The sequence below is a fragment of the Phoenix dactylifera genome, chromosome 1 (assembly GCF_051530095.1).
Source record: "Phoenix dactylifera cultivar Ajwa chromosome 1, Ajwa_hap1_PhDact_Kaust_v1.1, whole genome shotgun sequence".
Taxonomy (NCBI): Eukaryota; Viridiplantae; Streptophyta; class Magnoliopsida; order Arecales; family Arecaceae; genus Phoenix; species Phoenix dactylifera.
In genome coordinates, this window is record NC_143190.1 from 28935078 (window position 1) to 29079256 (window position 144179).

Consider the following 144179-nt stretch of genomic DNA (forward strand, 5'->3'; position numbering starts at 1 on the left):
CGTTGATGTACATCACATCACAGAAATACAACCAGATGTAAAATAAAAATAAAAATAATTTACATCTCCTTTTAGGAGGCACGCAGGCCTCTCAAAACATCAAATAAGATGCATGCAAGCATCTGAAAAATTACATGACATCGCAGATCACATCGCAGGTCATTACATTTGATACCAAAAGGGGTTGAATCCTATGATCATCACTGTATGCTACAATTATAATTTTCAGATCTGAAACTTAACTGATTATATCATGACATAGGTCGCTGATCATGCTAATCATGATTCTAAACTTTGTAATCCCATTAACAATGCAATTAGAATCATCTTTTTATCACATAAAAATCAGCATGTAAAAATCAGCACCCCTGAAAAATCTGCATGCAGAATTTTTCAGCATGCATGATCATTTAATTTTCAGATCTAATATGCCTTTAGATATTTAATTCTTACCTTAATCTACGAAGCCTAGGCTCTGATACCTGTTAGATGTATGCCCTAGAAGCCAATTTGGCTGACACATTGTTGATTCTAGGGACATAATTTTGTACTTGACTATTTATTATTGAATAAATAAAAGGCATCTTTTTCATTCATATTGTTTATGTGTCTATGAATCGTCCAAGAAATTAATAAGATGATGATACATATTCTCAAGAGTTGAGAATTTGAGCCATGTATCATTGGTGATTAATTTCTAAATGCTCCTGATCAATGGATCATCACGAGGACGGTGAACGATCCGATCAGTGCACAGATCACTTTCCTTCTGGATGGACGAGACTTGAGTCCACAGTGTAGGGACACTGAAGTGATAGTGCAGGTGCTTGTTAGAGAACAAGGGTACTGAGCGTGACCAAGACAAGAAGTCACTTGGATGTCTATCCACTCGTCAGTGACTTACTTGATGTTGCAGTAGTGTGACTGGTCCTTTGACCTGCGGTGCTTCGGCTACTCACAGTGAGGTTATTGTAGTTTGACTGCACACATACATGGTCTCTAGCCATATGGGTCCATGCAGTGTAGATTGGCTGCAGTAGGTTCACTGTAGGAGTAGGGTATGCACCTATAAGGAATCTATCGACCTTGATAGAAGAGGAGTGATCCTATGTGATTTGTTAGACTGAGTTCTAAGACCTTGGCCAGGGCAGTAAAGTGGAGAAAGAGTTTTCCACTATCGAACTCAAGTCGAATAAATCTTGACATATGACAGACGATGGGGTTTGACGAGTTGTCCATGACCTCCATCCTGTAGGGATCCACGATAGTAGGACTGTATCACACGTTAACTGCACCTAGAGGTTCATCATTCCATTCTGCTGGGTAGCCACTACATGCTGCTAGGTGTCACTGGTGGATGGTGGGACTCATAGGGATTATCTTGATGATCGATAAACCCTAATGAGTTGAGTTGGAATCGTTCCAACCCATTGAAAGGAGTTTTCAATGATATAGTGATAGAGATCACAATATGTCTCACTACCAGTCAGAATAGAACCTATGGGGTCACACACACTAGAAGTATTGACCGATCCGATGGTTGAAATCGTGATTAGGAATCACAAGAAATCAATTTGATTGATAAAAGGTTGAAGAAGGAAAAAGGAATTAATTAATTGGACTTGAAACAAGAATCCTACTTCGGGTAGGATTCCTAGAGTCCTAATTGGATTAGGACTGGGAATCCTAGTTGGAGTAGGACTGGAATTCCTATTTGGAATAGGATTCCTACAATCCTAATGAGATTAGGAATTTTGAATTAAAATTGGATTCCTACTTGGAGTAGGATTCCTAGAAATCCTAATTGGATTAGGACTTCGGATTCAAATAGAGTCCTAATTGGATTAGGACTAAAATTAAAATACATCCTAATTGGATTAGGATTCCTTAAGTCTAAATTAATTATTAATCTAATGAATCAACATGACTCCTAATTGGATTAGGATTGAAGAGTTCAATTGAGTCATGATTCATTCAAGTCCTAATTGGATTAGGACTAGCATAGATTGAACCCAATTTGGTTAAGCCTAATTGGATTAGGACTTAACCACATTAGGGCATCCAAATCCTTACCTAATGAGGATTAGGGCAACCATGAAGGAGGGGCACACGCCCCTCCTCCTTTCATATTGCTTGGTGCGGCAACAAGAGGGGCCGGCGCCCCTCTTGGAATTATTTCAAGGGAGCTCCTAAAAGTTAGGAGCTCCACTTGTTATTTAAGGAGGGCTTCATGGGGGCTGACCTAATAGATGAGAAGGCTTCTTCCTTGCTGCCGTACGCCCCCCTCTTGCTCCTCCTTTGGTTCAGCCGCCATTAGCAAAGGGAAAAGAAGAGGAGGCCTCTCCCTCCTCTTGGTCTTCTTCCTTGGCTTCAACGCGTGTGAAGAGAAGAAGGCTGCGAAGGGATTTGATCTTCTTCCTCTTCTTCATCCTTCTTCTTCCTCCTCTCAAGTGCAATCAAGAGTTGATTGAAAGAGAGGACATCAGCCATCAAAGCTATCTCTGCAAGGGAGCTAGTACCCCGGTGAGATAGAGTGCTTGGATCGGATCCTGCTTCGTGTGGATACCCGTAGAGGCCGGACGTTTGAACGGCTTCAAGCGAACCCTCTTCCAAAACCACGAATTCAGATTTGCGGTGATCATCTACCCGCGCAAGGTGAAGATTTGATCTTCCTATTAGTTTTAAAAGTTTTAATTCTTACCTAATTACGAAAGGTCTCGAAACAACGTTCATGCGATGAACGTCGAACCCGTGCATGCCGATTCCGCTGCCATCTGAAAAATTTTTGAAATATCAGCGGCATGGGCGGGTTCCCAACAATACCACTGTTGGGAACCCGCCCATGCCGCTGATATTTCAAAAATTTTTCAGATGGCAGCGGAATCGGCATGCACGGGTTCGACGTTCATCGCATGAACGCTTGTTTCGAGATCTTTCGTAATTAGGTAAGAATTAAAACTTTTAGAACTAATAGGAAGATCAAATATTCACCTTGCACGGGTAGATGATCACCGCGAATCTGAATTCGTGGTTTTGGAAGAGGGTTCGTTTGAAGCCGTTCAAACGTCCGGCCTCTACGGGTATCCACACGAAGTAGAGAACCGATCAAAGCTTTCTTGTCTTCCCGGGGTGCTAGCTCCCTTGCAAAGACTCCTTTGATGGCTGATCTCTTCTCTTTCTTTCAACTCTTGAAAGTGCTTGAGAGGAGGAAGAAGAAGAAGGAACTCAAGGAAGAAGAACACAGCTTCTGCAGCCTTCTTTCTTTTCCCTGCGTTGGAAGAAGGATTGGAGGAAGAGGAAGACGCCAACGCTTGGACCTTGCTCTTCCTTTGCTTGCGGCTGAACCAAGAGAGGAGAGGGGAGGGTGGCGGCAGCAAGAGGAGGATGGCTCCAAATACCTAGGGCGCCGGCCTCATGGTGCTTCTTATAGCCATCAAGGGCTCCTCCAAAGTAGGAGCCCTAGATGGTTTTCCAAAGAAAGAAAGGGGGGGTGCGCCGGCCCCTCTCTCTCCTTCAATCCGCACCATCCAAGATGAGAGGGGCTGATGCCCCTCTTACTTGGTTAACCTAATCCTCTTCCAAAGAGGATTAGGTGCCTCTCTCATGGTTTAATCCTAATCTAATTAGGATTGGCCAAATTGGGTTCAATCTATACTAGTCCTAATCCAATTAGGACTTGAATGAACCATGACTCAATTGAACTCTTCAATCCTAATCCAATTAGGAGTCATGTTGATTCATTAGATTAATAATTAATTTGGACTTAAGGAATCCTAATCTAATTAGGATTTGTTTAATTTTAGTCCTGATCAAATTAGGACTCTACTTGAATCCGAAGTCCTAATCCAATTAGGATTTCTAGGAATCCTACTCCAAGTAGGAATCCAATTTTTAATTCAAAACTCCTAATCTCATTAGGATTGAGGAATCCTATTCCAAGTAGGAATCCCAGTCCTAATCCAATTAGAACTCTAGTTATCCTACCCGAAGTAGGATTCTTGTTTCAAGTCCAATTAATTAATTCCTTTTTCCTTCTTCAACTTCTTATCAATCAAATTGATTTCTTGTGATTCCTAATCACGATTTCAACCATCGGATCGGTCAATACTTCTAGTGTGTGTGACCCCATAGGTTCTATTCTGACTGGTAGTGAGATATATTGTGATCTCTATCACTATATCATTGAAAACTCCTTTCAATGGGTTGGAACGATTCCAACTCAACTCATTAGGGTTTATCGATCATCAAGATAATCCCTATGAGTCCCACCATCCACTAGTGACACCTAGCAGCATGTAGTGGCTACCCAGCAGAATGGAATGATGAACCTCTAGGTGCAGTTAACATGTGATACAGTCCTACTATCGTGGATCCCTACAGGACGGAGGTCATGGACAACTCGTCAAACCCCATCGTCTGTCATATGTCAAGATTTATTCGACTCGAGTTCGATAGTGAGAAACTCTTTCTCCACTGTGTATACTGCCCCGGCCGAGGTCTTACGAACTCAGTCTTATAAATCACATAGGATCTCTCCTTATCTATCAAGGTCGATAGATTCCATATAGGTGCATACCCTACTCCTACAGTGAACTTACTGCAGCCAATCTACACTGCATGGACCCATATGGCTAGGGACCATGTATGTGTGCAGTCAAACTACAATAACCCCACTGTGAGCAGCCGAAGCACCGCAGGTCAAAGGACCAGTCACACTACTGCAACATCAAGCAAGTCACTGACGAGTGGATAGACATCCAAGTGACTTCTTGTATTGGTCACGCTCAGTACCCTTGTTCTCTAACAAGCACCTGCACTATCACTTCAGTGTCCCTACACTGTGGACTCAAGTCTCGTCCATCCAGAAGGAGAGTGATCTGTGCACTGATCGGATCGATCACCGTCCTCGTGATGATCCTTTGATCAGGAGCATTTAGAAATTAATCACCAATGATACATGGCTCAAATTCTCAACTCTTGAGAATATGTATCATCATCTTATTAATTTCTTGGACGATTCATAGATACATAAACAATATGAATGAAAAAGATGCCTTTTATTTATTCAATAATAAATAGTCAAGTACAAAATTATGTCCCTAGAATCAACAATGTGTCAGCCAAATTGGCTTCTAGGGCATACATCTAACACTACAAAGGGCAATCTAGCCATTTTTTCTTGAAGACAGGACTCACAAACTGGATATGACTCGGAAGTCAATGAGCCGAGAAGCCCATCTTTATCCATTTTGTTCATCCTATCCTCTCCAATACGGCCAATCCTGAGGTGCCACAAATATTTTTGGTTTATCTCATCCCTGGATCTCTTGGATCCTTTGGCATTCACTTCTTGCTCGGTAACATTCACAGATACATCCATATGTAAATGATAGAGACTGTCAATCATAAAACCACGTGCAACTATTTTATTTCTCAAATAAATAGAACAGCAGTCTTTGTCAAATGTAAAAACATGACCTTCCTGTGCTAGACATGAAACAGAAATCAAATTTCTGCTAGCAGCAGGTACATAATAGCAGTCTCTAAGTAATAAACTAAAACCAGACGGTAGTCGCAGATGGTAGGTGCCGACAGCCACAGCAGCAACTTTTGCCCCGTTGCCAACCCGAAGGGTTACCGCACCTTCCGCCAGCCTTCTACTTTCCTTTAGACCCTGCATGGTAGTGCACAGATGAGCACTAGAACCAGAATCTATAACCCAACTAGAAGAAGAAGAAACCATTAGATTAGTTTCAATTATGAGCAAGTCTATACCTTCTGAAGGTGTGTCAGTCCTCTTGTTCTTCAGGCTCTCGAGGTATGAAGGACAGTTCCTCTTCCAGTGGCCGTCGACATTGCAGTGGAAACATTTTCCTTTGTCATTAGCCTTTTTCTTTTGAACTTCCTTCTTTGGCTTTTTGTCTTTCTTCTGCTTCTTCGCAGGCTTCTTTTTCTTCCAAGTAGACTTTCTCTTGGAACCAGAAGTCAACTCAGCAGCAAGGACATTGCCCCTTGAACTTTTCAAGGCTCCCTCAGCAGTTACCAACATGTTGATCAGTTCAGTCTTAGTGCATTCAATCTTATTCATGTGGTAGTTTACTATAAACTGACCAAATGAATCAGGAAGTGACTGTAGGATCAAATCCACTTGCAATTCCTTGTGCATGTTCATTCCGAGCTTCTCAAGCTCCTCTAGGTCCTTGATCATAGTCAGACCGTGATCATGGACAGACTGCCCTTCGCGCATCTTTGTCTTGAAGAGCCTCTTGGACACTTCAAAACGAGCTATGCGACTCTGCTCACCATACAACTCTTGCAGGTGTGCTAGTATGTCCCTAGCAGTCTTGAGATTCTCATGCTGGCATTGGAGTTCATTGGACATGGATGCCATCATATAGCATTTAACTCTAATGTCATCATCCATCCACTTTTGATGCATCTGACGCTGAACATCAGTAGGACGTGTTGGTAGTGTGGGGCTATCTGAATCGAGTATGTAGCCTATTTTCTCACAGTCCAAAATAATTTTGAGGTTTCTAAGCCAGTCCTTGTAATTGGTTCCGGTCAGTCGGTTGGTCTCAAGAATACGGGTTAAAGGGTTTGAAGCTGACATTGTATCTGCAGAGAGTAAAGATTCTAGTTAGATATTTGTACTTGATCATTAATCTGTTCTAAGGTCTTTTAGAACAAATGTAACTCCCACTATTTTCTCGAATTCCTCACACTCCCCTAGTAGGAAAAATGGAAATCCTACACGACTAGGGTTTCTAGTGGGTACTGCGGTTCCACCGATTTACATGCCACCTCACCTAACAGTTATTGGTGACACATAGATTGATGAATGTACAACTCTTGCACAATGCTTCTCAAGCATGTTGCAGTGCAACTTGGTCTCTAAGCCATGAAAACTTCACCTAACAGTTATTGGTCCCATTTCTTAGTTAAGTCAGACCCACCGTATAACCGTAGGAATAAAGTCGTATTGGGTCCTCACCTAACAGTTATTGGTGCCCAACCCCATCTTTACCCTACAACATCTCATGTCTATAGAGAGGTCCAGCCCCCCGATGCAACTTGACCACTGTGTCCAGCCGAGACAAATCAACATCAGAAAGGCCTTAGCAGCTCTACTACAGTGGAAGACCTATTGACTTAATATTGGTTAATCAGGTCTTAGTGTTCGCAACTTGAGCTCTTCATAAGAGGTAATCGAACAATTGGCCAGGTAAGCAGGTGGGAGGCTCCCCTTACTAAGAGAGTAAGGTCTTAATTAAGTAACCACCTTTCATGCTTTCCTAGACACCAATTAGATCAATTAATCTAATATGACTTGCTCATGTCGGTTCACTCTCGACTTGATTGAGGAGGTTTTAGTTTAGGTCTCAATTGGGTTTGCTACATCACATGTAAACCTATCTACCCGACTCTCATTCACATCACATGCAAACGGCACATTGCAGGCAGTTATAATCGCAGCAATAATTAAAGCTAAACTTTAAATAGGTGATGATCATGGATTCTAGCTAGGTCGTATTACAAGCACATGCACGTCAATCGATCAACTGGTCTTCAACTCTTGAATTTGTTCCAAGCCTTCTTGATTCGATCCTTGACCAACTCTTGATCCAATCGCCATCAACCGCTTAGACCCCTGTTCATCTCATGCCTTATCTTCGACTTGATCGTTGATGTACATCACATCACAGAAATACAACCAGATATAAAATAAAAATAAAAATAAATTACATCTTCCTTTTAGGAGGCACGCAAGCCTCTCAAAACATCAAATAAGATGCATGCAAGCATCTGAAAAATTACATGACATTACAGATCACATCGCAGGTCATTACATTTGATACCAAAAGGGTTTGAATCCTATGATCATCACCACATGCAGCAATTATAATTTTCAGATCTGAAAACTAACTGATTATCTCATGACATAGGTTGCTGATCATGCTAATCATGATTCTAAACTTTGTAATCCCATTAACAATGCAATTAGAATCATCTTTTTATCACATAAAAATCAGCATGTAAAAATCAGCACCCTAGGAAAAAATCTGCATGCAGAAATTTTCAGCATGCATGATCATTCAATTTTTCAGATCTAATAAGCCTTTAGATAATTAATTCTTACCTATTTTTAGTTTTAAAATTATAAATTTTATACGAAGGCAGGTAAGAAATTGGTTAGAAATTAGCTTTGGATTTGAGGTGGGTTATGATCGTTGATTTGCTTGAACTTGTTCTCGACCCTAATGTCATTTAAATTTAATTCTTGCTAAACTGCTTCAGACCGGACTCGACAAGACTAAAAATAGGACCGTGACCTAAAAAAAGGGTTAATCAAATCTTTTTCCTTATACAAAAATAATTATCTAATAACTTATTTAATCATAGCCTTAGCTTGATCAGGTTACTAAACCGGGTCAACACAATCTCCTCCTTATATGTTTTTATGAAAGATCGCAACCAGGAGAGAGACAAGTTCAGAATTATTTACCTCTTACCATATTTTAAATTTATTTCAATGTTTATTCAATTTCATGATAAAATATGTATTTATTAGTTTAAGAACATTGATAAGTGCTATGGAAAAATAACTAAATTATAAATTATTAAGCACTTATCACACCCCCAAATCTATATTTTGCTAGTTCTCGAGCAAAATAAAATTAGAAAAAAAACTCTAACTCACTTTCGCAGGCATCGCGATTGCATTTACCCTATGCAATAAGGCTTTAAACCCCTAGGTTACCCTAGTGGATGAGTTATAGTCTCATGAGGGTTTCCAGTGAAGATATCCACAAACTTTAATATTAAAATAAATCATTTATTATTATGATTAATTTGTTTTTTTTTGATCTATAAAGTAAAAATCAAATTCCAAATGCATACTAGCTAAGAATTTCAAAAACTCCCCCTTTTTTTTATTAAAATCTAATTTGAGACACATAAATGATAAGAATTTCAAAGCACACACGGTTTTATTTACTAAATCAGCCCAAATTCTAGGTTAGTATGCAATCTAAGTTAAAGTCATTAAGTCTCCATTTAGAAAGTTGTAAGACTCATTTATACTGGAGTGCTCGGTGAAATCTAGACCGTACACGAGCTAAGAGTTTAGATCTCCAAAATATTGCTAATACCAGTAGTTTCCAAGGATTGGTCGAAAGAACCTGCTCACTGATTCAAAATCATCTTTTCTGCAGAATTTCGAGAGTTGTGGATGTTTACTTTAGTACCTCACGGGCTTTATCTGTAATATTCCAGTTTACTCGAATTTTTACAACGACGGCTTTCACACTATTGTCTTTTCAAGGTCAATACAGAGTTTTTTAATATTATTTTTAAATTGTGCACTTTTACTCTTGTGGTGATTTCTCCGTGTAACGAGCAGTCAGTCGACAACTCTCACACCAGTTGGCATAAGGTGTCGGGCATCAAGACTCCCTTACGGACTTATGCTCAGAGTTCTCATCACAATCCCACTTGTTGCCCAAGGTGACAAGCCAAGAGGGGGGGTTGAATTGGTTTCTTTTACTTTTAACTATCTTACTTGTGTTAAATGATGAGTTAGTAAACTTAAACAAATCACAATACAAACAACAAGAAGTATAGTGGTTCGGTGCTCTCCTTAGCACCTACGTCCACTCCCCAAGCGACCCCTTGGAAATTCACTATAATCCCGCGGATTACAGTTGGATTGTTTTTTGGGCTCACAATCCAAAAATCTTTACACTTTGGTTTTCCGGGTTCACCAAAAACCTATGTTGGTTTTACGGGCTCACCAACGAACCTTTGTTGGTTTTACGGGCTCACCAACGAACCTTTACAATTGGTTTTCCGGGTTCACCAATCAACCTATTCCGTTGGTTTTGCGGGCAAACCAACCAACCTTTACAAGTAGTTTAACAAATAAAGAAAGAAGATTTAAACTCCTAGATAAGCAAATAAAACAATATAATCTACAAAGAAGAGTTTAGAAAGTATTTATCGCTTGTAGTGACTTCTCTCTTTTTTGTCAAGGATGCTTCACTCTTCAAGAGAGGATGGAGCTCTTGATGACTCTTTGAATCTGCTCAACCCCTTTCTTTGATTCTTGAATGAAGCACTTGGATGAAGAAGATTAGGGCACTTTCTCTTTCTTGTATACACTTTGATATTCTTTGGAAAGGATGTTCTATCTGATGAATAGTGCCACTTTAAATAGTTTCCTACATCAATTGGACAAGCCCCAATGGTTAGAATTCAAAAACTAGCCGTTACTCACTGTTGGAAGGACAAAAAGTACATCTGCAGAACTAGCCGTTATGCTTCTGCCCGTGTTTGGGTCGGCTCAACCTGTCCTTGGGTCGACCCAACTTTCACTTGGGTCGACTCAAACATTCCTTGGGTCGACCCTCTCAGAAACACAAAAACTTGCAATTCAGCCTTCCTTCACTTGGGTCGACCCAACCTTTCTTTGGGTCGACTCAAGGTTCAGTTGGGTCGACTCAACTTCTTCTTGGGTCGACCCTAATAGGGTTTCCAGAGAACCTTTTCTGTCTTCTGTTCTGTCTTGCCTTTGGGTCGACCCACACAGGGTTTGGGTCGACTCAAGCTTGGGTCGACTCAACTTTATCTTGGGTCGACCCTCTCAGTAAATCCAGAGAACCATTTTCTGAGTTGTTTGAGGATCTTGATGTTTGGGTCGACTCATGCTTTCCTTGGGTCGACCCAACTCACTGTTCATCTGTGCCATTTTTGCAGAAGTGTGCCAAATACTTTCTTGATGTGCCGGGGTCGACCCAATCATCCTTTGGGTCGACTCAATCCACACTTTGCTGCATCTCAAGGTTAGATTCATTCAAATAAACAATGAAATGTATCTATATCAAATTATACAAATATACCAGAGTAATAGACTTATAAATGAAGTATCGATTTAACTTATAACATACTCAAGATAATTGCTTGTTAATCATCAAAATAACACTATCATCCTCAATCTCTCCCTTTTTGATGATTACAAAATAAAGAGTATGAGCCTATTAATACTTATCTTAAAATCAGTTTTTGAAAGGGCTTAACTTGCTGAATTTCAGCTTTTCATATATAAGAGTGAAGTCTCCCCCTATATCATTCAAATATTGCCAATTTGACTTTTTGAATTGCTCCCCCTTTCATTTATAATTCATTAAAGATGAAACTCCAAAAATTTGAGATAAAACATGAGTTTCAGGTTATGTATCGAGGTGTGAAAGGTGCGTGCCAAATTCTGAAATTCTATGTGCCAAATTCTGAAATTTGATAGAAATTTTTGACTTGATCATTTTCATTGTTGCAAATTGCTCCCCCTTGGATGTATATGCTTTTCTATATGATTTTCAATTTATTTTACAAGTTATTTCGTTATTTCTCCTTCTTTCTTTACTTCTCCTCTTATCACTCTACCTTTACTTCTCCCCCTATTACTCTTTCTTTACTTCTCCCCCTTTTTGTTATCATCAAACAGATGCATGGAAAAAGACACAATAAATAACAAACATTCAAACTTCATTGATCAAAATAGGAACATTTTAGTACATTCATGCCCAAAAATAAAAACAAATACAATGTTCCTTAATCAAAGTCTAAAGATACATGATAAAAGCAAAATACATATGAGACTAGATATCGAGCCTAGGCTTTAAACAGAAATGCTAATATCAGCCTAGGGAGTATCTATTGGCTGGGATCTAGTCCTCATCCTCCTAGTGTACGTGGCGAGGGGAGGTCGAGCCTGGTGAGACTGTGTCTGGCGTGGAGCACGACGAGCTGGATGACTCTGTGCCGAAATCTCTGACTCAGCGGCCTGTGGCACAGATGGTCCATGGGTCTCTCTCTCTCCGGAGTGCTCCTATCTGCTGCCTCAGATCACTGATCTCAGCAGACATGATGTCCAGTCGGCTCGTCAGCCCATCAGTAATAGTCCTCGCCTGAGCTGACATACTATCTAATCTGCTCGTCAGCCCATCAGTGATAGTCCTCGCCTGAGCTGACATGATCTCAGTCATCCTACTCCAGAACTCATCTGTATCTCTCGGAGGAACAGATGACGATGGTCCAGCCTCCGAAGGTGCAGTAGGATGATCCATATGCTCCTCATCCTCAGGGATAGGGTCTCCATGATCTGGTGCATCACCCTCTGGTGCCTCACCCTGAATCCCTGCTCCAGTATTAATCCACTGCCCGTTCACTTTCTCATATCCCATGCGTATAAGTGTCCGTGTAGTGTATGTGTCAGTATGAAGCAGACTCCTGGATGCCTCCCCCTCGACAGATATACCGTGCTGTCGAAAAATCAACGTGAGTATCATACCATAAGGTAGTGATACTCTGAAGTTGCAGATCACTTTCCTCATCTGCTTTAGTATCATGGCCGGGAGATTGAGGGGAATACCCTGAATAATATACTCCATTACTACTAGATCTCGCTCAGTGATGAGATCGAATCTCCCGCTCTTCGGAAATAAAATCCTATTTATAATGCTGAGCAGTAATCTCATTTCAGTAGAAAGAGAGCTAGCTATTACCTTCTCCGAAAAGTCGAAGTCCTCATTTTCCATTATCAACTGAAGGGCTCTCATCTTATTTTCAGGCTTTTCCGGAGTGGCTCCTTCGCAGGGCAGATGAAGTAGCTCACTCAAACTCTCCTCGGAAACTCGAACCCTTACTCCTCGAACTTCCGAAACAAGCCCTCCCATTCCAGTTTTAAGGAAGGCATAGAACTTCCGAACTAATCCGGGGTAGATCATCACATCTAGGGAGCAAAGATACTCCCAACCTTGCCTTTGGATCCATTCCCTCAACCTAAACCCTTCTTGAGCAGAGAACTCGGAATGGATCCTTCTCCCCGTTGTAACCGGTCTCCCCGCAAATCTTGCAAGTATAACTGAGGGGGAAGGAGGAGGAGGTGGCTCCGCACGTGCCTCACGTTGTGGAGACACGATAGATGGCTCTGTAGGTTGCCTTTCCTCACGTTGGATCCGTGAGACTCTTCCGGATCTCTTGTCTACGGCTCTTTTGGGTCCCATTTCTCCAAGATCTTAAGGTAATCTACTGTTTGGAGGAGTTTGGAGGAGTTTGGAGAGTGGGGATTAGAGTATTCAGAAGAGGACAAGGACAAACAGTGCCCTAATAGTGCTCTCGGGTCCCCCTTTAACAGTGGGGTCCCGACGTTGGGTCGACTCAAGAAATTTCTTGGGTCGACTCAACGTTGGGTCGACCCTATTCTGGGTTGGGTCGACCCAAGTGCAGAATTTTTCTTTTCTCTTCCTTTTTGCTTCTAAAAATTTTCCTTGCTTCCAATCCTTATAAATTCTTTCTGGGACAATGATACATGAGTAAGGAATCTATAGATAACAAGTTTGACTCATGTTTCATGGGTTTTTAGAAATTGGAGGAATGTATCATGAGACTACTTGCTCCCTTTTATATTTCTTCAATAAAAAGGATCACATATGCCTAATTCCCTCCTTAGCGTGCAGAATCTATCTTCACTCAAGGGTTTTGTAAATATGTCGGCTAATTATTTTTCAGTGCGTATATGTTCAATACATATGTTTCCATTTTGCACATGATCCCTAATAAAATGATACCTTATTTCTATGTGTTTGGCTTTAGAATGCTGAACTGGATTTTTAGTAAGATTGATGGCACTAGTATTATCACATTTAATAGGAATATTATCTAGCTTAACTCCATAGTCCTCTAGTTGTTGCTTAAGCCATAGTACTTGAGCACAACAACTACCAGCAGCTATATATTCAGCTTCAGCTGTGGACAGTGCCACTGAATTCTGCTTTTTGCTAAACCATGATACTAAATTATTTCCTAAGAATTGACATGTGCCACTTGTGCTCTTCCTATCTAATTTGCATCCGACAAAATCAGCATCTGAATATGCAAGCAAATCTAGACAGGAGTCTCTTGAGTACCATAATCCTATATTGGTAGTTCCTCTTAAATATCTAAGGATTCTTTTAACAGCACTTAAATGTGACTCCTTAGGATCCGATTGGTATCTAGCACATATTCCTACACTAAATACGATGTCGGGTCTACTAGCAGTAAGGTAGAGCAAGGATCCAATTAGTCCTCTATAAAGCTTAATATCAATACTCTTCCCTTTTTCATCTTTGTCTAGCTTACTAGTAGGATTCATTGGAGTGCCTACTCCCTTATGATTTTTATTCCCAAACTTCTTTAGTATTTCCTTTGTATACTTAGTTTGATGAATGAAAATGCCTTCCTTAGTTTGTTTGATTTGTAATCCTAGAAAGAAGCTTAGTTCTCCCATCAAACTCATTTCGAATTCTCCATGCATTAAATCAGCAAATTCTTTGCAAAGAGTATCATTTATGGCACCAAAGATTATGTCATCTACATATATTTGAACCACTAATATATTTTTGTCCTTTCTTTTGAGAAATAGTGTTTTATCTACATTTCCTCTACTAAAGTCATTATTAAGCAAAAATTTGCTTAATCGATCATACCAAGCCCTAGGAGCTTGCTTTAATCCATATAATGCCTTATGTAGTTTAAACACATGATTTGGCAATTCATGATTCTCAAAACCAGGAGGTTGTTCTACATATACTTCCTCCTCAATAAAACCATTTAAGAATGCACTCTTCACATCCATTTGATACAATTTGAAATTTGTGGAGTGATCGATTAAAACCCCGTTTGATTTTGATGAGCTCAAAGCATTGGAGTATATCTTGTGATTACTAATGAATTCAATTGAGTGTTTCAGTGAAAATCCTGTCCAAGTGTCTCTAGACTTGGTTCATAGCATTTTGGATAAGTTAAGAAGTCTGCATGAACCAATGTCTGAGATACGAGTCGACTCCCGAGTTTCACGAGTCGACTCCAAGCGTATCAAGGTCACCGGCACGAGCTCGAGTCGACTCCTGATCAGTACGAGTCGACTCCGACTGAAAACAGACAGAAGGACAGAAGAGCAGTTTTTCAGGTCTGAGATTCGAGTCGACTCCAGTGGAACGCGAGTCGACTCCCAGCGGTACATAAAGAAAAAGTCAGAGAGCGTTTTATGGACTCTGAGATTCGAGTCGACTCCCGCAGTACGCGAGTCGACTCCGAGACTGTGCGACCATCGACAGACAGAAGACCATGTTACTGCCTCTGAGATTCGAGTCGACTCCCAGACAGCTCGAGTCGACTCCAAGACAAGCTTCACGTCAAAAGGCAGAAGACCAACTTTCAGAAACTGAGAGCCGAGTCGACTCCAAGGAAGTTCGAGTCGACTCCAAGACTGGATGAGCCAAAAGACAGAGAATCGGGAGTTCGGGCTCTGAGATTCGAGTTGACTCCCAGGACAGTCGAGTCGACTCGAGTGGACAAAATTCAAATTTGGATCCACGGACTACAGAGGATGAGCCGACTCCAAAATTGTCAGGTCAGCGCCAGAAGTTGGCGAGTCGACTCCGGGTCAAGACGAGTCGACTCCCAGTCGAGACAGCAACTTTAATTCAAACTGGGAACAGTTGCCGAGTCGACTCCGGAAAAGCTCGAGTCGACTCCTGCTACAGCCGAGTCGACTCCTGATCGCGCGAGTCGACTCCAACCCACCAACGGTCACATTGTCAGGCTGCGCAGAGTGTGCAGAACGGCCAGAAAAAGCAGAGTAACGGCTAGTTTCCGTGGGGGTTGGCTTAAATAGCCACAGAAGACTGTAGCAAGGTAGAGAACACACATTCCACTCCTAGCATTCAAGTCTTCAAGCTCTCTAAGTGCTCTTCAACGAGAAAAAGGGAAGATCTGCATTTACTGCTCCACCAACATCTTCCCAGCATTCAAAGCTTCCTCCTCCTGCTTTCAAGTCGATCACTCTTTCAAGAGGAGACCGGAGTTCCAGAAGCTACACCTCTTCACCATCTTAAAAGCGTTTGAGGGCTTCTAACTCCTTTACGATTATATTGTTTTAAATCTGCTTTTTGAGAAGCTATTTTCTGTTTTCTTCTATCTCGTGTATTTACTTGATTCAATCGGGGGATTGAATCAAGGGGATTAAGGTTGGTTGGTGAGCCGGTTTAAAACCAACGAGTGTAAGGGTTTGATTGTGAGCCCGGGAAAACAATCGGGGTTGGTTCTAGTCGGTGAGCCTGGAAAAACCGACCGAGTTCGTTGTGAGCTCGTAAAACAACAAGTTCGGTTGTGAGCTTGCAAAACAACCGGCTGTAATCCAAAGGGGGTTATAGTGAAATTCCCAAGTGAGACTTGGGGAGTGGACGTAGGAGCAAGGGTTAGCTCCGAACCACTATAAAACTTTGTGTTTGTAGTGCATTGTCTCTCATCTTCTTCCCCACACATTACTCACAGCACTTAGCTTTAATTAAATAACTGGCTATAGTATTTAGTTAATCATCCACAAAGTTTTAATTAGCTAAGTTAAGTTAAAAACCCAATTCACCCCCCCCCTCTTGGGTTGTCTATCTGGGCAACAAGTGGTATCAGAGCCAAAAACTCTTCCACTCAAGAGTTAAAAGATCAAAATGACAACCCCATTTGGATCTTCTCACATTGAGGGTCAGTCCACCCAAAGACCTCCTTTCTTCAATGGATCCGACTACTCATACTGGAAGGCTAGGATGAGAATATTCATCCAAGCCCAAGACTATGAGATGTGGACCATTGTAGTGAATGGCCCATACATCCCATCCACATATGTAGAGGGTGTTAAGGTACCCAAACTAGAAACGGATTGGGATGAACATGACATGAGGAAGGCACAACTAAACTCTAAAGCAATGAATGTGTTTTATTGTGCCTTAGACCGTAATGAATTCAATAGAGTTTCAACTTGTAATTCTGCAAAAGAAATTTGGGACAGACTTGAAGTGACCCATGAGGGCACGAATCAAGTCAAGGAATCCAAAATAAACATCTTGGTTCATAAATATGAACTATTTAAAATGGATTCAAATGAAACAATCACAAGCATGTTCACTAGGTTTACTGATATTGTCAATGGCCTAAAAAGTCTTGGCAAGAACTATACTAACAGTGAACTTGTCAGGAAAATCCTTCGGTGTCTACCAAGGTCGTGGGAAGCCAAGGTGACGGCGATCCAAGAAGCTAAAGACTTGAACAAGCTTCAACTTGAAGAGCTACTTGGATCCCTGATGACGCATGAGCTTACCATGAAACAACACAACGAGGAAGAGTCCTCCCATAAGAAAAAGGTAATAGCTTTAAAATCTACTTCTTCTAACAAGGACCTGTCTTGCAGCAGTAGCAGTGAAGAGGAAGAAGATGAGGAAGATGGTGGTGAGGCACTTCTTGTGCGCAAGTTCAAGAAGTTTATCAACCACAAGAAGACGTATCATCAAAGGAGAGGTCCCTCAAATTCCTACCGCAGAGACAAAGGTAAGGAAAGGGAAAATGAGGGGATTGGGTGTTACGAGTGCAAGAAGCCGGGACACATAAGAGCAGAGTGCCCCTTACTGAAGAAGGGGAGTAAGTACAAGAAGAAGAAGGCACTTGTCACCACCCTATCGGACTCCGACGCATCATCTTCATCATCGGATGAAGAACAAGAAGAGAAGGCCAATTTCTGTTTCATGGCCAACGAAAATGAGGTAATTTCCGATACGCATTTTGATTTTACATTTGATGAACTTTATGATGCGTTCAATGAATTAATGATTGAGTATAAGAATATAAATGTTAAAAACAGAGAACTAAAAGTAACTAACCAAAGTTATATTCATAAGCATGATTCATTAATTAAGGATAAAGATAATCTCACCAAAGAAAATCTAGAACTTAAGACAAGCAACCAACTCCTAATTAAGAAGACTAACACCTTAACGAAAGATATTGAGAAACTAACAAAGGAATTCTTAGATCTCAAAAACCATAAACAAGTCTTAAACAAGGATCTAACTAAAGAGCTAAATGATCTAAAAACCGAAAATCAGACATTAACTAAAGAACTAAACAAATACAAACCCTTAGTTGAAAAATTCACATATAGTTCTGAAAAGTTAAACATGATACTTAATAATCAACGAGCCGTATTTAATAAAGCGGGTTTAGGGTATAAACCAAGGAATAAGCAAAAACTTCTTAGTAACTTCTTTGTTAAAGCTGGAGAAACTAAAATTAAGAAAATAACTTGCTTTTGTTGTGGAATAGTAGGACATAAAGCAAATGCATGTAATTTTAGGAAAAGTAAAACTAAAAGAAAAAATAAAAGGGTATGGGTTCCAAAAGGAACCAACTTGACTAACCATGAAGGACCCAAGAAAACTTGGGTACCTAAGATGACATGATTTGCTTGTGTAGGAGTGTCTTGCAGCCAAGGTCAACAAAAACTGCTGGTATTTGGATAGTGGCTGTTCAAGGCACATGACGGGTGATAAAGATCAATTTTTCACCCTTGAAGCTAAGAAGGGAGGTGCTGTGACTTTTGGAGACAACAACCAAGGTCACATCATTGGTATTGGTAAAGTTCAAATCACCCCTTCTACCTTTATAGATAATGTTAGATATATTGATGGTCTTAAGCATAACTTGTTAAGCATTAGTCAATTATGTGATAAAGGATATGATGTTATGTTTAAACCATCACTATGTATTATAACAAATCCTAATGATAATAGTTTAGTTTTTAAAGGGGTGAGACGTGGAAATGTATATGTGGTAGATCTAGAAGACCTTACAAAACATAACCAATGTTTAGTTGTTAATGAAACTAAAGAAAATGATGCTAGTTGGTTATGGCACCGTAAGTTAGGTCATGCAAGCATGGACACAATAACTAAACTAGTTAAAAGAGACTCCGTGATAGGTTTGCCAAAATTAAAATTTGAAAAGAACAAAATATGTGAAGCATGTCAATTTGGCAAACAATCTAGAAACTCTTTTAAATCCATAAAATGTGTCTCTACTTCTAGGCCTCTAGAATTACTACACATGGACCTATTTGGTCCAACTAGAACAACAAGCCTAGGTGGAAATAAATATGGTCTAGTTATAGTAGATGATTACTCTAGGTACACATGGGTCATGTTTCTAGCGCATAAGGATCAAGCATTTTCTATGTTTAAGAAGTTCCATAAGGAAGTAACAAATGCTAGAGAATCCTCAGTTATAGCTATTAGAAGTGACCATGGTACCGAATTCGAAAATCAATTATTTGATGAATTTTGTAGTAAAAAGGGGATAACCCATAATTTCTCAGCACCTAGGACACCACAACAAAATGGAGTTGTGGAAAGGAAAAATAGAACCCTAGAGGAAATGGCTAGAACGATGTTATGTGAAAGTAACCTCCCTAAGTACTTTTGGGGAGAAGCCATTAATACTTCTTGCCATGTATTAAATAGAGTTCTATTAAGACCCATCTTAAAGAAAACACCATATGAACTGTGGAAAAACAGAAAACCAAAGGTTAACTATTTTCATGTTTTCGGATGTAGGTGTTTTGTACATAATAATGGGAAAGATAATCTAGGAAAATTTGATCCAAAATCTGATGAAGGAATATTCCTAGGTTATTCTACAACTAGTAAAGCCTATAGAATCTTTAATAAAAGAACCCTAGTTATAGAAGAATCTATACATGTTGTTTTTGATGACTCTAGTGACATCTCATCTAGTAAGAAGGTTAATCTTGATGATGATATTGAAATACTTGAAGAAAAGATAGATGAGATGGGATTACAAGATGATAATCAAAAATTGATTGAAGGAGAATCATCAAACCAAGAGCCTATAGTGGATCATGGGCTAACTAAAGCTTGGAGGTATGCTCATGGGCATCCTAAGGAACTAATTCTAGATGATCCATCCCAACCCGTTAGGACTAGAGCATCCCTTAGAAATTTGAATAACCATCTAGCTTTTGTTTCACACTTTGAGCCCAAACATATAGAAGAAGCCGAAAATGATGTAAATTGGATAAATGCAATGCAAGAAGAACTAAACCAATTTACTAGAAACAAAGTGTGGGATCTAGTAGAGAGACCTTCTGAATATCCAATTATAGGTACAAAATGGATATATAAAAATAAGCTAGATGAAAATGGAATTGTTATAAGGAATAAGGCTAGACTAGTAGCAAAGGGTTATAATCAAGAAGAAGGTATAGACTTTGATGAAACCTTTGCTCCCGTAGCTAGACTTGAGGCTATTAGACTATTATTAGTATATGCATGCTCTAAGGACTTCAAGCTATATCAAATGGATGTAAAAAGTGCTTTTCTAAATGGGTTTATTAATGAGGAGGTATATGTGGAACAACCTCCTAGTTTTGAAAATCATCAATACCCCAATCATGTGTATAAACTGAACAAAGCACTTTATGGACTAAAACAAGCACCTAGAGCATGGTATGAGAGACTTAGTAAATTTCTATTAGAACATGAATTCTCTAGGAGAAATGTAGATACAACATTATTTCTGAAAAAGAAAAATAAGGATATGTTATTAGTACAGATTTATGTTGATGATATCATTTTCGGTACTACTAACAATCGCCTCTGCGAGGAATTTGCTGATTTGATGCAGAGTGAGTTTGAGATGAGCATGATGGGAGAGCTGAACTACTTCCTCGGGCTTCAAATCAAACAATCTGAAGGAGGCATCTTCATCAATCAAGCCAAATATATCAAGGAGATGCTCAAGAAGTTTGATATGGAGGGAAACAAGTCAATCAGCACTCCCATGAGCTCATCATGTAAGTTAGACCAAGATGAATCAGGTAAATCTGTAGATCAAAAACTTTATAGAGGTATGATAGGTTCTTTACTGTATCTTACTGCAAGTAGGCCTGATATTATGTTTAGTGTGTGCATGTGTGCAAGATATCAGGCTAATCCTAAAGAATCACACCTAGCTGCAGTTAAGAGAATCTTTAAATACTTAATAGGAACTAAGAACATAGGGCTGTGGTACTCTAAAGAATCTAGCCTAAACTTAATAGGGTACACAGATTCAGACTTCGCTGGATGTAAGCTTGATAGAAAAAGTACCAGCGGGTCTTGTCAATTTCTAGGAGAAAACCTAATCTCATGGTTTAGCAAGAAACAAAACTCGGTTGCATTATCCACTGCAGAAGCTGAATATGTTGCAGCCGGGAGTTGTTGTGCTCAAATCTTGTGGATTAAACAACAATTAGAAGATTATGGCATTAAACAAGATAAAATCCCCATTAATTGTGATAATACAAGTGCCATAAACCTAACTAAAAATCCAATTCAACACTCAAGAACTAAACACATTGAGATAAGACATCACTTCATAAGAGATCATGTATTGAATGGTGATGTGACTCTCCAATTTGTTTGTACTGATAATCAATTAGCAGATATTTTCACAAAACCCCTAAGTGAAGAGAGGCTCAGTGTACTAAGGAGGGGATTAGGAGTGATTGACCCATCCTAGTGGGAGTTTCCACTAGATTAATTGATTTTGATGGTTAAAATGAGGTTAAAATAGAGTTTCTATTCAATGATCATCAAATCAGATCCCAACTAGGTGATTTTCCCTCATTTGGCACGGTTATAGCATGATTTTTAAGTACATGCCAAGCTTAGAGACGACTCGAGTAAGTTTCAGAGCCGGCTCCTAAGGGGGAGTCGACCCGCACATTGTCGGGAGTCGACTCGAAGTCTACAGGCGCATAAGGAGAGTCGACTCGCGCATTTTCTGGAGTCGACTCGAGGTCGAGTCGACTCGCGACTCAGGAGAGTCGACTCGCAGTCGGGATCCGACTTTTTAACCCTAGGTTTGTCGTTTCGCAAACACTTTTTCTCAAGCCGCCACTGTTCACAAAGCCCTAGAGCCGACTCCTAGGTCATCCTCGATCGTCTCCAAGCCCTTTTCCCGTCGATTCTTCGCCGGACATTGAGTTTCCGTCCGTTCCTAGATCTTTTCAGGTCAGTCCCGAGCTTCCTCTATCGATCCTTCTTCGTTCTCTAGGTTTTCATCTCGTTTAGGTCAAGATGCCTCGCAAGGGAGTTGTTAGAAAGAGGTCCCGTCCCGTGGCCGGTCCCGAGCGGCGCTCCAAGGCGCGGCACGATCCCGCGAGGCAACCTCCTCCGGATCGTTCCCCGCCTAGGGTGGTTTATGTTAGGCCGTTGGCCGGGAAGGCCGTCACCTCCGGGAGGTATGTCACTTTCGACTATCTCTCCCGGGAAGGATTCACCATAGGCGATAGGCTTAGAGCCCAGGGTCTAGAGTACTTCCTCACCTTGGACCTTCCCACCTATCCTGGCCTAGTTCAAGAGTTCTACAGTACCGTCCATCGGGGAGATGGAGGTATTGAGGGCACGGTATTAGGTGTCCCATTGCGTGTCACAGAGGACCTCATTGCCCATATCCTCCACCTTCCATTAGTAGGGGTGGCTCCTGCACATCCTGAGGATAGATTTGAGGCCCTTACGATCGTCTTAGGGCATCCACCTCAGTCTCCCCTAGATGAGGTATCTGCTAGCTCACTTCCTATTGAAGTGAGAATCCTTTTGAGCATTTTGTCCAGGTCCATCTTCCCTAAGACAGGGAGATTTGATTTTGTGAATGAGAGGGACCTAGCTATTATGTCTTACATTCTTCAGGACACCCCAGTCAACTTCCCCAAGCTCATTTATAGGTATATGTGTGAGCCCCTGGATAGACCTAGGCTCTCCCTCCCATACGGAATGATATTCACTCTTCTCTTTAGGCAGTACGAAATTTCCATTCCTGAGAAGGAACCCTCTCGTGCCTTGCGATGGACTGATCGCTTGGGTACGGGGACCATGCACAGGATGGGATTTCGGAAGAGAGAAGGGATCTGGGTTAGGAAGTCCACTCTCACCGCTCAGACCACCAGACCATCACCCAGTCCTGAGCCAGATTCTGACTACCCAGAGTCCCCAGACCATCCAGACCTTCCATCCACTCCTCCTGCTCCTACCACCTCTGCCGGACCTTCCTCCTCAGCTCCACCATCTATGGAGGTCCGTATTGATCCAGAGCAGCTCCGGGAGCTGCGGCAGGAGATCGTCCGAGATTTGAGGGACGAGCTGCTCCGGGAGCTCCGAGGTTCCGTGCCAGCTCCCACTCCTGCACCCACTACATCCTCAGCATTGGTCCCATCCTTGACAGCCGTGACAGACATGACGGCTGAGGTGCGGAAGGAGATCTACAACATTAGGACCCTGGTGCAGGCCCAGTTCCACAGCATGAGCGAGGTCACGAGCACCACGAGGAGGATGCGGGATGACATCCGCCGTGACATGCACACCACCACCGAGGGGGCCGAGCGCTTGACGAATGTGCTCATCGACAAGCTGGACGCACTTCAGACCTCGGTGACTGGGCTTCAGACGTCGGTGACTGAGCTCTCCACTACACATAGCAGAGCCACCACGTCTATTATCACGCAGCTGGGCCATGTTACAGAGGCAGTCGCCCTCCTCATGGAGCAGAGCCGATTGAGAGGAGGAGTCACATCCTCGAGAGAAGGAGCTACATCCTCCAGAGGAGGAGATGTATCCTCGAGAGGGGGAGCCACATCCTCCAGAGGAGGAGATGTATCCTCGAGAGGGGGAGCCACATCCTCGAGGAGGTCATAGATGATTTTGAGTTGTGTTTTGTCTTCTTTTGTATTGTTCTTGCTTTACCTATTGTATGCTCAAATGTATTCACCTTCATATCAATACAATGAGTAGACATCTTATCTTCATTTCTGTGCCATTTGATGATTGACTGTGCCATTTGTGCCATTGATTGTGTGTGATTACCTCCTTTTTGGTATGATGACAAAAAGGGGGAGAAATGTGTAAGTATAAAATGTAAAAGGGGAGAAATATTAAAAAATATGTAAAAAAAATCAATGGAAATAAATAAAATGATAAACTCTTAAAAACACACATAAATTTGTTCTAAGTGGATTCGGTACCTCGAGGCTCATTATCTCTCTTTTGGGGCTCCTAATGGAGTAATCTCCAGAATCTATTCTAGGGATATTCGGAGATTAGCTGAATCCTACTCAAGAACAAATTGACAGATTTTCCCTCTAAAAACAAAAATTTTAGTTCAAAAATTTCAAAGCATTAAAAGGAAATTCAGAAAATCAAAACATAGTTGAATGCATATGTTGAGGGGGAGAATCTGAATTTTAATCAAGCTAAAACATTAATGTCATATAAGCCAAACAATTGATTGCAGAATATGAAGACTTATATAATTCCAAATGAAAGGGGGAACTTTAACTCCAAAATTTAATGTTTCACTCCTTTCAAACTTGGATAAATTAAATTATCAGACATTTGAATTCATTTATGGAGTTTATTTCATTATTTACTGAGCAACTCATTTTACATATACTCAAAGTTTTGTCATCATCAAAAAGGGGGAGATTGTGGAGTGATCGATTAAAACCCCGTTTGATTTTGATGAGCTCAAAGCATTGGAGTATATCTTGTGATTACTAATGAATTCAATTGAGTGTTTCAGTGAAAATCCTGTCCAAGTGTCTCTAGACTTGGTTCATAGCATTTTGGATAAGTTAAGAAGTCTGCATGAACCAATGTCTGAGATACGAGTCGACTCCCGAGTTTCACGAGTCGACTCCAAGCGTATCAAGGTCACCGGCACGAGCTCGAGTCGACTTCTGATCAGTACGAGTCGACTCCGACTGAAAACAGACAGAAGGACAGAAGAGCAGTTTTTCAGGTCTGAGATTCGAGTCGACTCCAGTGGAACGCGAGTCGACTCCCAGCGGTACATAAAGAAAAAGTCAGAGAGCGTTTTATGGACTCTGAGATTCGAGTCGACTCCCGCAGTACGCGAGTCGACTCCGAGACTGTGCGACCATCGACAGACAGAAGACCATGTTACTGCCTCTGAGATTCGAGTCGACTCCCAGACAGCTCGAGTCGACTCCAAGACAAGCTTCACGTCAAAAGGCAGAAGACCAACTTTCAGAAACTGAGAGCCGAGTCGACTCCAAGGAAGTTCGAGTCGACTCCAAGACTGGATGAGCCAAAAGACAGAGAATCGGGAGTTCGGGCTCTGAGATTCGAGTCGACTCCCAGGACAGTCGAGTCGACTCGAGTGGACAAAATTCAAATTTGGATCCACGGACTACAGAGGATGAGCCGACTCCAAAATTGCCAGGTCAGCGCCAGAAGTTGGCGAGTCGACTCCGGGTCAAGACGAGTCGACTCCCAGTCAAGACGGCAACTTTAATTCAAACTGGGAACAGTTGCCGAGTCGACTCCGGAAAAGCTCGAGTCGACTCCTGCTACAGCCGAGTCGACTCCTGATCGCGCGAGTCGACTCCAACCCACCAACGGTCACATTGTCAGGCTGCGCAGAGTGTGCAGAACGGCCAGAAAAAGTAGAGTAACGGCTAGTTTCCGTGGGGGTTGGCTTAAATAGCCACAGAAGACTGTAGCAAGGTAGAGAACACACATTCCACTCCTAGCATTCAAGTCTTCAAGCTCTCTAAGTGCTCTTCAACGAGAAAAAGGGAAGATCTGCATTTACTGCTCCACCAACATCTTCCCAGCATTCAAAGCTTCCTCCTCCTGCTTTCAAGTCGATCACTCTTTCAAGAGGAGACCGGAGTTTCAGAAGCTACACCTCTTCACCATCTTAAAAGCGTTTGAGGGCTTCTAACTCCTTTACGATTATATTGTTTTAAATCTGCTTTTTGAGAAGCTATTTTCTGTTTTCTTCTATCTCGTGTATTTACTTGATTCAATCAGGGGATTGAATCAAGGGGATTAAGGTTGGTTGGTGAGCCGGTTTAAAACCAACGAGTGTAAGGGTTTGATTGTGAGCCCGAAAAAACAATCGGGGTTGGTTCTAGTCGGTGAGCCTGGGAAAACCGACCGAGTTCGTTGTGAGCTCGTAAAACAACAAGTTCGGTTGTGAGCTTGCAAAACAACCGGCTATAATCCAAAGGGGGTTATAGTGAAATTCCCAAGTGAGACTTGGGGAGTGGACGTAGGAGCAAGGGTTAGCTCCGAACCACTATAAAACTTTGTGTTTGTAGTGCATTGTCTCTCATCTTCTTCCCCACACATTACTCACAGCACTTAGCTTTAATTAAATAACTGGCTATAGTATTTAGTTAATCATCCACAAAGTTTTAATTAGCTAAGTTAAGTTAAAAACCCAATTCACCCCCCCCCCCTCTTGGGTTGTCTATCTGGGCAACAAGTGGTATCAGAGCCAAAAACTCTTCCACTCAAGAGTTAAATGTCCATCTTCCACTCAGGAGCAAATGTTTCATCAAAATCTATTCCTTCTTCTTGATTGTATCTCTTAGCTACAAGTCTAGCCTTATTTCTTATAACTACTCCATTTTCATCTAATTTATTTCTAAATATCCATTTTGTTCCAATTACTGAGTTATGCTTTGGTCTTTCAGTTAATGTCCATACATTACTTCTTTTAAATTGATTTAATTCTTCTTGCATGGCATTTATCCAATTAGTATCTTTTTCAGCTTCTTCATAAGTCTTAGGTTCTAATTGTGAAACAAAAGCAAGATTAAGTCTTTAGGGTGTCCATATGATTAAGTCTTAGGTTCTAATTCTTCATTTAAATTTCTAAGTGATGATCGAGTTCTTACCCCTTGAGATGGATCACCAATGATTAAGTCTTTAGGGTGTCCATATGCACACCTCCATTCCTTTGGCAAGTTTTGAGATTGTGGTGGCACGCAATCATCTCCCTTATCTTGAATTGGCACGTCATCAATATTCAACTTTTCAAAGTCGATAATTCCTATATCATCATCAATAATATTTTCTTTCCTAGCAGACTCACTATCAGACTCATCAAATATAATATTGACTGACTCTTCCACTACTAGAGTTCTTTTATTGAATACTCTGTATGTCCTGCTAGATGTGGAGTATCCTAAGAAGATACCTTCATCTGACTTGGCATCAAATTTACTTAGATCCTCCTTGCCATTGTTTAAGATGAAACATCTACATTCAAATACTTTAAGATATTTAGCAGTTGGTTTCTTATTCTTCCAAAGTTTATAAGAAGTTTTCTTAGTTATTGGTCGTATTAAAACTCGATTTAGAATATGGCAAGCAGTGCTTATAGCTTCAGCCCAAAAGTACTTTGGAAGATTTGACTCACACAACATCGTACGTGCCATTTCTGCCAATGTCCTATTTTTCCTTTCAACAACCCCATTTTGTTGAGGCGTTCTAGGTACTGAAAATTGATGTGAAGTACCATTTTTAGTGCAAAATTCTTCAAAGTGTTGATTTTTAAATTCAGTACCATGATCACTTCGAATTGCTACTAAGGTGAGTTTCTTTTCATTTATGATATTATTATATAGTTTCAAGAATTCTGAAAATGCTTCATTCTTATGTGCCAAAAATGAAACCCATGTATATCTTGAAAAATCATCAACAATAACTAGTCCATACTTCTTTCCTCCTAGACTCGCAGTTCTAGTGGGTCCAAATAAATCTATGTGTATAAGTTCAAAAGACCTAGTTGTTGATACTATATTCTTTGATTTGAAAGATGATTTAGTTTGTTTTCCCAATGAACATGGTCCACAGATTTTGTCCTTTTCAAAAATCAATTTTGGCACATCCTTTATTAATTCCTTCTTGACTAGTTTTGAGATTAATTCCATACTAGCATGTCCTAGTCTACGATGCCAAAGCCAACTTGTTTCATTTTTCTTTTCTTCATTAGTAATTAAGCATGATCCATTTTTCTTGCCTAAATCATGAAGATCTACCAAGTATATATTTCTTTGCCTTTGTCCTACAAGTACAATGCTATTATCTTTAGGATTTGTGATTATGCATACAGATGCTTCAAATGTGACTTTAAACCCTTTATCACAAAATTGACTTATGCTAAGCAGATTATGTTTCAATCCCTTAACTAATAAGACATTTTCTATAAAAATAGATGGAGTAATGAAAATTTTACCCTTTTCAATGATATGCCCTTTACCATTGTCTCCATAGGTTACTACTCCACCCTTCTTTGATTCCAAGGTGACAAATTGATCTACGTCACCGGTCATGTGTCTTGAACAGCCGCTATCTAGATACCATCGTTTTTTCACTTTATCAGCTGCAAGACTCCCCTGCAATCAAGATCAAGAAAGAGCTTTAGGTACCCAAACTATGTTGGGTCTTTTAGGGTTAGTACTTGATGTTCCTTTTGGAACCCAAACTTTCTTGAATTTAATCTTTTGATTATTACTTAATTTGTTTTGACTGGACTTTCTATAGTTACATTCATATGCTCTATGTCCTAATTTATTGCAGCAATGACAAGTAATATTTTTTACTTTTAGCTTTTACAAAAATGTTCTTTAAGAATTTTTGTTTCCTATTTGTTTTATATCCTAATCCAGCCTTATCATATACAGCTTTTTGACTATCAAGAATCATATTTAATTTGGTAGAACTAAGTGTAAATTTATCTACCAAGGATTTATATTTTTCAGTATCTTCTTTTAACTTGATATTTTCAGCAATTAGATTCTTGGTTTCATTTGTAAGTTTCCTACTTAATGTTTCATAGTTATGAGACAGTTTTAACTTATCTTTGATAAGAGATTGATTTTCTTCTTTTAGAACTTTATTTTTATTGATTAGTTTCTTATGTTCTTCCACGAGTTCTAAGAATGCATCATGTAATTCATCAACAGTAAAATCACAGTCAAGTTCAGAATCTACCTCATCGTCATTGGCCATATGACAGATTTGGGCCGTCTCTTGATGATCTTCCTCTTCAGAACTTGACTCCTCACTTTCACTCCATTCAGCCATGAAGTTCTTCTTTTTCAGTTTTCTTGCCATCCATTTCAAATCTGGGCAATCTATCTTATAATGCCCGGGTTTATTAAACTCATAGCAAATAGGAGTTTCTTTTTCCTTTTCTTTGTCCTTACCCTTTTCTTTGCTTGAGCTACCTTTGAGGAAAGGTTTCTTTCTATAAAATCTATTCTTACCTCTCATAAATTTTCTGAATTTTCTTCCAAGCATAGCCATCCCTTCTTCATCAAATTCATCATCATCATCTGAATCTTCCGATTCAGTTTGTTGTTTAGGGGTGGTAGTCTTTAGGGCAATGGACTTTCTTCTCTTAACCTCATCTTCCGAATTTTGCCTCATTGTCATCTCATGGGTCATGAGTGATCCTAGAAGCTCCTCTAATTGCTGTGTGTTGAGGTCCTTAGCTTCTTGAATTGCGGTTACCTTGGCCTCCCAAATTCTTGGTAGAGACCTGAGAATTTTTCGCACCAATTTAGAGTTAGTGTAAGACTTTTCTAAACTCTTAAGCCCATTTATAATTTCAGTAAAACGAGTAAACATATCAGTTATGGACTCAGTACATTCCATTTTAAATAATTCATACTTGTGTACTAATATGTTTATCTTTGACTCCTTAACTTGATTGGTCCCTTCATGAGTGACCTCAAGTTTGTCCCAAATTTCTTTAGCAGAGATGCAAGTAGATATTCTATTAAATTCACTTACATCTAATGAGCAATAAAGTACATTAATAGCTTTTGCATTTAACTGTGCCAATCTTCTATCACTTTCATTCCAATCCATTTCTGGTTTGGGTATGATAGTGCCCTCTATATTAAGTGTGGGTGTGTGAGGTCCTCTAGTAATGATATACCATAATTCATAGTCTAAAGCTTGAATGAATATCCTCATCCTAGCTTTCCAATATATGTAGTTTGTGCCATTAAATAGAGGTGGTCTATTTGTGGATTGCCCCTCACTCATAGAACATCCCACTTGGGTTGTCATGATCTTTAACTCTTGATTATGCGATCAATGAGTACTATTGGAGCACCTTGCTCTGATACCACTTGTTGCCCAAGGTGACAAGCCAAGAGGGGGGGGGGTGAATTGGTTTCTTTTACTTTTAACTATCTTACTTGTGTTAAATGATGAGTTAGTAAACTTAAACAAATCACAATACAAACAACAAGAAGTATAGTGGTTCGATGCTCTCCTTAGCACCTACGTCCACTCCCCAAGCGACCCCTTGGAAATTCACTATAATCCCGTGGATTACAGTTGGATTGTTTTCCGGGCTCACAATCCAAAAACCCTTACACTTTGGTTTTCCGGGTTCACTAAAAACCTATGTTGGTTTTACGGGCTCACCAACGAACCTTTGTTGGTTTTACGGGCTCACCAACGAACCTTTACAATTAGTTTTTCGGGTTCACCAATCAACCTATTTCGTTGGTTTTGCGGGCTAACCAACCAACCTTTACAAGTAGTTTAACAAATAAAGAAAGAAGATTTAAACTCCTAGATGAGCAAATAAAACAATATAATCTACAAAGAAGAGTTTAGAAAGTATTTATCGCTTGTAGTGACTTCTCTCTTCTTTGTCAAGGATGCTTCACTCTTCAAGGGAGGATGGAGCTCTTGATGACTCTTTGAATCTGCTCAACCCCTTTCTTTGATTCTTGAATGAAGCACTTGGATGAAGAAGATTAGGGCACTTTCTCTTTCTTGTGTACACTTTGATATTCTTTGGAAAGGATGTTCTATCTAATGAATAGTGCCACTTCAAATAGTTTTCTACATCGATTGGACAAGCCCCAATGGTTAGAATTCAAAAACTAGCCGTTACTCACTGTTGGAAGGACAAAAAGTACATCTACAGAACTAGCCGTTATGCTTCTGCCCGTGTTTGGGTCGGCTCAACCTGTCCTTGGGTCGACCCAACTTTCACTTGGGTCGACTCAAACATTCCTTGGGTCGACCCTCTCAGAAACACAGAAACTTGCAATTCAGCCTTCCTTCACTTGGGTCGACCCAACCTTTCTTTGGGTCGACTCAAGGTTCAGTTGGGTCGACTCAACTTCTTCTTGGGTCGACCCTAACAGGGTTTCCAGAGAACCTTTTCTGTCTTCTGTTCTGTCTTGCCTTTGGGTCGACCCACACAGGGTTTGGGTCGACTCAAGCTTGGGTCGACTCAACTATATCTTGGGTCGACCCTCTCAGTAAATCCAAAGAACCATTTTCTGAGTTGTTTGAGGATCTTGATGTTTGGGTCGACTCATGCTTTCCTTGGGTCGACCCAACTCACTGTTCATCTGTGCCATTTTTGCAGAAGTGTGCCAAATGCTTTCTTGATGTGCCGGGGTTGACCCAATCATCCTTTGGGTCGACTCAATCCACACTTTGCTGCATCTCAAGGTTAAATTCATTCAAATAAACAATGAAATGTATCTATATCAATTTATACAAATATACCGAGAGTAATAGACTTATAAATGAAGTATCGAGTTAACTTATAACATACTCTAGATAATTGCTTGTTAATCATCAAAATAACACTATCATCCTCAACGTGCATGTGCTTGTAATACGACCTAGCTAGAATCCATGATCATCACCTATTTAAAGTTTAGCTTTAATTATTGCTGCGATTATAACTGCCTGCAATGTGCCGTTTGCATGTGATGTGAATGTGAGTCGGGTAGATAGGTTTACATGTGATGTAGCAAACCCAATTGAGACCTAAATTAAAACCTCCTCAATCAAGTCGAGAGTGAACCGATATGAGCAAGTCATATTAGATTAATTGATCTAATTGGTGTCTAGGAAAGCATGAAAGGTGGTTACTTAATTAAGACCTTACTCTCTGAGTAAGGGGAGCCTCCCACCTGCTTACCTGGCCAATTATTCGATTACCTCTTATGAAGAGCTCAAGTTGCAAACACTAAGACCTGATTAACCAATATTAAGTCAACAGGTCTTCCACTGTAGTAGAGCTGCTAAGGCCTTTCTGATATTGATTTGTCTCGGCTGGACACAGTGGTCAAGTTGCATCGGGGGGCTGGACCTCTCTATAGACATGAGATGTAGGGTAAAGGTGGGGTTGGGCGCCAATAACTATTAAGTGAGGACCCAATACGACTTTATTCCTACGGTTATACGGTGGGTCTGACTTAACTAAGAAATGGGACCAATAACTGTTAGGTGAGGTTTTCATGGCTTAGAGACCAAGTTGCACTGCAACATGCTTGAGAAGCATTGTGCAAGAGTTGTACATTCATCAATCTATGTGTCACCAATAACTGTTAGGTGAGGTGGCATGTAAATCGATGGAACCGCAGTACCCACTAGAAATCCTAGTCATGTAGGATTTCGTTTTCCTACCAGGGGAGTGTGAGAAATTCGAGAAAATAGTGGGAGGTATATTTGTTCTAAAAGATCTTAGAACAGATTAATGATCAAGTACAAAAGTCTAACTAGAATCTTTACTCTCTGCAGATACAATGTCAGCTTCAAACCCTTTGACCCGTATTCTTGAGACCAACCGACTGACCGGAACCAATTACAAAGACTGGCTTAGAAACCTCAAAATTATTTTGGACTGTGAGAAAATAGGCTACATACTCGATTCAGATAGTCCCATACTACCAACACGTCCTACTGATGTTCAGCGTCAGATGCATCAAAAGTGGACGGATGATGACATCAGAGTCAAGTGCTATATCATGCCATCCATGTCCAATGAACTACAATGCCAGCATGAAAATATGAAGACTGCTAGGGACATACTAGCACACCTACAAGAGTTGTATGGTGAGCAGAGTCGCACAGCTCGTTTTGAAGTGTCCAAGAGGCTCTTCAAAACAAAGATGCGCGAGGGGCAGTCCGTCCATGATCATGGTCTGACTATGATCAAGGACCTTGAGGAGCTTGAGAAGCTCGGAATGAACATGCACAAGGAATTACAAGTGAATTTGATCCTACAGTCACTTCCTGATTCATTTGGTCAGTTTATAGTAAACTACCACATGAATAAAATTGAATGCACTAAGACTGAACTGATAAACATGTTGGTAACTGCTGAGGGAGCCTTGAAAAGTTCAAGGGGCAATGTCCTTGCTGCTGAGTTGACTTTTGGTTCCAAGAGAAAGTCTGCTTGGAAGAAAAAGAAGCCTGCTAAGAAGCACAAGAAAGACAAGAAGCCAAAGAAGGAAGTTCAAAAGAAAAAGGCTAATGACAAAGGAAAATGTTTCCACTGCAATGTCGACGGCCACTGGAAGAGAAACTGTCCTTCATGTTAGATGTATGCCCTAGAAGCCAATCTGGCTGACATATTGTTAATTCTAGGGACATAATTTTGTACTTGACTATTTATTATTGAATAAATAAAAGGCATCTTTTCATTCATATTAATTATGTGTCTATAAATCGTCCAAGAAATTAATAAGATGATGATGCATATTCTCAAGAGTTGAGAATTTGAGCCATGTATCATTGGTGATTAATTTCTAAATGCTCCTGATCAATGGATCATCACGAGGACAGTGATCGATTCGATCAGTGCACAGATCACTTTCCTTCTGGATGGACGAGACTTGAGTCCACAGTGTAGGGACACTGAAGTGATAGTGCAGGTGCTTGTTAGAGAACAAGGGTACTGAGCGTGACCAAGACAAGAAGTTACTTAGACGTCTATCCACTCGTCAGTGACTTGCTTGATGTTGCAGTAGTATGACTGGTCCTTTGACCTGCGGTGCTTCGGCTACTCACAGTGCGGTTATTGTAGTTTGACTACACGTATACATGGTCTCTAGTCATATGGGTTCTTGTAGTGTAGATTGGCTGCAGTAAGTTCACTGTAGGAGTAGGGTATGCACTTACATGGAATCTATCAATCTTGATAGAAGAGGAGTGATCCTATGTGATTTGTTAGACTGAGTTCTAAGACCTTGGCCAGGGCAGTAATATAAAGTGGAGAAAGAGTTTTCCACTATCGAACTCGAGTCAAATAAATCTTGACATATGACAGACGAAGGGGTTTGACGAGTTATCCATGACCTCCGTCCTGTAGGGATCCATGATAGAAGGACTGTATCAGATGATAACTGCACCTAGAGGTTCATCATTCTATTCTGCTGGGTAGCCACTACATGCTGCTAGGTGTCACTAGTGGATGGTGGGACTCATAGGGATTATCTCGATGATCGATAAGCCCTAATGAGTAGAGTTGGAATCGTTCCGACCCATTGAAAAGAGTTTTCAATGATATTGTGATAGAGATCACAATATATCTCACTACCAGTCAGAGTAGAACCTATGGGGTCACACACACTAGAGGCATTGACCGATCCGATGGTTGAATCGTGATTAGGAATCACAAGTAATCAATTCGATTGATAATAAGCTGAAGAAGGAACAAAGAGAATTAATTAATTGGACTTAAAAATAAGAGTCCTACTTAGAGTAGGATTCCTAGAGTCCTAATTGGATTAGGACTAGGAATCCTACTTGGACTGAGATTCCTACTTGGACTGGGATTCCTACTTGGACTGGAAATCCTATTTGGAGTAGGACTGGGATTCCTACTTGGAGTAGGATTCCTACAATCCTAATTAGATTAGGAGTTTTGAATTAAATTTGGATTCCTACTTGGAGTAGGATTCCTAGAGTCCTAATCGGATTAGGACTTCGAATTCAAATTAGAGTCCTAATTGGATTAGGACTAGAATTAAACAAGTCCTAATTGGATTAGGATTTCTTAAGTCCTAATTAATTATTAATCTAATGAATTAACATGACTTCTAATTGGATTAGGATTGAAGAGTTCAATTGAGTCATGGTTCATTCAAGTTCTAATTGGATTAGGACTAGCATAGATTGAACCCAATTGATTCATGATTTGGACTAAACCAAATAGGAGCCCTAGATGCCTTTATGAGGCTTTGAAAGGAGGTGCCCTAATGATAAGTGAAGCCCTCCTCCTCTCCATCACGTGGCCACCCTCCTTTCCTCTCTTTTTAGCCACCAACAACAAAGGGAAGAAAAGGATCTTGGTGGCCTCCTTCTTCCTCCACCGTTTGGTTCCAACGCAAGGAAGAAAAAGAAGGCTGCAGGGCTTCGTTCCTCTTCTTCTCTTCATCCTTCTTCTTCCTCCTCCCAAGCACAATCAAGGATTGATTGAAAGGGAAGATATCAGCCATCAAAGTTATCTCTGCAAGGGAGCTAGCACCCCGGGGAGATAGAAAGCTTGGATCGATTTTCTGCTTCGTGTGGATACCCGTAGAGGCCGGGCACTTGAACGGCTTCAAGCGAACCTTCATCCTAAACCACGATCATCAGTTTGCGGTGATCATCTACCCGCACAAAGGTGAAGATCTGATCTTCTAATGTTATTTAAAAGTTTTTAATCCTTATCTATCTACGAACGGTTTTTAAACAACGTTCATGCGAAGAACGGTTGATCCCGCACATGCCTCTTCCGCTGCATCTGAATTTTTTTGAATTTTCTGCGGCATGGGCGGGTTCCCAACAGTGGTATCAGAGCTTAGGCTTCGTAGATTAAGGTAAGGATTAATTATTAATAGGCTTATTAGAACTGAAAATTGAATGATTATGCATGCTGAAAATTTTCTGCATGCAGATTTTTTTCTAGGATGCTGATTTTTGCATGCTGATTTTTATATGATAAGATGATGATTCTAATTGCATTGTTAATGAGATTACAAAGTTTAGAATCATGATTAGCATAATCAGCAACCTATGTCATGAGATAATCAGTTAGTTTTCAGATCTGAAAATTATAATTGCTGCATGTGGTGATGATCATAGGATTCAAACCCTTTTGGTATTAAATGTAAAGACCTGCGATGTGATCTGCAATGTCATGTAATTTTTCAGATGCTTGCATGCATCTTATTTGATGTTTTGAGAGGCCTGCGTGCCTCCTAAAAGAAGATGTAATTTATTATTATTTTTATTTTACATCTGGTTGTATTTCTGTGATGTGATGTACGTCAACGGTCAAGTTGAAGACAAGGCATGAGATGAACAGGGGTCTAAGCGGTTGATGGCGATTGGATCAAGAGTTGGTCAAGGATCGAATCAAGGAGGCTTGGAACCAATTCAAGAGTTGAAGACCAATTGATCGATTGACGTGCATGTGCTTGTAATATGACCTAATTAGAATCCATGATCATCACCTATTTAATGTTTAGCTTTATTTTGATGCTGCGATTATAACTGCCTGTGATGTGCCGTTTGCATGTGATGTGAATGAGAGCGGGGTAGATAGGTTTACATGTGATGTAGCAAACCCAATTGAGACCTAAATTAAAACCTCCTCAATCAAGTCGAGAGTGAACCGACATGAGCGAGTCATATTAGATTAATTGATCTAATTGGTATCTAGGAAAGCATGAAAGGTGGTTACTTAATTGGGACCTTACTCTCTGAATAAGGGGAGCCTCCCACCTGCTTACCTGGCCAATTGTTCGATTACCTCTTATGAAGAGCTCAAGTTGCAAACACTAAGACCTGATTAACCAATATTAAGTCAATAGGTCTTCCACTGTAGTAGAGTTGCTAAGGCCTTTCTGATGTTGATTTGTCTCGGCTGGATACAGTGGTCAAGTTGCATCGGGAGGCTGGACCTCTCTATAGACATGAGATGTTGTAGGGTAAAGGTGGGGTTGGGCACCAATAACTGTTAGGTGAGGACCCAATGACGACTTTATTCCTACGGTTATACGGTGGGTCTGACTTAACTAAGAAATGAGACCAATAACTGTTAGGTGAGGTTTTCATGGCTTAAAGACCAAGTTACACTGCAACATGCTTGAGAAGCATTGTACAAGAGTTGTACATTCATCAATCTATGTGTCACCAATAACTGTTAGGTGAGGTGGCAGTAAATCGGTGGGACCGCAGTACCCACTAGAAATCCTAGTCTTGTGGGATTTCCGTTTTCCTACCAGGGGAGTGTGAGGAATTCGAGAAAATAGTGGGAGTTACATTTGTTCTAAAAGACCTTAGAACAGATTAGGATCAAGTATAAAAGTCTAACTAGAATCTTTACTCTCTGAGGATTATAAAGTCAGCTTCTAGACTCTTAACTCATATCCTATAGAACAACCGTTGGACCAAACTCAATTATAAAGATTGGCTCAGCAAATTTCAAAAAAAAAAAAAATCGTTTGAATTATGAGAAATTCGGGTACATGCTAGACCATGGAATCCCCGTGTTACCAATCCGTCCGATCACTGATCAGCGTAAGATGCTTGTTAAGTGGACGAACAATGACAATAAAATTAGGTGTTGCACAATGGCATCCATGTCCAATGCATTACAATGCCAGCATGAGAACATGAAGACTGCCAGGGACATATTAAATCACCTGCAAGAGTTGTATGGTGATCAGAGTCACGCAGCTCGGTTTGAAGTGTCCAAGAGGCTCTTCAAAGCCAAGATGCACGATGGACAGTATGTCCATGATGATGGTTTGACCATGATAAAGGACTTAAAGAAGCTTGAGAAGCTCGGCATGACCATGCACAAAGAACTGCAAATGGATTTGATCCCGTAATCCCTTCTAGCTTCATATGAACAATTTATAGTAAATTACCATATGAACAAGATTGTATGCACCAAAACAGAATTGTTAAAAAAATTGGTAACTACCTTAGGGATGCTGAAGAGTTCAAGGGGCATCGTTCTCACTGTTGAGTTGATTTCTACTTCCAAGAGAGAGTCTATTTGGAAGAAGAAAAAGCCTGCGAAGAAACAGAAGACCGAGAAAATGCCAAATGAGGAAGTTCCAAGAAAAGGCCAATTGCAAGAAAAAATGTTTCCATTGCATCATGGACGGCCATTGGAAGAGGAACTGTCCTACATACATGGAAAAGCATAAAGAACATAAAGGGTGACAGACCTTCAGAAGGTATGTCAGAAATGCTCAGGATACTTAGGGACTGTTACCTATTGCTAGCAGAAATTTGATTTCTGTATTTTATTTAGCACAGAAAGATTTTTATTTGAAAAATAAATTGATTCAACATAGTTTTATGATTGACAGTCTCTATCACATACATATGGATGTATCTGTGAATATATCTGAGCAAATAGTGAATACCATAGGATCTAATAGATCCAAAAATGAGATAAATCTAAAGTATTTATGGCACCTCAGGCTTGGCCATATAGGAGAAGACAGAATAAACAAATTGGAGAAACATGAGCTTTTGGGCTCATTGACTTCCGAGTCATATTTGATTTGTGAATTCTGCCTTCAAGGAAAGATGGCCAAGTTATCCTTTGTAGGACACAGGGAGGTCCACTAAAATACTTACCCTAGTACACACTAATGTGTGTGGCCCATTCGATGTGCAGGCTAGAGGTTGTAATTTTTTTCTTCATTTTACCGATGATTACTCACGGTATGGATATGTGTATGAGACACAAATATGAAACTTTTGAAAGGTTCAAAAAGCTTAGATATGAAGTAGAAAAATAAGCACAAAAGCTCATTAAGGTTCTTCGATCAGATCGAGGAAGTGAATACCTTAATGAAGAGTTCCGTGATTATCTCAAGGAGAATGGTATAGTTTCATAATGGACTCCTCCTGGTACACCTCAAGCTCAATGGAGTGTCAGAGAGGAGGAATCAGACTCTATTGATATGGTCCAGTCCATGATGAGCTTCACTGATTTACCCTTGTTTCTTTAGATAGATGCCCTATTTTCAGCTATTTACTTGTTGAATAGAGTTCCCTCTAAATCCGTTCCTACCACACCGTATGAGATATAGCATGGTAAGAAACCAAGTCTTGGTCATCTCAAGATTTGGGGATGTCCGGCCCACGTCAAAAGACTACAGGCGGACAAACTAGAGGCTAGGACCATAAGTATCGTCTTATAGGATATCCTAAAGAGTCATTAGGATACAATTTTTACATCTCAGAGGATCACAATGTGTTTGTGAGCCGTCATGCCATCTTCTTGGAAAACCAGTTTATCCTTGATAGAGGCAGTGGGAGGAAAATTGAGCTTGAAGAGAAAGTCTCTGAAAAGCAACGAGTCATGGATCCTATCGAACCCATTAATACAGAGCCAGTACACGATGTTCCTCAACCACCTCGCAGATCAAGTAGGGTCTCCCATCCTCCCGATAGATACTTAGGTATACTAGAAGAGGATACCGAGAAAATGTTCCTAGTGGGAGATAGGGATCACACGCAGGATCCCAAAACCTACGACGAGGCGATATCTGATATCGATTCCGAGAAATAATTGGAGTTAGACTCCATGCATTCCAACCAAGTTTGGACCTTAGTAGATCCACCAGAAGGTATTGTACCTATTGGATGCAAATGGATCTACAAAAGGAAGATAGGTTCGGATGGAGAGGTAGAGACCTATAAGGCAAGGCTTGTGGCGAAAGGGTATAGTCAGCGCGAGGGCATTGACTATCAGGAGACCTTTTCACCTATAGCCATGCTGAAATCCATCCGAACAATGCTTGCCATTGCAGCATTTCATGATTATAAAATCTAGCAGATTGATGTGAAAACTGCTTTCCTGAATGGATATCTTGATGAAGATATCTATATGGAACAGCCTTTGGGTTTCACTTCCAGTGATGTAGATCACAAGGTCTGCAAGCTGCAAAGGTCCATCTATGGACTAAAGCAAGCATCTCGAAGTTGGAACACTCATTTCGATGACGCAATCAAAACGTTTGATTTCATCAAAAACGAAGAGGAACCGTGTGTTTACAAAAGGGGTTAGTGGGAGCGCTGTCGTATTTCTCGTACTGTACGTGGATGACATCCCCCTGATAGGGAATGATATTCCCATGCTAACCTCGGTCAAGGTCTGGTTGTCAAAAAGGTTCTCCATGAAAGACCTTGGGGAAGCATCCTATATTTTGGGAATAAAGGTCTATAGATATAGATCTAAAAGGATGCTTGGCCTATCACAGAAGATGTACATAGAGGAAGTGCTGAAAATGTTCAGCATGGAAAACTCTAAAAGGGGTCTCTTACCCCTAAGGCATGAAATTAATCTCTCCAAGAAGATGTGCCCCAACACATCTGAAGAGATTCAACGCATGAGCAAGATACCCTATGCATCAGCAATAGGGAGCCTCATGTATGCGATGCTATGTACATGACTTGATATAGTACATGCTGTGAATGTCACGAGCATATGTCAATCAGATCCAGGCAAAAAGCATTGGATAGTTGTGAAGAATAGTCTTAAGTACTTGAGAAGAACTAAGGACATGTTCTTGGTCTTTGGAAGAAGATCAGAGTTAAAGGTAGAAGGATGCACACATATTGATGATAGAAAGTCTACATCAGAATATGTGCAATGGTGGTTCAGTAAATTGGAAGAGTTCCAAACAACCGATCAAATAGATTCTACCTTAGAAGCTGAATGTTAAGCCGTATCTAAGGGTGCAGTGGAAACCTTCTGGTTAAAAGTTCATTGCAGAGTTAGGTGTAATGTCATTACATGCCATAACACTTTACTGCGATAACATTGGCACCATAGCACTAGCTATGGAGCCAAGGTCTCATCAGAAGTCCAAGCACATAGAGCGACGCTTCCACCTCATATGCGACTATGTTGAGAAAAAATATGTAGAGGTACAGAGAGTAGACTCCGCGGATAACGTGGCAGACCCGTTCACTAAGCAGCTAAGTCAGCAAAAGTCTGAAGCCCACCTTGAGAAGATGGGGCTTAGATATATGACTGATTGGCTTTAGTGCAAGTGGGAGATTGTTAGATGTATGCCCTAGAAGCCAATCTGGCTGACATATTATTAATTCTAGGGACATAATTTTGTACTTGACTATTTATTATTGAATAAATAAAAGGCATCTTTTCATTCATATTAATTATGTGTCTATGAATCGTCCAAGAAATTAATAAGATGATGATGCATATTCTCAAGAGTTGAGAATTTGAGCCATGTATCATTGGTGATTAATTTCTAAATGCTCCTGATCAATGGATCATCACGAGGACGGTGATCGATCCGATCAGTGCACAGATCACTTTCCTTCTGGATGGACGAGACTTGAGTCCACAGTGTAGGGACACTGAAGTGATAGTGCAGGTGCTTGTTAGAGAACAAGGGTACTGAGCGTGACCAAGACAAGAAGTTACTTGGACGTCTATCCACTCGTCAGTGACTTGCTTGATGTTGCAGTAGTATGACTGGTCCTTTGACCTGCAGTGCTTCGGCTACTCACAATGAGGTTATTGTAGTTTGACTACACGTATACATGGTCTCTAGTCATATGGGTCCTTGTAGTGTAGATTGGCTGCAGTAAGTTCACTGTAGGAGTAGGGTATGCACTTACATGGAATCTATCGACCTTGATAGAAGAGGAGTGATCCTATGTGATTTCTTAGACTGAGTTCTAAGACCTTGGCCAGGGCAGTAATATAAAGTGGAGAAAGAGTTTTCCACTATCGAACTCGAGTCAAATAAATCTTGACATATGACAGACGAAGGAGTTTGACGAGTTATCCGTGACCTCCGTCCTGTAGGGATCCACGATAGAAGGACTGTATCAGATGATAACTGCACCTAGAGGTTCATCATTCTATTTTGCTGGGTAGCCACTACATGCTGCTAGGTGTCACTGGTGGATGGTGGGACTCATAGGGATTATCTCGATGATCGATAAGCCCTAATGAGTAGAGTTGGAATCGTTCCGACCCATTGAAAGGAGTTTTCAATGATATTGTGATAGAGATCACAATATATCTCACTACCAGTCAGAGTAGAACCTATGGGGTCACACACACTAGAGGCATTGACCGATCCGATGGTTGAATCGTGATTAGGAATCACAAGTAATCAATTCGATTGATAATAAGCTGAAGAAGGAACAAAGAGAATTAATTAATTGGACTTAAAAACAAGAGTCCTACTTGGAGTAGGATTTCTAGAGTCCTAATTGGATTAGGACTAGGAATCCTACTTGGACTGAGATTCCTACTTGGACTGGGATTCCTACTTGGACTGGGAATCCTATTTGGAGTAGGACTGGGATTCCTACTTGGAATAGGATTCCTACAATCCTAATTAGATTAGGTTTTGAATTAAATTTGGATTCCTACTTGGAGTAGGATTCCTAGAGTCCTAATCGGATTAGGACTTCGAATTCAAATTAGAGTCCTAATTGGATTAGGACTAGAATTAAACAAGTCCTAATTGGATTAGGATTTCTTAAATCCTAATTAATTATTAATCTAATGAATCAACATGACTCCTAATTGGATTAGGATTGAAGAGTTCAATTGAGTCATGGTTCATTCAAGTTCTAATTGGATTAGGACTAGCATAGATTGAACCCAATTGATTCATGATTTGGACTAAACCAAATAGGAGCCCTAGATGCCTTTATAAGGCTTTGAAAGGAGGTGCCCTAATGATAAGTGAAGCCCTCCTCCTCTCCATCACGTGGCCACCCTCCTCTCCTCTCTTTTTAGCCACCAACAACAAAGGGAAGAAAAGGATCTTGGTGGCCTCCTTCTTCCTCCACCGTTTGGTTCCAACGCAAGGAAGAAAAAGAAGGCTGCAGGGCTTCGTTCCTCTTCTTCTCTTCATCCTTCTTCTTCCTCCTCCCAAGCACAATCAAGGATTGATTGAAAGGGAGGATATCAGCCATCAAAGTTATCTCTGCAAGGGAGCTAGCACCCCGGGGAGATAGAAAGCTTGGATCGGTTTTTTGCTTTGTGTGGATACCCGTAGAGGCCGGGCACTTGAACGGCTTCAAGCGAACCTTCATCCTAAACCACGATCATCAGTTTGCGGTGATCATCTACCCGCACAAAGGTGAAGATCTGATCTTCTAATGTTATTTAAAAGTTTTTAATCCTTATCTATCTACGAACGGTTTTTAAACAACGTTCATGCGATGAACGGTTGATCCCGCACATGCCTCTTCCGCTGCATCTGAATTTTTTGAATTTTTTGCGGCATGGGCGGGTTCCCAACACTTCATACCTCGAGAGCCTGAAGAACAAGAAAGGTGACACACCTTCAGAAGGTATAGACTTGCTCATAATTGAAACTAATCTAACGGTTTCTTCTACTTCTAGTTGGGTTATAGATTCTGGTTCTAGTGCTCATTTGTGCACTACCATGCAGGGTCTAAAGGAAAGTAGAAGGCTGGCGGAAGGTGCAGTAAACCTTCGGGTTGGCAACGGGGCAAAAGTTGCTGCTGTGGCTGTGGGCACCTACCATCTGCGACTACCGTCTGATTTTAGTTTATTACTTAGAGACTGCTATTATGTACCTGCTGCTAGCAGAAATTTGATTTCTGTTTCATGTCTAGCACAGGAAGGTCATGATTTTACATTTGACAAAGACTGCTGTTCTATTTATTTCAGAAATAAAATAGTCGCACGTGGTTTTATGATTGACAGTCTCTATCATTTACATATGGATGTATCTGTGAATGTTACCGAGCAAGAAGTGAATGCCAAAGGATCCAAGAGATCCAGGGATGAGATAAACCAAAAGTATTTGTGGCACCTCAGGCTTGGCCATATTGGAGAGGACAGAATGAACAAAATGGATAAAGATGGGCTTCTCGGCTCATTGACTTCCGAGTCATATCCAGTTTACGAGTCCTGTCTTCAAGGAAAAATGGCCAGATTGCCCTTTGTAGGACATGGGGAGAGGACCACTGAAATACTTACCCTGATACACTCAGATGTGTGTGGCTCATTCGATGTGCTAGCCAGGAGACGTTATTCGTACTTCATTACCTTTACCGATGATTATTCACGGTATGGGTATGTGTATCTTATGAGACACAAGTCTGAATCTTTTGAAAAGTTCAAAGAATTCAAGAATGAAGTAGAAAAACAAACTGGAAAACCCCTTAAGGCTCTTCGATCAGATCGAGGAGGAGAATACCTTAGTGGAGAATTCCGGGACTATCTCAAGGACAATAGCATAGTCTCACAATGGACTCCTCCGGGTACACCTCAACTCAACGGGGTGTCAGAGAGGAGGAATCGGACCCTATTGGATATGGTCAGGTCCATGATGAGCTTCACTGATTTACCTATGTTCCTTTGGGGAGATGCCTTACTCACAGCGATTTATTTACTGAATAGGGTTCCCTCTAAATCCGTTCCTACCACACCGTATGAGATATGGCATGGGAAGAAACCAAGTCTTGGTCATCTCAAGATTTGGGGATGTCCGGCCCACGTCAAGAGACTACAGGCAGACAAGTTAGAGGCTAGGACCATAAGTGCTCGTTTTATAGGATATCCTAAAGAGTCATTAGGATACAATTTTTACATCTCAGAGAATCACAATGTGTTTGTGAGCCGTCATGCCATCTTCTTGGAAAATCAGTTTATCCTTGACAGAGGCAGTGGGAGGAAAATTGAGCTTGAAGAGAAAGTCTCTGAAAAGCAACGAGTCATGGATCCTATCGAACCCATTCATACAGAGCCAGTACACGATGTCCCTCGACCACCTCGTAGATCTAGTAGGGTCTCCCATCCTCCCGATAGATACTTAGGTATACTAGAAGAGGATACCGAGGAAATGTTCCTAGTGGGAGATAGGGATCATACACAAGATCTCAAAACCTACGATGAGGCGATATCTGATATCGATTTCGAGAAATGGCTGGAAGCCATGAAGTCAGAGTTAGACTCCATGCATTCCAACCAAGTCTGGACCTTAGTAGATCCACCAGAAGGTATTGTACCTATTGGATGTAAATGGATCTACAAAAGAAAAATAGGTTCGGATGGAAAGGTAGAGACCTTTAAGGCAAGGCTAGTGGCGAAAGGGTATAGTCAACGCGAAGGCATTGACTATCAGGAGACCTTTTCACCTGTAGCCATGCTGAAATCCATCCGAACATTGCTTGCAATTGCAGCATTTCATGATTATGAAATCTGGCAGATGGATGTGAAAACTGCTTTCCTAAATGGATATCTTGAAGAAGATATCTATATGGAACAGCATCTGGGTTTCACTTCCAGTGACGGAGATCACAAGGTCTACAAGCTGCAAAGGTCCATTTATGGACTAAAGCAAGCATCTCGGAGTTGGAACACTCATTTCGATGACGCAATCAAAACGTTTGATTTCATCAAAAACGAAGAGAAACCGTGTGTTTACAAAAAGGTTAGTGGGAGCGCTGTCGTATTTTTTGTACTGTACGTGGACGACATTCTCCTGATAGGGAATGATATTCCCATGCTAACCTCGGTCAAGGTCTGGTTGTCAAAAGAGTTCTCCATGAAAGACCTTGGGGAAGCATCCTATATTTTGGGAATAAAGGTCTATAGAGATAGATCTAAAAGGATGCTTGGCCTATCACAGAAAATGTATATAGAGGAAGTGCTGAAAAGGTTCAGCATGGAAAACTCTAAAAAGGGTCTCTTACCCCTAAGACATGGAATTCATCTCTCCAAAAAGATGTGCCCCAACACATCTGAAGAGATTCAACGCATGAGCAAGATCCCTTATGCATTGGCAATAGGGGGCCTCATGTATGCCATGCTATGTACACGACCTGATATAGCCCTTGCTGTGAGTGTCACAAGCAGATATCAGTCGAATCCAGGTGAAGAACACCGGACAGCTGTGAAGAATATCCTTAAGTACTTGAGAAGAACTAAAGATTTATTCTTGGTTTTTGGAGGATCATCTGAGTTGAAGGTAGAAGGGTACACAGATTCAGACTTCATGACTAATGTCGATGATAGAAAGTCAACATTTGGATATGTATTCTTGTGCAATGGTGGTATGGTGAATTGGAAGAGTTCTAAACAACCGATCATTGTTGATTCTACTATGGAAGCTGAATACATCGCCGCCTCTGAAGCTGCTAAGAAAGGCTTCTGGTTCAAGAAATTTATTGCGGAATTGGATGTAATGTCATCAGATGCCATAACACTCTATGCGATAATAATGGCACTATAGCTCTTGCTAAGGAGCCAAGGTCTAATCAGAAGTCCAAGCATATAGAGCGGCGCTTCCACCTCATACGCGACTATGTTGAGAAGAAGTATGTCGAAGTGCAGAGAGTAGACTCCACGGACAACGTGGCAGACCCATTCACTAAGCAGCTAAGTCAACAAAAGACTGAAGCCCACCTTGAGAAGATGGGACTAAGATATATGACTGATTGGCTTTAGTGCAAGTGGGAGATTGTTAGATGTATGCCCTAGAAGCCAATTTTGGCTGACACATTATTAATTCTAGGACATAATTTGTACTTGACTTTATTATTATTGAATAAATGAAAGGCATCTTTTTCATTCATATTGTTATTGTGTCTATGAATCGTCCAAGGAATTAATAAGATGATGATGCATATTCTCAAGAGTTGAGAATTTGAGCCATGTATCATTGATAATTAATTTCTAAAATGCTCCTGATCGATGGATCATCACGAGGACGGTGATCGATCCGATGAGATCAGTGCACAGATTACTTTCCTTATGGATGGACGAGACTCAAGTCCACAGCGTGGCGACACTGAAGTAATAGTGCAGGTGCTTGTTAAGAACAAGGGTACTGAGCGTGACCAATACAAGAAGTCACTTGGATGTCTATCCACTCGTCAGTGACTTGCTTGATGTTGCAGTAGTGTGACTGGTCCTTTGACCTGCGATGCTTCGGCTACTCACAGTGAGATTATTGTAGTTTGACTGCGCACATACATGGTCTCTAGCCATATGGGTCCATGCAGTGTAGATTGGCTGCAGTAGGTTCACTGTAGGCGTAGGGTATGCACCTATAAGGAATCTATCGACCTTGATAGATAAGGAGAGATCCTATGTGATTTATAAGACTGAGTTCATAAGACCTCGGCCGGGGCAGTATGCACAGTGGAGAAAGAGTTTTCCACTCTCGAACTTAAGTCGAATAAATCTTCACATATGACAGACGATGGGGTTTGACGAGTTGTCCACGACCTCCGTACTGTAGGGATCCATGATAGAAGGACTGTATCACATGATAACTGCACCTAGAGGTTCATCATTCTATTCTGCTGGGTAGCCACTACATGCTGCTAGGTGTCACTGGTGAATGGTGGGACTCACAGGGATTATCTCGATGATCGATTAACCCTAATGAGTAGAGTTGGAATCGTTCCAATTCATTGAAAGGAGTTTTCAATGATATTGTGATAGAGATCACAATATATCTCACTACCAGTCAGAATAGAACCTATGGGGTCACACACACTAGAGGCATTGACCGATCCGATGGTTGAATCGTGATTACGAATCACAAGTAATCAATTCGATTGATAATAAGCTGAAGAAGGAACAAAGAGAATTAATTAATTGGACTTAAAACAAGAGTCCTACATGGAGTAGGATTTCTAGAGTCCTAATTGGATTAGGACTAGGAATCCTACTTGGACTGAGATTCCTACTTGGACTGGAATTCCTACTTGGACTGGAATTCCTATTTGGAGTAGGACTGGGATTCCTACTTGGAGTAGGATTCCTACAATCCTAATTAGATTAGGAGTTTTGAATTAAATTTGGATTCCTACTTGGAGTAGGATTCCTAGAGTCCTAATCGGATTAGGACTTCAAATTCAAATTAGAGTCCTAATTGGATTAGGACTAGAATTAATCAAGTCCTAATTGGATTAGGATTTCTTAAGTTCTAATTAATTATTAATCTAATGAATCAACATGACTCCTAATTGGATTAGGATTGAAGAGTTCAATTGAGTCATGGTTCATTCAAGTTCTAATTGGATTAGGACTAGCATAGATTGAACCCAATTGATTCATGATTTGGACTAAACCAAATAGGAGCCCTAGATGCCTTTATAAGGCTTTGAAAGGAGGTGCCCTAATCATAAGTGAAGCCCTCCTCCTCTCCATCACTTGGCCACCCTCCTCTTCTCTTGGTTTCAGCCGCCAACAGCAAGAAAAGAAGAGGAGGCGTCTCCCTCCTCTTGGGCTTCTTCCTTGGCTTCAACACATGAGAAGAGAAGAAGGCTGCCAAGGGCTTTGATCCTCTTCATCTCTTCATCCTTCTTCTTCCTCCTCCCAAGCACAATCAAGGGTTGATTTAGAGGGAGGAAATCAGCCATCAAAAGTTATCTCTGCAAGGGAGCTAGCACCCCGGGGAGATAGAGAGCTTGGATCGGTTCCTGCTTCGTGTGGATACCCGTAGAGGCCGGGCACTTGAACGGCTTCAAGCGAACCTTCATCCAAAAACCACGATCATCAGTTTGCGGTGATCATCTACCCGCACAAGGTGAAGATCTGATCTTCTAATATTTTTAAAAATATTTAATCCTTACCCATCTACGAACGGTTTATCAAACGACGTTCATGCGATGAACGTCGATCCCGCACATGCCCCTTCCGCTGCCATCTGATTTTGTTTTGAAATATCAGCGGCATGGGCGGGTTCCAACACTAAAGCCAATTGGTCATATATCTTAGGCCCATCTTCTCAAGGTGGGCTTCAGTCTTTTGTTGACTTAGCTGCTTAGTGAATGGGTCTGCCACGTTGTCCGCGGAGTCTACTCTCTGCACCTCGACATACTTCTTCTCAATATAGTCGCGTATGAGGTGGAAGCGCCGCTCTATATGCTTGGACTTCTGATGAGACCTTGATTCCTTAGCAAGAGCTATGGCACCATTATTATCGCAGTAGAGTGTTATGGCATCTGATGTCATTACATCCAATTCTGCAATGAATTTCTTGAACCAGAAGACTTCCTTAGCAGCTTCAGATGCGGCGATGTATTCAGCTTCCATAGTAGAATCAGCAATGATCAGTTGTTTAGAACTCTTCCAATTCACCGTACCACCATTGCACAAGAACACATATCCAGATGTTGACTTTCTATTATCGACGTCAGTCATGAAGTCTGAATCTGTGTACCCTTCTACCTTTAACTCTGATGATCCTCCAAAGACCAAGAATAAATCTTTAGTTCTTCTCAAGTACTTAAGAATATTCTTCACAGCTGTCCAGTATTCTTCACCTGGATTCGACTGATATCTGTTTGTGACACTCACAGCAAGGGCTATATCAGGTCGTGTACATAGCATGGCATATATGAGGCTCCCTATTGCTGTTGCATAGGGGATCTTGCTCATGCGTTGAATCTCTTCAGATGTGTTGGGGCACATCTTCTTGGAGAGATGAATTCCATGCCTTAGGGGTAAGAGACCCCTTTTAGAGTTTTCCATGCTGAACCTTTTCAGTACTTCCTCTATGTACATCTTCTGTGATAGGCCAAGTATCCTTTTAGATCTATCTCTATAGACCTTTATTCCCAAAATATAGGATGCTTCCCCAAGGTCTTTCATGGAGAACTCTTTTGACAACCAGACCTTGACCGAGGTTAGCATGAAAATATCATTTCCTATCAGGAGGATGTCGTCTACGTACAGTACGAGAAATACGACAGCACTCCCACTAACCTTTTTGTAAACACATGGTTCCTCTTCGTTTTTGATGAAATCAAACGTTTTGATTACGTCATCGAAACGAGTGTTCCAACTCCGAGATGCTTGCTTTAGTCCATAGATGGACCTTTGTAGCTTGCAGACCTTGTGATCTTCATCACTGGAAGTGAAACCCAAAGGCTGTTCCATATAGATATCTTTATCAAGATATCCATTCAGAAAAGCAGTTTTCACATTCATCTGCCAGATTTCATAATCATGAAATGCTGCAATGGCAAGCAATGTTCGGATGGATTTTAGCATGGCTACAGGTGAAAAGGTCTCCGGATAGTCAATGCCTTCGCGTTGACTATACCCTTTCGCCACTAGCCTTGCTTTATAGGTCTCTACCTTTCCATCCGAACCTATCTTCCTTTTGTAGATCCATTTGCATCCAATAGGTACAATACCTTCTGATGGATCAACTAAGATCCAGATTTGGTTGGAATGCATGGAGTCTAACTCTGACTTCATGGCTTCCAGCCATTTCTCGGAATCAATATCTGATATTGCCTCGTTGTAGGTTTTGGGATCTTGAATGTGATCCCTATCTCCCACTAGGAACATTTCCTCGGTATCCTCTTCTAGTATACCTAAGTATCTATCGGAAGGATGGGAGACCCTACTAGATCTGCGAGGTGGTTGAGGGACATCGTGTACTGGCTCTGTATGAATGGGTTCGATAGGATCCATGACTCGTTGCTTTTCAGAGACTTTCTCTTCAAGCTCAATTTTCCTCCCACTGCCTCTATCAAGGATAAACTGATTTTCCAAGAAGATGGCGTGTCGCCTCACAAACACATTGTGATCCTCTAAGACGTAAAAATTGTATCCTAATGACTCTTTAGGATATCCTATAAAACGAGCACTTATGGTCCTAGCCTCTAGCTTGTCCGCCTGTAGTCTTTTGACGTGGGCAGGACATCCCCAAATCTTGAGATGACCAAAACGTGGTTTCATACCATGCCATATCTCATACGGTGTGGTAGGAACAGATTTAGAGGAAACTCTATTCAGTAGATATACTGCGGTAAGTAAGGCATCTTCCCAAAGAAACATTGGTAGATCAGTGAAGCTCATCATGGACCGGACCGTATCCAATAGAGTCTGATTTTTCCTCTCTGACACCCCGTTGAGTTGAGGTGTACTCGGAGGTGTCCATTGTGAGACTATGCCATTGTTCTTGAGATAGTCCCGGAATTCTCCACTAAGGTATTCACCTCCTCGATCTGATTGAAGAGCCTTAAGAGGTTTTCCAGTTTGTTTTTCTACTTCATTTCTGAACTCTTTTAACTTTTCAAAAGATTCAGATTTGTGTCTCATAAGATACACGTACCCATACCGTGAATAATCATCGGTAAAGGTAATGAAGTATAAATAACGTCCCCTGGCTTGCACATCGAATGGGCCTCACACATCTGTGTGTATCAGGGTAAGTATTTCAGTGGTCCTCTCCCCATGTCTTACAAAGGGCAATCTAGCCATTTTTTCTTGAAGACAGGACTCGCAAACTGGATATGACTCGAAAGTCAATGAGCCGAGAAGCCCTTCTAGTTGGGTTATAGATTCTGGTTCTAGTGCTCATTTGTGCACTACCATGCAAGGTCTAAAGGAAAGTAGAAGGCTGGCGGAAGGTGCGGTAACCCTTCGGGTTGGCGTTGGCAACGGGGCAAAAGTTGCTGCTGTGGCCGTGGGCACCTACCATCTGCGACTACTGTCTGGTTTTAGTTTATTACTTAGAGACTGCCATTATGTACCTGCTGCTAGCAAAAATTTGATTTCTGTTTCATGTCTAGCACAGGAAGGTCATGTTTTTACATTTGACAAAGACTGCTGTTCTATTTATTTCAGAATAAAATAGTCGCACGTGGTTTTATGATTGACAGTCTCTATCATTTGCATATGGATGTATCTGTAAATGTGTCTGAGCAAGAAGTGAGTGCCAAAGGATCCAAGAGATCCAGGGATGAGATAAACCAAAAATATTTGTGGCACCTCAGGCTTGGCCATATTGGAGAAGATAGAATGAACAAAATGGATAAAGATGGGCTTCTCGGCTCATTGACTTTCGAGTCATATCCAGTTTGCGAGTCCTGTCTTCAAGAAAAAATGGCTAGATTGCCCTTTGTAGGACATGGGGAGAGGACTACTGAAATACTTACCCTGATACACACAGATGTGTGTGGTCCATTCGATGTGCAAGCCAGGGGACGTTATTCGTACTTCATTACCTTTACCGATGATTATTCACGGTATGGGTATGTGTATCTTATGATACACAAATCTGAATCTTTTGAAAAGTTCAAAGAGTTCAGAAATGAAGTAGAAAAACAAACTGAAAAACCTCTTAAGGCTCTTCGATCAGATTGAGGAGGAGAATACCTTAGTGGAGAATTCCGGGACTATCTCAAGGACAATGGCATAGTCTCACAATGGACTCCTCCGGGTACACCTCAACTCAGCGGGGTGTCAGAGAGAAGAAATCGGACTCTATTGGATATGGTCCGGTCCATGATGAGCTTCACTGATTTACCTATGTTTCTTTGGGGAGATGCCTTACTTACCGTAGTATATCTACTGAGTAGAGTTTCATCTAAATCCGTTCCTACCACACCATATGAAATATGGCATTGTAAGAAAACAAGTCTTGGTCATCTCGAGATTTGGAGATGTCCGGCCCACGTTAAAAGACTACAGACGGACAAACTAGAGGCTAGGACCATAAGTGCTCGTTTTATAGGATATCTTAAAGAGTCATTAGGATACAATTTTTACGTCTTAGAGGATCACAATGTGTTTGTGAGCCGTCATGCCATCTTTTTGAAAAACCAGTTTATCCTTGATAGAGGCAGTGGGAGGAAAATTAAGCTTGAAGAGAAAGTCTCTGAAAAGCAACGAGTCATGGATCCTATCGAACCCATTCATACAGAGCCAGTACACGATGTCCCTCAACCACCTCGCAGATCTAGTAGGGTCTCCCATCCTCCCGATAGATACTTAGGTATACTAGAAGAGGATACCGAGGAAATGTTCCTAGTGGGAGATAGGGATCACATACAGGATCCCAAAACCTACAACGAGGCGATATCAGATATCGATTCCGAGAAATGGATGGAAGCCATGAAGTCAGAGCTAGACTCCATGCATTCCAACCAAGTCTGGACCCTAGTAGATCCACCAAAAAGTATTGTACCTATTGGATGCAAATGGATCTACAAAAGGAAAATAGGTTCGGATGGAAAGGTAGAGACCTATAAAGCAAGGCTAGTGGCGAAAGGGTATAGTCAACGCGAAGGCATTGACTATCAGGAGACCTTTACACCTGTAGCCATGCTAAAATTCATCTGAATATTGCTTGCCATTGCAGCATTTCATGATTATGAAATCTGACAGATGGATGTGAAAACTGCTTTTCTGAATGGATATCTTGATGAAGATATCTATATGGAACAGCCTTTGCGTTTCACTTCCAGTGATGGAGATCACAAGGTCTGCAAGCTGCAAAGGTCCATCTATGGATTAAAGCAAGCATCTCGGAGTTGGAACACTCGTTTCGATGATGCAATCAAAACGTTTGATTTCATCAAAAACGAAGAGGAACCGTGTGTTTACAAAAAGGTTAGTGGGAGTGCTGTCGTATTTCTCGTACTGTACGTGGACGACATCCTCCTGATAGGGAATGATATTCCCATGCTAACCTCGGTCAAAGTCTGGTTGTCAAAAGAGTTCTCCATGAAAGACCTTGGGGAAGCATCCTTGTTGCCCAAGGTGACAAGCCAAGAGGGGGGGGGGGGTGAATTGGTTTCTCTTAATTTTAACTATCTTACTTATGTCAATTGATGAGTTAGTGGAATTAAACAAAGCACAATACAAACAACAAGAAGTATAGTGGTTCGGTGCTCTCCTAAGCACCTACGTCCACTCCCCAAGCGACCCCTTGGGAATTCACTATAATCCCGCGGATTACAGTTGGATTGTTTTCCGGGCTCACAATCCAAAAATCTTTACACTTTGGTTTTCCGGGTTCACCAAAAACCTATGTTGGTTTTACGGGCTCACCAACGAACCTATGTTGGTTTTCCAGGCTCACCAACGAACCTTTACAATTGGTTTTACGGGTTCACCAATCAACCTACACCGTTAGTTTTGCGGGCTTACCAACAAACCTTTACAAGGTGATTAATAAAAGAAGTAAGAAGATTTAAGCTCCTAGATGAGCAAATATAACAATATAATCTACAAGGAAGAGTTTAGAGAATAGTTATCGCTTGATGTGACTTCTCTCTTCTTTGTCAAGGATGCTTCACTCTTAAAGGGTGGATGGAGCTCTTAATGACTCTTGGAATCTGCTCAACCACTTTCTTTTGACTCTTGAATGAAGCACTTGGATGAAGAAGATTAGGGCACTTTGTCTTTCTTGTTTACTCTTTGATCTTTTGCAAAAGGATGTTCTCACTGATGAATAGTGCCACTTTAAATAGTTTCCTTCATCCATTGGACAAGCCCCATGGTTAGAATTCAAAAACTAGCCGTTACTCACTGTTGGAAGGACAAAAAGTACTTCTGCAGAACTAGCCGTTATACTTCTGCCCGTGCTTGGGTCGACTCAATCTTTCCTTGGGTCGACCCAACTTTCACTTGGGTCGACTCAACCTTTCCTTGGGTCGACCCTCTTAGAACCACAGAAACATGCAATTCAGCCTTCCTTCACTTGGGTCGACTCAACATTTCTTTGGGTCGACTCAAAGTTCAGTTGGGTCGACTCAACTTCCACTTGGGTCGACCCTCTTAGGGTTTTCAGAGAACCTATTCTGTCAATGTATTCTGTCACTGCCTTTGGGTCGACCCTCTCAGTGTTTGGGTCGACTCAAGCTTGGGTCGACTCAACTTCCTCTTGGGTCGACCCTCTCAGTGTTTCCAGAGAACTGTTTTGTTGAGGCTTGAGAGGCTTGAGGTTTGGGTCGACTCATGCTTTCCTTGGGTCGACCCAACTACTGTTCATCCGTGCCATTTTTGCAGAAGTGTGCCAGATGCTTTCTTGATGTGCCGGGGTCGACCCAATCAACCTTGGGGTCGACTCAAACCACACTTTGCTGCAACTCAAGGTTAGATTCATCCATATAAACAATAAAATGTATCTTTATATAATTATTCGAATATACTGAGAGTAACAGACTTATAAATGAAGTATCGAATTAACTTGTAACATACTCTTGATTATTGCTTGTTAATCATCAAAATACCACTATCATCCTCAATCTCCCCCTTTTTGATGATTACAAAATATAGAGTATGAGCCTATTGATACTTATCTTAAAATCAATTTTAAAAGGGCTCAATTTGCTGAATTTCAGCTTTTCAAATATGAGAGTGAAGTCTCCTCCTATTTCATCCAAATATTTCCCATTTGACTTTTTGAATTGCTCCCCCTTTCTTTTATATTTCATTAAAGATGAAACTTCAAAAATTTGAGATAAAGCATGAGTTTCAGATTATGTATCGAGGTGTGAAAGGTATGTGCCAAATTCTGAAATTCTATGTGCCAAATTCTGAAATTCAATATAAATTTTAGATTTGATCATTTTTATTGTTACAAATTGCTCCCCCTTAAATGTATATGCTTTCCTATTATAATTTTCAACTCGTTTGACAACTTATTTCTCTTTCCTTACTCAACTTATTTCTCTTTCTTTACTTCTCCCCCTTTTTGTTATCATCAAATAGGTGCATAGACACAATAATTAACAAACATTTAAACTTCATTGATCAAAAAGGAACATTTTAGTACAATAATGCCAAAACAAAAACAAATACAATGTTCCTCAATCAAAGTTCAAAGTACATGATCAACACAAAATACATATGAGAACTAGATACATATCCTAGGCTCTAATCATAATGCTAATATCAGCCTAGGGGGTATCTAATGGCTGTGATCTAGTCCTCATCCTCCTAGCGTAAGTGGCGAGGGGAGGTCGAGCCTGATGGGACTGAGTCTGGCGTGGAGCTCGGTGAACTGGATGACTCTGTGCCGAAATCTCTAACTTAGCTGCCTGTGGCATAGATGGTCCATGAACCTCTCTCTCTCTCCGTAGAGCTCCTATCTGCTCTCTAAGATCACTGATCTCAGTAGTCATGATATCTAGTCTGCTCGTCAGCCCATCAGTGATAGTCCTCGCCTGAGCTGACATAAGCTCAGTCATCCTACTCCAAAACTCATCTATGTCTCCCGCAGGAACAGATGACGAAGGTCCAGCCTCTAAAGGTGCAGTAGGATGATCCGTATGCTCCTCATCCTCAGGGATGGGGTCTCCAATCTCTGGTGCATCACCTTGAATCCCAGCTCCAGTACGTACCCACTGCCCGTTCACCTTCTCGTAACCCATGCGAATAAGGGTTCGTGCAGTGTATGTATCAGTGAATAGTAGATGCCTGGAGATCTCTCCCTCTACAGATATATCGTGCTGTCGGAAGATCAAGGTGAGTATCATACCATAGGGTAGGGAGACTCTGGAGTTGCAGATCACCTTCCTCAGTATCATGGCCGGGAGATTCAGGGGAATACCCTGAATAATATGCTCCATCACAACTAGATCTCGCTCTGAAATGAGATCAAATCTTCCGCTCTTCGGAAAAAGAATCCGACCAATGAAGTTGTGCAACAACCTCATCTCTGCAGAAAGAGAGCTCGCTATAACTTGCTCCGAGTAGTCGAAGTCTTCATTCTCAAGAATTAATTGCAGGGCTCTCAACTTGTTTTCTGGCTTTTCTGGAGTTGCTCCTTCGCAGGGAAGATGAAGCAACTCACTCAAACTCTCTTCGGAAACTCGAACCCTAACTTCTCGAACTTCCGATATGAGCCCTCCCATCCCAGTTTTGAGGAAGGCATAGAACTCCCGAACTAGTCCGGGGTAGATCACCACATCTAGGGAGCAAAGATACTCCCAACCTTGCCTTCGGATCCATTCCCCTAAATGGAACCCTTCTTGATCCAAGAACTCGGAATGGATCCTTCTCCCCGTTGTAACCGGTCTCCCCGCAAACTTTGCAAGTTGTACTGAAGGGGAGGGAGGAGGAGGTGGCTCTACACGTGTCTCACCTTGTGGAGACACTATAGATGGCTCTGTAGCTTCCCTTTCCGCACGTTGGATCCGTGAGACTCTTCCGGATCGCTTGGCTACGGCTCTCTTGGGTCCCATTTCTCCAAGATCTTGAAGTAATCTACTGTTTGGAGATGATTGGAGGAGATTTGAGAGTGGGGAATAGGGTTTTCGGAAGAGGACAAAGCGAAAACAGTGCCCTAGATAGCTCACGGGTCCCCCTTTTAATAGTGGGGTCCCGACGTTGGGTCGACTCAAGGATTTTCTTGGGTCGACTCAACGTTGGGTCGACCCTATTCTGGGTTGGGTCGACCCAAGTTCAGAATTTTTTCTTTTCTCTTCCTTTTCCCTTCTAAAAATTTTTTTTGCTTCCAATCCTTATAAATTCTTTCTAGGACAATGATACATGAGTAAGAAATCTATAGATGACAAGTTTGACTCATGTTTCATGGGTTTTTAGAAATGGGAGGAATGTATCATGAGACTGTTAGATGTATGCCCTAGAAGCCAATTTGGCTGACACATTGTTGATTCTAGGGACATAATTTTGTACTTGACTATTTATTATTGAATAAATAAAAGGCATCTTTTCATTTATATTGTTTATGTGTCTATGAATCGTCCAAGAAATTAATAAGATGATGATACATATTCTCAAGAGTTGAGAATTTGAGCCATGTATCATTGGTGATTAATTTCTAAATGCTCCTGATCAATGGATCATCACGAGGACGGTGATCGATCCGATCAGTGCACAGATCACTTTCCTTCTGGATGGACGAGACTTGAGTCCACAGTGTAGGGACACTGAAGTGATAGTGCAGGTGCTTGTTAGAGAACAAGGGTACTGAGCGTGACCAAGACAAGAAGTTACTTGGACGTCTATCCACTCGTCAGTGACTTGCTTGATGTTGCAGTAGTATGACTGGTCCTTTGACCTGCGGTGCTTCGGCTACTCACAGTGAGGTTATTGTAGTTTGACTACACGTATACATGGTCTCTAGTCATATGGGTCCTTGTAGTGTAGATTGGCTGCAGTAAGTTCACTGTAGGAGTAGGGTATGCACTTACATGGAATCTATCGACCTTGATAGAAGAGGAGTGATCCTATGTGATTTGTTAGACTGAGTTCTAAGACCTTGGCCAGGGCAGTAATATAAAGTGGAGAAAGAGTTTTCCACTATCGAACTCGAGTCAAATAAATCTTGACATATGACAGACGAAGGAGTTTGACGAGTTATCCGTGACCTCCGTCCTGTAGGGATCCACGATAGAAGGATTGTATCAGATGATAACTGCACCTAGAGGTTCATCATTCTATTTTGCTGGGTAGCCACTACATGCTGCTAGGTGTCACTGGTGGATGGTGGGACTCATGGGGATTATCTTGATGATCGATAAACCCTAACGAGTTGAGTTGGAATCGTTCCAACCCATTGAAAGGAGTTTTCAATGATATTGTGATAGAGATCATAATATATCTCACTACCAGTCAGACTAGAACCTATGGGGTCACACACACTAGAAGTATTGACCGATCCGATGGTTGAAATCGTGATTAGGAATCACAAGTAATCAATTTGATTGATAAGAAGTTGAAGAAGGAACAAAGAGAATTAATTAATTGGACTTAAACACAAATCCTACTTCAAGTAGGATTCCTAGAGTCCTAATTGGATTAGGACTGGGAATCCTACTTGGAGTAGGACTGGAATTCCTACTTGGAATAGGATTCCTACAATCCTAATGAGATTAGAAATTTTGAATTAAAATAGGATTCCTACTTGGAGTAGGATTCCTAGAAATCCTAATTAGATTAGGACTTCGGATTCAAATAGAGTCCTAATTGGATTAGGACTAAAATTAAATATGTCCTAATTTGGATTAGGATTTCTTAAGTCACAATTAATTATTAATCTAATGAATCAATAAGACTCCTAATTGGATTAGGATTGAAGAGTTCAATTGAGTCAAAATTGATTTAAGTTCTAATTGGATTAGGACTTACCTAGATTGGATCCTAATTGGTTCACCCTTGGACTAAGCCTAATTGGATTAAGGCTTGACCACATTAGGGCATTTCAAACCCTACTTAATGTGGATTAGGGTTTACCATGTGGAGGGGGATATGCCCCTCCCTTTTCCATGTGGAGAAGGGAGAAGAGAGCCCCTCTTAGGAAATAACTCTAGGGCTCCTAGATTGTAGGAGCCCTAGATGGTTATAAAAAGGGGCAAAGGGGGCCGGCGCCCTAGATGAGCTCTCCCTCTCCTCTTCCATCACGTGGCCACCCCTCTCCCTTCCTTGGTTCAGCCGCCATCAGCAAAAGGAAAAGAAGAGGAGGCGTCTCCCTCCTCTTGGTCTTCTTCCTTGGCTCCAACGCATGAAAAGAGAAGAAGGCTGCAGGGGCTTTTGGTCTTCTTCCCATCTTCATCCTTCTTCTTCCTCCTCTCAAGCACAATCAAGGGTTGATTGAAAGAGAGGAGATCAGCCATCAAAAGAAGTCTTTGCAAGGGAGCTAGCACCCCGGGAAGACAAGAAAGCTTTGATCGGTCCTCTGCTTCGTGTGGATACCCGTAGAGGCCGGACGTTTGAACGGCTTCAAACGAACCATCATCCTAAAACCACGAATTCAGATTTGCGGTGATCATCTACCCGCGCAAGGTAAAGATCTGATCTTCCTAATAGTTTTAAAAAGTTTTAATTCTTACCTAATTACGAAAGGTCTCGAAACAACGTTCATGCGATGAACGTCGAACCCGTGCATGCCGATTCCGCTGCCATCTGATTTTTGTTTTGAAATATCAGCGGCATGGGCGGGTCCCCAACAGTGGTATCAGAGCCTAGGCTTCGTAGATTAAGGTAGGAATTAAATATCTAAAGGCTTATTAGATCTGAAAATTGAATGATCATGCATGCTGAAAAATTCTGCATGCAGATTTTTCAGGGGTGCTGATTTTTTGCATGCTGATTTTTATGTGATAAAAAGATGATTCTAATTGCATTGTTAATGGAATTACAAAGTTTAGAATCATGATTAGCATGATCAGCGACCTATGTCATGATATAATCAGTTAGTTTTCAGATCTGAAAATTATAATTGTTGCATACGGTGATGATCATAGGATTCAAACCCTTTTGGTATCAAATGTAATGACCTGCGATGTGATCTGCGATATCATGTAATTTTTCAGATGCTTGCATGCATCTTATTTGATGTTTTGAGAGGCCTGCGTGCCTCCTAAAAGGAGATGTAATTTATTTTTATTTTTATTTTACATCTGGTTGTATTTCTGTGATGTGATGTACATCAACGATCAAGTTGAAGCAAAGGCATGAGATGAAAGGTGATCTAAGCGGTTGATGGCGATGGGATCAAGAGTTGATCAAGGATCGAATCAAGGAGGCTTAGAACCAATTCAAGAGTTGAAGACCACTTGATCGATTGATGTGCATGTGCTTGTAATACGACCTAATTAGAATCCATGATCATCACCTATTTAAAGTTTAGCTTTAATTTGATGCTGCGATTATAACTGCCTGCAATGCGCCGTTTGCATGTGATGTGAATGAGAGTCGGGTAGATAGGCTTACATGTGATGTAGCAAACCCAATTGAGACCTAAATCAAAACCTCCTCAATCAAGTCGAGAGTGAACCGACATGAGCAAGTCATATTAGATTAATTGATCTAATTGGTGTCTAGGAAAGCATGAAAGGTGGTTACTTAATTAGGACCTTACTCTCTGAGTAAGGGGAGCCTCCCACCTGCTTACCTGGCCAATTGTTCGATTACCTCTTATGAAGGGCTCAAGTTGCAAACACTAAGACCTGATTAACCAATATTAAGTCAATAGGTCTTCCACTGTAGTAGAGCTGCTAAGGCCTTTCTGATGTTGATTTGTCTCGGCTGGACACAGTGGTCAAGTTGCATCGGGGGGCTGGACCTCTCTATAGACATGAGATGTTGTAGGGTAAAGGTGGGGTTGGGCACCAATAACTGTTAGGTGAGGACCCAATGACGACTTTATTCCTACGGTTATACGGTGGGCCTGACTTAACTAAGAAATGGGACCAATAACTGTTAGGTGAGGTTTTCATGGCTTAGAGACCAAGTTACACTGCAACATGCTTGAGAAGCATTGTACAAGAGTTGTACATTCATCAATCTATGTGTCACCAATAACTGTTAGGTGAGGTGGCATGTAAATCGGTGGGACCGCAGTACCCACTAGAAATCCTAGTCGTGTGGGATTTCCGTTTTCCTACCAGGGGAGTGTGAGGAATTCGAGAAAATAGTGGGAGTTACATTTGTTCTAAAAGACCTTAGAACAGATTAGGATCAAGTACAAAAGTCTAACTAAAATCTTTACTCTCTGCAGATACAATGTCAGCTTCAAACCCTTTGACCCGTATTCTTGAGACCAACCGACTGACCGGAACCAATTACAAGGACTGGCTTAGAAATCTCAAAATTATTTTGGACTGTGAGAAAATAGGCTACATACTCGATTCAGATATCCCCACACTACCAACACGTCCTACTGATGTTCAGCGTGAGATGCATAAAAGGTGGTTGGATGATGTCATTAGAGTAAAATGCTATATGATGGCATCAATGTCAAATGAACTCCAATGCCAGCATGAAAATATGAAGACTGCTAGGGACATACTGGCACACCTGCAAGAGTTGTATGGTGAGCAGAGTCGCTCAGCTCGTTTTGAAGTGTCCAAGAGGCTTTTCAAAGCGAAGATGCGCGAAGGGCAGTCTGTCCATGATCACGGTCTGACCATGATCAAGGACCTAGAGGAGCTTGAGAAGCTCGGTATGGACATGCACAAGAAATTACAAGTGGATTTGATCCTACAGTCACTGCCTAATTCATTTGGTCAGTTTATAGTAAACTACCACATGAATAAGATTGAATGCACTAAGACTGAACTAATCAACATGTTGGTAACTGCTGAGGGAGCCTTGAAAGGTTCAAGGGGCAATGTTCTTGCTGCTGAGTTGACTTCTGTTTCCAAGAAAAAGTCTACTTGGAAGAAAAAGAAGCCTGCTAAGAAGCAGAAGAAAGACAAGAAGCCAAAGAAGGAAGTTAAAAAAAAAAAAAGGCTAACGACAAAGGAAAATGTTTCCACTGCAATGTCGAAGGCCACTGGAAGAGAAACTGTCCTTCCTACCTCGAGAGCCTGAAGAACAAGAAAGGTGACACACCTTCAGAAGGTATAGACTTGCTCATAATTGAAAGTAATCTAACGGTTTCTTCTACTTCTAGTTGGGTTATAGATTCTGGTTCTAGTGCTCATCTGTGCACTACCATGCAGAGTCTAAAGAAAAGTAGAAGGCTGGCGGAAGGTGCGGTAACCCTTCGGGTTGGCAACGGGGTAAAAGTTGCTGCTGTGGCTGTGGGCACCTACCATCTGCGACTACCGTCTGGATTTAGTTTAATACTTAAAGACTGCTATTATGTACCTGTTGCTAGCAGAAATTTGATTTCTGTTTCATGTCTAGCACAGAAAGGTCTTGTTTTTACATTTGACAAAGACTGCTGTTCTATTTATTTAAGAAATAAAATAGTCGCACGTGGTTTTATGATTGACAGTCTCTATCATTTACATATGGATATATCTGCGAATGTTACCGAGCAAGAAGTGAATGCCAAAGGATCCAAAAGATCCAGAGATGAGATAAACCAAAGATATTTGTGGCACCTCAGACTTGGCCATATTGGAGAAGACAGAATGAACAAAATGGATAAAGATGGGCTTTTAGGCTCATTGACTTCCGAGTCATATCCAGTTTGCGAGTCCTGTCTTCAAGGAAAAATGGCTAGACTGCCCTTTGTAGGACATGGGGAGAGGACCACTGAAATACTTATCCTAGTACATACAGATGTATGTGGCCCATTCGATGTGCTAGCCAGGGGACGTTATTCTTACTTCATTACCTTTACCGATGATTATTCACAGTATGGGTATGTGTATCTTATGAGACACAAGTCTGAATCCTTTGAAAAGTTCAAAGAGTTCAAGAATGAAGTAGAAAAACAAACTGAAAAACCTCTTAAGGCTCTTCGATCAGATCGAGGAGGAGAATACCTTAGTGGGGAATTCCGGGACTATCTCAAAGAAAATGGCATAGTCTCACAATGGACACCTCCGGGCACACCTCAACTTAACGGAGTGTCAGAGAGGAGGAATCGGACCCTGTTGGACATGGTCAGGTCCATGATGAGCTTCACTGATTTACCTATGTTCCTTTGGGAAGATGCCTTACTCACAGCGATTTATTTATTGAATAGAGTTTCCTCTAAATCCGTTCCTACCACACCGTATAAGATATGGCATGGTAAGAAACCAAGTCTTGGTCATCTCAAGATTTGGGGATGTCCGGCCCACGTCAAGCGACTACAGGCAGACAAGTTAGAGGTTAGGACCATAAGTGCTCGTTTTATAGGATATCCTAAAGAGTCATTAGGATACAATTTTTTCGTCTCAGAGGATCACAATGTGTTTGTGAGCCGTCATGCCATCTTCCTGGAAAATCAGTTTATCCTTGATAGAGGCAGTGGGAGGAAAATTGAGCTTGAAGAGAAAGTCTCTGAAAAGCAACGAGTTGTGGAGTGATCGATTAAAATCCCGTTTGATTTTGATGAGCTCAAAGCATTGGAGTATATCTTGTGATTACTAATGAATTCAATTGAGTGTTTCAGTGAAAATCCTGTCCAAGTGTCTCTAGACTTGGTTCATAGCATTTTGGATAAGTTAAGAAGTCTGCATGAACCAATGTCTGAGATACGAGTCGACTCCCGAGTTTCACGAGTCGACTCCAAGCGTATCAAGGTCACTGGCACGAGCTCGAGTCGACTCCTGATCAGTACGAGTCGACTCCGACTGAAAACAGACAGAAGGACAGAAGAGCAGTTTTTCAGGTCTGAGATTCGAGTCGACTCCAGTGGAACGCGAGTCGACTCCCAGCGGTACACACAGAAAAAGTCAGAGAGCATTTTATGGACTCTGAGATTCGAGTCGACTCCAGTGGAACGCGAGTCGACTCCCAGCGGTACACAAAGAAAAAGTCAGAGAGCATTTTATGGACTCTGAGATTCGAGTCGACTCCCGCAGTACGCGAGTCGACTCCGAGACTGTGCGACCATCGACAGACAGAAGACCATGTTACTGCCTCCCAGACAGCTCGAGTCGACTCCCAGACAGCTCGAGTCGACTCCAAGACAAGCTTCACGTCAAAAGGCAGAAGACCAACTTTCGGAAACTGAGAGCCGAGTCGACTCCAAGGAAGTTCGAGTCGACTCCAAGACTGGATGAGCCAAAAGACAGAGAATCGGGAGTTCGGGCTCTGAGATTCGAGTCGACTCCCAGGACAGTCGAGTCGACTCGAGTGGACAAAATTCAAATTTGGATCCACGGACTACAGAGGATGAGCCGACTCCAAAATTGCCAGGTCAGCGCCAGAAGTTGGCGAGTCGACTCCGGGTCAAGACGAGTCGACTCCCAGTCAAGACGGCAACTTTAATTCAAACTGGGAACAGTTGCCGAGTCGACTCCGGAAAAGCTCGAGTCGACTCCTGCTACAGCCGAGTCGACTCCTGATCGCGCGAGTCGACTCCAACCCACCAACGGTCACATTGTCAGGCTGCGCAGAGTGTGCAGAACGGCCAGAAAAAGCAGAGTAACGGCTAGTTTCCGTGGGGGTTGGCTTAAATAGCCACAGAAGACTGTAGCAAGGTACAGAACACACATTCCACTCCTAGCATTCAAGTCTTCAAGCTCTCTAAGTGCTCTTCAACGAGAAAAAGGGAAGATCTGCATTTACTGCTCCACCAACATCTTCCCAGCATTCAAAGCTTCCTCCTCCTGCTTTCAAGTCGATCACTCTTTCAAGAGGAGACCGGAGTTCCAGAAGCCACACCTCTTCACCATCTTAAAAGCGTTTGAGGGCTTCTAACTCCTTTACGATTATATTGTTTTAAATCTGCTTTTTGAGAAGCTATTTTCTGTTTTCTTCTATCTCGTGTATTTACTTGATTCAATCGGGGGATTGAATCAAGGGTATTAAGGTTGGTTGGTGAGCCGGTTTAAAACCAACGAGTGTAAGGGTTTGATTGTGAGCCCGGGAAAACAATCGGGGTTGGTTCTAGTCGGTGAGCCTGGAAAAACCGACCGAGTTCGTTGTGAGCTCGTAAAACAACAAGTTCGGTTGTGAGCTTGCAAAACAACCGGCTGTAATCCAAGGGGGTTATAGTGAAATTCCCAAGTGAGACTTGGGGAGTGGACGTAGGAGCAAGGGTTAGCTCCGAACCACTATAAAACTTTGCATTTGTAGTGCATTGTCTCTCATCTTCTTCCCCACACATTACTCACAGCACTTAGCTTTAATTAAATAACTGGCTATAGTATTTAGTTAATCATCCACAAAGTTTTAACTAGCTAAGTTAATTTAAAAACCCAATTCACCCCCCCCCTCTTGGGTTGTCTATCTGGGCAACAAGTGGTATCAGAGCCAAAAACTCTTCCACTCAAGAGTTAAAAGATCAAAATGACAACCCCATTTGGATCTTCTCCCACATTGAGGGTCAGTCCACCCAAAGACCTCCTTTCTTCAATGGATCCGACTACTCATACTGGAAGGCTAGGATGAGAATATTCATCCAAGCCCAAGACTATGAGATGTGGACCATTGTAGTGAATGGCCCATACATCCCATCCACATATGTAGAGGGTGTTAAGGTACCCAAACTAGAAACGGATTGGGATGAACATGACATGAGGAAGGCACAACTAAACTCTAAAGCAATGAATGTGTTTTATTGTGCCTTAGACCGTAATGAATTCAATAGAGTTTCAACTTGTAATTCTGCAAAAGAAATTTGGGACAGACTTGAAGTGACCCATGAGGGCACGAATCAAGTCAAGGAATCCAAAATTAACATCTTGGTTCATAAATATGAACTATTTAAAATGGATTCAAATGAAACAATTACAAGCATGTTCACTAGGTTTACTGATATTGTCAATTGCCTAAAAAGCCTTGGCAAGAACTATACTAACAGTGAACTTGTCAGGAAAATCCTTCGGTGTCTACCAAGGTCGTGGAAAGCCAAGGTGACGGCGATCCAAGAAGCTAAAGACTTGAACAAGCTTCAACTTGAAGAGCTCCTTGGATCCCTGATGACGCATGAGCTTACCATGAAACAACACAACGAGGAAGAGTCCTCCCATAAGAAAAAGGTAATAGCTTTAAAATCTACTTCTTCTAACAAGGACCTGTCTTGCAGCAGCAGCAGTGAAGAGGAAGAAGATGAGGAAGATGGTGGTGAGGCACTTCTTGTGCGCAAGTTCAAGAAGTTTATCAACCACAAGAAGACGTATCATCAAAGGAGAGGTCCCTCAAATTCCTACCGCAGAGACAAAGGTAAGGAAAGGGAAAATGAGGGGATTGGGTGTTACGAGTGCAAGAAGCCGGGACACATAAGAGCAGAGTGCCCCTTACTGAAGAAGGGGAGTAAGTACAAGAAGAAGAAGGCACTTGTCACCACCCTATCGGACTCCGACGCATCATCTTCATCATCGGATGAAGAACAAGAAGAGAAGGCCAATTTCTGTTTCATGGCCAACGAAAATGAGGAGTGTCTTGCAGCCAAGGTCAACAAAAACTGCTGGTATTTGGATAGTGGCTGTTCAAGGCACATGACGGGTGATAAAGATCAATTTTTCACCCTTGAAGCTAAGAAGGGAGGTGCTGTGACTTTTGGAGACAACAACCAAGGTCACATCATTGGTATTGGTAAAGTTCAAATCACCCCTTCTACCTTTATAGATAGTGTTAGATATGTTGATGGTCTTAAGCATAACTTGTTAAGCATTAGTCAATTATGTGATAAAGGATATGATGTTATGTTTAAACCATCACTATGTATTATAACAAATCCTAATGATAATAGTTTAGTTTTTAAAGGGATGAGACGTGGAAATGTATATGTGGTAGATCTAGAAGACCTTACAAAACATAACCAATGTTTAGTTGTTAATGAAACTAAAGAAAATGATGCTAGTTGGTTATGGCACCGTAAGTTAGGTCATGCAAGCATGGACACAATAACTAAACTAGTTAAAAGAGACTCCGTGATAGGTTTGCCAAAATTAAAATTTGAAAAGAACAAAATATGTGAAGCATGTCAATTTGGCAAACAATCTAGAAACTCTTTTAAATCCATAAAATGTGTCTCTACTTCTAGGCCTCTAGAATTACTACACATGGACCTATTTGGTCCAACTAGAACAACAAGCCTAGGTGGAAATAAATATGGTCTAGTTATAGTAGATGATTACTCTAGGTACACATGGGTCATGTTTCTAGCGCATAAGGATCAAGCATTTTCTATGTTTAAGAAGTTCCATAAGGAAGTAACAAATGCTAGAAAGTCCTCAGTTATAGCTATTAGAAGTGACCATGGTACCGAATTCGAAAATCAATTATTTGATGAATTTTGTAGTAAAAAGGGGATAACCCATAATTTCTCAGCACCTAGGACACCACAACAAAATGGAGTTGTGGAAAGGAAAAATAGAACCCTAGAGGAAATGGCTAGAACGATGTTATGTGAAAGTAACCTCCCTAAGTACTTTTGGGGAGAAGCCATTAATACTTCTTGCCATGTATTAAATAGAGTTCTATTAAGACCCATCATAAAGAAAACACCATATGAACTGTGAAAAAACAGAAAACCCAAGGTTAACTATTTTCATGTTTTCGGATGTAGGTGTTTTGTACATAATAATGGGAAAGATAATCTAGGGAAATTTGATCCAAAATCTGATGAAGGAATATTCCTAGGTTATTCTACAACTAGTAAAGCCTATAGAATCTTTAATAAAAGAACCCTAGTTATAGAAGAATCTATACATGTTGTTTTTGATGACTCTAGTGACATCTCATCTAGTAAGAAGGTTAATTTTGATGATGATATTGAAATACTTGAAGAAAAGATAGATGAGATGGGATTACAAGATGATAATCAAAAGTTGATTGAAGGAGAATCATCAAACCATTAGCCTATAGTGGATCATGGGCTAACTAAAGCTTGGAGGTATGCTCATGGGCATCCTAAGGAACTAATTCTAGATGATCCATCCCAACCCGTTAGGACTAGAGCATCCCTTAGAAATTTGAATAACCATCTAGCTTTTGTTTCACACTTTGAGCCCAAACATATAGAAGAAGCCGAAAATGATGTAAATTGGATAAATGCAATGCAAGAAGAACTAAACCAATTTACTAGAAACAAAGTGTGGGATCTAGTAGAGAGACCTTCTGAATATTCAATTATAGGTACAAAATGGATATATAAAAATAAGCTAGATGAAAATGGAATTGTTATAAGGAATAAGGCTAGACTAGTAGCAAAGGGTTATAATCAAGAAGAAGGTATAGACTTTGATGAAACCTTTGCTCCCGTAGCTAGACTTGAGGCTATTAGACTATTATTAGCATATGCATGCTCTAAGGACTTCAAGCTATATCAAATGGATGTAAAAAGTGCTTTTCTAAATGGGTTTATTAATGAGGAGGTATATGTGGAACAACCTCCTGGTTTTGAAAATCATCAATACCCCAATCATGTGTATAAACTGAACAAAGCACTTTATGGACTAAAACAAGCACCTAGAGCATGGTATGAGAGACTTAGTAAATTTCTATTAGAACATGAATTCTCTAGGGGAAATGTAGATACAACATTATTTCTGAAAAAGAAAAATAAGGATATGTTATTAGTACAGATTTATGTTGATGATATCATTTTCGGTGCTACTAACAATCGCCTCTGCGAGGAATTTGCTGATTTGATGCAGAGTGAGTTTGAGATGAGCATGATGGGAGAGCTGAACTACTTCCTCGGGCTTCAAATCAAACAATCTGAAGGAGGCATCTTCATCAATCAAGCCAAATATATCAAGGAGATGCTCAAGAAGTTTGATATGGAGGGAAACAAGTCAATCAGCACCCCCATGAGCTCATCATGTAAGTTAGACCAAGATGAATCAGGTAAATCTGTAGATCAAAAACTTTATAGAGGTATGATAGGTTCTTTACTGTATCTTACTGCAAGTAGGCCTGATATTATGTTTAGTGTGTGCATGTGTGCTAGATATCAGGCTAATCCTAAAGAATCACACCTAGCTGCAGTTAAGAGAATCTTTAAATACTTAATAGGAACTAAGAACATAGGGCTGTGGTACTCTAAAGAATCTAGCCTAAACTTAATAGGGTACACAGATTCAGACTTCGCTGGATGTAAGCTTGATAGAAAAAGTACCAGCGGGTCTTGTCAATTTCTAGGAGAAAACCTAATCTCATGGTTTAGCAAGAAACAAAACTCGGTTGCATTATCCACTGCAGAAGCTGAATATGTTGCAGCCGGGAGTTGTTGTGCTCAAATCTTGTGGATTAAACAACAATTAGAAGATTATGGCATTAAACAAGATAAAATCCCCATTAATTGTGATAATACAAGTGCCATAAACCTAACTAAAAATCCAATTCAACACTCAAGAACTAAACACATTGAGATAAGACATCACTTCATAAGAGATCATGTATTGAATGGTGATGTGACTCTCCAATTTGTTTGTACTGATAATCAATTAGCAGATATTTTCACAAAACCCCTAAGTGAAGAGAGGTTCAGTGTACTTAGGAGGGGATTAGGAGTGATTGACCCATCCTAGTGGGAGTTTCCACTAGATTAATTGATTTTGATGGTTAAAATGAGGTTAAAATAGAGTTTCTATTCAATGATCATCAAATCAGATCCCAACTAGGTGATTTTCCCTCATTTGGCACGGTTATAGCATGATTTTTAAGTGCGTGCCAAGGTTAGAGACGACTCGAGTAAGTTTCAGAGCCGGCTCCTAAGGGGGAGTCGACTCGCGCATTTGGGGGAGTCGACTCGCAAAGTTGGCAGCTGAGGGGGAGTCGACTCGCACATTGTCGGGAGTCGACTCGAAGTCTACAGGCGCATAAGGAGAGTCGACTCGCGCATTTTCTGGAGTCGACTCGAGGTCGAGTCGACTCGCGACTCAGGGGAGTCGACTCGCAGTCGGGATCCGACTTTTTAACCCTAAGTTTGTTGTTTCGCAAACACTTTTTCTCAAGCCGCCACTGTTCACAAAGCCCTAGAGCCGACTCCTAGGTCATCCTCGATCATCTCCAAGCCCTTTTCCCGTCGATTCTTCGCCGGACATTGAGTTTCCGTCCGTTCCTAGGTCTTTTCAGGTCAGTCCCGAGCTTCCTCTATCGATCCTTCTTCGTTCTCTAGGTTTTCATCTCGTTTAGGTCAAGATGCCTCGCAAGGGAGTTGTTAGAAAGAGGTCCCGTCCCGTGGCCGGTCCCGAGCGGCGCTCCAAGGCGCGGCACGATCCCGCGTGGCAACCTCCTCCAGATCGTTCCCCGCCTAGGGTGGTTCATGTTAGGCCGTTGGCCGGGAAGGCCGTCACCTCCGGGAGGTATGTCACTTTCGACTATCTCTCCCGGGAAGGATTCACCATAGGCGATAGGCTTAGAGCCCAGGGTCTAGAGTACTTCCTCACCTTGGACCTTCCCACCTATCCTGGCCTAGTTCAAGAGTTCTACAGTACCATCCATCGGGGAGATGGAGGTATTGAGGGCACGGTATTAGGTGTCCCATTGCGTGTCACAGAGGACCCCATTGCCCATATCCTCCACCTTCCATTAGTAGGGGTGGCTCCTGCACATCCTGAGGATAGATTTGAGGCCCTTACGATCGTCTTAGGGCATCCACCTCAGTCTCCCGTAGATGAGGTATCTGCTAGCTCACTTCCTATTGAAGTGAGAATCCTTTTGAGCATTTTGTCCAGGTCCATCTTCCCTAAGACAGGGAGATTTGATTTTGTGAATGAGAGGGACCTAGCTATTATGTCTTACATTCTTCAGGACACCCCGGTCAACTTCCCCAAGCTCATTTATAGGTATATGTGTGAGCCCCTGGATAGACCTAGGCTCTCCCTCCCATACGGAATGATATTCACTCTTCTCTTTAGGCAGTACGAAATTTCCATTCCTGAGAAGGAACCCTCTCGTGCCTTGCGATGGACTGATCGCTTGGGTACGGGGACCATGCACAGGATGGGATTTCGGAAGAGAGAAGGGATCTGGGTTAGGAAGTCCACTCTCACCGCTTAGACCACCAGACCATCACCCAGTCCTGAGCCAGATTCTGACTACCCAGAGTTCCCAGACCATCCAGACCTTCCATCCACTCCTCCTGCTCCTACCACCTCTGCCGGACCTTCCTCCTCAGCTCCACCATCTATGGAGGTCCGTATTGATCCAGAGCAGCTCCGGGAGCTGCGGCAGGAGATCGTCCGAGATTTGAGGGACGAGCTGCTCCGAGAGCTCCGAGGTTCCGTGCCAGCTCCCACTCCTGCACCCACTCCATCCTCAGCATTGGTCCCATCCTTGACAGCCGTGACAGACATGACGGCTGAGGTGCGGCAGGAGATCTACAACATTAGGACCCTGGTGCAGGCCCAGTTCCACAGCATGAGCGAGGTCACGAGCACCACGAGGAGGATGCGGGATGACATCCGCCGTGACATGCACACCACCACCGAGGGGGCCGAGCGCTTGTCGAATGTGCTCATCGACAAGCTGGACGCACTTCAGACCTCGGTGACTGGGCTTCAGACGTCGGTGACTGAGCTCTCCACTACACATAGCAGAGCCACGACGTCTATTATCACGCAGCTGGGCCATGTTACAGAGGCAGTCGCCCTCCTCATGGAGCAGAGCCGATCGAGAGGAGGAGCTACATCCTCCAGAGGAGGAGATGTATCCTCGAGAGGGGGAGCCACATCCTCCAGAGGAGGAGATGTATCCTCGAGAGGGGGAGCCACATCCTCCAGAGGAGGAGATGTATCCTCGAGAGGGGGAGCCACATCCTCGAGGAGGTCATAGATGATTTTGAGTTGTGTTTTGTCTTCTTTTGTATTGTTCTTGCTTTACCTATTGTATGCTCAAATGTATTCACCTTCATATCAATACAATGAGTAGACATCTTATCTTCATTTCTGTGCCATTTGATGATTGACTGTGCCATTTGTGCCATTGATTGTGTGTGATTACCTCCTTTTTGGTATGATGACAAAAAGGGGGAGAAATGTGTAAGTATAAAATATGTAAAAGGGGAGAAATATTAAAAAATATGTAAAAGAAATCAATGGAAATAAATAAAACGATAAACTCTTAAAAACACACATAAATTTGTTCTAAGTGGATTCGGTACCTCGAGGCTCATTATCTCTCTTTTGGGGCTCCTAATGGAGTAATCTCCAGAATCTATTCAAGGGATATTCGGAGATTAGCTGAATCCTACTCAAGAACAAATTGACAGATTTTTCCTCTAAAAACAAAAATTTTAGTTCAAAAATTTCAAAGCATTAAAAGAAAATTCAGAAAATCAAAACATAGTTGAATGCATATGTTGATTGGGAGAATCTGAATTTTAATCAAGCTAAATCATTAATGTCATATAAGCCAAACAATTGATTGCAGAATATGAAGGCTTATATAATTCCAAATGAAAGGGGGAACTTTAACTCCGAAATTTAATGTTTCACTCCTTTCAAACTTGGATAAATTAAATTATCAGACATTTGAATTCATTTATGGAGTTTATTTCATTATTTACTGAGCAACTCATTTTACATATACTCAAAGTTTTGTCATCATCAAAAAGGGGGAGATTGTGGAGTGATCGATTAAAACCCCGTTTGATTTTGATGAGCTCAAAGCATTGGAGTATATCTTGTGATTACTAATGAATTCAATTGAGTGTTTCAGTGAAAATCCTGTCCAAGTGTCTCTAGACTTGGTTCATAGCATTTTGGATAAGTTAAGAAGTCTGCATGAACCAATGTATGAGATACGAGTCGACTCCCGAGTTTCACGAGTCGACTCCAAGCGTATCAAGGTCACTGGCACGAGCTCGAGTCGACTCCTGATCAGTACGAGTCGACTCCGACTGAAAACAGACAGAAGGACAGAAGAGCAGTTTTTCAGGTCTGAGATTCGAGTCGACTCCAGTGGAACGCGAGTCGACTCCCAGCGGTACATACAGAAAAAGTCAGAGAGCATTTTATGGACTCTGAGATTCGAGTCAACTCCAGTGGAACGCGAGTCGACTCCCAGCGGTACACAAAGAAAAAGTCAGAGAGCATTTTATGGACTCTGAGATTCGAGTCGACTCCCGCAGTACGCGAGTCGACTCCGAGACTGTGCGACCATCGACAGACAGAAGACCATGTTACTGCCTCTGAGATTCGAGTCGACTCCCAGACAGCTCGAGTCGACTCCAAGACAAGCTTCACGTCAAAAGGCAGAAGACCAACTTTCGGAAACTGAGAGCCGAGTCGACTCCAAGGAAGTTCGAGTCGACTCCAAGACTGGATGAGCCAAAAGACAGAGAATCGGGAGTTCGGGCTCTGAGATTCGAGTCGACTCCCAGGACAGTCGAGTCGACTCGAGTGGACAAAATTCAAATTTGGATCCACGGACTACAGAGGATGAGCCGACTCCAAAATTGCCAGGTCAGCGCCAGAAGTTGGCGAGTCGACTCCGGGTCAAGACGAGTCGACTCCCAGTCAAGACGGCAACTTTAATTCAAACTGGGAACAGTTGCCGAGTCGACTCCGAAAAAGCTCGAGTCGACTCCTGCTACAGCCGAGTCGACTCCTGATCGCGCGAGTCGACTCCAACCCACCAACGGTCACATTGTCAGGCTGCGCAGAGTGTGCAGAACGGCCAGAAAAAGCAGAGTAACGGCTAGTTTCCGTGGGGGTTGGCTTAAATAGCCACAGAAGACTGTAGCAAGGTAGAGAACACACATTCCACTCCTAGCATTCAAGTCTTCAAGCTCTCTAAGTGCTCTTCAACGAGAAAAAGGAAAGATCTGCATTTACTGCTCCACCAACATCTTCCCAGCATTCAAAGCTTCCTCCTCCTGCTTTCAAGTCGATCACTCTTTCAAGAGGAGACCGGAGTTCCAGAAGCCACACCTCTTCACCATCTTAAAAGCGTTTGAGGGCTTCTAACTCCTTTACGATTATATTGTTTTAAATCTGCTTTTTGAGAAGCTATTTTCTGTTTTCTTCTATCTCGTGTATTTACTTGATTCAATCGAGGGATTGAATCAAGGGGATTAAGGTTGGTTGGTGAGCCGGTTTAAAACCAACGAGTGTAAGGGTTTGATTGTGAGCCCGGGAAAACAATCGGGGTTGGTTCTAGTCGGTGAGCCTGGGAAAACCGACCGAGTTCGTTGTGAGCTCGTAAAACAAAAAGTTCGGTTGTGAGCTTGCAAAACAACCGGCTGTAATCCAAGGGGGTTATAGTGAAATTCCCAAGTGAGACTTGGGGAGTGGACGTAGGAGCAAGGGTTAGCTCCGAACCACTATAAAACTTTGCATTTGTAGTGCATTGTCTCTCATCTTCTTCCCCACACATTACTCACAGCACTTAGCTTTAATTAAATAACTGGCTATAGTATTTAGTTAATCATCCACAAAGTTTTAATTAGCTAAGTTAATTTAAAAACCCAATTCACCCCCCCCCCCTCTTGGGTTGTCTATCTGGGCAACACGAGTCATGGATCCTATAGAACCCATTCATACAGAGCCAGTACACGATGTCCCTCAACCACCTCGTAGATCTAGTAGGGTCTCCCATCCTCCTGATAGATACTTAGGTATACTAGAAGAGGATACCGAGGAAATGTTCCTAGTGGGAGATAGGGATCGCATACAGGATCCCAAAACCTACAACGAGGCGATATCTGATATCGATTCCGAGAAACTGCTTTCCTGAATGGATATCTTGATGAAGATATCTATATGGAACAGCATTTGGGTTTCACTTCCAGTAATGGAGATCACAAGGTCTGCAAGCTGCAAAGGTCCATCTATGGACTAAAGCAAGCATCTTGGAGTTGGAACACTCGTTTCGATGACGCAATCAAAACGTTTGACTTCATCAAAAACGAAGAGGAACCATGTGTTTACAAAAAGGTTAGTGGGAGTGCTGTCGTTTTTCTCGTACTGTACGTAGATGACATTCTCCTGATTGGGAATGATATTCCCATGCTAACCTCGGTCAAGGTCTGGTTGTCAAAAGAATTCTCCATGAAAGACCTTGGGGAAGCATCCTATATTTTGGGAATAAAGGTCTATAGAGATAGATCTAAAAGGATGCTTGCCCTTTCACAGAAGATGTACATAGAGGAGGTGCTGAAGAGGTTCAGCATGGAAAACTCCAAGAGGGGTCTCTTACCCCTAAGACATGGAATTCATCTCTCCAAGAAGATGTGCCCCAACACATCTGAAGAGATTCAACGCATGAGCAAGATTCCCTATGCATCGGCAATAGGAAGCCTCATGTATGCCATGTTGTGTGCACAACCTGATATAGCTCTTGCTGTGAGTGTCAAAAGCAGATATCAGTCGGATCCAGGCAAGAAGCACTGGATAGCTGTGAAGAACAGTCTTAAGTACTTGAGAAGAACTAAGGACATGTTCTTGGTCTTTGGGAGAAGATCAGAGTTGAAGGTAGAAGGATGCACACATATTGATGATAGAAAGTCTACATCAGAATATGTGCAATTGTGGTTCAGTAAATTGGAAGAGTTCCAAACAACCGATCATTATAGATTCTACCTTAGAAGCTGAATGTTAAGCCGAATCTAAGGGTGCAGCGGAAACCTTCTGATTAAAAGTTAATTGCAGAGTTAGGTGTAATGTCATTAGATGCCATAACACTTTACTGCGATAACATTGGCACCATAGCTCTTGCTGAGGAGCCAAGGTCTCATCAGAAGTCTAAGCATATAGAGCGGCGCTTTCACCTCATACGCGACTATGTGGAGAAGAAATATGTAGAGGTGCAGAGAGTAGACTCCGCGGATAACGTGGCAGACCCGTTCACTAAGCAGCTGAGTCAGCAAAAGACTGAAGCCCACCTTGAGAAGATGGGCCTAAGATATATGACCAATTGGCTTTAGTGCAAGTGGGAGATTGTTAGATGTATGCCCTAGAAGCCAATTTGGCTGACACATTGTTGATTCTAGGGACATAATTTTGTACTTGACTATTTATTATTGAATAAATAAAAGGCATCTTTTCATTCATATTGTTTATGTGTCTATGAATCGTCCAAGAAATTAATAAGATGATGATACATATTCTCAAGAGTTGAGAATTTGAGCCATGTATCATTGGTGATTAATTTCTAAATGCTCCTGATCAATGGATCATCACGAGGACGGTGATCGATCCGATCAGTGCACAGATCACTTTCCTTCTGGATGGACGAGACTTGAGTCCACAGTGTAGGGACACTGAAGTGATAGTGCAGGTGCTTGTTAGAGAACAAGGGTACTGAGCGTGACCAAGACAAGAAGTCACTTGGATGTCTATCCACTCGTCAGTGACTTGCTTGATGTTGCAGTAGTGTGACTGGTCCTTTGACCTGCGGTGCTTCGGCTACTCACAGTGAGGTTATTGTAGTTTGACTGCACACATACATGGTCTCTAGCCATATGGGTCCATGCAGTGTAGATTGGCTGCAGTAAGTTCACTGTAGGAGTAGGGTATGCACCTATAAGGAATCTATCGACCTTGATAGAAGAGGAGTGATCCTATGTGATTTGTTAGACTGAGTTCTAAGACCTTGGCCAGGGCAGTAATATAAAGTGAAAAAGGAGTTTTCCACTATCGAACTCGAGTCGAATAAATCTTGACATATGACAGACGATGGGGTTTGACGAGTTGTCCATGACCTCCGTCCTGTAGGGATCCACGATAGTAGGACTGTATCACATGTTAACTGCACCTAGAGGTTCATCATTCCATTCTGCTGGGTAGCCACTACATGCTGCTAGGTGTCACTGGTGGATGGTGGGACTCATAGGGATTATCTTGATGATCGATAAACCCTAACGAGTTGAGTTGGAATCGTTCCAACCCATTGAAAGGAATTTTCAATGATATTGTGATAGAGATCATAATATATCTCACTACCAGTCAGAATAGAACCTATGGGGTCACACACACTAGAAGTATTGACCGATCCGATGGTTGAAATCGTGATTAGGAATCACAAGTAATCAATTTGATTGATAAGAAGTTGAAGAAGGAACAAAGGGAATTAATTAATTGGACTTAAACACAAATCCTACTTCAGGTAGGATTCCTAGAGTCCTAATTGGATTAGGACTGGGAATCCTACTTGGAGTAGGACTGGAATTCCTACTTGGAATAGGATTCCTACAATCCTAATGAGATTAAAAATTTTGAATTAAAATAGGATTCCTACTTGGAGTAGGATTCCTAGAAATCCTAATTAGATTAGGACTTCGGATTCAAATAGAGTCCTAATTGGATTAGGACTAAAATTAAATATGTCCTAATTTGGATTAGGATTTCTGAAGTCACAATTAATTATTAATCTAATGAATCAATAAGACTCCTAATTGGATTAGGATTGAAGAGTTCAATTGAGTCAAAATTGATTTAAGTTCTAATTGGATTAGGACTTACCTAGATTGGATCCTAATTGGTTCACCCTTGGACTAAGCCTAATTGGATTAAGGCTTGACCACATTAGGGCATTTCAAACCCTACTTAATGTGGATTAGGGTTTACCATGAGGAGGGGGATATGCCCCTCCCTTTTCCATGTGGAGAAGGGAGAAGAGAGCCCCTCTTAGGAAATAACTCTAGGGCTCCTAGATTGTAGGAGCCCTAGATGGTTATAAAAAGGGGCAAAGGGGGCCGGCGCCCTAGATGAGCTCTCCCTCTCCTCTTCCATCACGTGGCCACCCCTCTCCCTTCCTTGGTTCAGCCGCCATCAGCAAAGGGAAAAGAAGAGGAGGCGTCTCCCTCCTCTTGGTCTTCTTCCTTGGCTCCAACGCATGAAAAGAGAAGAAGGCTGCAGGGGCTTTTGATCTTCTTCCCATCTTCATCCTTCTTCTTCCTCCTCTCAAGCACAATCAAGGGTTGATTGAAAGAGAGGAGATCAGCCATCAAAAGAAGTCTTTGCAAGGGAGCTAGCACCCCGGGAAGACAAGAAAGCTTTGATCGGTCCTCTGCTTCGTGTGGATACCCATAGAGGCCGGACGTTTGAACGGCTTCAAACGAACCATCATCCTAAAACCACGAATTCAGATTTGCGGTGATCATCTACCCGCGCAAGGTGAAGATCTGATCTTCCTAATAGTTTTAAAAAGTTTTAATTCTTTCCTAATTACGAAAGGTCTCGAAACAACGTTCATGCGATGAACGTCGAACCCGTGCATGCCGATTCCGCTGCCATCTGATTTTTGTTTTGAAATATCAGCGGCATGGGCGGGTCCCCAACAGAGACTGCTTGCTCCCTTTTATATCTCTTCAATAGAAAGGATCACATATGCTTAATTCCCTCCTAAGCGTGCAAAATCTATCTTCACTCAAAGGTTTTGTGAAAATGTCAGCTAATTGTTTCTCAGTACATATATGCTCAATACATATGTTTTCATTTTGCACATGATCTCTGATAAAATGATATCTTATTTCTATGTGTTTGGCTTTAGAATACTGAACCGGATTTTTAGTAAGGTTGATGGCACTAGTATTATCACATTTTATAGGAATGTTATCAAGCTTAACTCCGTAGTCCTCTAGTTGTTGCTTAAGCCATAGTACTTGAGCACAACAACTGCTAGCAGCTATATATTCAGCTTCAGTTGTCGACAGTGCCACTGAATTATGCTTTTTGCTAAACCATGATACTAAGTTGTTTCCTAAAAATTGACATGTTCCACTAGTGCTCTTCCTATCTAATTTGCATCCAGCAAAATCAGCATCTGAGTATGCAAGCAAATCTAGACAGGAGTCTCTTGAGTACCATAATCCTATGTTTGTAGTTCCTCTTAAATATCTAAGGATTCTTTTAACAGCACTTAAATGTGACTCCTTAGGATCTGATTGGTATCTAGCACATATTCCTACACTAAACACGATGTCTGGTCTACTAGTAGTAAGGTAGAGCAAGGATCCAATTAATCCTCTATAAAGCTTAATATCAATACTCTTTCCTTTCTCATCTTTGTCTAGCTTACTAGTAGGATTCATTGGAGTGCCTACTCCCTTATGATTTTCATTCCCAAACTTCTTTAGTATTTTCTTTGTATACTTAGTTTGATGAATGAAGATACCTTCTTTAGTTTGTTTGATTTGTAATCCTAGAAAGAAACTTAGTTCTTCCATCAAACTCATTTCGAATTTCCCATGCATTAAATCAGCAAACTCTTTGCAAAGAGTATCATTTGTGGCACCAAAGATTATGTCATCTATATATATTTGTACCACTAGTAGATTTTTGTCTTTTCTTTTGAGAAACAGTGTTTTATCTACATTTCCTCTACTAAAGTCATTATTTAGTAGAAATTTACATAATCGATCATACCAAGCCCTAGGTGCTTGCTTCAATCCATATAATGCCTTATGTAGTCTAAACACATGATTTGGCAATTCATGATTCTCAAAACGAGGAGGTTGCTCTACATATACTTTTTCCTCTATAAAACCGTTTAAGAATGCACTTTTTACATCCATTTGATACAATTTGAAATCCATGAAACATGCAAAAGTTAGAAGTAATCTAATAGCCTCTAATCTAGCTACAGGAGCAAATATTTCATCAAAATCTATCCCTTCTTCTTGATTGTATCCCTTAGCTACAAGTCTAGCTTTATTTCTTATAACTAACCCATTTTCATCTAATTTATTTCTAAATATCCATTTTGTTCCAATTACAGAGTTATGCTTTGGTCTTTCAGTTAATGTCCATACATTACTTCTTTTGAATTGATTTAATTATTCTTGCATAGCATTTATCCAATTGATATCTTTTTCAGCTTCTTCATAAGTCTTAGGTTCCAACTGTGAAACAAAAGCAAGATAATCATTTAAATTTCTAAGAGAGGATTGAGTTCTTACCCCTTGAGATGGATCACCAATGATTAAGTCTTTAGGGTGTCCATATGCATACCTCCATTCCTTTGGCAAGTTTTGAGATTGTGGTGGCACGCAATCATCTCCCTTATCTTGAATTGGCACGTCATCAATATTCAACTTTTCAAAGTTAATAATTCCTGTATCATCATCAAGAATATTTTCTTTCCTAGCAGACTCACTATCAGACTCATCAAATATGATATTAACTGACTCTTCGACTACAAGAGTTCTTTTATTGAATACTCTGTATGCCCTGCTAGATGTGGAGTATCCTAAGTGTTGGGTTTCCCAGTGCCCTAGGGCGCAGCGGAAGATATGGGATTATAAAATTTTCTTATAAAAAACCCATTATATGAAACCCTAATAAGCCAAAATCACCTTAATAGTATAACCAAATAATGTAGAAAATATAATCTTGGTATAGAAGAATACCTGTCACGCTATATCCAATATGTCTGAAGATGTCCTAAGGTGCCCAAATGTTCACCCTCCGATGTTGATCCACACAGGAATGGGTTCAAGACTCTAGCTCCACCAAAACTTGATTCTAGTTGTTCAATCCTTCCAAAGGATTTAATTGATTGATTTTCCTTCACTTCCTTCTTCCTTTCTACCTCTATAACATTCACTAGCCTTTTTGTCCTAAAGAAGACCCTCTTGTCTTGGGTTAGGACAAAAGAGAGACTTGTAAGAAAGAAGGGATAAGGGAGAGAGAAGGAGAGGCTTTTTCTTGGATGATCTCTAGAACCCCAAGGCACCTCCTTATTTATAAGAGATGGAGGGATGCATCACAAAGGGATGCATCCCATCCACACACCTCATCATGATGAGGTGTGTGCCAAGAGAGGCATCCCATCATGATGGGGTGCTTAGAAGAAGGGTGTAACAACTTCTTCTCACATCTCCCTCTTAAATCCTGACGATCCAAGGGCCCAAATGCAGTGAACCAAAGCCAATGGTCCAGATCTAGGCGCCATCTAATGGTCCAGATCGAGGCATCAGCATCCAGGGTGCCATCCAATGGTCCAGAAGCAAGATGCCATCACCAATGGTCCAGATTCAGGCGCTGAGCAACGGTCCAGATCTTTCATCCAGAGAGCCATCCAGTGGTCCAGAATAAGGCGCTAAGCAACGGTCCAGATCTTTTATCTAGAGAGCCATCCAGTGGTCCAGAATAAGGCACCAACTAGTGGACCAGATCCTTCATCCAGGAAGCAATCCAATGGTCCAGATGAAGGCGCCAACCAGTGGACCAGATCCTTCATCCAGGGAGCGATCCAATGGTCCAGAAGTGAAGGCCCTTTCAAACCCAATCCAATTGGGTTTAACCAACTTAAAGGAAATATTAAACCTAATCAAATCAGGTCTAATTAAAGCCAAATGGGTTCCAATTCTTGGCTAACCCATATTAGGTCATGATCTAATCATATTAGATCAACCTAATCTAAGAATCAGATTCAAATTTAATTTGAATCAGGAGCTAGGGTTTGCAACACGTGCTAGCATGTTCATCTTGCAAACATGATCTAATCCAATTAGACCCTTGATCAATTCCCTTGTGTGTGACCCATTGGGTTCCTTATCTTAGCCAGCAGTAGGTACAGGTGCAAGTTGACCTAACCTGATTAGAATACCTCTAATCCAATTTAGGTTCAATTTAGTGCTAAACCTGACTTAGCAATCAGAACCTTTCTGATGCTTTGATCTAATCAAACACTTTGATCCGATCAACCCACAAGACAAGATTGACGTCTAGCAATGTATCATAACTACCCGGAAGATGAGGAATGTATTGGACAAATCCAAACATACCCTTCAGTGGCAAGTTACCGTGCAATTCAATTCCTCAATCATACTACATCCTAAATAAGTGCATGAGTATGGATCAATATCAAACTCAATCACTTATTCATGTCTCTCTCAATCTTTTATATGATAATTCAAACAATGAAATATTAGAAACTCTTTCTAATATTCATTTTGCTTTGATCAAAGGATTCTTGAATCATCATAAGATTAGAGTAAGTAGGATGTTACCTTCTCTTACTAGAAGTGACTGATTCCTTGTTGACCTACTCACAACCTTCGTACAAAATCCACCATATCCAGAATACCCCGTACACAATATAATGTCGTGAATGAGGGTAAACCAAAACATAGGTTCAAGTGCACAAGGTACCATGGTGATCTCAGGTCTAAGGATCACTTGCACAACTCCCACTATGAGAACCATCTTTTGACAATTAAGTAAGAATCCATAAGATGTTCTCATGGCTGGTCATTTCAGTGAACTCATTCCTCTAATGAGCACCCACTGAAAGAGTAGATGCCCTACAAGCCAATCGCAATATGTATTGCGAAGGGTATTTCTTTTGATTTGTCCAAATCATGTACATGACATTTAAATATGAATAAAGGCGTTATGTTTTATCATATGCTGTTGATTATATTTATGATAAACTCCTTAGATTAGGGCAATGGTTTTAAGACTATGATGAGATCATACTAGTGAGACTTAAAATCCTAAAATCCTAATCTTAAATATTCCCAGTCATTGGTACATTGAGTCGGGGATCAATGATTACCGGAAAGACTGGCATGTCTTATGTATGCTCGATGCAGAGGATGATTGATCTCACAATCATTTGTGTGGAGACACTAATACAAAGATATGGGTGCTCATTAGAAGAATGAGTTCACTGAATTGACCTACAAAGAGAAATCTTATGAAGTCTTACTTACATGTCAAAAGATGATTCTCTTAGTGGGAGTTGTGCAACTGATCCTTTGACCTGAGATCACCATGGTATCTTGTGCACATGAACCTATGTTTTGGTTTACACTCATTCATGACAATAAGTTATGTACGAGGTCTTCTGGATATGGTGGATTGTGTACGAAGATTATGAGTAGGTCAACAAGGAATTAATCACTTCTAGTAAGAGAAGATAGCATCCTATTTATTCTAATCATATGATAATTCAGGAAGCCTTTGATCAAAGCAGAATAAAAATTAGAAAGAGTTTCTAATGTTTTATTATTTGAATTATCATTAAAAGATTGAGAAAAATATGAATATGAAATTGAGTTTGACATATATTCATACTCATATACATATTTGGGATGCAGTTTGATTAAAGGATTGAATTGCATGGTAACTTGCCACTGAAGGGTATTTTTGGTATTTCCACCAAATTCCATATTTTTCGGGTAGACATGACACGTTGCTAGACGTCAATCTTGTCTTATAGGTTTGATCGAATTAAAGAGTTTAATTCGATCACCAATTAGAAAGGATTCTAATTGTTAAGTTCGGGTTCGCGCAGTTTGGACTTAAATCGATTAGAAGAGTTCTAATCAAGTTGGGTCAACTCGCACTCACACCTATTGCTGGCTAAGTATGGAACCCAATGGGTCACACACAAGAAAACTTATCAAGGGTCTAATTGGATTAGATCATGTTTGCAAGATAAACATCCTAGCAGGTGTTGCAAACCTTAGCTCCTGATTCGAACTGGATTTGAATCTGATTCGAATTGAATTCGAATCTGATTCTTAATTGATCTAATTTGATTAGATCATATTCTAATATGGGTTAGCCAAGAGTTGGCTCCTAATTGGCTTGGTTTGAGTCTAATTGGATTAGATTTGATAAATCATTCATTTTTGACCGTTGGATCAACATTTGGATGAAGAGATGGATCAAATGGATGGCACCATGAATTGGAGCCATTGGATTTTCATCATAGGATGATGGGAGATCATGATGACGTGATGGATATCATTGGGAGGCGTGGAGATGAAAAATAGGTGAAGGAAAGAGAGAGAATACGTGAAGATTAAATGGATAAGGATGAACCATTTATTTGATCTTATCCATTCTCTCTCTTCTCTCTTCATCACGCCTAAGGGATATATGGCGCCTTCTTTCATGGCCTTTGGATCATCATCAACCCTTGATGAATGGATAAGGTTGGTTCCTATTTTTCTTGCGTGAGAAGAAGTGAAAAAAGGGAAGAGTACGGTGCATTTTCATGAAGAGGTGCTTAGGGAATCAAGCGCCACATCATAAGCGCTTGATCTTATCATAACCACTTTTGATACGCCTCTCCCTATTTTTGTGGCGCCTTCTCTCCTCTTATCACGCCCCATCTGAAGGATGTGTGGATGGGATGCATCCTTTGGTGATGCATCCCCACGCCATCTATAAATAGGAATGCTCCCGGTGTTTTCTAATCATCGAAAATCAATCCAACTCTCTCTCTCTCATATCCCTTCTTTCTTACATTAGTTTCTTTCTTTCTAACATTGCTTCTAGTGTGTCCTAAGCCAAGACAAGGTGGTCTTCCTTAGGACAAAAGGATTAGAAGTGATTTTAGAAGGCTAAAGAAAAATAGAAAGGAAGGAAAGCAAGCCATTAGAGTTCTTTAGAAGAATTCTGCATTAAGGATCAAAAGTCTTTGGAGCTAAAGTCTTGATCAAGTTTTCGTGTGGATCACCATTGGAGGGTGGACACTTGGACGCCTCGTGGAGATTGTACACTTTGGATTAGCGTTTGAGGTATTCTACTAATTCTGTATTTATTTTATATTATTTGATTGTAATCATTAAGGTGATCTAGGCTTAAAAGGGTTTCATGCATAGGGACTTTATTAAGAAAATTTTAAAATCCCTAGCTTCTGCTGCCCATTATGACATGCTAGAACCCTACAGTGGTATCAGAGCTATCCTTAATTGGTTCAATCAAATAATAATGCATGATGTATGATTATTAATTTACTATGAGATAGTAATGTCATATGCTTAATGAAATGCTGAAATATATGATTCATATATGATATGATATGTAATAAAATGTCATGATATGATATTTTCCATATGAAAATATGTTGAAGCATGCTAATTAGTTGCTTATGATTTATACATGCTATGAGATAGCTATGATGCATGATAGCTTATTTTAGATATGTTAAATATATGTTACAATTAAAGAATGTGCTAGAGACTAGTAAGCCCTCAATAAAAATTATATTAAGTCATAGTGTTAAAAAATTTTGAGCTAACCCATTCTAGAACAATTAATCTAATTGGTGTCTAAGGAAAGCACTAAAGGTGGTTACTTAATTAGGACCTTACTCTTTGAGTAAGGGGAGCCTCCCACCTGCTTACCTGGCCAATTGTTTGATTGCCTATTATGGATAAGCTTAATATTGATATAACACTATTGATAGCCTTCCTTCATGCCTCGATATTATTATGTCAAGATCCATGCTAGTTTGTTGTGCTAACACAAAACTTGCAATGAGGACTGATGTTATACTGTCTTGGTGCATTAAGATGCTTATGGCATATTTTAATATATTGCCTTGTTGTGTAACCACAAGGGCAATATTATTCGAATATGACTATATGGAAATGAAGGGTTTGACTTAACTAAAATATTATTGTTTGTTGTGCTAACACAAGGCAATAAGTATTTTAAGAGGACAAGATAAAGTTGAGAATTGCATGAGATGCAATTGGAAAGAGTTTCCTACCTTTGAACTCATAAGAGTTTGTTGTGTAAACACAAGGCTTTTTATGATGAATTAGGATCTCAACCCTACTAAGAAAAATTATATTTTCACGTTTATCATAGGAGAGGGCTATGATATTCGATAAAAATAGTAGGAGACAAATTAGATTAAAGTCCTTATCTAGTTGCAAACATGTCATCATGATTGGTCTGCTTATATTAGTTATGTTCTTGCATATGTAGAATTATTAAATGGCTTCACTTTCACCAAGAGGCATCTTAGATGCCAACAAGTTGACCGGACCAAATTATGTGGACTGGTTGAGGAATTTAAAGATAGTACTCACTCAGGAGAAAATTTTCTATATACTTGAAACCCCTGATCTTGGAGATCTAGGGGATGATGCTACAGAAGAGGAGGTTGCCACACATAAGATGTGGAAAAATGACAGTTTGACTGTCAAATGTATCATACTTGCCTCTATGAGTAATGAATTACAGAGGCAACATGAAGGCATGGACACTCAATCCATACTTCTCAATCTAAAAGAGTTGTATGGAGAACAAAGCAGGACTGCTAGGTATGAGATATCTAAGCAGTTGTTCCGTGCTAGAATGAATAAAGGAACTCCAGTGCAAAACCATGTTCTTATGGTTATAGACTTAATCACTAGATTAAGTTAATTAGGTTTTGCTATGGATAGTGAGCTCAGTCAGGATTTGATCCTGCAATCACTGCCTGATTCATTCTCTCAGTTTGTTGTGAACTTTCACATGAACAAGCTGAACACCTCCCTGCCCGAGCTGTTAAATATGCTCAAAACAGCTGAAGGCCATATTAAGAAGGATAAAGGTCCACTCCTTCTTATAGATGGCACTTCTAAAAGGAAATCGGAAAATAAGGGTTCTAAGAAACGATTGAACCCCAAGAGTAGCATCAAAAAGAAAAAAGGAAAGAAAAACTCCGAATCAAGTACCTGTTTTCATTGCGGCAAAGCTGGCCACCTGGAGGAGAGTCCATCCAGGCTGAAGCTGTTGGAACCTACAACTTGGAGTTACCTTCGGGACAGCTCCTACAATTAGAAGATTGTTATTATATGCCCAAAATTATTAGAAATGTAATTTCCATTCCTTTGTTGTTAAAGAAAGGATTTGAAATTAATGGAAAGGGCAATGGTTGCTCTATTTATTTTTCTAATAAGCATCTTTGCAATGGCATTATGGAAAATGGTCTTCTTGTTTTATTACTTAATGACAATGTCTTTCATATTAATAAAAGCAATAAAAGAAAGAGAGAGGAAGTAAATAACACCCTTCTTTGGCATTGCCGACTTGGTCACATAAGTGAATCAAGAATCAACAAGTTATACAAAGAAGAGTTCTTTGATCCTTATGATTATGAATCATTAGGAACTTGTGAATCTTGTCTTATGGGTAAAATGACTAAGTCTCCATTCACTGGACATGGAGAAAGGGCAAGTGAGTTATTAGGACTTATACACACAGATGTATGTGGTCCTATGACAACTCCAGCTAGAGGTGGATACTCTTACTTCATCACATTCACTGATGATTTATCAAGGTTCGGATATGTGTATCTTATGAAACATAAATCCGAAGCTTTTGATAAGTTTAAAGAGTATCAAAGTATGGTTGAAAAACAAACCGGAAAGTGTATTAAAATCCTTCGATCTGATCGAGGAGGTGAATACCTTTCTAGTGAGTTTTTAAATCATCTTAAAGAAAAGGGCATTCTCTCTGAATGGACACCTCCGTATACGCCACAATTAAATGGTGTAGCTGAACGGAGGAATCGTACTTTATTAGATATGGTACGGTCCATGATGTGCTTTACTGATCTTCCTATTTCCTTCTGGGGTTTTGCCCTAGAGACTGCTGCACTAATATTAAACAGGGAACCTTCTAAGTCTGTACCTAGCACTCCATATGAGATATGGAGAGGAAAGAAGCCTAATCTTAAGTATCTTAAGATATGGGGTTGTCAAGCTTATGTCAAAAGAAATTTTGGACACAAGCTAAGTGCTAGATCAGATAAATATATTTTTTGTAGGTTATCCTAAAGATAGTATAGGATACATCTTCTATCATCCTACCGAACAAAAAGTTTTTGTAGGTAGGCATGCCATTTTCTTAGAAAAGGAGTTTATCTTAGAAAAGAGCAAGGATAGGAAAATAGAACTTGAAGAAGTTCAAGACCTACAAATAGAAATACAAGAAATTCTTCAACCAGATATACCCATTGATGAGGTACAACCACAACACACATCTCCTCTCCGAAGGTCAGATAGAGTGCGAAGAGCAACTGAGAGGTATGGGTTCATCATTGAGAATGATGAAGCCCACATTGTTCAGAATAATGATCCTCTGACCTATTCGGAAGCTGTCATGAGTAGTGACTCTGACAAATGGCTAGAAGCCATGAAATCCGAAATAGATTCTATGTATACCAACCAAGTATGGACTTTGGTTGATGCACCAGAGGGTGTAAACCCTATAGGTTGCAAATGGGTCTATAAGAAAAAGATTGGAGCAGATGGCCAAGTAGAAACCTACAAAGCTAGATTGGTGGCAAAAGATTTCAGGCAAAAGCAAGAAATTGACTATGATGAAACTTTTTCACCAGTAGCTATGCTCAAATCTATTCGGATTTTGCTTGCAATAGCTGCATACTATGATTATGAAATCTGGCAGATGGATGTCAAAACCGCCTTCCTTAATGGTTATCTTGAGGAAGAGGTTTACATGACACAGCCAGAAGGATTTGTCTCAAGTAAGAGAGCAAATCAAGTATGCAAGCTTAAGAGATCCATTTATGGATTAAAGCAAGCATCGAGGAGTTGGAACATCCGTTTTGATACAACAGTCAAAGAGTTTGGTTTTATCAAAAATGTGGATGAACCATGTGTGTACAAGAAGACTAGTGGGAGTGCCATTGTCTTCTTAATATTGTATGTAGATGACATACTGATCATTGGAAATGATATTCCAATGTTACAATCGGTCAAGACTTGGCTGTCAAAAAGCTTTTCCATGAAAGACTTGGGAGAAGCATCCTATATACTTGGTATAAAGATCTATAGGGATAGATCTAAAAGGATGCTAGGCTTGTCCCAGTCTAGGTACATAGATAATGTGCTGAAAAGATTCAGCATGGAAGGAAGTAAAAGAGGTTACTTGCCTATGAGTCATGGCATACGTCTCTCTAAGAAGATGTCTCCTAAGACATCTGAAGAGAGGAATAGAATGAATTCTATTCCCTATGCTTCGGCAGTAGGATCGATTATGTATGCTATGCTATGTACTAGGCCTGATGTTGCTTATGCCTTAGGCATAACAAGTAGATTCCAGGCTGATCCATGAGAGGATCAGTGGATAGCTGTGAAAAATATTCTTAAGTACTTGAGAAGGACTAAAGATATTTTTCTAATTTATGGAGGATCTGAGTTGAAACTAGAAGGATTTTCTGATTCTAGTTTTCAATCAGACCCAGATGATAGCAAGTCCACTTCAGGGTATGTCTTTACCCTAAATGGTGGTGCAGTGAGCTGGAAGAGTTCCAAAGAGCAAACTGTAGCTGACTCAACTACTGAGGCAGAATACATTGCTGTATGTGAAGCCGCTAAGGAAGCTGTCTGGATGAAGAAGTTCATCTCTGAGTTAGGAGTAGTTCCCGAGATTGCTGGACTAGTCCCAGTTTATTGTGATAACACTGGAGCTGTTGCTCAAGCGAAGGAACCAAGGTCTCATCACAAATCCAAGCACATTCTAAGACGCTTCCATCTTGTTCGAGAGATTGTCGAAAGACAGGACATAGTCATTGAACGAGTAGACACAAAGAACAACTTAGCAGACCCGTTCACTAAAGCTCTACCACAACAGCAGTTCGATCGCCACCTCGATTGTATGGGGATAAAATATAAGAGCGATTGGCTTTAGTGCAAGTGGGAGATTGAAAGAGTAGATGCCCTACAAGCCAATCGCAATATGTATTGCGGAGGGTTTTTCTTTTGATTTGTCCAAATCATGTACATGACATTTAAATATGAATAAAGGCGTTATGTTTTATCATATGCTGTTGATTATATTTATGATAAACTCCTTAGATTAGGGCAATGGTTTTAAGACTATGATGAGATCATACTAGTGAGACTTAAAATCCTAAAATCCTAATCTTAAATATTCTCAGTCATTGGTACATTGAGTCGGGGATCAATGATTACCGGAAAGACTGGCATGTCTTATGTATGCTCGATGCAGAGGATGATTGATCTCACAATCATTTGTGTGGAGACACTAATACAAAGATATGGGTGCTCATTAGAAGAATGAGTTCACTGAATTGACCTACAAAGAGAAATCTTATGAAGTCTTACTTACATGTCAAAAGATGATTCTCTTAGTGGGAGTTGTGCAACTGATCCTTTGACCTGAGATCACCATGGTATCTTGTGCACATGAACCTATGTTTTGGTTTACACTCATTCATGACAATAAGTTATATACGAGGTCTTCTGGATATGGTGGATTGTGTACGAAGATTATGAGTAGGTCAACAAGGAATTAATCACTTCTAGTAAGAGAAGATAGCATCCTATTTATTCTAATCATATGATAATTCAGGAAGCCTTTGATCAAAGCAGAATGAAAATTAGAAAGAGTTTCTAATGTTTCATTATTTGAATTATCATTAAAAGATTGAGAAAAATATGAATATGAAATTGAGTTTGACATATATTCATACTCATATACATATTTGGGATGCAGTTTGATTAAAGGATTGAATTGCATGGTAACTTGCCACTGAAGGGTATTTTTGGTATTTCCACCAAATTCCATATTTTCCGGGTAGACATGACACGTTGCTAGACGTCAATCTTGTCTTATAGGTTTGATCGAATTAAAGAGTTTAATTCGATCACCAATTAGAAAGTATTCTAATTGTTAAGTTCGGGTTCGCGCAGTTTGGACTTAAATCGATTAGAAGAGTTCTAATCAAGTTGGGTCAACTCGCACTCACACCTATTGCTGGCTAAGTATGGAACCCAATGGGTCACACACAAGAAAACTTATCAAGGGTCTAATTGGATTAGATCATGTTTGCAAGATAAACATCCTAGCAGGTGTTGCAAACCTTAGCTCCTGATTCGAACTGGATTTGAATCTGATTCGAATTGAATTCGAATCTGATTCTTAATTGATCTAATTTGATTAGATCATATTCTAATATGGGTTAGCCAAGAGTTGGCTCCTAATTGGCTTGGTTTGAGTCTAATTGGATTAGATTTGATAAATCATTCATTTTTGACCGTTGGATCAACATTTGGATGAAGAGATGGATCAAATGGATGGCACCATGAATTGGAGCCATTGGATTTTCATCATAGGATGATGGGAGATCATGATGACGTGATGGATATCATTGGGAGGCGTGGAGATGAAAAATAGGTGAAGGAAAGAGAGAGAATACGTGAAGATTAAATGGATAAGGATGAACCATTTATTTGATCTTATCCATTCTCTCTCTTCTCTCTTCATCACGCCTAAGGGATATATGGCGCCTTCTTTCATGGCCTTTGGATCATCATCAACCCTTGATGAATGGATAAGGTTGGTTCCTATTTTTCTTGCGTGAGAAGAAGTGAAAAAAGGGAAGAGTACGGCGCATTTTCATGAAGAGGTGCTTAGGGAATCAAGCGCCACATCATAAGCGCTTGATCTTATCATAACCACTTTTGATACGCCTCTCCCTATTTTTGTGGCGCCTTCTCTCCTCTTATCACGCCCCATCTGAAGGATGTGTGGATGGGATGCATCCTTTGGTGATGCATCCCCACGCCATCTATAAATAGGAATGCTCCCGGTGTTTTCTAATCATCGGAAATCAATCCAACTCTCTCTCTCTCATATCCCTTCTTTCTTACATTAGTTTCTTTCTTTCTAACATTGCTTCTAGTGTGTCCTAAGCCAAGACAAGGTGGTCTTCCTTAGGACAAAAGGATTAGAAGTGATTTTAGAAGGCTAAAGAAAAATAGAAAGGAAGGAAAGCAAGCCATTAGAGTTCTTTAGAAGAATTCTGCATTAAGGATCAAAAGTCTTTGGAGCTAAAGTCTTGATCAAGTTTTCGTGCGGATCACCATTGGAGGGCGGACACTTGGACGCCTCGTGGAGATTGTACACTTTGGATTAGCGTTTGAGGTATTCTACTAATTCTGTATTTATTTTATATTATTTGATTGTAATCATTAAGGTGATCTAGGCTTAAAAGGGTTTCATGCATAGGAACTTTATTAAGAAAATTTTAAAATCCCTAGCTTCCGCTGCCCATTATGACATGCTAGAACCCTACACCCACATCTTTGTATTAGTGTCTCACACAAGTGATTGTGAGATCAATCACCCTCTACATTGAGCATACATAAGATGTGCCAGTCTTTCCAGTAATATTGATCCCCGACTCAATATACCAATTTGACTGGGAATATTCTAAATTAGAATTTTAGGATTTTAGGTCTCACTGGTGTGATCTCATCATAACCCTAAAACCAATGTCCTAATTTATGGGGTTCATCATCCAATAATAAAATAGATAAGCAGCAAATGATGAAACACAATGCCTTTATTGATATATATCAAGTGTCAAAGTACATGATTTGGAGGATTACAAAGAGAAACCTATCAAATGATTGGCTTATAGGGCATCTACTCTTTCAATCTCCCACTTGCACTAAAGCCAATCGCCCTTATATTTTAACCCCATACAATCGAGGTGACGATTGAATTGCTACTGTGGTAGAGCTTTAGTAAATGGGTCTGCTATATTGTTCTTTGTGTCTACTCGTTCAATCTTGACATCTTGTCTTTCGATTATCTCTCGAACAAGGTGGAAGCGTCTCAAAATGTGCTTGGATCTATGATGAGACCTTGGTTCCTTAGCCTGTGCAACAGCTCCAGTGTTATCGCAATAAACTGAAACTGGTCCGGCAATCTCAGGAACTACACCCAGCTCTGTGATGAACTTCTTCATCCAGACTGCTTCCTTAGCAGCTTCACTAACAGCTATGTATTCTGCCTCAGTAGTTGAGTCAGCTACAGTTTGCTGTTTGGAACTCTTCTAACTCACAGCTCCACCATTCAAAGTGAAGATATATCCAGAGATTGACTTTCTATCATCTGGATCAGATTGAAAGCTAGAATCTGAATAGCCTTCTAGTTTCAATTCTGATCCTCCGTAAATCAGAAAAACATCTCTAATCCTTCTCAAGTATTTGAGAATGCTTTTTACAATTTTCCAATGATCCTCCCCGAGATCTGCCTGAAATCTACTTACCATACCCAAGGCATAAGCTACATCAGGCCTGGTACATGACATAGCATACATGATCGACCCTACTGCCGAAGCATAGGGAATAGAACTCATTCTATTCCTCTCTTCAGATGTCTTAGGAGACATCTTCCTAGAGAGTTGTATGCCATGTCCTATGGGTAAGAAACCTTTCTTACTTCCATCCATGCTGAACCTCTTCAGCACATTATCTATGTATCTAGACTGGGACAAACCTAGCATCCTTTTAGATCTATCTCTATAGATCCTTATACCAAGTATATAGGATGCTTCACCCAAGTCTTTCATGGAAAATTTCTTTGATAGCCAAGTCTTGACCGATTGCATCATTGGAACATCATTTCCAATGACCAATATATCGTCCACATATAATATCAAGAAGACAATAGCACTCCCACTAGTCTTCTTGTACACACAAGGTTCATCTATATTTTTAATGAAGCCAAAGTCTTTGACTATCATGTCAAAATGGATGTTCCAACTTCTATATGCCTGCTTTAATCCATAAATGGATTTCTTAAGCCTACATACTTGATTTGCTCTCCCTCTTGAAACAAATCCCTCTGGCTGTGTCATATAGACCTCTTCCTCAAGGTGACCATTAAGGAAGGCGGTTTTGACATCCATCTGCCAGATCTCATAATCATAGTATGCAGCTATAGCAAGCATAATCCAAATAGATTTGAGCATAGCTACTGGCAAAAAAGTTTCATCATAATCAATGCCTTGTTTTTGCCTGAAACCTTTTGCCACTAGCCTGGCCTTGTAGGTTTCTACTTGGCCATCAGCTCCTATCTTCTTCTTGTATACCCATTTGCACCCTATTGGAATCACTCCCTCATGTGCATCAACCAAAGTCCACACTTGGTTTGTATACATAGAATCTATCTCGGATTTCATGGCGTCCAACCATCTGTCAGAGTCCCTGCTCTTGACAGCTTCCGAATAGGTCAGGGGGTCATCGTTATCAACGATGTGGGCTTCATCATTCTCAATGATAAATCCATACCTCTCAGGTGCATTTCGCACTCTTTCTGACCTTCGGAGAGGAGTAGTGTGTAGTGGTTGTACCTCTTCCATGGGTACATCTGGTTGAGGATTATTATGTGTCTCACCTTGTAGGTCTTGAACTTCATCAAGTTTAATTCTTCTATACTTGCCTTTTTCTAAGAAAAACTCTTTTTCCAAGAAAGTGGCATGCTTAGCAACAAATACCTTTTGTTCGGTAGGACCATAGAAGATATATCCTAAACTGTCTTTAGGATAACCTACAAATATACATTTGTCCGATCTAGCACTTAGCTTATGTCCAAAATTTCTTTTGACATAAGCATGACAATCCCATATCTTAAGATACTTAAGATTAGGTTTCTTTCCTTTCCATATCTCATATGGAGTGCTAGATACAGACTTAGATGGTACTCTATTTAATACTAATGCAGCAGTTTCTAGGGCATGTCCCCAGAAGAAAATTGGAAGATTTGTGAAGCACATCATGGACCGTACCATATCTAATAAGGTACGATTTCTCCTTTCAGCTACACCATTTAATTGTGGCGTATATGGAGGTGTCCATTCAGAGAGTATACCCTTTAATTTAAGATAGTATAAAAATTCACTAGAAAGGTGTTCTCCTCCTCGATCAGATCAAAGGATTTTAATACACTTTCCGGTTTGTTTTTCGACCATACTTTGATACTCTTTAAATTTATCAAAGGCTTCGGATTTATGTTTCATTAGATACACAAAACCGAACCTTGATAAGTCATCAGTAAATGTGATGAAGTAAGAGTATCCACCTCTAGCTGAAGTTGACATAGGACCGCACACATCAGTGTGTACGAGTTCTAACAACTCACTTGCCCTTTCTCCATGTTCCGAGAATGGAGACTTGGTCATTTTACCCATAAGACAAGATTCACAAGTTCCTAATGATTTAAAATCATAAGGGTCAAAGAATTTATCTTTATACAACTTGTGTAACCTTGTCTCACTAATATGACCTAATCGGTAATGCCAGAGGAGGGTATTATTAATATTCTCTCTTTTTCTTTTATTATCTTTGCCAATATGAAACATTACATTATTAAGACATAATACTAAAAGACCATTTTCCATAGTGCCATGACAATAATACTCATTAGATAACGAAATAGAGCAACCATTGCTCTTTCCATTTATTTCGAATCCTTTCTTAAACAACAAAGGAATTGAAATTATATTTCTAATGATTTTTGGCATAAAATAACAGTCTTCTAGCTTCAAGAACTTCCCGGAGAGTAGCTCCAGTATGTAGGTGCCAACAGCTTCAGCCTGGATGGATTCTCCTCCAGCGCCATATAGCTCGAAGTCACCTTTCTTCAGACTTCTAATTTTCTGCAGTCCATGCAAAGATTTGCATATGTGAGAACCACAACCGGTATCCAATACCCATGAATTAGAATCAAAAGAACTTAATGTCATATTGGCATGTAATAAAAACATACCTTTTGATGCAACACTTGCATCAGGCTTCACACTTGCAAGAAAGCTCTTGCAGTTCCTTTTCCAATGCCCTGTCTTGCCGCAGTGGAAACAGGTACCAGGTCCAGAGATTTTCTTTCCCTTCTTCTTTTTGATGCGACTCTTAGGGTTTAGTTTTTTCTTTGAACCCTTGTTGCCTGACTTCTTCTTTGAGCTCTCACCAACAAGAAGGATCGGACCCTTGTCCTTCTTGATGTGAGATTCTGCTGTTTTCAGCATATTTAGAAGCTCAGGCAGGGAGGAATTCAGTTTGTTCATATGATAATTCACGACAAACTGCGAGAATGAGTCGGGTAGTGATTGCAGGATCAAATCCTGACTGAGCTCACTGTCCATAGCAAAGCCAAGTTGACTCAATCGAGTGATCAAATCTATAACCTTTAAACAGTGGTCTTGCACAGACGATCCCTCGATCATTATAGCACGGAACAACTGCTTAGATATCTCATATCTAACAGTTCTGCTCTGCTCACCATATAACTCCTTCAAGTTAAGGAGTATGGAGTGAGTATCCATGCTATCATGCTGCCTCTACAATTCATTATTCATAGAAGCAAGCATGATACATTTGACAGTCAAACTGTCATTTTTCCACATACGATATGTGGCTAATTCCTCCTCAGTTGCATCTTCCCCTGCTGATCCTAGGTCAGGGGTTTCAAGAATGTAGGAAAGCTTTTCTTGTGTGAGAACAATCTTTAAATTCCTCAACCAGTCCACATAGTTGGGACCAGTCAATTTGTTTGTATCTAAGATACCTCTAAGTGAGAGTGAAGATGCCATTTATGCAGAATTAATCTATAATTACAAAGAGCACTAATATAAGCAGACCAATCATGATGACATCTATTCAATCAGACAAGGACTTTTATCTAATTGTTACTCCCACTATTTTTATCGAATATCATAACCCTCAAGTATGATGAACGAGAAAATACTAATTTTTTTAGTGGGGTTGAGATCCAAATTCCTTATAAAAGACCTTGTGGGAATCACAACAAGCCCTTATAAGTTCAAAGGTAGGAAACTCTTTCCAATTGCATCCCATGCAATTCCCAACTTTATTCTGTCCTCTAGCACACATATAGTCTTGTGGGCATCACAACAAACTATTGTGTCTAGTTAAGTCAAACCCTTCATTTTTATACAGTCATATTTGAATAATGCTGCCCTTGTGGGAATCACAACAAGGCAACATATTAAAATATGCCATATGCATCATATGCACCAAGATATTACAATATCAATCCCTAATACTAGCCTTGTGGGAATCACAACAAGCTAGCGTAGATATTGACATAATAATATCTAAGCATGAAGGAAGGACCTTTATAGTGTTATATCAGCAATTAGCTTTTTCATGGAGGTCAATCAAATAGTTGGCCAGGTAAGCAGATGGGAGGCTCTCCTTACTTAGTAAGGTCCTAATTAAATAACCACCTGTAGCCTCTTTCCTAGACACCAACTTAGTCAATTGATTCAGAATGGCTCAGCTTAAAGCAATTAACACTACGACTTAATTATGAATTTAGTGAGGGCTTTCAAATAGTAGTATCTTACTAACATTAAGCTCAACCATAAAGGACAATCAAATAATTGGCCAGGAAAGCAGGTGGGAGGCACCCTTCACTCAGAGAGTGAGGTCCTAATTAAGTAACCACCTGTGGCTTCCTTCCTAGACACCAACTGAGTCGATTGTTCCAGAATGGGTCAGCCCAAAGTTTTCATACTACTATATTGGTCTCATTGCACATTCTATAATTTAGTACTAGCATTTATACTGTGCTACAACATGAATATAACACTATCTCATAGCATAAACTAATCATGCATACAAACAACCTAGCTATCTCATAGCATCAAGATAATAGCATGTATTATCATTTGGTTAAACTGATTAAGGGTGGCTCTGATACCACTGTTGGGTTTCCCAGTGCCCTAGGGTGCAGCGGAAGATATGGGATTATAAAATTTTCTTATAAAAAACCCATTATATGAAACCCTAATAAGCCAAGATCACCTTAATAGTATAACTAAATAATGTAGAAAATATAATCTTGGTATAGAAGAATACCTGTCACGCTATATTCAATATGTCTGAAGATGTCCTAAGGTGCCCAAATGTTCACCCTCCGATGTTGATCCACACAGGAATGGGTTCAAGACTCTAGCTCCACCAAAACTTGATTCTAGTTGTTCAATCCTTCCAAAGGATTTAATTGGTTGATTTTTCTTCACTTCCTTCTTCCTTTCTACCTCTAAAACATTCACTAGCCTTTTTGTCCTAAAGAAGACCCTCTTGTCTTGGGTTAGGATAAAAGAGAGACTTGTAAGAAAGAAGGGATAAGGGAGAGAGAAGGAGAGGCTTTTTCTTGGATGATCTCTAGAACCCCAAGGCACCTCTTTATTTATAAGAGATGGAGGGATGCATCACAAAGGGATGCATCCCATCCACACACCTCATCATGATGAGGTGTGTGCCAAGAGAGGCATCCCATCATGATGGGGTGCTTAGAAGAAGGGTGTATCAACTTCTTTCTCACATCTCCCTCTTAAATCCTGACGATCCAAGGGCCCAAATGCAGTGAACCAAAGCCAATGGTCCAGATCTAGGCGCCATCTAATGGTCCAGATCAAGGCATCATCATCCAGGGTGCCATCCAATGGTCCAGAAGCAAGATGCCATCACCAATGGTCCAGATTCAGGCGCTGAGCAACGGTCCAGATCTTTCATCAAGAGAGCCATCCAGTGGTCCAGAATAAGGCGCTAAGCAACGGTCCAGATCTTTCATCTAGAGAGCCATCCAGTGGTCCAGAATAAGGTACCAACCAGTGGACCAGATCCTTCATCCAGGAAGCCATCCAATGGTCCAGATGAAGGCGCCAACCAGTGGACCAGATCCTTCATCCAGGGAGCGATCCAATGGTCCAGAAGTGAAGGCCCTTTCAAACCCAATCCAATTGGGTTTAACCAACTTAAAGGAAACATTAAACCTAATCAAATCAGGTCTAATTAAAGCCAAATGGGTTCCAATTCTTGGCTAACCCATATTAGGTCATGATCTAATCATATTAGATCAACCTAATCTAAGAATCAGATTCAAATTCAATTTGAATCAGGAGCTAGGGTTTGCAACACGTGCTAGCATGTTCATCTTGCAAACATGATCTAATCCAATTAGACCCTTGATCAATTTTCTTGTGTGTGACCCATTGGGTTCCTTATCTTAGCCAGCAGTAGGTACAGGTGCAAGTTGACCTAACCTGATTAGAATACCTCTAATCCAATTTAGGTTCAATTTAGTGCTAAACCTGACTTAGCAATCAGAACCTTTCTGATGCTTTGATCTAATCAAACTCTTTGATCCGATCAACCCACAAGACAAGATTGACGTCTAGCAACGTATCATGTCTACCCGAAAGATGAGGAATGTATTGGACAAATCCAAACATACCCTTCAGTGGCAAGTTACCGTGCAATTCAATCCCTCAGTCATACTACATCCTGAATAAGTGCATGAGTATGGATCAATATCAAACTCAATCACTTATTCATGTCTCTCTCAATCTTTTATATGATAATTCAAACAATGAAACATTAGAAACTCTTTCTAATATTTATTTTGCTTTGATCAAAGGATTCTTGAATCATCATAAGATTAGAGTAAGTAGGATGTTACCTTCTCTTACTAGAAGTGACTGATTCCTTGTTGACCTACTCACAACCTTCGTACAAAATCCACCATATCCAGAATACCCCGTACACAACGTAATGTCGTGAATGAGGGTAAACCAAAATATAGGTTCAAGTGCACAAGGTACCATGGTGATCTCAGGTTTAAGGATCACTTGCACAACTCCCACTATGAGAACCATCTTTTAACAATTAAGTAAGAATCCATAAGATGTTCTCATGGCTGGTCATTTCAGTGAACTCATTCCTCTAATGAGCACCCACATCTTTGTATTAGTGTCTCACACAAGTGATTGTGAGATCAATCACCCTCTACATTGAGCATACATAAGATGTGCCAGTCTTTCCAGTAATATTGATCCCCGACTCAATATACCAATTTGACTGGAAATATTCTAAATTAGAATTTTAGGATTTTAGGTCTCACTGGTGTGATCTCATCATAACCCTAAAACCAATGTCCTAATTTATGGGGTTCATCATCCAATAATAAAATAGATAAGCAGCAAATGATGAAACACAATGCCTTTATTGATATATATCAAGTGTCAAAGTACATGATTTGGAGGATTACAAAGAGAAACCTATCAAATGATTGGCTTATAGGGCATTTACTCTTTCACTAAGAAGATACCTTCATCTGACTTGGCATCAAATTTACTTAGATCCTCCTTGCCATTGTTTAAAATGAAACATCTACATCCAAATACTCTAAGATATTTAGCGGTTGGTTTCTTATTCTTCCAAAGTTCATAAGGAGTTTTCTTGGTTATTGGTCGTATTAAAACTCGATTTAGAAGCAGTGCTTATAGCTTCAGCCTAAAAGTACTTTGGAAGATTTGACTCGCACAACATCGTGCGTGCCATTTCTGCCAATGTCCTATTTTTTCTTTCAACAACCCCGTTTTGTTGAGGCGTTCTAGGTGCTGAAAATTGATGTGAGATACCGTTTTTATTACAAAATTCTTCAAAGTGTTGATTTTCAAATTCAGTTCCATGATCACTTCGAATTGCTACTAAGGTGAGCTTCTTTTCATTTATGATATAATTATAATGTTTCAAGAATTCTGAAAATGCTTCATTCTTATGTGCCAAAAATGAAATCCATGTATATCTTGAAAAATCATCTACAATAACTAGTCCATACTTCTTCCCTCCTAGACTCGCAGTTCTAGTGGGTCCAAATAGATCCATGTGTATAAGTTCAAAAGGCCTAGTTGTTGATACTATATTCTTTGATTTGAAGGATGATTTAGTTTGTTTTCCTAATGAGCATGGTCCACAGATTTTGTCCTTTTCAAAAATCAATTTTGGCACATCTTTTATTAATTCCTTCTTGACTAGTTTTGATATTAATTCCATACAAGCATGTCCTAGTCTACGATGCCAAAGCCAACCTGTTTCATTTTTCTTTTCTTCATTAGTAATTAAACATAATGCATTTTTCTTGCCTAAATCATGAAGATCTACCATGTAAATATTTCTTTGCCTTTGTCCTACAAGTACAATGCTATTATCTTTAGGATTTGTGATTATGCATACTGATGCTTCAAATGTGACTTTAAACCCTTTATCACAAAATTGACTTATGCTAAGTAGGTTATGTTTTAAACCATTAACTAATAAGACATTTTCTATGAAAGTAGATGGAGTAATGAAAATTTTACCCTTTTCAATGATATACCCTTTTCCATTGTCTCCATAGGTTACTACTCCACCCTTCTTAGATTCCAAGGTGACAAATTGGTCTACGTCACCAGTCATGTATCTTGAATAGCCGCTATCTAGATACCATCATTTTTCCACTTTATTAGCTGCAAGACACCCCTGTAATCAAGATCAAGAATGAGCTTTAGGTACCCAAACTATGTTGGGTCCTTTAGGGTTAGTACTTGATGTTCCTTTTGGAATCCAAACTTTCTTGAATTTAAGCTTATGATAATTACTCAATTTGTTTTGACTGGATTTTCTATAGTTACATTCATATGCTTTATGTCCTAATTTATTGCAGCAATGACAAGTAATATTTTCATTTTTAGCTTTTACAAAAATATTCTTTAAGTATTTTTGTTTCCTATTTGTTTTATATCCTAATCCAGCCTTATCATATACAGCTTTTTGACTATCAAGAATCATATTTAATTTGGTTGAACTAAGTGTAAACTTATCTACTAAGGATTTATATTTTTCAGCATCTTCTTTTAACTTGACATTTTCAGCAATTAGATTCTTGGTTTCATTTGTGAGTTTCCTACTTAATGTTTCATAGTTATGAGATAGTTTTAACTTATCTTTGATAAGAGATTGATTTTCTTCTTTTAGAACTTTATTTTTATTGATTAGTTTTTTATGTTCTTCCATGAGTTCTAAAAAAGCATCATGTAATTCATCAACAGTAAAATCACATTCAAGTTCAGAATCTACCTCATCGTCATTGACCATATGGCATATTTGGGCCGTCTCTTGATGATCTTCTTCTTCCGAACTTGACTCCTCACTTTCACTCCATTCAGCCATGAAGTTCTTCTTTTTGAGTTTTCTTGCCATCCACTTTAATTCTGGACAATCTATCTTATAATGCCCGGGTTTGTTACACTCCTAACAATTAGGTGTTTCTTTTTCCTTTTCTTTGTCCTTACTCTTTTCTTTGCTTGAGCTACCTTTAAAGAAGGGTTTCTTTTTATGAAATCTATTCTTACCTCTCATAAATTTTCTGAATTTTCTTCCAAGCAAAGCCATTCCTTCTTCATCAAATTCATCATCATCATCCGAATCTTCCGACTCAGTTTGTTGTTTTGGAGTGGTAGACTTTAGGGCAATGGTCTTTCTTCTTTTGACCTCATCTTCTGAATTTTGCCTCATGGTCAACTCATGGGTCATGAGTGATTCTAGAAGTTCCTCTAATTGCAGTGTATTGAGGTCCTTAGCTTCCTGAATTGCAGTTACCTTGGCCTCCCAAACTCTTGGTAGAGACCTGAGAATTTTTCGCACCAATTCAGAGTTAGTATAAGACTTTCCTAAACTCTTTAGCCCATTTATAATTTCAGTAAAACGAGTAAACATATCAGTTATGGACTCAGTGGATTCCATTTTAAATGATTCATACTTATGTACTAATATGTTTATTTTTGACTCCTTAACTTGATTAGTCCCTTCATGTGTGACCTCAAGTTTGTCCCCAATTTCTTTTGCAGAGATGCATGTAGATATTCTATTGAATTCACTTACATCTAATGAACAGTAAAGTACATTAATTGCTTTTGCATTTAATTGTGCTGATCTTCTATCACTTTCATTCCAATCCATTTCTGGTTTGGGTATGATAGTGCCCTCTATACTAATTGTGGGTGTGTGAGGTCCTCTAGTAATAATATACCACAATTCATAGTCCAGAGCTTGAATGAATATCCTCAACCTAGCTTTCCAGTATATGTAATTTGTGCCATTAAATAGAGAAGGTCTATTTGTGGATTGCCCCTCACTCATAGAACATCCCACTTGGGTTGTCATGATCTTTAACTCTTGATTGTGAGATCAATAAGTACTATTGGAGCACCTTGCTCTGATACCACTTGTTGCCCAAGGTGATAAGCCAAGAGGGGGGGTGAATTGGTTTCTCTTAATTTTAACTATCTTACTTATGTCAATTGATGAGTTAGTGGAATTAAACAAAGCACAATACAAACAACAAGAAGTATAGTGGTTCGGTGCTCTCCTAAGCACCTACGTCCACTCCCCAAGCGACCCCTTGGAAATTCACTATAATCCCGCGGATTACAGTTGGATTGTTTTCTGGGCTCACAATCCAAAAACCTTTACACTTTGGTTTTCCGGATTCACCAAAAACCTATGTTGGTTTTACGGGCTCACCAACGAACCTATGTTGGTTTTTCGGGCTCACCAACGAACCTTTACAATTGGTTTTACGGGTTCACCAATCAACCTACACCGTTGGTTTTGCGGGCTTACCAACAAACCTTTACAAGGTAATTAATAAAAGAAGTAAGAAGATTTAAGCTCCTAGATGAGTAAATATAACAATATAATCTACAAAGAAGAGTTTAGAGAATAGTTATGTTGCCCAAGGTGACAATCCAAGAGGAGGGGTGAATTGGGTTTTCTAAAAATTATGTTTCCTAATTTTTACTTTGAATTGAATGCAGCGAAATGATAAGATGTTATTTATTTAAGCTCTAGGCAATTACAAGTAAAGTAGTGGAAAATTAAGCTAGAGCAATTATACTATGGCTTTAGGGTGCAATTGATCTAAAATTAACTTATAGTTGTATGATCAATTTTAATCTATGTGTATGATAAGAATGGAGAGGAAGCTAAGCAAATTCTAAACAATCACTTACAACTCTATAGAAAACAAAGCTAGAGATATTACATAATCAAGTACGAATGTAAGGCATGAAATACACAAGATAAGGCATCACAAACACAAAGATGTATAGTGGTTCGGTGCACCCCAGCACCTACATCCACTCCCCAAGACCTCTTGGGAATTTCACTATAATCTCTCAGATTACAGCCGGTTGTTTTACAAGCTCACAACCCAACTTGTTGTTTTGCAAGATCACAACGAACTCGGTCGGTTTTCTCAGGCTCACCGACTAGAACCAACCGATTGTTTTCTCGGGTTCACAATCAAACCCAGTTGGTTTTTCCAAAGGCTCACCAACCACAATCTTACAACGATTGTTTTTCGGGTTCACAATCAACCCAGTTGGTTTTTCCAAAGGCTCACCAACCACAACCTTACAATGTTGGTTTTTCCTTTGGCTCACCAACAAACCTTAACCCCTTGATTCAATCTCTTGATTGAATCAAGTTACAAGATATTAGAACAGGAGTTTAAATCAAATACAAGCTTCTCAAATAAGCAAATATAGCAAATATAAACAAGTAAAGTAAAGAGAAGAAGCCCTCAAACAAATTTATAGATGAAAGAACTCGGCTTCTTCTTTACTTGACCCTCTTCTGATTTTGCACGAAGTAGAGGATCACCGAGGCAGCACACAGTTGGAGAGGAAGCTTTGGGATTCACTTGGATGTTCTTCTTCTCTCTCTTTTACTTTGAATGGCCCTTTTATGCTTTTGGGAGATTTTCCTTGTAATCTCTTTGAAATTTCTTTCCTAAATGTTCTCTCCCACTTCCATTCCTTCTTTCCTAGCTCTTCTCTTGATTTTATAGCTTTAGAGGGAGTGAAAACAAAAATCTAGTCGTTAGAGACAAAAATAGAGCCGTTGGAATCAAGAAAAAACTAGCCGTTATGCCTCCCAGCATGCTGGAGTCGACTCGGCTGAAGTAGGAGTCGACTCGGCTGAAACAGGAGTCACTTGTGAATAGTAGTCTGTCGGTACTGTAGCTGGGAGTCGACTCCGCACTGTAGCGCTGAAGTAGGAGTCGACTCGAGCACTGTAGCGCTGAAATCAACTCTCTGTTTTTTTGTTTGTTCTCAGTCGGAGTCGACTCGTAGAGTATCGGAGTCGACTCGAGCACTGTTTCTTGAAACTCCAGAGTGCCAGAGTCGACTCTTAACTTTCAGGAGTCGACTCGAGGACTGTTCTTTTGAATCTTTCTTTAAATTTGCTCCTCTAACTTGAATCATTTGAACTTGAAACTTGGGCCAATGAAGTATAGGTTTCTTCCAACTTTTCTTGAGAGCTTTTGAGGCCTTCTTCTATTCTTTCAACTTGTTATGTTTCTTGCAAAAATAAATTATCTTTCTTCTTGCAACACAAACATTAGTATTTATACTTCAAAGTTTTGTGATCATCAAAATCAATCTTTAAATCAATCTTTGGGTCATCAGTCTCCCCCTTTTTGATGATGACAAAACTTGGAGTATATGCAATATAAAATATATTGTGTTCTAGAAGTAATGCATAGCTAAGTTGTTTGAAGTAAAAAATATATATCTTTAAAATATACTTCATGATAACGCTTTAGATTTAATCAACTTAACATAATCAACACATAAAGCATTATGAGCATATACTTAGATATTTCTCCCCCTTTTTGACAACATCAAAAAGATAGTGAAACATTAAGCACAAAGATAAGAATACTCAAATAGTTCTTTTTCTTATTGTACTCTGATTGGCATGTCAAATTATTGCAAGAATATGAATTATATAACTCAAGGCAATAATGTTAGAAAAAGATTAATGAGCATAGATGAGAGCCAATTATAATGAGAACACACCGAATGTGGTTCCAAAGATAGTTTTCAAATCAAGTGTAGGTGGAATCTTTCTCAAGTTAATTCAAGAAGTACCAAGAACGATATTCAAAGAAAGCACGAATGGAAATCTAACTTCTTTTCAATAATAAGTATGAAAGTTTGTTCATTTAAGATCTTTTGCCCAATATATTAAGTATTTTATCAACATAAGAGCAATTTAATTAATTTTCAGAGTATAAGATCAAAACTTATATACTTGAAAAGCATACCATCATGTTGGATCATTAATTCTTAATGACTTCAAAGTTCTTTTATGATAATAAGAGCATTAGGGCACAAATACCAAAAATATGGATTCATGCAATTTTATGATATATCTTAAAGCATACATAAGATGCTAAGCTTTGAAAGTTCTTTTAGAGTTCTTTTAAAGACTTTCTTTTATTCCTTTAAAAATAAGCACATTTTGATACATAAAAATATGAATTGGTACAAAATTGAAGTTCTAAAGAGCAAGCCAATTAGGACTTGTTGCTGGTGGTCCAAACCGAGAACGATTGGCACAGCGGTGTGAACGGGGTTCCGTCTGAGTCGCCTTGGTTGGTGTTGATTACGCTCCACTTTCCACCAGAAAACCTGCAAGCAAGCCTCGCACCACCACTGGGGTAGTGGGGGCCCTCCGACGATCAAGTCAGAGGAGATTGGAGGAGAAGGAGAGATAATTGCAGGTAGTAGGAGAATGCACTGGAAGTTCTTGCTTACCTCCCCCTTCTCCCCCCAGCCGCATATATACCAGGCTGGGGGTCCTTCTGGGGGGTTGATCATCGTGTGGCACGATGGAGTTGCCACCGACATGGCCGTTACTGGGCGTCGTGGGGTAGCGCTGGGTACGGCCATGACAGGGCGTAGTGGAGCTCCGCTTTGTACGGCTGTTACAGGAGATCGTGGAGCAGCGCCGGATACGACCGTTGTAGGGAGTAGTGGAGCAGAGGGTCGCGGCGTGCTTCAGGGGAACAGCCTGTCGTTGTCGAGAGATTGCCGACTCGGGGTCGGATTGCTGGATCCAGGGGCAGCCGACTCGGGGTCGGGCTGCGAGGCCGAAGATATCCGACTCGGGGTCGGGTTACTGGATCAAGGGGCAGCCGACTCGGGGTCGGGCTGCGAGGCCGAAGATATCCGACTCGGGGTCGGGTTACTGGATCAAGGGGCAGCCGACTCGGGGTCGGGCTGCGAGGCCGAAGATATCCGACTCGGGGTCGGGTTACTGGATCAAGGGGCAGCTGTAATCTTCTAGGGCGCGCGTGCCGGTCACGTGGGGCATGGTGGCTGAGTTCCTCCGTAACAGTAGCCCCCTACTTCCGAGCCTGGAGCCAGAAGGGGAACGGGTGAAGGAAGTGATGCTTCGAGATTGTCGCCATCCCTCGGAGAGGCGCGCGCGCTTTGAGCTCCCCGCCTTCTTTATGGCGTATGGCGGTTGTTGCTGACCTGGCAGTCTGAGGATTTCGGCGGACATCCTTTCTTAATGGCGTCGATTCGCCTTTGGGGCGCGAGCGACCCTTCGGCAGCCAGGCGTCCTCTGGCGTCACCGAGGCGTCACCCACCTTTCCGCCTATTTAACCGGGGGTCCTCCTCCGTCCGCCTTTCTCTTTACAGATATCTTCGAGTTTCTCCTTGGCGCTGCCGTCATCGCCGTCGGACTGTTCGCTTGCTCCTCCTTTGACGCTCTCGGAGCCGTTCTTCCTTCTCTTCCGGTGAGTTGCTCCATTCTTTAATTTAGGGCTCTCCATACTCTCCTTTTGTATTAGTGTACTCCAGTCGTTCCGGTCTTTTCCCCCTTCTCGACCCTGTCCTGACTGTAGATTCACTGGCCATTAGGGATGGGCGAAGTGAGAGCAGACCGCATTAAGTCGGAGTTGGCCGCCGAAGACCTAGATAGGTTCGTGGCTCGATACCATCTTTCCGAGGCCTGCAATGTTACGCTCCCGGGGCCTGAGGAGAGGATGTCCCACCCTCCTCCGGGGAAGGTTGCCATCAATGAGGGCATTCTTCAGGCCGGGTTCCGCTTTCCCCCCTCGGACTTAGTCGTTCAGGTGCTTCGGGGTTTAAGAGTGGCGCCGACGCAGCTGGTGCCGAACTCATGGCGCGCCCTGACAGCCTTTCAGGTTCTCTGCCGCATGCACGAGGTTCCCGCCACCCTGAATGTCTTTTGGAAATGCTACGGCCTGAGTGGCCACCCCCAGGATAAAGGGTGGTGGTGCTTTGCGGCGCGGCGAGGGTGCGGCCTCGTCAAGGAGGCTCCCACCTCCATTCACGGCTGGAAGGAGTGCTTCTTTTTCGTTGACGCAGATCCCTCTTGGGGAATCAGGGCAACCTGGGAGACGCCGATGAAGTCCCCGATTGGCCTATCGAGGTTGTCGAGGGAGGAATCCGACGGCGTCGCCGTCTTGAAGGAGTTGGTTGCCGAGGGTCGGCTCCCCCCAGTGTGTCGCCTTATTTCCGAGGATACCTTGGTGAACGTCGGTCTGAGCTCGGTCCCTACTGACCGTGAGCCCGCCACCATTTCTTTTTTAGCTCTTTTCTCCTCTTTCATTTCGTTCTTTCCTTCAGTTTCTCAACCTCCGACCACCTCGTCCTTTTTGCAGAGATCGACGACGTCATGCGGTCGGACAAGGCAACGGCTGTTGGTAGGACGTCCCTACTGGAAGCAGTTCGGAGGAAGAAACGAGCTCCTCCGAGCGGGGCTCCGCCGGCGAAGAAGTCCCGCCGGCAGGCGACTCCGACGCCGACAGACGGGTCCGGACCCACCGATCAGGGGGACGCCGCGGGCGCGGACCGGGAGTTGACGCTGTATCAGCCCTCCGATGCCGAGACTACCGTTTCTCCGGAGGCATCACCCGGGCGCGCCCAAGATGGACGGGTCGGACGTGATCGGTCCCCAGCCCAGCCTTCGACTCGATCGGCTCCGGATGATACGAGGAGGGACGCGCCGAGGCCCCGGCCGAGCGGGACCCTGTCAATTCCAGGGGCGGTCCCCGCCCCGAGCGTGGTCAGCATGACTCTTCCCCAAGCGATGGGTAAGGGTAAGGCTGCGGAACCACCGTCCGACTCCGGGAAGAAGTCGGGGTCGGCCTTCACTTTCGCCGGCGCTCGAAACCTCATCGAGACGGTACTGCTGGAGAAGGACCGCAGGCAGGTCCGGGAGATGAGGGTCCCTGACGTTGGGGCTGCCAGCTGCGTCTGTCTCATGTCGGTGAGTGTTCTTTCGGTCGCTTTCATCATTTATAGGCTCTGTTGATCCCCGCCTGACGCCCTCGTTTTTCCTATCTCTTAGCTCGCCCAGTACATGATCCGCCTGGAGGAGTGCTACGAGGAACAGGCGAGGCTTCTGGCGAGGGCCGAGAGCCAACTGAAGGCAATAGAAGAGGGAGGTCAGGCTGCGGCGGGGAGGACGACCAGGGACCTCGAGACGAGGCTCCAGGTGGCCGAAGAGCGGGCACTCGGCTTCGCCACCCTCGAGAAGCAACTGTTGGAGGCTCGGGAGCAACTCAAGGTTGCCTCAGGTCTCGAGGGCGAGATCAAGAAGGCGGAGGAGCGGGCCGAGAAGCAGTCCCGGAAGGCTGCCGACTACCGGGAGAGGTGGGAGAAGGCCCAGCGGTCAGCCGACAACGCCCGCAACCGAACCCGGTCTCTTGAAGCCAAGCTGGGCGAATTGGAGTCGGCCTTGGAGAAGTTCCGCGCGAGCGACCAGGAGCTTCATTCGCGCCTGGAGGAGGCTGAGGCTGCTCGCATTGCTGCCGAGGCGAAGCGCAAGGAGGCTCAGGCTGATCTGCTGAGGGTCTCCTCCGAGGCGGATGACCGGATTGTGGCGAAGGTCTTGGAGGCGAAGGCTCAGATTATGGAGCGGGCAGAGGCGATGCTGGCCGAGAAGAGTGCGGAGATCGGGCGTCAGGCGGTACAGGCTTATCGTCAGTCCGCCGAGTTCACCCGTGATATGTCGGAGGCGGTACAGGCCTATCGTCAGTCCGACGAGTTCGTCCGTGATATGTCGGACGCGGGGTCCGACTCCTTTGTCTTAGGCTTCGAGGAAGGCCTGGCAAGGGTGTCGGCTAAGTACCCCGAAATTGACCTGAGTGGGATCTCCCTTCTCGACTCCCCTCCGGCGCCATTGCCTGCTGCTTCTCCAACCGTCTCCCTACCCCCTACGGACGTGCCCGACGTTCTCGACCCGGGGGTTCCTCCAAGCTGACCTTCTGTATTTTGTTCTTTTCTTTGTGTGTTGGCGTTTTGCCAAGTTGTATGGGTCTCAGCCCTGAAACAATGAAAGTTAATGCAACTAGAGTTTCTTCATTTCACTTTCGTCCTTCTTCTTTTTAACTCTTGGTAGCGTCTCGCTGACTCCCGACTCTTGAAATTCTTCTGGCGCTAGGCCAGGCATCCGAGGGTTAGGCCTCAGGAAATTCTTCCGGCGCTAAGCCAGGCATCCGAGGGTTAGGCCTCAGGAAATTCCTCCGGCGCTAAGCCAGGCATCCGAGGGTTAGGCCTCAGGAAATTCCTCCGGCGCTAGGCCAGGCATCCGAGGGTTAGGCCTCAGAAAATTCCTCCGGCGCTAGGCCAGGCATCCGAGGGTTAGGCCTCAGGAAATTCTTCCGGCCCTTGGATGCCAGGCTAACCCGATGATCATCCCGGGAGCAGACTAGCCTGAAGCCCCGACCGGTCGCCTCGGCTTGCGCCAGCCTTGGCCGACCAACGAGCGGAATTTCTCGAGGCTCGGCCCTTGGATGCCAGGCTAACCCGATGATCATCCCGGGAGCAGACTAGCCTGAAGCCCCGACCGGTCGCCTCGGCTTGCGCCAGCCTTGGCCCATCTGATGTGGGGTCGGAACCCCGACACCAGCCCACACACCGGACGAGCAGGGAAAGCATCCGCGTCCTCGCCGAGGTATTGTCCGCTCTGGGATTGCCGCTTCGGGTCTGCGGGAGGTCGCCCAGGGCCGGAGCCCAATGACAGTCCCAATGACAGTCCCGAGCCCTGCCGGCGCGGGGGTCCGCGGAGGTACTACCCCTACCCTCACGGTTTTGTCCTACAAAAGGGCCCTCGGTGAGAAGAGGTGTTTGCACCCCCCATTTAAGGCACAGACCTTTCCGCTGATTATCCGATGTGGGACTAAACTGGGAACCCCATCCCACAACACAGCCCCCCAGCGGGAAGGTCTGTGCGTGGCCGGGACCCTTCTTCTAGCGCCAACTGTTGCTGGTGGTCCAAACCGAGAACAATTGGCACAGCGGTGTGAACGGGGTTCCGTCTGAGTCGCCTTGGTTGGTGTTGATTACGCTCCACTTTCCACCAGAAAACCTGCAAGCAAGCCTCGCACCACCACTGGGGTAGTGGGGGCCCTCCGACGATCAAGTCAGAGGAGATTGGAGGAGAAGGAGAGATAATTGCAGGTAGTAGGAGAATGCACTGGAAGTTCTTGCTTACCTCCCCTCTTCTCCCCCCAGCCGCATATATACCAGGCTGGGGGGTCCTTCTGGGGGGTTGATCATCGTGTGGCACGATGGAGTTGCCACCGACATGGCCGTTACTGGGCGTCGTGGGGTAGCGCTGGGTACGGCCATGACAGGGCGTAGTGGAGCTCCGCTTTGTACGGCTGTTACAGGAGATCGTGGAGCAGCGCCGGATACGACCGTTGTAGGGAGTAGTGGAGCAGAGGGTCGCGGCGTGCTTCAGGGGAACAGCCTGTCGTTGTCGAGAGATTGCCGACTCGGGGTCGGATTGCTGGATCTAGGGGCAGCCGACTCGGGGTCGGGCTGCGAGGCCGAAGATATCCGACTCGGGGTCGGGTTACTGGATCAAGGGGCAGCCGACTTGGGGTCGGGCTGCGAGGCCGAAGATATCCGACTCGGGGTCGGGTTACTGGATCAAGGGGCAGCCGACTCGGGGTCGGGCTGCGAGGCCGAAGATATCCGACTCGGGGTCGGGTTACTGGATCAAGGGGCAGCTGTAATCTTCTAGGGCGCGCGTGCCGGTCACGTGGGGCATGGTGGCTGAGTTCCCCCGTAACAGGACTCATTAGTGAATTCCAAAATAGATTTTCTGAGAGATATTCAAGAAAATTCAACACATTATTCTCCCCCTTTTTCATTAAGCTAGAGGCTCTTAAGATCAACTGTTTGAATTGCAATTTGGTTCATGATTTATGCATAAGATATATTAACCAAATAACAAGCCTCAAGGTATATCATAAAGATTTTTATATTTAAATTTCAGATGATACCTATTGGAGGATATTAGGATTACTTCTCATTTAGTATTCTTTCTCTTTTCTTTAGTTATGGATTTATGCGATTAAATTCCATATGATCTCTCATTCTGAAATTTTTTTTCTCCCCCTTAATTGATCATTCCACTTAAGAGTTTAGAATTTGAAGATAATGTTCAATAAAATATTCAAGTTGTCAATCTGGAAAGTATATGTTCTATAAGTTTCAGCATATTTTCATAAGACTCAAGGTTTGAGATAAGACAACCTTTATAGAACTCAACTCAAGGCAAGCAATGGCAACACAAAGAGGTTTATCAAAATCAATCCATAAAACATTCAAGATATTCATCAAATGGATGTAACCTTTTGCATTTAGATTGAATATCTAAAGCTCCCCCTCACAAGATGCATTCTTCTTTAATCATTCTTTTCTTTATTGAATTACAGATTTTGATGATAAGCATGAATAGAACTGAAATTCTATGATATCAAGAATGTAGAGTGATCTAGAATTATTCAAAATTTATAGCAATCACTCTTTTTTAATCTTTCAAGAGCAAGTTATTCTTTGTCCTAATCTTTGAGAAAATGTAATGAAATATTAGTCACAAAATAATTCTTTTGAAGCTCAATTTCTTTCAAAAGCAATTACATTTTCTTTCTTTTAAGAGTCATTTGAGTGAGTTAAAATATTTCTAGCTTTAGGAGCATTTACTCTACTTTTAAAAATAACTTTTTTCCTTTAATGATAGAAGCACAAGACTAAAACATATAGAAGATCATTCAAGTATATATATTTATAGAATTCAATGATTTTACAGCAATGTATATATATGAAACATAATAATTTTTTTAATATCAAAATAAAATCATATGTTTAGAAACATTTGTTTGCAATCAAGATTATTGAAAAATACATCATTTAGACCAATTTTAGTTAAGGATAAGAAAAGATATGTTTCGGATGCGTATCGAGACAATCAACCAAGACGTCAAAATTAGTTCTGTTTTTCTCATGTTAAAATTTTCATTTAGAAATCATATTGAGCTATTCTCCTGAATGACGCGATCATTGAAACATATAACTAAGATTACAAAGATGTAACGATATAAGCATTTTTAAGTTAAGTTTAAGCTTTTATACAAAATCAGATTCTGAATTTTCATAAGAATTTCTAAGAAAGCTTTCAAAATTATAATTTGAGATATGTATCTTCTACATTGTAGCTCATCTTAAATCACTAAGATTGAAAACACATATTTCAATAACATTAGAACACTTTCAGAATCTTTGTATTTAATATTGAGTTTCGATACAAAATGGAGGATATTTTAACAAGTATTAGGACATTATGTATCAAAGTTAGGCAAGTCGAAGGATAAAACAAAAACAATTCATTTTTCCTAAATAGAGATATCCTTCTCTTCTTCTTTTTATAAATTTATTCAACTTTTAGATTTCAAAGATGATTGTGAACGATAAATCTAAAATTTCTTTTTAATAATACCAAAAAAAATTTATGTAGTATTTCAAATTTTCAATCAAATTATCCAAGCATGGAGCATTACAAAATATTGAGAACCGATAATTCAAACCATCATGCCACATGCAAAATATATTATGTGTTAAGTCATGCATTAAAATATTAAGAACAAGCATGTCAAGAATCAAAATCAATTTTTTATAAAATACACTCCTCCTATTTAAAATATAATCTTGCACTGATTTCATCCTTAAGGTGTGTTTTCAAGTGATTAAAATTTGACTTTATTCTTCTTATATACTTTCATTTACTTTGTCTTTCATTTTTACTTTCTTATGTTTTATACTCTATTTGCTCCCTATCCGGTGGAGTTGGAAGGGGCACGAGGTACTACCGCTAGCCTCCCTCTTGTGCCGTCGCTAATAGACCCTACACAGAATAGTTGGGTCAAATAGTGCCGGGTACTACCACTAGCCTCCCCATTGGCACCATCCCTATGATAAGCAATATAGAAAGGTTAAAATATTCACTTCAAACTTCTCCTGTTTAAGTGTAATTAATTACGGATTTATCCCTTCCAAAAGAATGCTCACACAAGTCTCACAAATGTGCCGAATATATTATGCTTGTTTTGCTTTTTCTTAAGATTGGAGTATTTGCCTTTACTTAGATTTTACTTCTCTTGAATAATATCCATTTTCTTTTCTTTATCTCTCTCTCCTTTTGTTATTCTCAAGTAATTTACATGAAAGAGCAGAATAAAGAAATAATCTTATGTATTATATAGATGTATATCATGCAAACAACATTTTCATTATGCTCAAGAATTCATAACTTTTCACAAGTTATTTTCAATCAAAATTTTAAGCATAAACTTGTGTATTTCATGGTTATGACATAGGCAAAGATATATTTTAGTTTGGGCAAATCATGAAATAATTTCTAAAAGTATAAGTCAATCAATACATATATAGACATGATATCAAGAAATTAATAATTAAAGACTTTAATCATGCCATAATAAGATTTTAAGTTATTGACTTTGCTCAGCTAAATTATGAGAGAGGTATCTAAAACTACCGATTCATTCTGCGTTCTTCAAGTCAAATACCTACTAGATTTCTTATGTATAAACTTTTGGCTGAAGAAAGTCCCCTTTCTTGTTTGCATGTGAATGTTTATTGTATCTTATGTGGAGGTGTCCTTCAAGTTGAAATCTCTCATTTTCTTGCTTAAGGATCGTGCATTATTAACAAAATCTTTTTCTTTCTTGAAGGAAAGTCATTAGTTTCTTCAAGATACAAAACATTCATACAACATATTTTTTTAACTAGGTGACTCAACATAAGATATGACAATAATTGAATGTTGAGTCACTTTACTCAAGAGATTGCCTAAATATAAGCAAACACATGTCACTTGAACTAAAGAGATAGTTTCATTAACCAAGATGGTTCAAGGACAAGCATGTGAAGCAATAGGAAGATTCATCAAGGTCAAATCAATTTTTTATTTTCAGAATCAATTTAGCTTAGATTCTATTTGCTTAAGATAATTATCAATAAGATATGCTAGCTAAGTTTTAACCAATTTATCTTAAACAATTGTTTCTGTCAAAATTCAGATTATGATTCATTTGAGTTAGATTGAAGTCTTGCATAAGGACACATAATGAGCATACAATCTGGTCTACTAGCTATATGATGAAATAATTATTCTATCATGCTTCAATACAGCTTTAAAATAATAGATCTACTTTGCTCATCCTTTTCAAATTCTACAAGATGGGGTCATAGACATACCTTCTTCATGCCAATCCTCTATAAGAGTTTTCTTGTGGACTAACTTTGGTCAATGAAGATCCCCTTTCTTGTTTGTCTTAATTTGGAGTTCGAAAGAAAATGTTAATTCATTTATTATACATATTTCAAACTCACTTTGCATGAGCTTAGTAAAATCTTCATATAAATCTTCATTAGTAGAACCAAAAATGATGTCATCAATGTATACTTTGAGCAAATAAGATATCACAAATTCTTCTTTTTGATGCATAGATTTATCACTATTACTTTCTATCAAAAAGTTACTCAAGCTTTTATATCATGCTTTTGGTGCTTGTTCCAAATCACATATTGCTTTATCATATTTGTAATGAGTGTTTTCAAATAAGATGGTTATTTTACATAGATCTCCTTTTTTAATGAAATAACCACATAGGAGTGCATTCTACACATTTATTTGACAGAATATAAAGCTCATAAAGCAAACAAGTGATAATGGTGATCTTTACTTTTAATCATGCAAGAATTTCATCAAGATCTAATTCATCTTTTCTTGATTGAATCTTTTAGTAGTCACCAATTTTTCTTCATTAAGTACATTTCTGAAGAACTCAATTTGGTTCTAATTATTAACAAGTTTTCAGATTGTTATATGTAAAAGATTAACCATATACATATATAATTTAATTTTAGTATCTTGATAATAAATCATTAGTCTCATAAAGAATAAAATGAATTGATATTTCTACAACTCGAATCTTTTCATTGAATGTTCTATATGCATTGCTCGATGAATGATATCCAAGGATAGAAATATCTTTATCAGATTTGACATTATTTTTAAAAGACCATATCAAGCATAACATAAACTACTGAAAAATATGAAAGATATGCAATAGATCATTTTCTATTTTTCAGAAGATCAAATGGAGTTTTCATCAAAAATAGATCTAATAGGAACCATATATATGACAAGCAATGATGATAGCTTTTAAAAAAAAATTATTTAAGTAGATGACGATCATACAACATTACCTTTTTTATTTCTTCAAGGATTCTATTAATCCTATTTTACTTATGGTGTTCTTGGTCCAGAAACAATTGTATTCAATATTATTTTCTGTGCACAACTTAATAAGAAATTGGTTTTCAAAACTATACCATGATACTTCTTTTACTTTCATAGTTTGCAAACCTTTATCATTTGATCCCTTTTTGTGAGTTTGTGCCAATGCAGAAAATATTTCAATTTAAGTGCCAAGAACAAAGCCAATGTAAGCTTTTGAAAATTTAGTGTTGGAAACAACATCTTTAGATTTAGAAATTGGTTTTTGTTTGTTTCCTTAGTTAATATGCATAGCAAACTTTGACCTTGCAGAAGATAGTCTAAGTAAACCAATGACAAAGTCTTTTGAAATTAAGTCCATACTAGCATAAGTTAATTTTATATGCCAAAAAAAATCTTTAATATTAGTATTTATAATGCATAATTTTTTAAGAGCATATTAAGTACATATTCTTATGTCTATGATCAATAGAAGATAATGCCTTAGATAAGAACTCTCAATCAAGCATATAGAGGACTCAAAAAGATAATTTAAGGAAATTAGTTAATCATTAACAAAGTATCCCTCAATATAGAAAAGTATAGAAAGATGAAGGACTTGAATTCATTTCTTCTATTTTAATTACTTTTCTTGATTATATTTTAAGTTTCACTCTTTAACGTGTGTCTAGAACACCCATTTGTATGAAAGTTCTATTTGTTTCATGGGTATCTTGGCACACCTTCATCTACATCCTCATATTTTCATTTTGGGTACCCAAGCTTGCTTGGGTCCTTGAGAGTTAGGACATATGGTTCCTTTTGGAATCCAAATCTGTTTAATAGTAATAACTTTACCATTTGATTTAATTGTACTAGAACTATAGGTAAGGTTGTTATGTCCATTCTTTTGATATTTGAAATACGTTATCCTTTTTGATGATTTGCTTGACGAATTTAAAACCTTTTTCTTTAGGGATTCATTGCTAAGTGAAGGAGTTAAGCCAAATTTTGATTTATCAAAATCAGCATGTTGGCTTTCAAACATCATTTTTAATCTTTCTGAACTTACAGTAAATTTGTTAATAAAAGACTTCAATTGGTTAATTTCTTCACTTAAGTTTTGATTTTCTTTAATTAAATTCTGATTTTTCTGAATCAATTATTCTGAATTTAACCTTAAGCTTTCATTTTCAGAATTTAGTTTGTCATATATTTCAGCAATAGAATTTCTTTCTTTTGAGATTTCGAGATTTAGCTTTTTATGTTTTTTATTTTTGATAGCTAATTTTCTACATTCACCATACAAATCATGAAAAGCATTTAATAGTTCATCATAAGAATATTCTTCATGAAATTCATTTGGTGTAAAATTAGATTCAAATTCTACTTTATCTTCTAGTGCCATAAAATATAAGTTAGTTACCTCTTGTAGTTCATTGTTGCTTCTAGCTTTCAATTTCTTGCTTGACTCTTCTTTAGTCAAGATTTTCTTTCTTTTTATCTCTTTCTTTCTTTCTTCTTGCTTTCTTTTCTTCTTTGTCTTTAGGAAGCTTTTGAATTTTTCTGTTGTTTTTTCTTCCTCGAGTCAACCCGGGTTTACTTGGAGTCGACTCGACTGACTTGAGAGTCGACTCGAGATCTTCGGGAGACGTCTCGTTCTCAGAGGCCTAAAGGATGATTCTCTGTCTTTTGAACTGTTCTGCCTCGGAGTCGACTCGGGCCTTGTTGGAGTCGACTCGGCTAACTTGGGAGTCGACTCTGAAATACTTGGAGTCGACTCGTTCACAGGATCTTCAAGACTGAGTCTCTGCCTTTCAGACTGTTCTTCTCTAGGAGTCGACTCGGACAAACTGGGAGTCGACTCGGCTAATGTGGAAGATTCTGCAGTCTCATTGTTAGTATGCAATTGAAGCATATGTGAGCTAATCTGAGATTTATCATAAATATTTTTTAAAGTATCCCAAATCTCCTTAGCAGATAAGCATGCAGAAATTTCATTAAATTTCGTTTCATGAATAGCACAATATAATATGTTCATAGCATTAGCATTTAATTGTGCTAGGTCTTTTTCATTAACAGCTTGAGAGAGTGTGTGAGGGCCATTTATAATGATATTCCATATTGTATAGTTTTGTGATTGAACAAAAATTTTCATTCTACCTTTCCATTGAATATAGTAAGTTCCATCAAACAGTGGAGGTCTGTTTATGAAAAGTCCCTCGGCAAATAATATGTTATGTGGGGTTGTCATAATCTTTAGCTCTAGTCGGTTAAGACTATAATTAATAGAAGAGCACCTGCTCTGATACCACTTATTGCCCAAGGTGACAATCCAAGAGGGGGGGTGAATTGGGTTTTCTAAAAATTATGTTTCCTAATTTTTACTTTGAATTGAATGCAGCGAAATGATAAGATGTTATTTACTTAAGCTCTAGGCAATTACAAGTAAAGTAGTGGAAAATTAAGCTAGAGCAATTATACTATGGCTTTAGGGTGCAATTGATCTAAAATTAACTTATAGTTGTATGATCAATTTTAATCTGTGTATGATAAGAATGGAGAGGAAGCTAAGCAAATTCTAAACAATCACTTATAACTCTATAGAAAACAAAGCTAGAGATATTACATAATCAAGTATGAATGTAAGGCATGAAATACACGAGATAAGGCATCACAAACACAAAGATGTATAGTGGTTCGGTGCACCCCAGCACCTACATCCACTCCCCAAGACCTCTTGGGAATTTCACTATAATCCCTCAGATTACAGCCGGTTGTTTTACAAGCTCACAATCCAACTTGTTGTTTTGCGAGATCACAACGAACTCGGTCGGTTTTTACAGGCTCACCGACTAGAACCAACCGATTGTTTTTTCGGGTTCGCAATCAAACCCAGTTGGTTTTTCCAAAGGCTCACCAACCACAACCTTACAACGATTATTTTCCGGGTTCACAATCAACCCAGTTGGTTTTTCCAAAGGCTCACCAACCACAACCTTACAACGTTGGTTTTCCCTTTGGCTCACCAACAAACCTTAACCCCTTGATTCAATCCCTTGATTGAATCAAGTTACAAGATATTAGAACAGGAGTTTAAATCAAATACAAGCTTCTCAAATAAGCAAATATAGCAAATATAAACAAGTAAAGTAAAGAGAAGAAGCCCTCAAACAAATTTATAGATGAAGGAACTCGGCTTCTTCTTTACTTGACCCTCTTCTGATTTTGCACGAAGTAGAGGATCACCGAGGCAGCACACAGTTGGAGAGGAAGCTTTGGGATTCACTTGGATGTTCTTCTTCTCTCTCTTTTACTTTGAATGGCCCTTTTATGCTTTTGGGAGATTTTTCTTGTAATCTCTTTGAAATTTCTTCCCTAAATGTTCTCTCCCACTTCCATTCCTTCTTCCCTAGCTCTTCTCTTGATTTTATAGCTTTAGAGAGAGTGGAAACAAAAATCTAGCCGTTAGAGACAAAAATAGAGCCGTTGGAATCAAGAAAAAACTAGCCGTTATGCCTCCCAGCGTGCTGGAGTCGACTCGGCTGAAGTAGTAGTCGACTCGGCTGAAACAAGAGTCACTTGTGAATAGTAGTCTGTTGGTACTGTAGCTGGGAGTCGACTCCGCACTGTAGCACTGAAGTAGGAGTCGACTCGAGCACTGTAGCGCTGAAAATCAACTCTCTGTTTTTTTGTTTGTTCTCAGTCGGAGTCGACTCGTAGAGTATCGGAGTCGACTCGAGCACTGTTTCTTGAAACTCCAGAGTGCCAGAGTCGACTCTAAACTTTCAGGAGTCGACTCGAGGACTATTCTTTTGAATCTTTCTTAAAATTTGCTCCTCTAACTTGAATCATTTGAACTTGAAACTTGGGCCAATGAAGTATAGGTTTCTTCCAACTTTTCTTGAGAGCTTTTGAGGCCTTCTTCTATTCTTTCAACTTGTTATGTTTCTTGCAAAAATAAATTATCTTTCTTCTTGCAACACAAATATTAGTATTTATACTTCAAAGTTTTGTGATCATCAAAATCAATCTTTAAATCAATCTTTGGGTCATCAAGTTATCGCTTGATGTGACTTCTCTCTTCTTTGTCAAGGATGCTTCACTCTTCAAGGGTGGATGGAGCTCTTAATGACTCTTGGAATCTGCTCAACCACTTTCTTTTGACTCTTGAATGAAGCACTTGGATGAAGAAGATTAGGGCACTTTGTCTTTCTTGTTTACTCTTTGATCTTTTGCAAAAGGATGTTCTCTCTGATGAATAGTGCCACTTTAAATAGTTTCCTTCATCCATTGGACAAGCCCCAATGGTTAGAATTCAAAAACTAACCGTTACTCACTGTTGGAAGGACAAAAAGTACTTCTGCAGAACTAGCCGTTATGCTTCTGCCCGTGTTTGGGTCGGCTCAACCTGTCCTTGGGTCGACCCAACTTTCACTTGGGTCGACTCAACCTTTCCTTGGGTCGACCCTCTCAGAACCACAGAAACTTGCAATTCAGCCTTCCTTCACTTGGGTCGACTCAACATTTCTTTGGGTCGACTCAAGGTTCAGTTGGGTCGACTCAACTTCCACTTGGGTCGACCCTCTCAGGGTTTCCAGAGAACCTATTTTGTCAATGTATTCTGTCACTGCCTTTGGGTCGACCCTCTCAGTGTTTGGGTCGACTCAAGCTTGGGTCGACTCAACTTCCTCTTGGGTCGACCCTCTCAGTGTTTCCAGAGAACTGTTTTCTTGAGGCTTGAGAGGCTTGAGGTTTGGGTCGACTCATGCTTTCCTTGGGTCGACCCAACTACTGTTCATCCGTGCCATTTTTGCAGAAGTGTGCCAGATGCTTTCTTGATGTGCCGGGGTCGACCCAATCAACCTTGGGGTCGACTCAAACCACACTTTGCTGCAACTCAAGGTTAGATTCATCCATATAAACAATGAAATGTATCTTTATATAATTATACGAATATACTGAGAGTAACAGACTTATAAATGAAGTATCGAATTAACTTGTAACATACTCTTAATTATTGCTTGTTAATCATCAAAATACCACTATCATCCTCAATCCTATATTTTGGAAATAAAGGTCTATAGAGATAGATCTAAAAGGATGCTTGCCCATCACAGAAGATGTACATAGAGGAAGTGCTGAAAAGGTTCAGCATGGAAAACTCTAAAAGGGGTCTTTTACCCCTAAGACATGGAATTCATCTCTCCAAGAAGATGTGCCCCAACACATCTGAAGAGATTCAACGCATGAGCAAGATCCCCTATGCATCAGCAATAGGGAGCCTCATGTATGCCATGCTATGTACACAACCTGATATAGCCCTTGCTGTGAGTGTCACAAGCAGATATCAGTCGAATCCAGGTGAAGAACACTGGACAGCTGTGAAGAATATTCTTAAGTACTTGAGAAGAACTAAAGATTTATTCTTGGTTTTTGGAGGATCATCAGAGTTAAAGGTAGAAGGGTACACAGATTTAGACTTCATGACTGACGTCGATGATAGAAAGTCAACATCTGGATATGTGTTCTTGTGCAATGATAGTACGGTGAATTGGAAGAGTTCTAAACAACCGATCATTGCTGATTCTACTATGGAAGCTGAATACATCGCCGCATCTGAAGCTGCTAAGGAAGGCTTCTGGTTCAAGAAATTCATTGCAGAATTGGACGTGATGACATCAGACACCATAAAACTCTACTGCGATAATAATGGCGCCATAGCTCTTGCTAAGGAGCCAAGGTCTCATCAGAAGTCCAAGCACATAGAGCGGCGCTTCCACCTCATACGCGACTATGTTGAGAAGAAGTATGTCGAGGTGCAGAGAGTAGACTCCGCGGACAACGTGGCAGACCCATTCACTAAGCAGCTGAGTCAGCAAAAGACTGAAGCCCACCTTGAGAAGATGGGCCTAAGATATATGACCAATTGGCTTTAGTGCAAGTGGGAGATTGTTAGATGTATGCCCTAGAAGCCAATCTGGCTGACACATTGTTAATTCTAGGGACATAATTTTGTACTTGACTATTTATTATTGAATAAATAATAGGCATCTTTTTCATTCATATTGTTATTGTGTCTATGAATCGTCCAAGGAATTAATAAGATGATGATGCATATTCTCAAGAGTTGAGAATTTGAGCCATGTATCATTAGTGATTAATTTCTAAATGCTCCTGATCGATGGATCATCACGAGGATGGTGATCGATCCGATGAGATCAGTGCACGCATTACTTTTCCTATGGATGGACGAGACTCGAGTCCACGGTGTGGAGACACGGAAGTAATAGTGCAGGTGCTTGTTAGAGAACAAGGGTACTGAGCGTGACCAAGACAAGAAGTCACTTGGATGTCTATCCACTCGTCAGTGACTTGCTTGATGTTGCAGTAGTGTGACTGGTCCTTTGACCTGCGATGCTTCGGCTACTCACAGTGAGGTTATTGTAGTTTGACTGCACAAATACATAGTCTCTAGCCATATGGGTCCATGCAGTGTAGATTGGCTGCAGTAGGTTCACTGTAGGAGTAGGTATGCATCTACAAGAAACCTATCGACCTTGATAGATAAGGAGAGATTCTATGTGATTTATAAGATTGAGTTCGTAAGACCTCGGCCGGGGCAGATTGCACAGTGGAGAAAGAGTTCTCCACTCTCGAACTTAAGTCGAATAAATCTTGACATATGACAGACGAAGGGGTTTGACGAGTTATCCATGACCTCCGTCTTGTAGGGATCCACGATAGAAGGACTGTATCACATGATAACTGCACCTAGAGGTTCATCATTCTATTCTGCTGGGTAGCCACTACATGCTGCTAGGTGTCACTGGTGGATGGTGAGACTCACATAGATTATCTCGATGATTGATAAACCCTGATGAGTAGAGTTGGAATAGTTCCAACCTATTGAAAGGAGTCTTCAATGATATTATGATAGAGATCACAATATATCTCACTACCAGTCAGAATAGAACCTATGAGGTCACACACACTAGAGGCATTGACCGATCCGATGGTTGAATCGTGATTAGGAATCACAAGTAATCAATTCGATTGATAATAAGTTGAAGAAGGAACAAAGAAAATTAATTAATTGGACTTAAAACAAGAGTCCTACTTGGAGTAGGATTCCTAGAGTCCTAATTGGATTAGGACTAGGATTCCTACTTGGACTGGGATTCCTACTTGGACTGGAAATCCTATTTGGAGTAGGACTAGGATTCCTACTTGGAGTAGGATTCCTACAATCCTAATTGGATTAGGAGTTTTGAATTAAATTTGGATTCCTACTTGGAGTAGGATTCCTAGAGTCCTAATCGGATTAGGACTTTGGATTCAAATTAGAGTCCTAATTGGATTAGGACCAAAATTAAATAAGTCCTAATTGGATTAGAATTTCTTAAGTCCTAATTAATTATTAATCTAATGAATCAACAAGACTCCTAATTGGATTAGGATTGAAGGGTTCAATTGAGTCATGGTTCATTAAGTTCTAATTTGATTAGGACTTACCTAGATTAAACCCAAATTGTTCACACTTGGTCTAAGCCTAATTAGATTAGGACCTAACCATGAGTGACCTTTCTAATCCTCCTTAAAGGAGGATTAGGTTAACCATGAAGGAGGGGCACATGCCTTGTAGGAGCTCCACATGCTATTTAAGAGAAGGCATGGGGGCTGACCTAGGGCATCATTGAAGCCCTCTCCCTCTCCAATTCGTAGCCCCCTCTCCTCCCCTTTCCTTGGTTCAGCCGCAAGCAAAGGAAGAAAAAGAAAGGTGGCCTCTTCATCCTCCCTTCCTCCTTCCAATGCAAGGAAAAGAAAAAAGGCTGCAGGGGTTTTGTTCCTTTACTATTCTTCATCCTTCTTCTTCCTCCTCTCAAACACATTCAAGAGTTGAAAGAAAGAGAGGAGATCAGCCATCAAAGTTATCTCTGCAAGGGAGCTAGCACCCCGGGGAGATAGAAAGCTTGGATCGGTTTTCTGCTTGGTGTGGATACCCGTAGAGGCCGGGCACTTGAACGGCTTCAAGCGAACCTTCATCCAAAACCACGATCATCAGTTTGCGGTGATCATCTACCCGCACAAGGTGAAGATCTGATCTTTTACCCGCACAAGGTGAAGATCAGTTTGCGGTGATCATCTACCCGCACGATCATCAGTTTGTGTGGATACCCGTAGAGGCCGGGCACTTGAACGGCTTCAAGCGAACCTTCATCCAAAACCACGATCATCAGTTTGCGGTGATCATCAGTTTTCGAGAAGAAATATGTCGAGGTGCAGAGAGTAGACTCCGCGGACAACGTGGCAGACCCGCTCACTAAACAGCTAAGTCAGCAGAAGACTGAAGCCCACCTTGAGAAGATGGGACTTAGATATATGGCTGATTGGCTTTAGTGCAAGTGGGAGATTGTTAGATGTATGCTCTAGAAGCCAATCTGGCAGACACATTATTTATTCTGGAACATAAATTTGTACTTAACTTTATTATTATTGAATAATAAATGGGCATCTTTTCATTCATATTGTTTATGTGTCTATGAATCGTCCAAGAAATTAATAAGATGATGATACATATTCTCAAGAGTTGAGAATTTGAGCCATGTATCATTGGTGATTAATTTCTAAATGCTTCTGATCAATGGATCATCACGAGGACGGTGATCGATCCAATCAGTGCACAGATCGCTTTCCTTATGGATGGACGAGACTCGAGTCCACAGTGTAGAGACACTGAAGTGAGAGTGCAGGTACTTGTTAGAGAACAAGGGTACTGAGCGTGACCAAGACAAGAAGTCACTTGGATGTCTATCCACTCGTCAGTGACTTACTTGATGTTGCAGTAGTGTGACTGGTCCTTTGACCTGCGGTGCTTCGGCTACTCACAGTGAGGTTATTGTAGTTTGATTGCACATATACATGGTCTCTAGTCATATGGGTCCTTGTTGTGTAGATTGGCTGCAGTAGGTTCACTGTAGGAGTAGGGTATGCACTTACATGGAATCTATCGACCTTGATAGAAGAGGAGTGATCCTATGTAATTTATTAGACAGAGTTCTAAGACCTTGGCCAGGGCAATAATATACAGTGGACAAAGAGTTTTCCACTATCGAACTCAAGTCGAATAAATCTAGACATATGACAGACGACGGAGTTTGACGAGTTATCCATGACCTCTGGTCTGTAGGGATCCACGATAGAAGGACTGTATCATACGATAACTGCACCTAGAGGTTCATCATTCTATTCTGCTGGGTGGCCACTACATACTGCTAGGTGTCACTGGTGGATGGTGAGACTCACAGGGATCATCTTGATGGTCGATAAACCCTGATGAGTTGAGTTGAAATTGTTTCAACCCATTGAAAGGAGTTTTCAATGATATTGTGATAGAGATCGCAATATATCTCACTGCCAGTCAGAATAGATCCGATGGTTGAATGTGATTAGGAATCACAAATAATTAATTAGATTGATAAATGGATAACCCGCTAAGAGTTAGTGGTTGGAAGAAGGAATAATTGCAATCGGATTGCAATTTAATTTAATTAATTGGATTTAATTAATTGAACTTGATCATGAGTCCTACTTGGAGTGGGATTCATGAAGTCCTAATTGGATTAGGATTTCAAATTAAATTAGAGTCCTACTTGGAATAGGATTTCTAAAGTCCTAATTGTCTTAGGGCTGAAATTTGAACAAGTCCTGATTAGATTAGGATTTTCTTAAGTCCTAATTAATTTTAAATTTAATCTAATTAATTTCATGACTCCTAATTGGATTAGGATTGAAGAGTTCAATAGAGTCATGGTTCAATTAAATCCTAATTGGATTAGGATTTGGAATAAAAGGAAATGCATGCACCTAATTCTATTTGGAATAGAATTGACCCAAGTATTGAACCCAATCCTCCCCACTTAATTTGATTAAGTGGGGGCTGATTTAAATGGACTAGAGGGAGGGGCCCACGCCCCTCCCTTTGGGAAGTACGTGGAAGGAAAAAGGAGGGGCGTAAGCCCCTCCTTGCTGCCTAATTATAAGGATAAAGATGAGCTCCTTAAAAATAGGAGCTCATCCTTATCCCAAACGAAATGAAAAGGAGGAGGGGTACGGCCCCTCCTCTCTATGGTTCTTTTTGAGGGATCATGGCAGCAACCTCCCATCTTCTTCCTCCTTTCAGCTGCAAAAGAAAAGGGAGAAAAAGAAAGGGTGGCGTGGCCTTCTTCTTCCTCTTTCTTGGGTCCAGCGCAGGAGAAAAAGAAAAGGCTGCAAAGAGCTTTGTTTCCTCTTCCTAGATCTCTCCTTCTTCTTCTTCCTCTCAAGGCAATCAAAGGTTGATTCAAAGGAGAGGATATCAGCCATCATTAGCCTTCTCTGCAAGGGAGCTAACACCCTGGAGAGATCCAAAGGCTTCGATCGACTCACTACCTCGTGTGGATACCTGTAGAGGTCGGACGCATGTGCGGCTTCCAACGAACCTTCTACAAATCCAAGTAAATCAGATTTGCGGAGACCATCTATCCGCACAAGGTGAAGATCTGATCTGCTTAATGATTTTAAAATAGTTTAAAATAATTTAATTCTAATCTATCTACAAACGAAAGGTTTTAAAATACGTTCATGCGATGAACGGATCCCGCATATGTTTTTCCGCTGCAAACTGAAAATTATTTCAAAATTTTCATGGCATATGAGGGTTGCTAACATGGAGGGACAATGAGTTAGCTATATCTAAAAAATAAAGAAAAAACCCAACTAATCAGTATATGATTTATTTAATCCTAAAGACTTGGACTTTAGTCTAAAGTTTTCTCCCACTATTTTAATTGAATTAATAGCCTCTACCTTTAATTCGAGGAATTACTTTAATTCCCTAGTGGGTACTAGAATTCGCATAGACTGCATACGGGCCCAAGGAAGGCTCGGCCAACCCATGTGCATCTAAGGGTAGGTACATTACCAATTATTTCTCTAAACAATTTCCAGCAATCAATTTTGCCCCAAGTGGTAATCAGTAGGCGGAGGCCTCCACTGAAAATCCTGGTTAGGTCCAACCATTAATGAACTAACTCGATGATACTACCTAATGTATGATCAGGCCCGAGGAAGGCTCGGCCAACCTAATCACAATTAGATAGCTCAAAAAGCTATCATATAACGAAGGATAATTCCAGTATTCAGAGGAACACCAGACGAAAGCGTCCTGCATGTTCAACTGTAATATTGGACCCGTTATCATTCATCTTAATGGGAGGCTATGATCTAGTTATCTACATAACTTTATCATTTTAAGGACCTAATAATTTAGAGGATTTTAATTAATATGTGACACTGACTGATAATACTAAATCTGAAGGAAAAATATCCCGCAAAATCCGATAAAATCGGATGCCAGGTCAGAAAATCAGTTTTAAAATTTTATCTATTTATTTATAACAGGTATAAATAAATAACATAACTATATTATGTTTACCATACCTCGATCCCGCAGCGGAAGATGGTCAAGGTACTCAGGAACAGAATCTGGTACAGGGCCAAGTGCTGGATCAGATACTGGATCAGATGCTAGATCTGGTACTGGATCGGGAACTGGATCTGGAACTGGATCGGGTGCCGGATCTGGTACTGATGGATCTGGTGCTATGCGAGGCCCGGATGTACGGACCCTCTACTTCACACGCACGCCAAGAAATGCAGGAAGGTAGGATGATGTCTCGTATAGTGCAAAAACCCTTTTGCAAATAAACCCCTGGAAGAAAAGAATTTCAAAAATTCTTTCTTCCCTTTTTCTTTTTCTTTCTTTTCCTCTCTCTTCTCGTTTCCTTTTTCTCTCTTTTACAGGCTACTCAAAAGATCATGAATCTCCCCTCTCCCTAGATAAAATCTCTAGCTCAGAATGAAGAGAAAGCTAGCCTATTTATAGGCAAAGACAAGGCTGAACCGGGGAAGAGAAAACGCCAAAAGGGAAGAGTGAATGCCAAACGTTTCATGATTTTATTGAATTTTTTGAACCGTTTGATTTTAATTAAATCAGTCCTATATTAAAGAGGTTTCAAAACCGAAGAGACACGTCTCTTCGGATCTTCAAATGGTAGCCGAAAGAGGGAAGATCAAGCGGCCTTCGATGTGTTCGGAAGAAGAAGAAGAACGCGGTCCACGGGAGAAGGTTTGCAGAAAAAAAAATTGGTCCACAGGACCGAGGAAGAAACCAGAACCAAAAACGTGTCATTCAAATAGAGGGGCAAACAAGTAAATTTCCAAATCAAATTTGACTTTTCTTAAATGGGTTAATTCAAATGGGCTGAATCAAATGGGCTTGGGTCCATTATTGGTTCTAAACCAAATTGAAGACCAATTTGAAAGATTTTGGATCCGAAAAAATTCCACATGAATCTGATTCATGTGAACTCCAATTAGTTCAATTTTCAGATCAATCCGAGTCACACTTGGACTAGAATAAATATGGAATAAATTCTAATAAAATCATCATTAAGCCCAATTACATTCATTTGAATCTAATTCAAAAACAAACTCAACAAATGAGTCCAAATCAATTTCAATTACATTAATTGAAACTTGATTAAGCCAGAATACAGACATAATTAAATACACATCCATGAAATTCAGTATGTACCTCATGTTCAGTGCTAGCTGAACATAGACAAAACCAAATCTCAAATGACCCACAATTTAATTCTCAATTAAATTGGATCAAGTCCTTCCTACTTAACTTGACTTATGTGCGTGACTCCGATAGGTTCGAACACTAAGCCGGTAGTACATGAACCACTCCATGCACTAATCGAGGTGACCATCTAGCAATGATACCCGATGTCCGGATAGGTCGAATATGCAAAGCAACATTCAAAAATCCATTCATATGGTTACCGCATAATTCATCCTTTTGACCAACGATGCTCAAGATGACCTAAAGTGAACTGTCACACTTTGGTCCGGTCATCCATATTTTATTTCAATTAATTAAATTCGAGTGACCAATCACTTGGTTTACCCTGGCCAAGGTTTTACTAAATTGAAACACAGCGAAACATCAACTCCTATAATCTGGAGTGGTCAATTCCTTCTTGACTCATACACAGACTTCGCGAGTACTTGACTGCACCCAGCAACTTTTCAATATCTGAATTAGAAATTTAGATCGTTCAGTGCCAAAGTACAGTGAGTTGCTTGCAAGTCACCGTGATAGTCTCAGGTCTAAGGGATACTTATGCCCATATGCTTTGTGAGCTAACTCCTGACAGTGGAGTGCTCAACAGGTGAGTCACTGTTCAGCGACGATGTACTCCTACATCTCACCTATATGCCATACCAGTGTCTCCACACTCCTTGGTTAAAAGGACAACCAACTAAATGGCATACAACGACCTATACTTGACATAGCTATTGTCCAATTAATAGCTTGTCAATCGGTCGCGAACCAATTTAAGGACTAAATGATAAAACCTCCTTTATCCACTAAATTAGTCCTAAGGACTTCATCACAATACACAGGAGTTCCTATTTGAAGATGCAACACTTGTGATGAAAAGAATGCCAGAATAGATTTTATTATTCATTAAATAAAACATATACATTATTCTTACAATAAAAATTGGCTTTGGGACACAATTCCCAACAACTCCCACTTGAACTAAAGCCAATTTGTACAGTATCTAATACCCATCTTCGATTTGTGATAATCGAACTCCTTTACAGAAAGGGCTTTAGTGAATGGGTCAGCTAGGTTCTCCTTTCCATCGATCTTTTGAAGATTGACGTCACCTCGTTCCACGATTTCTCGTACAAGGTGGTAGCGACGCAGAATGTGCTTGGTTCTATGGTGGGACTTTGGCTCCTTTGCTTGTGCAATGGCTCCAGTATTGTCACAATACAAAAGAACTGGACCGTTGATTGAGGGAGCAACACCAAGTTGATTTACAAACTTCTTGATCCAAACAGCTTCCTTTGCCGCATCTGATGCAGCAACATACTCTGCTTCGCATACAGAATCGGCTACTGAATGCTGCTTGGAACTTTTCCAGCAGACTGCTCCTCCATTCAGGGTAAACACAAATCCTGACATACTCTTACTGTCATCATGGTCTGACTGAAAACTAGAGTCTGTAAACCCCACAAGTTTTAAGTCAGATTCTCCATAGATTAACCATTGGTCCTTAGTATTTCTTAAATACTTAAGGATGGTTTTCACCACCTTTCAATGGTTCTCACCCGAATCAGACTGATACCTACTCGCTACTGCTAGTGAGTAAGTAACATCCGGTCTTGTACATGTCATGGCGTACATAATAGAACCTACTGCAGAAGCATATGGGATTCTACTCATACACTCTCTTTCTTCGGAAGTTGTCGGACAATCTTTCTTAGAGAGAGAAATTTCTTGGCCTATCGGAAGATAGCCCTTCTTGGAATGCTCCATGTTGAACCGCTTCAACATAGTGTCGATGTACGTGGATTGGGACAATCCAAGCAACCTCTTAGATCTATTTCTATAGATTTTCATCCCTATGATGTAGGATGCTTCTCCCAGATCCTTCATGGAGAACTGTGATGACAGCCAGAGTTTCACATTTTGTAATGCAGGAATGTCATTCCCAATTAAGAGAATGTCATCCACATACAACACAAAAAATGTGATCACTGAACCGTTAACCCACTTGTAGACACAAGGTTCTTCTTCGTTCTTAACGAAGCCATATGTTTTGATAGTTTTATCGAAACGTATGTTCCAACTTCGAGAAGCTTGCTTAAGTCCATAAATGGACTTTTGTAGCTTGCATACTTTGGACTCGTCTATGGATGTGAAACCCTCAGGTTGTATCATATACACCTCTTCTTCCAGCTCTCCATTTAGAAAAGCTATTTTCACATCCATTTGCCAGATTTCATAATCCATATATGCTGCTATAGCTAGCATGATCCGAATAGATTTTAGCATTGCCACAGGAGAAAAAGTTTCGTCATAATCGATACCATAACGTTGATGATATCCCTTGGCAACCAGACGGACTTTATAGGTCTCCACCTTTCCGTCTGCGCCTCTCTTTCTTTTGAAGATCCATTTGCACCCTATGGGTTTTATCCCTTCGGGTGGATCAACTAGTGTCCATACACTATTGATTTCCATGGACTCCATTTCGGATATCATGGCATTAAGCCACAACTCAGAGTCGGACCTCTGCATAGCATCCATATAGGTGATCGGATCCTCATTGTTCTCATCGAGCTCAATAGGATCCGCATCATGGACCAAGAAACCGTAGTATCTATCCACTTGACGCGGTACTCTACCGGATCGCCTTAATGGTGCTTCTACATTGGGCTTGTTAGGGTTTCCCAGTGCCCTAGGGCGCAGCGGAAGATACGGGATTATAAAATTTTCTTATAAAACCCATTATATGAAACCCTAATAAGCCAAGATCGCCTTAATAGTATAACCAAATAATGTAGAAAATATAATCTTGGTATAGAAGAATACCTATCACGCTATATCCAATATATCTGAAGATGTCCTAAGGTGCCCAAATGTTCACCCTCCGATGTTGATCCACACAGGAATGGGTTCAAGACTCTAGCTCCACCAAAACTTGATTCTAATTATTCAATCCTTCCAAAGGATTTAATTGGCTGATTTTCCTTCACTTCCTTCATTTCTACCTCTAAAACATTCACTAGCCTTTTTGTCCTAAAGAAGACCCTCTTGTCTTGGGTTAGGACAAAAGAGAGAGACTTGTAAGAAAGAAGGAATAAGGGAGAGAGAAGGAGAGGCTTTTTCTTGGATGATCTTTAGAACCCCAAGGCACCTCCTTATTTATAAGAGATGGAGGGATGCATCATAAAGGGATGCATCCCATCTACACACCTCATCATGATGAGGCATGTGCCAAGAGATGCATCCCATCATGATGGGGTGCTAAGGAGAAGGGTGTATCAACTTCTTTCTCACATCTCCCTCTTAAATCCTGATGATCCAAGGGCCCAAATGCAGTGAACCAAAGCCAATGGTCCAGATCTAGGTGCCATCTAATGGTCCAGATCAAGACATCATCATCCAGGGTGCCATCCAATGGTCCAGAAGTAAGATGCCATCACCGATGGTCCAGATTCAGGCGCTGAGCAACGGTCCAGATCTTTCATCCAGAGAGCCATCCAGTGGTCCAGATTCAGGTGCTGAGCAACGGTCCAGATCTTTCATCCAGAGAGCCATCCAGTGGTCCAGATTCAGGCGCTAACCAGTGGACCAGATCCTTCATCCAGAAAGCCATCCAATGGTCCAGATGAAGGCGCCAACCAGTGGACCAGATCCTTCATCCAGGAAGCGATCCAATGGTCCAGAAGTGAAGGCCCTATCAAACCCAATCCAATTGGGTTTAACCAACTTAAAGAAAACATTAAACCTAATCAAATCAGGTCTAATTAAAGCCAAATGGGTTTCAACTCTTGGCTAACCCATATTAGGTCATGATCTAATCATATTAGATCAACCAAATCTAAGAATCATATTCGAATTTAATTTGAATCAGGAGCTAGGGTTTGCAACACGTGCTAGCATGTTCATCTTGCAAACATGATCTAATCCAATTAGACCCTTGATCAATTCCCTTGTGTGTGACCCATTGGGCTCCTTATCTTAGCCAGCAGTAGGTGCAGGTGCAAGTTGACCTAACCTGATTAGAATACCTCTAATCTAATTTAGGTTCAATTTAGTGCTAAACCTGACTTAGCAATCAGAACCTTTCTGATGCTTTGATCTAATCAAACTCTTTGATCCGATCAACCCACAAGACATGATTGACGTCTAGCAACGTATCATGTCTACCCGGAAGATGAGGAATGTATTGGACAAATCCAAACATACCCTTCAGTGGAAAGTTACTGTGCAATTCAATCCCTCAGTCATACTGCATCCTGAATAAGTGCTCGAGTATGGATCAATATCAAACTCAATCACTTATTCATGTCTCTCTCAATCTTTTATATGATAATTCAAACAATGAAATATTAGAAACTCTTTCTAATATTCATTTTGCTTTGATCAAAGGCTTCGTGAATCATCATAAGATTAGAGTAAGTAGGATGTTACCTTCTCTTACTAGAAGTGACTGATTCCTTGTTGACCTACTCACAACCTTCGTACAAAATCCACCATATCCAGAATATCCCGTACACAACGCAATGTCGTGAATGAGGGTAAACCAAAACATAGCTTCAAGTGCACAAGGTACCATGGTGATCTCAGGTCTAAGGATCACTTGCACAACTCCCACTATGAGAACCATCTTTTGATAATTAAGTAAGAATCCATAAGATGTTCTCATGGCTGGTCATTTCAGTGAACTCATTCCTCTAATGAGCACCCACATCTTTGTATTAGTGTCTCACACAAGTGATTGTGAGATCAATCACCCTCTACATTGAGCATACATAAGATGTGCCAGTCTTTCCGGTAATATTGATCCCCGACTCAATATACCAATTTGACTGGGAATATTCTAAATTAGGATTTTAGGATTTTAGGTCTCACTGGTATGATCTCATCATAACCCTTAAAACCAATGTCCTAATTTATGGGGTTCATCATCCAATAATAAAATAGATAAGCAGCAAATGATGAAACACAATGCCTTTATTGATATATATCGAGTGTCAAAGTACATGATTTGGAGGATTACAAAGAAAAACCCATCAAATGATTGGCTTATAGGGCATCTACTCTTTCAATCTCCCACTTGCACTAAAGCCAATCGCCCTTATATTTTAACCCCATACAATCGAGGTGACGATTGAATTGCTGCTGTGGTAGAGCTTTAGTAAATGGGTCTGCTATATTGTTCTTTGTGTCTACTCGTTCAATCTTGACGTCTTGTCTTTCGATTATCTCTCGAACAAGGTGGAAGCGTCTCAAAATGTGCTTGGATCTATGATGAGACCTTGGTTCCTTAGCCTGTGCAACTGCTCCAGTGTTATCGCAATAAACTGGGACTAGTCCGGCAATCTCAGGAACTACACCCAGCTCTGTGATGAACTTCTTCATCCAGACTGCTTCCTTAGCAGCTTCACTAACAGCTATGTATTCTGCCTCAGTAGTTGAGTCAGCTACAGTTTGCTGTTTGGAACTTTTCCAACTCACAGCTCCACCATTCAAAGTGAAAATATATCCAGAGATTGACTTGCTATCATCTGGATCAGATTGAAAGCTAGAATCTGAATAGCCTTCTAGTTTCAATTCTGATCCTCCATAAATCAGAAAAACATCTCTAGTCCTTCTCAAGTATTTGAGAATGCTTTTCACAATTTTCCAATGATCCTCCCCGGGATCTGCCTGAAATCTACTTACCATACCTAAGGCATAAGCTACATCAGGCCTGGTACATAACATAGCATACATGATCGACCCTACTGCTGAAGCATAGGGAATAGAACTCATTCTATTCCTCTCTTCAGATGTCTTAGGAGACATCTTCCTAGAGAGTTGTATGCCATGTCCTATGGGTAAGAAACCTTTCTTACTTCCATCCATGCTGAACCTCTTCAGCACATTATCTATGTACCTAGACTGGGACAAACCTAGCATCCTTTTAGATCTATCTCTATAGATCCTTATACCAAGTATATAGGATGCTTCACCCAAATCTTTCATGGAAAATTTCTTTGATAGCCAAGTCTTGACCGATTGCATCATTGGAACATCATTTTCAATGACCAATATATCGTCCACATATAATATCAAGAAGACAATAGCACTCCCACTAGTCTTCTTGTACACACAAGGTTCAACAATATTTTTAATGAAGCCAAACTCTTTGACTATCATGTCAAAATGGATGTTCCAACTTCTAGATGCCTGCTTTAATCCATAAATGGATTTCTTAAGCCTACATACTTGATTTGCTCTCCCTCTTGAGACAAATCCCTCTGGCTATGTCATATAGACCTCTTCCTCAAGGTGACCATTAAGGAAGGCGGTTTTGACATCCATCTGCCAGATCTCATAATCATAGTATGCAGCTATAGCAAGCATAATCCGAATAGATTTGAGCATAGCTACTGGCGAAAAAGTTTCATCATAATCAATGCCTTGTTTTTGCCTGAAACCTTTTGCCACTAGCCTGGCCTTGTAGGTTTCTACTTGGCCATCAGCTCCTATCTTCTTCTTGTATACCCATTTGCACCCTATTGGAATCACTCCCTCAGGTGCATCAACCAAAGTCCACACTTGGTTTGTATACATAGAATCTATCTCGGATTTCATGGCGTCCAACCATTTGTCAGAGTCCCTACTCTTGACAGCTTCCGAATAGGTCAGAGGGTCATCGTTATCAACGATGTGGGCTTCATCATTCTCAATAATAAATCCATACCTCTCAGGTGCATTTCGCACTCTTTCTGACCTTCGAAAAGGAGTAGTGTGTAGTGACTGTACCTCTTCCATGGGTACATCTGGTTGAGGATTATTATGTGTCTCACCTTGTAGGTCTTGAACTTCATCAAGTTCAATTCTTCTATCCTTGCCCTTTTCTAAAAAAAACTCTTTTTCCAAGAAAGTGGCATGCCTAGCAACAAATACCTTTTGTTCGGTAGGATAATAGAAGATATATCCTAAACTATCTTTAGGATAACCTACAAATATACATTTGTCCGATCTAGCACTTAGCTTATGTCCAAAATTTCTTTTGACATAAGCATGACAACCCCATATCTTAAGATACTTAAGATTAGGTTTCTTTCCTTTCCATATCTCATATGGAGTGCTAGATACAGACTTAGATGGTACTCTATTTAATACTAATGCAGCAGTTTCTAGGGCATGTCTCCAGAAGAAAATTGGAAGATTTGTGAAGCACATCATGGACCGTACCATATCTAATAAGGTACGATTCCTTCTTTCAGCTACACCATTTAATTGTGGCGTATATGGAGGTGTCCATTCAGAGAGTATACCCTTTAATTTAAGATAGTCTAAAAATTCACTAGAAAGGTATTCTCCTCCTCGATCAGATCGAAGGATTTTAATATACTTTCCAGTTTGTTTTTCGACCATACTTTGATACTCTTTAAATTTATTAAAGGCTTCGGATTTATGTTTCATTAGATACACAAAACCGAACCTTGATAAGTCATCAGTAAATGTGATGAAGTAAGAGTATCCATCTCTAGCTTGAGTTGACATAGGACCGCACACATCAGTGTGTACGAGTTCTAACAACTCACTTGCCCTTTCTCCATGTCCCGAGAATGGAGACTTGGTCATTTTACCCATAAGACAAGATTCACAAGTTCCTAATGATTCAAAATCATAAGGGTCAAAGAATTTATCTTTATACAACTTATGTAACCTTGTCTCACTAATATGACCTAATCGGTAATGCCAGAGGAGGGTATTATTAATATTTTCTCTTTTTCTTTTATTATCTTTGCCAATATGAAACATAACATTATTAAGACATAATACTAAAAGACCATTTTCCATAGTGCCATGACAATAATACTCATTAGATAAAGAAATAGAGCAACCATTGCTCTTTCCATTTATTTCGAATCCTTTCTTAAGCAACAAAGGAATTGAAATTACATTTCTAATGATTTTTGGCATAAAATAACAGTCTTCTAGCTTCAAGAACTTTCCGGAGGGTAGCTCCAGTATGTAGGTGCCAACAGCTTCAGCCTGGATGGATTCTCCTCCAGCGCCATATAGCTCGAAGTCACCTTTCTTCAGTCTTCTAATTTTCTGCAATCCATGCAAAGATTTGCATATGTGAGAACCACAACCGGTATCCAATACCCATGCATTAGAATCAGAAGAACTTAATGTCATATTGGCATGTAATAAAAACATACCTTTTGATGCAACACTTGCATCAGGCTTCACACTTGCAAGAAAGCTCTTGCAGTTCCTTTTCCAATGCCCCGTCTTGCCACAGTGGAAACAGGTACCGGGTCCAGAGATTTTCTTTCCCTTCTTCTTTTTGATGCGACTCTTAGGGTTTAGTTTTTTCTTTGAACCCTTGTTGCCCGATTTCTTCTTTGAGCTCTCACCAACAAGAAGGATCGGACCCTTGTCCTTCTTGATGTGAGACTCTGCTGTTTTCAGCATATTTAGAAGCTCAGGCAGGGAGGAATTCAGTTTGTTCATGTGATAATTCACGACAAACTGCGAGAATGAGTCGGGTAGTGATTGCAGGATCAAATCCTGACTGAGCTCACTGTCCATAGCAAAACCAAGTTGACTTAATCGAGTGATTAAGTCTATAACCTTTAAACAGTGGTCTTGCACAGATGATCCCTCGATCATTCTAGCATGGAACAACTGTTTAGATATCTCATATCTAGCAGTTCTGCTCTGCTCACCATATAACTTCTTTAAGTTAAGGAGTATGGAGTGAGTATCCATGCTATCATGCTGCCTCTGCAATTCATTATTCATAGAAGCAAGCATGATACATTTGACAGTCAAACTATCATTTTTCCACATACGATATGTGGCCAATTCCTCCTCAGTTGCATCTTCCCCTGCTGACCCTAGGTCAGGGGTTTCAAGAATGTAGGAAAGTTTTTCTTGTGTGAGAACAATCTTTAAATTTCTCAACCAATCCACATAGTTGGGACCAGTCAATTTGTTTGTATCTAAGATACCTCTAAGTGAGAGTGAAGATGCCATTTTTGCAGAATTAATCTATAATTACAAAGAACACTAATATAAGCAGACCAATCATGATGACATGTATTCAATCAGACAAGGACTTTTATCTAATTGTTACTCCCACTATTTTTGTCGAATATCATAACCCTCAAGTATGATGAACGAGAAAATACTAATTTTCTTAATGGGGTTGAGATCCAAATTCCTTATAAAAGACCTTGTGGGAATCACAACAAGCCCTTATAAGTTCAAAGGTAGGAAACTCTTTCCAATTGCATCCCATGCAATTCCCAACTTTATTCTGTCCTCTAGCACACATATAGTCTTGTGGGAATCACAACAAACTATTGTGTCTAGTTAAGTCAAACCCTTCATTTTTATACAGTCATATTTGAATAATGCTGCCCTTGTGGGAATCACAACAAGGCAACATATTAAAATATGCCATATGCATCATATGCACCAAGATATTACAATATCAATCCCTAATACTAGCCTTGTGGGAATCACAACAAGCTAGCGTAGATATTGACATAATAATATCTAAGCATGAAGGAAGGACCTTTATAGTGTTATATCAGCAATTAGCTTTTCCATGGAGGTCAATCAAATAGTTGGCCAGGTAAGCAGATGGGAGGCTCTCCTTACTTAGTAAGGTCCTAATTAAATAACCACCTGTAGCCTCTTTCCTAGACACCAACTTAGTCAATTGATTTAGAATGGCTCAGCTTAAGCAATTAACACTACGACTTAATTATGAATTTAGTGAGGGCTTTCAAATAGTAGTATCTTACTAACATTAAGCTCAACCATAAAGGACAATCAAATAATTGGCCAGGAAAGCAGGTGGGAGGCACCCCTCACTCAGAGAGTGAGGTCCTAATTAAGTAACCACCTGTGGCTTCCTTCCTAGACACCAACTGAGTCGATTGTTCCAGAATGGGTCAGCCCAAAGTTTTCATACTACTATATTGGTCTCATTGCACATTCTATAATTTAGTACTAGCAATTATACTGTGCTACAACATGAATATAACACTATCTCATAGCATAAACTAATCATGCATACAAACAACCTAGCTATCTCATAGCATCAAGATAATAGCATGTATTATCATTTGGTTAAACTGATTAAGGGTGGCTCTGATACCACTGTTAGGGTTTCCCAGTGCCCTAGGGCGCAGCGGAAGATACGGGATTATAAAATTTTCTTATAAAACCCATTATATGAAACCCTAATAAGCCAAGATCGCCTTAATAGTATAACCAAATAATGTAGAAAATATAATCTTGGTATAGAAGAATACCTATCACGCTATATCCAATATATCTGAAGATGTCCTAAGGTGCCCAAATGTTCACCCTCCGATGTTGATCCACACAGGAATGGGTTCAAGACTCTAGCTCCACCAAAACTTGATTCTAATTGTTCAATCCTTCCAAAGGATTTAATTGGCTGATTTTTCTTCACTTCCTTCCTTTCTACCTCTAAAACATTCACTAGCCTTTTTGTCCTAAAGAAGACCCTCTTGTCTTGGGTTAGGACAAAAGAGAGAGACTTGTAAGAAAGAAGGGATAAGGGAGAGAGAAGGAGAGGCTTTTTTTTGGATGATCTTTAGAACCCCAAGGCACCTCCTTATTTATAAGAGATGGAGGGATGCATCATAAAGGGATGCATCCCATCTACACACCTCATCATGATGAGGCATGTGCCAAGAGATGCATCCCATCATGATGGGGTGCTAAGGAGAAGGGTGTATCAACTTCTTTCTCACATCTCCCTCTTAAATCCTGATGATCCAAGGGCCCAAATGCAGTGAACCAAAGCCAATGGTCCAGATCTAGGTGCCATCTAATGGTCCAGATCAAGACATCATCATCCAGGGTGCCATCCAATGGTCCAGAAGTAAGATGCCATCACCGATGGTCCAGATTCAGGCGCTGAGCAACGGTCCAGATCTTTCATCCAGAGAGCCATCCAGTGGTCCAGATTCAGGCGCTGAGCAACAGTCCAGATCTTTCATCCAGAGAGCCATTCAGTGGTCCAGATTCAGGCGCTAACCAGTGGACCGGATCCTTCATCCAGAAAGCCATCCAATGGTCCAGATGAAGGCGCCAACGAGTGGACCAGATCCTTCATCAGGAAGCGATCCAATGGTCCAGAAGTGAAGGCCCTATCAAACCCAATCCAATTGGGTTTAACCAACTTAAAGAAAACATTAAACCTAATCAAATCAGGTCTAATTAAAGCCAAATGGGTTTCAACTCTTGGCTAACCCATATTAGGTCATGATCTAATCATATTAGATCAACCAAATATAAGAATCATATTCGAATTTAATTTGAATCAAGAGCTAGGGTTTGCAACACGTGCTAGCATGTTCATCTTGCAAACATGATCTAATCCAATTAGACCCTTGATCAATTTCCTTGTGTGTGACCCATTGGGTTCCTTATCTTAGCCAGCAGTAGGTGCAGGTGCAAGTTGACCTAACCTGATTAGAATACCTCTAGTCCAATTTAGGTTCAATTTAGTGCTAAACCTGACTTAGCAATCAGAACCTTTCTGATGCTTTGATCTAATCAAACTCTTTGATCCGATCAACCCACAAGACATGATTGACGTCTAGCAACGTATCATGTCTACCCGAAAGATGAGGAATGTATTGGACAAATCCAAACATACCCTTCAGTGGAAAGTTACTGTGCAATTCAATCCCTCAGTCATACTACATCCTGAATAAGTGCTCGAGTATGGATCAATATCAAACTCAATCACTTATTCATGTCTCTCTCAATCTTTTATATGATAATTCAAACAATGAAACATTAGAAACTCTTTCTAATATTCATTTTGCTTTGATCAAAGGCTTCGTGAATCATCATAAGATTAGAGTAAGTAGGATGTTACCTTCTCTTACTGGAAGTGACTGATTCCTTATTGACCTACTCACAACCTTCGTACAAAATCCACCATATCCAGAATATTCCGTACACAACGCAATGTCGTGAATGAGGGTAAACCAAAACATAGCTTCAAGTGCACAAGGTACCATGGTGATCTCAGGTCTAAGGATCACTTGCACAACTCCCACTATGAGAACCATCTTTTGATAATTAAGTAAGAATCCATAAGATGTTCTCATGGCAGGTCATTTCAGTGAACTCATTCCTCTAATGAGCACCCACATCTTTGTATTAGTGTCTCACACAAGTGATTGTGAGATCAATCACCCTCTACATTGAGCATACATAAGATGTGCCAGTCTTTCCGGTAATATTGATCCCCGACTCAATATACCAATTTGACTGGGAATATTCTAAATTAGGATTTTAGAATTTTAGGTCTCACTGGTATGATCTCATCATAACCCTTAAAACCAATGTCCTAATTTATGGGGTTCATCATCCAATAATAAAATAGATAAGCAGCAAATGATGAAACACAATGCCTTTATTGATATATATATCGAGTGTCAAAGTACATGATTTGGAGGATTACAAAGAAGAACCCATCAAATGATTGGCTTATAGGGCATCTACTCTTTCAGGGCTCCGGGTTTGATCTAATCAAAACCGATTCTGTGGGTTCAGTAGATTGTGTTAAATCTTCCACCTGCTGAACTTCACTAAGTTCAACCTTAGAGGCAACAATTCCTTCACCAAGAAATTTCTTTTCCAAAAATGTTGCCTTAAGTCCTACGAACACCTTTTGTTCATTAGGAAGGTAAAAGTAATAACCCCTAGTTTGTTTGGGGTACCCTACAAAATAACACTTATCGGACCTAGGACCCAGTTTGTCAGTTTGAGAACGTTTAACATAAGCCGGACATCCCCAAACCCTAAGGTATGAAAGTGTCGGCTTACGCCCAGTCCATATCTCATATGGAGTCTTCTCAACAGACTTACTTGGAACCTTATTTAGTATTATACACGCAGACTCTAAAGCATGACCCCAAAAAGATAGAGGCAGACTAGTAAACCCCATCATGGATCGAACCATGTCTAACAGAGTTCGATTCCTCCTTTCGGATACACCATTGTGCTGAGGTGTTCCTGGAGGGGTCCATTGTGAGAGAATCCCATTCTCCTCTAGATAAGTCAAGAAATCACCGGAAAGGTATTCTCCTCCTCGGTCTGACCGAAGGATCTTAATACTCTTTTCAGTCTGTTTTTCTACTTCATTACGAAATCGTTTGAACATTTCAAATGATTCCGACTTATACTTCATCAGATAGACATACCCATACCTGGATAGGTCATCTGTGAAAGTTATGAAGTAGGCATAACCACCTTTGGCACTTACGTTCATAGGTCCACATACATCAGTATGTATGAGGCCAAGAACATCGCTGGCTCGTTCACCCTTTCCAGAAAAAGGTGACTTGGTCATTTTACCCAGAAGACAGGATTCACAAGTTGGCAATGATTCACAATCATTGATTTCTAAAATGCCTTGTTGAGCTAACCTGTTTATCCTGTTTTTGTTTATATGACCAAGCCGGCAATGCCATAAATAGGTTTCATTGACTTTATCTAATTTAGGGTGTTTATTAGATGTGTACATTACATTCACAGGCAATGATAGAGTATAAATGCCATATTTCATTTGTCCACTGAAAATTTTAGTATCATTCAAAATGATATCACAAAATCTTTCATTTATATAAAAGGTATAACCATTCTTGGCCAAAAAGCCTACAGAGATGACATTCATCAAGAATGCTGGACAAAAGTGACAATCATCTAACATAACTACTCCAGACTCAAAAAACAACTCAATGACTCCTAAAGCTAGGACTAGAACAGATCTTCCATCACCAACATTTAGGAATCGATCGCCGTTCTTGAATCTTCTACTTACTTGAAGTCCCTGCAAAGAATTGCAAATATTAATTGGACTTCCGGTATCCAATACCCAAGTAGTAGAATCATAAACAGAAAAATTACAAGGTGTTATCATATAATTACTTTGTGCAGCAACTGTTTGCTGCATTTTCTTCTTTGGCCTGTTTGGATCAAGGGACGCTAAATAAGCCGGACAGTTCCGCTTCCAGTGACCCTGCTTCTTGCAGAAGAAGCATTCTGCCTTACTCTGATCAGATTTCTGCTTCATAGTCTGTTTGGGCTTAGAAGCCCTAGCACGAACTTTATTTACCTTCTTTTTCATTCCTTTCTTAAAGGAAGAACGACCTGCAGAAGTTCCACCCACCACATTCACCGACCCCTTAAAGAGTTGGTGATCCTTCTCATAGGTCTGCAGTAAACCTAGCAATCCATGATAGGATACTGCAGGTTTAGTCATTCTATAATGACTAAGGAAGGTCAGGTAGGATTTGGAAAGTGAGTTCAAAATAGCATCCTTGCCCAATTGCTCGTGCAGAGGAAAACCAAGTTTACTCAGGAGATCAATTTTCTCGACCATGTACAATACATGTTCTGTGATTGATTCCCCTTCCCTCATGCGGGCATTGAAAATCGCACAGGAGGTCTTATGTCGTTCGACATCATCAGGTGTCCCGAAAGACTCTTTCAACATTTGAAATATTTCGACAGGCTATGATTCTTCGAATTTACGACTAAATTCGTCATTCATCGAAGCCCTCATGATGCAGCGTATGGTAGTGCGATCATTAAGCCACTTCTGATAAGCGTCTCTGATTGCACGCGGTGCATTTGCTGCAGGTTCCTCAGGTGCTGGATCCAATATCACATATAGGATCCGCTCGTGCTCTAATACAATTTTCATCTTCCGATACCAGCTATCGAAGTTAGGTCCATTAAGTTTATCGTTGTCTAAGAGTGTTCGGAGGGACAAAGAGTTAGCCATATCTGAAAGAAAAAAACCAGAGCTAATTAGTATATGATTTATTTTAATTCTAAAGACTTGGACTTCAGTCTAAAGATTTCTCCCACTATTTTAGTCAAATTTTTAGCCTCTACGAGGAATTACTTTAATTCCTTAGCGGGTACTAGAATCCACATGGACTGTATACAGGCCCGAGGAAAGCTCGGCCAACCCATATGCATCTAAGGGTAGGTACATTACCAATTATTTCTCTAAATAATTTCTAGTATTTTATTTTGCCCCAGGTGGTAATCAGTAGGCGGAGGCCTCCACTGAAAATCCTGGTCAGATCCAACCATTAATGAACTAACTCGATGACACTACCTAATGTATGATCAGGCCCGAGGAAAGCTCGGCCAACCTAATTGTTGGGAATTGTATCCTAAATGTCAATCGTCAGCATGTTGATGATTAAATGAATTGACAAATCAATAAAGTATTTTTTGGCATTATTCATCATTTTACATCTTCAAATGAACTCTTATATGATGAAGTCCTTAGGACTTATTAATGATAAAGGAGGATTTATCTTCGAGTCCTTAAACTAGTTCGCGACCAAATGATATGTTGTTACAAGGATGACAGCATTATCAAGATTAGGTCGTTGTGTGACATATACGTTGGTTGTCCTCTTAACTAAGGAGTGTGGAGACACTGGTATGCCACACAGGTGAAGTGTAGGAGTATATTTTACTGAACGTGACCAATTCCGGAACGCTCTACTGTCAAGAGATGTTCCGAGTGGATATGGGTATAAGTTTAGCCCTCTGACCTGAGACCACAACTTGTGACTAGCAAGCAACTCATTGTACTTTGGTACCGGACTACCTGGATTTCTAATTCAGTGACGGAAGGTCACTGGGTGCAGTCAAGTACTTGCATAGTCAGTTGTGAGTCGAGATGGAATTGACCCCTCCTGAAAACAGGAGATAATATCTTGTGATTAATTTAGCAAAACCTTGGCCAGGGTAATCCCAGTGAGGAGTCACGGGATATCTAAAGTTAATCACATAATGGATGTACAAATTATAGGGTTGACAGTGAGCTCTAAGTCATCTTGGCATTAGGAGTCAAAGGGATTGAATTATACAGTAACCATAGTTCAAGGTTCCAGAATATTTGCTTCGCATATATTCGGCCTATTCGGATGTCAGGTACCATTGGTAAATGGTCACATCGATTAGTGTAGGAAGTCGTTCCTATACTACCGGCTTAGGTTCGAACCTATGAGGTCACACGCATAGAAGATTCCTGATTGATCAAGAAGGCTGATGAATGATTAAGAATCATTCAGGGATAATTTGGTCAATTCGATTGGCAAATTATCTTATAAA

At 40.6% G+C, this 144179-nt stretch overlaps 1 protein-coding gene across 1 annotated transcript; it reads left to right on the forward strand.

The window, feature by feature from the left end:
- The first annotated feature begins 17173 nt into the window (after positions 1–17173).
- LOC149768562 (uncharacterized) lies at positions 17174–94651 on the forward strand. Its single transcript, XM_089930430.1, has 3 exons — positions 17174–17633; positions 65480–66398; positions 94607–94651. The coding sequence occupies exons 1-3, from the start codon at positions 17581–17583 to the stop codon at positions 94649–94651; spliced, it is 1017 nt and encodes a 338-aa protein (XP_089786556.1). The 5' UTR covers positions 17174–17580.
- Positions 94652–144179: the final 49528 nt, after the last annotated feature.

Bases quoted from the DNA above. Each gene is read 5' to 3' on its own strand.
- LOC149768562 (XM_089930430.1), top strand. From the start codon at position 17,581: ATGAAGAACAAGAAGAGAAGGCCAATTTCTGTTTCATGGCCAACGAAA. The intron at 17,634-65,479 runs GTAATTTCCGAT...TGAACTTGTCAG, and splicing joins TCATGGCCAACGAAAATGAG to GAAAATCCTTCGGTGTCTAC. The intron at 66,399-94,606 runs GTAGATCTAGAA...ATAAAATAACAG, and splicing joins GACGTGGAAATGTATATGTG to TCTTCTAGCTTCAAGAACTT.